This window comes from Thermobia domestica, chromosome 12 (genome assembly GCF_964235325.1).
Source record: "Thermobia domestica chromosome 12, izTheDome1.hap1.1, whole genome shotgun sequence".
NCBI lineage: Eukaryota > Metazoa > Arthropoda > Insecta > Zygentoma > Lepismatidae > Thermobia > Thermobia domestica.
The window spans coordinates 225999650-226135512 of NC_137465.1; the positions used below are offsets into that span (position 1 = coordinate 225999650).

Here is a 135863-nt window from a genome sequence, read left to right on the forward strand (position 1 = left end):
GTTGATCGATATAACTCGACAAGTTTCAAACCAAGATGCTCAGATCGCTACGGAGCACTTCGTATTCCGCCATCCTCCCCACTACTCTTCCATCCACTGGTCTGGCTTTGAAAGTTCCAGTGATACTAACTCAGCAAACTTATGTTACAACAAATAATACCTGCTAAAATGTTTAAAGTCCGAATCTTACCTTTTTTTAGTAGGTAAGCAACTTCATGGTAGAGGTCTGCACGAGCTCGGGCCCGGGCCGTAAATTTTAAAATAAACAATCATATTTCTCGGGACCTTTTCGGGCATAATACAACGATATTTTCTGGAGAACTTTTAACGCACACCTAAATTTGTAACTTAAGACGCCCGCACTTAAAATCACTGTGCAATTGAGAGAAAAGCCGTCTAATAGAGAAAAAAAAACTAAAAGTATCAGAAATAAATATGCTTAGCTTGTTTGAGTGAAAATACTGTTTCTTACACTGAATTAAAGGAACAAGAGCATTGGGAACAACGTGTCTTGGTTTTTTCTTCAAGACAATGTCAGTTTATATTATATGAGAATTTATATAATGACTTTTTTTTAAAGAGAATTCATAGTTAACTAAATGTAAAGGATAACCTTTATTTCCTTGTTGTCTCTGAATCATGAAAGCTTTTAAACTGCAAAATTAAACATCTAATTGTTGCAAATAAAAAATACAATTTTGCCTTAATTGTTAAGTTTTTGTAATTCGTGCTTATTTCGGGCTCATTTGATTATCACTTGGGGTCGGGCCTAAATGCTAAAATATATTTATAACTCGGGTCGAGCCTCATATTATTAATTCACGGGTCGGGCCCGTGCAGACAACCTCATGGATACACTGTAAGCAGTGACGCTTTCCGACGGGGCGATCCCTTCACACCTACTGAAAGGAAAATTTCTCTTTTTGTTATTATTTTTTCATTGGTGCGAACTGTACAGTCAATATACAGTATTTACACTCAAATGTCGTAGAAAATCCTCAGACCATTCCGCTCCCTGCAGATTGCAACACTGCAAAACATCATCGTCGTGGAGAAGGGAGAGGGGAAATGTACGAGTAGGTGCGCTACAGCTAGGCTGCAGCGTTCTGTTTACAAACTTTTTTAATTATAGTTATATAGTAACCTATGATTACCTGGAAAATAATAAACATAATGGGCCGTATGCAGAGTCTTTCTAACACGTGATTAGTGTCACACTAAAGAGTTCGACTAACATATCTTTCCTGCAGTAGTCAGGCCTTTAGAGTGAAGCTAATGATATTTCAAAACGACTCTGCATAAGGCGGAATATAATTAGCAGCCGTGATTATGTGAAAAGTAATAAATAATAAAAATAATTAAATGTATACCTACTTTTGCACCATTCTGTATTTTTAACATTGATTCGGAAGAAATATCTATCCAAAGATGAGACATTAAAAGTTCTACGTAATGGTATATTTCACTGAATTCAAGAAAATAATATGGGTAAGTGTAAGCCTAAAAAGTAGTACTATACGAAAACAGAGACATCTTACGTTTTAATTGATAATGAGTTAGGCCCTCATCAAGTAGCTGATTGTGTCACTCGCAAGATGGCAGTACGTAGAGCAGTGGCATATTTACGATTTTGTTTTGGGAGGGGCTTTGCTAACTTTCGGGGGCGGCTTTGCCTGAAAATGTGAAAATTCTGCAAGATATTTCATATACTTTACTATAATAAGTAAGATTTCGGGGGGGGCTTAAGCCCGGAAGCCCCCTCCCTAAATACGCCACTGACGTAGAGTATTGTTAATGAAATATAACCAAAATGATTATTAAATCTTAAACTTTGATTTTTACCAAGCTACGAGGGTCATCCAGAAAATAAAGATCGTTTAGTTATACAGTATGCGGCAAAATAAACAGTACTGAAATTCGTGTGCAAATGGCGCGCCGGCGCAATGTGGTATGAGCTGTGAGCGCCACATTGTATGCTTAGCTATGTGTGGACTAGCGGAGTATGCACTTAGAGCGAAGATAATGTTACTCACAAAAGAGGAAAAGGTGTTTATTTTAGAGCACTATTTCCGCTCATACGATGTGGGCCAGCATCTCACTGCAGGAGATGAGTGGAGATGCCTCCATGTGGGGTATACTAAAGGAAGCAATTTTTCGAATAGATAATACCCTACCACTGTACTGGAGTTAAGAGAGAACATTCGATCATTTGTTTTGTTTTGTTGTTCCAGCAATCCGTCTTCACTAACACGTCTTCACTAACACACGATCTATAGAACGGCTATGAAGAATGTTAGACGTAATGGTCAACATTTTGAACAAATGATGTAGAGGTTCGATTCCTCTTAAATTTACAATTTGTGTTTGAGTAACAATTAGTTGACATCCTTTTGACATTTCTTATGTTTCATTACGTTATACAAAAATAAATAAATAAATGTCAACGATATGATTTCAGTACTGTTTGTTTTGTCGCATACTGAATACAATTCTATTACATACTGAAGCTTTCCTTATTTCGGTACATAATTACCACCTTCATTTAAACATTTGTAATATCTCTTCACCAGCTTCAAAATTTCCATGTTATACTCTTCTATCCAAAGTTTATTAAGCCGGGTGATCACTGGAATCAAACAAAAGACCGCTCGCGCATTTCCGCCATGCAACTCATTCCTCTTTCTCTTTTCAGGGTCAACTTGCTTCTGTAACAGCTCTGCTCCTAACGCTTTGAGCGGAAGTTGCAAGAAGTCACCCTTGTGCAGTCGTGGTGCTCAAAATGAACTGTGTGATTGAAAATCCCGCCAACTTGAGGTAAGCTGTGCTGTAACCAAGAATTGCTGGATAAATTCGCGTGGCAAATTTTTTAATCATCAACCTTATAATCTGGACCTTGCACCTAGCGATTTCCATCTTTTCCGTAAGCTGAAAGAGATTCTAGGTCGTAAATGTTTTGGAAATGCTGAAGAGTTGGAGAATGCAGTGATCACCTTGGTTAATGGACTGGCAGCAGAAGAGTATAACAAGGAAATTCTGAAGCTTATACTAACATAAATTCATTCATAACCGCAAGTTTCGCGACTGTCTTTAACAGAGTTTATTAATTTTGTGATGTTTTGCATAAAAACGAATCTCATTAATTTACAATTGAGTTCGTATTTGAATATTGGATTTGTAGCTTTACATTGTTGAAATGTACGAGGCGTATCCGTAAAGTAAGTGCCGTTTTGGAAAAAAAATATAGTAAACATTTTTTTGAAAAAAATACTCACAATAAAGAGCATATCTTACACTACTTTTCCACATAGTTTCCACTGTTGTTGAGGCACTTGTCGTAGCGGTGGATCAACTTATCTAGTTCTAACTCATAGAACGATGCCGCCAGTGAGTTTGACACTATATGCCGCCAGTGATTAGAACAATTACTGCACAGCGAGTTTTACTTCGTCGGGAATTCGCCTGAAAGCGTTGTCATAGTGAAACGCCTATTCTCACGGCTTTTTTCATCGATTTTTCTCACCAAGTTATCGTTGACAACAGAAGACCGACCACTCTGGGGCTCATCGTGGACATTAGTTCGACACTCATTAAACATTCTCACCCACTTTCTCACCATTCCATCAGTCATTGCGTTTTCACCATAAACATCTTTAATTTGACGATGAATTTCTGCCGGTTTCACATTCTTTGCGTTTAAAAATTGAATTACCGAGCGAATCTCTCAGTCGGCAGGATCGTCAATTGTCTTCGACGTTTTAAACTTTTACTGTAAACAGACAAAACTACGCAGAGCAACCAAAATGGCGTCAGTTCAGAGCAGACGAACAAGGACTACTAGCGCGCATGCGCGGAACGCCGATCGCAGCGCAGCAGCGACGGGAATGCTAAACGATACTTTCTTTCCGGATACGCCTTGTATAAAAGAATTTGTGTGTGTAGTTCTTGTCGCGACTCGGAAGTCGGCCATAACTCGAGAGTAGGGCGACGTCAGGCACTAAAAAGCTTTTCCTGGTTGTTGGTTTTAAAAAAAAAGAAAAAAAAGCTAATTGATAAATGTGATAACATTGAATTCTTTTAATTCCTGTAAACTATGGTTTTTATTGCCATAATAATAAAATAATAACCATATTTTAAAGATTATGTCAATAACTTCTGTCATAAGAATTTGACATGTTACTAAGTAGGGAAAATTTAACACGAAAAGGGAAAAAATGAGTCAGTTGAGGGAAATGTTCTTAAGGAAACCTACGAATACTGTTCGGAAGTGAAGGACGGGCGATTTCGTAAACTGCTGTTTCGCTTCTTGTACAAGTCGCCTTACTATAACAAACATACTCAATCAAGTTCTATGTCAAACTTGGCAAGTCTGCAACGGAAACTTTTCCAGTGGTTCAACAGGCCTTCGAGAGTTCGTTGATGAGTGTTTATCGCAAAGGCAAATCTACAGATGGCACAATGCGTTTTTGGAAGGCTGTGAAGAGATCAACGAGAATCCACTGCTGGACGCCTGTCAACCTTCTCAAACTACAAAAATGTGACTCGTGTCAAGGAACTTTTCCAAACAGATTGTCGAAGCTTGTCGCAAGATTTTTTTAACGGGTGACCAAAAATCTCGCCGAGTGAAAATTTGTCAAGAAGTTTTGGAAATGTGTGAAAATGGTCCTCACCTTTAAACAATGTTATCACGAGTGATGAAACGTGAGTATTCAATTAGACCCCGAAACGAAGAGGCAAGTGTCAAGCGCAACACCTCGGCGTCCCCTCGCTCCAAAAAGGCTCGAATGAACAAATCAAAGAACAGGACCATGCTCATTGTGTTTTTCTGACAGGAGGATCGTCCACCGCGAATTTGTACATCCTGGGAGAAACAGTAACTAAATTTTACATAGAAGTCCTCAAGAGACTGAGATCAAAGATCTGGCGCGACAGATCAGACATCGGCAGCGATTGGAAACTTCATCATGACAACGCGCCATCCCACACTGCATTCGTCGTGACCAAGCTACCTGTCCAAGTCTAACGTAAAAACGCTGTCCCAGCTAACCTGCAGTCCCGACTTGGCTCCCGCAGACTTCGTTTTGTTTTCCCGTTTGAAATCTGCCCTGAAAGGACATCGTTACAGAACAACTGACGACATGAAATGGCTTTAAATGCCTTCCTGGACAGGCCTTCCAGATATATCGACACAGGACAATATTTTAAAGAATTTGAATGTACATGTATTATTATTATTATTGTTATTATTATGTAAACAAAAATTTTCTTCATACTTAGTAACATAACTTTCCGAACAGGCGTTGTACTTCTGTGTCTTGTTTAATTCTTTCTTGAACTTTTATCATACTCAACAGGGATATGGTCACAGAAATAACGAGGAAAAGTTTCGCCTCATTACAACCTGTCTTACTAAAAATAATACAAAATTTACCATTTTTCTTTTGCTTACTTATTTATAAGTGAAAGGAGATAATGAAATGCCACTTACCACAATCATAGATATTTTACAACAGAAAATTTGAGCCTGAAGAATTTTCAGTGTTGCCATCCGTAGAAATTACAATGTCACTAGAATAACAATGATTCCAAAATCTAAATTAAGGCAGCGACTAGAGGAACGAACTCAGCTGCATTTAATTACGTATCATGTTTTTTGGTATCCTGCGAACTACATTTTAAATAATATTATTTAGTTTTAATAACTGTATGTTAAAACTATTTTGTTTATTACAAACTAAATACAACTATTATTTAAAAAGTAGTTCACAGGATTCAAGACAATATGATACGTAATCAAACGCAGTTGAGTCGCTGCTTTAACTTAGATTTTGGGGGAATTGTTATTCTGGCAACACTGTAATTTGTATGGATGGCAACAATGTAATTTGTATGGATGGCAACACTGAAAGCTCTTCAGGTTCATATTTTCTGTTGTAGAATAACATTATCTATGATTGTGGTAAGTTTCCTTTCATTGTCTTCTTTCACTTATGAATAAACAAGCAAAAGAAAAATGGTAAATGTTGTATTGCTTTTAGTAAGGCAGGCTCTAGCGGGAATTACTGATTCGCCATGCCCCCTTTAAACGAAAGAAAATACTGCGCAAAACTGTTATTTCGAAGAAATATACACATAAACACTCATTTTCTCTTAGGCAGACGAGACTGAAATAAAATCAGAATTGTTTCAAATAAAACTAAATAAGACAGTGTGAGGCTTATTTTCATTAAGGATGAAAAGAAATATTCCAAGAAATGCTAAGATATATGAACTGATAAGAAGAATACAAGTTTAAATCTCATGGTAAGATTAAAAGACTCCATGCAAATAAAACATTTCAAATAAAGACATTTCTACCCAAGTTTGTCTCGCCACTTTGTGGTTAAAAAGAAGAGATGTTCTCGATTTCCTCTGGCACTAAGAATTATCATCTCCTCCATCTTATAAAAAGAATTGTTCCTCTCTTCTTATGAGTCTCCCTCCCTTCCTTACAACGTCATCTTATTCTCGTTAACTAGTTCTTTTCCGTCTGTAATCCAGCTGGGAGTTACGGTCCGTGGGCCGACGCATTATGCACGCCATCTAGCGGGTTCATTCTCGAGGAAAATTATGGTTGATGAGCCTTAAACAGAGACTTCAATGGATGGATCATACGCACTGTATTACCTTACTTTTTATTCACTAAGACATCTCTTTCTCACAAATTCTTGACTAAAGACCTTTTTTATATATAAAAGAAAAAAAGGAGGAAAAACATTTTGTGTTTACTGACTCAATGGCATAAATATACATTTTAAAATGTCGTCATTTTCTTAGTAGAGCGTTGTCCAAAGGAAGGAAGAAAAAATTGTAGTATCCAATACTTTAAAATGCACATTTTCTTTACCAGTGCCAAAGGCGAAAGTATAAAAGTCTATTTTTGACCCCACATTTTACCATATTTATGGTAATCCTATCTAGTAATTCAAATTACAATTTCTTTTATTTTCAACATACTATTATTTCTTGTTTAAAAGTTTATATTGCAAAAGTATTTTCTACCTAGCCTGCTTGTCCGTATGTGAGTGTGTCCGCGTCTGTTCGAGATACAAAAAATGTTAAGAACTACCTGATGGATCATCATAAATTTGGACCTGATGGTAGAATGTGAAGGCACAGACATAGAAGTTCGTTGATGAAGATACCATTTAAAGCAGAAGTAATAGAAATCAACCATTTTCAGTTTTAACATTGGTCACGATAAAGGAAAAACGGCAATAGAGAGAAATACAGGGTGTCCACGTGAAAAATCCCTTACAAATATTAATTGCATAAAAAGTATTAGTGCAAGCGAATAACGGTTTGTGGCATCTTGAAGAGCAACTTCAAGAGTTTTTTGTCTATATATACACACTTCTATACGAGCTCCGTTAGTAGCTCTTAGAATGTCCAGTCGATATAGATCTCCCGCCATGCGTTGTGTAGCATATCCGATGTGATCGAGTTGATGGTTTCTTCAATTTTTTGACGAAGAGCAGGAATATCACGTACAGGTGTGGCGTAGACTCTATCTTTGACATAGTCTCATAGGAGTTATGTAGGGAGATCGCAGTGGCCAAGGTGTAGGCCCCTCGCGTCCAATCCATCACTGTTGAAACGTTCGGTGTAAAGTCATATGAACATCTAAACACCAGTGCAGTGGGGCACCATTTATTGGACTATCACGTTTGGTTGCAAAGGGAGTAGCTGTGGAAAAGCAAAGTTTTCAAGCATGTCCAGATAAATGCGACCAGTTATTGTGTGCTCCGTGAAGAAAAATGGTCCGATAATTCTTTCGCGTCCCAAAGCACACCACACATTCACGCTATCTCTGACATATTCATTAATAATTATGGGGGTTCTGAACCTCAAATGCACACATTGTAACGATTCACCTTGCCTAATGTGGAAGGGTGCGTCATCACTGAAAATCACCCTCCGCAAGTAATCAGGATCATCCTCGATCCGTTCCAGAATCTCCATCGCAAACCTGGTTCGCTTTGGTAGGTCATCTGGCTGTAGAGCCTGAACGATTTGCACCTTATATCATGCATATATACGCAATCTTTTATAGAGCACCTTATGGACCGTTGAACGTGGGATGTTCAGCTCGCATGATGCTCTGTGAACTGAGTTTGTTGGGCTTCTAGTGAAGGCCTCCCTGACCTCATCCACAGTTTCCTCAGACGTTCGTGCTTTGCCTGAGTCAGGCTGTCGGTTCACACTCCCCATGGCTAAAAAAAAACTTTCAAACCATGTTTTAATGGTCTTGACGTCCGGTGGGTCCCGTTGGTACTTTCATCTGAAGTTCCTAAGCCAACCACACCACACACTGCGCTCTCTCTTGTGTTGTCATCTTTGTTCATGAACACCTGCAACAAATAACAAGAATTCATATAAACTTTGTTACTGAACACCTGCAACAAATAAAAACAATTAACAATCAACAACAAAAAACTTTTTGAGTTGTTCTTCAAGATACCGCAAACCGTTATTCTCTAGCACTAATAGTTCCCATGCAATTAATATTTGTAGTCATGGAGGTTTCATGTGGACACCTTTTAGTTTCTTGCAGTCGAAGAAGCGTCCAAATAATATATTTCGTCTTCATTCTTATCTCTTTACTAAAACCGGAAGTGATCGAAATCCACTACAACTTCCGGTTTCAACATTGATCAACATAGAGCAAAAACGATAAGTGCGAGAAGCTGCTATTTGGAATATATTAAGCATTATCAGAATAGGTATCACTTCCCTCTTAACCATAGATATATTCAAACCGGAAGTAGCAGAAACCAATCGCTTCCGGTTTTAACGGTTAACATAGAGTAAAAACGGTAATAGGAAACGAGAATCAATTTTTCTGTAATTGTAATTAAACGTCCCCAAAATATTCCACTAATACTCTACTCTCTCTCTGCAAAATCCGAAAGTAGAAGCACTCTAGTAGTGATATTAATTGAGGAAGATATTAATGCTATACAAACCAAACTTATTCTTGTGATGTACACGTGTCATTGCTTTTTGTTTTTATTTGTCTCCCATTGAGGCAAAAAGTAGAACAAGGTATTGTTGCATTACGAAAATTTCACTATAAAACTATATAATTAATGAAATAGCTTTTTCTTAGGGAATAAAGAGGAATTAATTTCTTCACTGTCTTTTTGCTTTCCCTCGAATAAAAACATTTTTCTTTTTTGCTTTTTCTGAAGGATTAAATGAATTGTTGACAGAACGTGTTTACTAAGAAATAATTCTTGTTCTGTAATCCTAGACGATTCTACCTTGGCTGCAATAACTGTTTTTACGGTCGTTGTTCCTGGAAAAGCTTGATCATTTACGCGTTTTTTTCTCTTTCAGGTGTAATAATAATTATTTGAGGAGATAATGCGAAATCCCTTGCAATTCATACTTACAGAAAATTGTCGTAATGAAACACTTAAGAAGTTTAGTTTCGAAATGAGTAATAAAATGCCTATAACATGCACTCTTTATCACCTTAACTAAAACCCGAAGAACGACATCGGAATGGTGGAAGTTGCTGTACACCATAATCATTGGTAGTTGTGTCAGTACTGTTGAGAATTTTAAAAAGGACACATTAAAGCTGTCTCCAACACCCGGAATTCGATGGGATTTCCCTATATAATAATATGGCATATTTCTTTCCAAAATATTATGAAAACTATTTATTTTATACATTTCAAAATTCGTCCAAATGTTTACTAGTATCAATATTGCATGTTCATTTTTACTTTTTCTTGCTAGGGTAAGATCGCAGGGCGCTAATTAAAAATTACCTCTGCCAGTATATTGGTTGGAACGATTCGATCTGTATGAAATACATAAGTAGGACGGGTGAAAGTAGGACACGCAGGGGTGCCCACAGAGGGGGGCTCATTGAAATATTTGGGGGGGTTAAAAATCTATATAAATATGTTTGAGGGGGTATAAAAATTAATCGAAAAAAAGATTTTTTCATGGAAGAACACCTACGGATAGACAATTGGGAGGGTGCGTCATGGACATAAGGGGGGGTGGGCACCACTGGACACGTGACTAGTTTATATTGTTTGAGTAGTGTCTAGTGCTATTAATGAAACTAAGAAGTACACATGTCAAATAAAAGCGAGGTTAGGAACGGCGAAAGAAGCATTTAAGAGGGAAAAAAGTATTATTTTGTGAGACCTTCAATAAAGACACCGGCCTATAGCCATTCCGATTTGTTCGAAAAGAAAGAAACAGAAATTAATACTGAATGGACTATAACCAATATCAAGGAACACCACAAAAGCGTTTATTTATTTATTATTTGGGCCACCGTGGCTCAGTGGTAGCCCTCCCAGCTGGTCTAACGGGCTGGCACGCCTTTGGTGTACTGGGTCTTTGGTTCGATTCCTGATGGGAGAACCTTTGTTAATTTAACTTTGGTTCGATTCCTGATGGGAGAACCTTTGTTAATTTAACTATGTTCGATGTTTCTGTGTTCGTGTCCCTGTCGTTCTAGGTGATTGGAAAAGCCAGTTAAACGAGTAAAGCACGTAAGGCAAATCAAGTATAACTAGATAAAGTAAGTTACTGAGGCACGTTCGGTGGTTCAGTTAACTTTTAAAAAAGTAGTAGAGCATTCACTTCTGGTGCGTGGGGTCCCTGATTCGATCCCAGCTCGCGCCACGTGAACTTTGTGGTGGACAAACACCATGTGCGTGGGTTTCCTCGGGGTTCTCCCGTTTCCTCCACTTTCTTCATTCCACAATTTGATTCATTTCTCATCATCATCGTCTCCTGTAGCCTACCCGGCATAAACGTCGGACGTATATCTCAAAGATTTCCTTTATTTTATTTATTATTTAAGTAGTCTGTGATAATGCTATAGCTTCTTTCCACCTTACATTCTCGACTGCTTAATTATTTTTAACATATGTATTTAACAAAATAACCAACTGAAAGTCTCACGTTGGGTGCGGGGAGGGGATGAAGCTGGCTATAGTGATTGCTAAGTCCTCCTAGCCACTCCTTAGCACCGTACAGCTACGGACCTGTTCCACATAGTGTTGACAATTTGGAGGAAAAGTCGCTAAATCTAGGGGATTGGGCTTGCAAGAGGAAAGACAACAATTGATTGATGATTTTAGAAAGACGATTTGATGACTTTTTTACGTCTAGCAACTTGTTCTTCTGTAATCAAGCACTTTTAGGTAGATGCAGTTTTGATATGTGTTTCTTTTCTCCTATTTGGTTTCTTTTAATCAGGGAAAGCGACGAGGAGTCGGACAAGTATACAAGTTGAATACACAGTAGATCAATTAAGGGAACGTGTTCAACGCCCAGTTGTGTCGGTGACTAATTTCGTTTATATGTTGTTATTAAGCAAACGTTTTGATGACACTTTAGCAGACGAAAAAGTTACCGGTCTTATAGTTTTCGCCTTACAGTGATATTTATTAGAACGGGTAAAGCCTATTTATCTCAGGTATACCCTCGGAAACTATGTGAACTATACTTCCGACCCACCCCCGCCGCCCTCTGACGGAGGAAATCCCCCCTTTGCTTACGGAAAAGACTTGAATGACCTCAGCTGTGTTGCCAATTTGTCATTCAATCATTTGGTCTTGAGTGAAGATTGTAGACTACTTAGAATGGCCAACAAGACAGAGCACAGCGAAATCCGTGAACTAATTAATTGTGGCAACGCTTCGGCATCCAACAATTGAAAGATCTCGGCCGCAGCGACTTGTTCCTCTTCTTTCGAGGGAGGTACAGAAAGCATTTTCGGCGATCCCAAGAGGTTCATCCAAAACATGGCTGACGTAGCATTTTTATTGACCACGTACCAATGACGTCACCTACTATAACTACTACTACTACTGCTTTTGCTATGGATCTGTATAGTACAAGGGCAAACTTATTTTAATGAAAGAAGTTTAATGGACATTTTAAAAAATAATCGTTAAATCACTTTCGATCTGTATAGCACAAACTTATTTTAATGAAAGAAGTTTAATGAAAATTTTAAAAAATAATCGTTAAATCACTTTCTGAATATTATTTTTAATATTATTTTAACAAAAGAAGTGTTATAAAAAAATTTAAAAATAATAAAAAAAGAACTTCTTAGGCAGGAGGCAGGGTTTAAGCCCACGCCAAAAACGATTTTCCTTATTAGCATGTTGCGCTAGCTCACTCGGCCACAAGCACCAACAACTCGTGATGTCGTATCTGTATCGGCCAATCAGATCAGAGAATATCTAAAGCTCTTGGGATCTGCGAAAATGCGTACAGGAATACACACACATCGATAGTAGCACTAGAAGGGGCACAGTTCAAATAGAAAGGCTCTAGGAGCGCAAACGTTTAAAAATGTTGGAGAATTACTTCCGGCTTTGGTAAAAATCGGAAAAAAAACTAAAGCAAATAGAAAGCAAAGGAACAAAGAGAAGCAAGTAATTTGCAATTTTGGAAATATACAATTCCAATGTTGAAAAACAAAGAAACCGCTGAATCTTCAGATTCCGATTCGATTGATGACAGATGAGAAAAGTATGTGTCAGTGAGAAAAAGCATATGTCATCAGGAGGAAAGCAAAAATCAGTATAAAATAGAAATCAGCATGTTTCAGACACTAGTGATACAGGTAAAATTGAATAGTTACACCAGCAAGTAATAATAATAATAATAATAATAATAATAATAATAATAATAATAACCGGGAAATAAGGCGTATGACAACAAAAAGCAAATAAACCAAAAGTTAGCATTTTAGAAACTTAAAAGACAATGTAAAGTATTATCATAACAACGATTATAATCAAAAGAGTAAAAAGACGTGATCAAGATTCTAGAATCTTTTATCACAAGAATTCAATTATCCAGAAATTGTAATTTTTGTCCTTAAACATCCTTCCTTCAAACTCAACAAGCGTCATACGTTCCAGTAAATCAGCCTCAACAATACCAAACCTTATCAATCTCAAGAAACGCCAACTTATCTGTGTTCTTTCTTTGCAGAGTCGTAACTTGTGGGGGGCAGGAGGGGCAACTGCTCCCCTCCAGGCAAGCTTCGCGCCGTTCGAGGGGGGCCCACTTTAAGACAAAATTTTCTTACTCCATATACGATACGAACATGAAATTATAAATGAAGTATCAAACACGTTCACTACATTACATAAACAAAACAGCACACAAAAGGTAAATAAAATAAAAATAAATCGTGAGCCCCATTTCAAAAAAATGTCTACTATTAGGGGTCCTAGAAATAATATTTCTTTGTATGGCTTTGAGATTTGTCAATATTGTCCCCTTAATTAATTTGTCATGTATGGAATGGGCCCAGGGGACAGGGGAGGCCCACAGGCTCCGAGGGGCCCACGAAGAGTAAGAAAAAGATGGAAAAGGAGCCTATTTTCGAATTTTGTGGCAGGGCCCAAATATTAATGCTTGCCCCTCCAGAAAAAAATCTAAGTTACGGCGCTGTTTCTATGGTCACTTTTTTTTATTATTCCGCAGGTAGTTGTTAGTTAAATATCATTTAAACATGTAAAATATAAGAATGTAGGGGATACGTTCGCAGATACCAAAAATATGCCCAAAAGAATGGTAATAGTAATACCCTCTATTATAATTAACTACGATTTTGTTCTAATGACAGTATTAATACAAAACAAATTAGCCAGCGCAATCTTGGATTGTGAGTCACAAAATCGATTGCTAGCCAAGATGGTTCCAAAAAAACTGCAAGAATTAACGTAGAAACAAAGATTAGAGGTATTACACATAATTCCCTAGTTATTAATAAACTAGCTTTAAGTGAAATTAGGGAAGGGCAAACCCGTTATTTTAGTAAAAAACAGAAACCGTTTCTACAAAAACCGATATCCGACATTTTGATTTTCTCCAAAACCCGGTTCGGTTTTTCACCGAAACCAGTTTGTTTTCTCCACAAATCGGTTCGGTTTTCCACCGACACAGGTTCGGTTTTCAAAAACCGAAAAACAACAAAAACTATTTCTGAGAAACGGAATCGGTTTCCGGAGAAAAACCAAACACTCTTCTGGTCAGAAATAGAAGGTTTTGAAAAAAAAAAAATATTCTGAATACCAACCGACAATAGAACATAGGATCAGAATATGGACTACTTGGATTACGGGAGCATGCCATTTGCAAAAATGATCAAATCCATAATTTAAAGTTTACTTGTGTTTTAAGTGACTTACTTACTACTCATACGTTCACAATATTTAGGGACTATCGATCTTTCTTTCTGATCGTACTTTCCTTCGATTTTCTTCCCTTCAACTGGCTTTCGTTCTTGTGCTAAGAAAATATAAAGAAGAAAAAAGTAGGCTAGGGAAGGGACAGTTCCCTTGAGAGCCAGTCTTCGCCACGAACATCTAAGTCGATTCTGTCCTCCCGATTCAATTTGTGGCTACAGCAGGCCGCTTTTTATCTTCTTCTTCTCATTCTTTCTAGAATTCTGTTGATATGTATATGTGTGTCAGTGAGTGAGAGAGAGAAAGAGGAAGATTTCGTTTTGATGTCAACCCGATATAACACTTCCCGATGGTGTCTTCCATACATTATTTATATACATAATTTCCCTTTTTTGTAGGTGAAGCGCAATACGTTATTGCATACCCGATCATCAATGTCCATTTTCTTTAAGGATACGTTTTATCTTTCTTTCTCTTTTTTCCTCTTTCTTTTTTCTTTAATGTCCGTCGCCGAACATATTACAAACCCTTCAGAATCGTTCAATTTGACAAAGCGCCTTTTTCAAACAAATATTACATGATTTTTCCTAGATCAGGGATGGGGAATCAGTGGTCTTCAGAGTCATAAAGTGCGGCCTTCCGAATCTCTTGTAAAGAATGCTACACTATATAAAGAATATAGAGTAGAAATAAGTAAATATACGAGGTGAGTAAAAAAAGTAAGTGAATGATAAATTTTCTTATATTCTTAAGAGTCTTCATTCCTGCGAAATTAAAATACCGCTAATTTTACAGTAATTATGTTATATCTTCAAATAGATAAAAGATAATGGAAATGTGGGACAAGAGCTTGCTAGACAATATTATTTTACATGGAAAACCGTTATCACGACTCACTTATCTGCTTTCGATTTCGAGCCATTTTGAAAATCGGCATTTATTTTCGCGTTTCTAAACAGCTGAAAGCGGAAAGGCGCTAGGTGACTTGTGATAACGGTACCTCACGCAAAATAATGTTGTCTAGGGCGCTCTTGTTCCATATTTCAATTATCTTTTATCTGTTTGAAGATATCACATAATTACTGTAAAATTAGCGGTACTTTAATTTCGCCGGGATGAAGACTCTTAATATGTTATACATTTTCAGATAAATTATTAATGTAACTATGGGGAGTACAGTGGTAGAGTATTTACCTCTGGTGCGTGGGTTCTCTGGTTCGATCCTCGCTCCAGTACATTTGTGGACAACATCGTGTCCCTGGGTTTTCTTGGCGTACTTCCGTTTACTCCCACATTATAATTCCACCGATTCTTCCATCATCATTCACTTACTTAAATCATCGTCTCCCTTAGCCCAAAAGGCAGAATCGTGGGACGTTAAACTGAAGTCCATTTAATTAATGTAACCATGTAACGAATCACTGTAATACATCTGAAAGTCACACCTATTTCACATTATCATTGCGGCCTTCTTGAAAAAAAAAATGAAATCTTTAACATCCGACGATCGAACTAGGGATCCCACACCACCACTGAGCCAACGTGCCCCGGGCCATATTGGGGATTGGGCAAAGTCAATGTGGTCTTTAAAACAAAATAGGCTCCTCGCCCTGAACTACATAAAGCGCACGCGCGTTTAGCGTGGCAAGACTGGGTTCAATTCCCGGCGGGAGCTAATGTGGTTCGGATTCCATGTTAATCACTAGATCCTGTCTCATATAGCCTCGCTGCTGAAAGGGACGTTAAACTCAAACTCAACTCAACTCAATTAATGTCCATTTAAATTAAACTATTTTATTAATTTTTGTCGGTTCAGATTCTATTCTATGTAAATTTTTAAAAATGCTCCGGGCCTTATTACGTACCAGTTTTCGAAGATCCCAACGCAAGAAATACCAAAAGCGTTTATAAGTGCGTTGATCATCGCAAACTAAATAGCAAATTTGCTTTGAGTTGATGTGAGCTGGTACCTAAGTCCATTCCACCGTAATCATTTAATGATAATTTCTGAATAAGGAATACTTAATGAATGAGTCAGCTAATTTTGTCACTTGCAGTGACTGGAAAAGTGCAAGATTCCGAACAATGGCGTACACAGAATTTCATTAAGAGAGGTTTAAGCACTCAATCTCTTTCTTTCAGGACAAGTGTGATTTTTGTATATCTTCCCGTTTGCGTACGCCACTCACTCCGAAAGTTCTACAGGGTGAGGCAGAAATAACTTGATTTTGGAAGGTGCATACCTTCGGTCGGGGAGCGGCGTGTCGTCAAATAGCGATCTACGTACCTCTTTCAGTGTACACCATGGCGTGATTTGAACCATTGTGACTTTGTTAAAAATATTTTAGAAAAAGTGGCGGGTCACCCGTAGAAACAACGTTCATTCCACATAATGGAGATCACCACTTGAGTGATATTTTGGTTAAAACATGTTGATTTAAAACTGCATTTTATGTACTTTCCAGAAATAATAATAAAATTCAGAATCTTTTGTTTTGAATTTATTAACTTCTCAAATAGGAGAGTTCTTTCTGCCGATTTTTGGTTTCAGTGTGGCTGGTAGGTTAAGGCTTCTTTCACATTATCCGGCGTTTTGCCGTGGATGAAAAATATCCGAGCAGGGTTGCTGTGCAACTGAAGAAATAAAATCTTGCGACTCTTGTCGTATTGTGGTGGTTGCAATTGACAGATGCAAGAAGTGTCTTCTACTCGCCTTGCTAAGATAGACAGAAAAAAAGTCAGAAACACATATGGGTCTTTTTTTTCTTTTTTAAGAGAGAGAGAGAAGTGGTATCTTGAAGGAGATTTTTCTATACTGTTTCTACAATTGATAGACTTGAGCAAAATAGCGGTCAGGTTCTGGATATTTAAAATACGATCCCGGTATTCACCTGTTGTGACTGGGAAAACCAGGATAAAAGTCCTTTCAAGATAGTCGATGGTTGAGATCTACCCCAGAATCCAGTGGCAGACCTAGAAGGTAAAAACTGGGAGGCTGCCAGACCCCAGACTATGAGAAGTATATCATGAGTTTACTATAAAGTTTCAAAAATATATATAATAGATTAAATTATTTTCGCCACCCTGAAAACTGGTGGGGCCTAGGCCCCCCGGTCCAGAGCTACATCCGTCACTGCCAGAATCCCAAGTCAACACAACCACTGAGCCCAAGGCTAATCTGTAGGCATTATTATTATTATTATTATTATTATTATTATTATTATTATTATTATTATTATTATTATTATTATTATTATTATATTTCGGGTTTATTCTTTTATCTTAAGCGTTCCGACTATTGCCTAAAGTCTCTTTAAGACACTGCTCTAGTCCCTGTATTTAAAGGACTATTCAAGAAATTACAACCATAGAAGTGTTAAAGATAATTATAAAATATATAAGGTACGGTATATTTATCAAATATCACATCATGAATTCTCTCTTGCTTTGCCAAAGTACATAAAGGTATTATTACTAAATATATAATATTGCTGAAATATTTGATAGTGTATATTTCAATTTTGGGGTACCACAAATTTATAGAATTACAAGCTCATTTGTCCAGTGCTACCCGGACATTTATTTCTCCCAACCTTCTATTACATAGAAAAAAATAATTTATATTGATTTGGACTCCTTAATCAACGACTTATGGATTCGACACTTCGGTAGTATCGGTCGTTTTTGATTATTTTCACATGTCATCTTTTCCCATATATTGTATGTAACAAGTTTGGTTAAAATTACTCCAGGTGTACTGGGCTAGAACATAACCACATACACAAACACACTCCACACACATATATATACTGTATATACGTAAAACACACGTATCTATATTATCGCAGCCACTCTCTACTCTTTCCTGGCAACACTTGCTTCCTCATCCAACACCCATCCGGTAGTTTGCCGCGTATATGTGAAGAGCTTCATTGCTTGTAATGTCCCGCTTGGTTATACACGGCAATTTGCCGCGCCGGATTCTAGCAGGAAGATCCGGCTGTTTTTGCTCGCCGGATAAATGTCCGCTGACCGCCGCGCATATGTGAAGAGCTTCATTGCTGGCAATGTCTTTCTACCTTGTCCGGCAATTCGCCCAAAACGAATCCGGCAAATCGCCGGATAATGTGAAAGGGCGGTAAGAAGGCATAGGCCTATGCTAGTACAGTGGTTCTCAACCTCTTTTGTCTGGTGACACATTTACTGAACGCCCATGAGACTGCGACACACTTACTTGATATCTTATTAATAATAACGAATTACAGTAGTGCAACACTATAAATTTTTATGAAGTATTACCTGACCAGCGAACGAGTGCGGGCGGCCGATTTTGGAACTAAAATACAAGCAGCAGTGTTTCTAACCGGATTACTTGTAATCAATACATCACAGTTCTTTTTGTTCTGTTTATAATAAACCACTCCATGCATATGCTCAAGTCACGGGCAGATCCAAGGGGCGGGGCGATCGGGGAGATTGCCCCCCAGAATAGGGTGCTTTTTATTTTAAAATAAAACCTAAGATTTTTCACCTTTGTATTATAAATGTAAAATAAAACCTAAAATAAGTAGGCCTTACTTTTTTTGTTGTTGTTTTACGTTGCAGAAATCAAATAAAGCAATAAATTGCAAGAAATTACTTACATTGGCGTCCTTGCTTTAAAAAAATGTCCACCTTCGAAATTGCAGGTGGTCATTTCCGTTCTAGAAATTGCAGACAATGGCTACTTCTCCTTTTCTAAAGTTGTTTTACTTTTTTTTCTTTGCAATACAGTCTTACCTTGATTTGACTTCGAACGACCGCCCCCCAAACATTCAGCCTGGATCCGCCCCTGGCTAAAGTTAAGACAAACAGTTTCAAAAGTTATTTGCAGAACATCTTAAGCAACAAGCAAATAAACAACTACAACAAAAATACAGCCTCCATATTAACTTGCGAACTAGAGAGCAGCGTTTTACAGACTGCTCCTGTTTTATAATGACATCGAATAAAACGTAATTTTTATATTCTGCTTATATTCTTATATTCTTACAATCTTACAATCTGCTTAATACACGGTAGAAGCTCACTGAATTGTCAATTGTGCTATGTTGTTCTTAAATTGGTAATTTCCATTCATATATCACTATTCGCAATGCATCTGCATTATTGCAGGAATGGTTCACTACAACCACATAACTTACGGCGTTCTTTATTAAGCGGAAAGAGATTAGGCTATGCATAATATCCAAACTGCAACTTTTAAAAACCGTTGGATACACTGTAAAGTGAAACTCTCCACTCCCCTGTCCCACCGCGCTTGCCAAGAAACTGATGTAAACACAACGGGTCTAGGTCAAAACCCCCACACTCAAGAAATGTCAAAACACCCACACAAACGGTCATAACCCCCACACAAATGGACAAATCTCCCAAACGCACGAACGGTCAAAACCCCCACAGCCAAAACCCCCACACTCAAGAAATGTCAAAACGCCCACACAATCGGTCATAATCCCCACATAAATGGACAAAACTCCCACAAAATCGGACAAATCCCCCACACTCTGAAATGATCGTCATTTCACGTCTTTGTTGCGGCTCTTTATGACGCCCAAGAAGAATAGTTGCAACATCAGTTTAAGTGGAATAAAAAATGTTATTAAAAAGTACAAGGGCAATACATGAGTATGGGGTTTTGTCAATTTATGTGGCAGTTGTGACTATTTCTGCATGTGGGAGTTTTGTCCATTTGTGTGGGGGTTTTGTCCGTTTATGTGGGGATTGTGACCGTTGCTATGTGTGGCTGTTTTGTCCATTTATGTGGGAGTTATGACCGTTGGAGGTTATGACCGACTACCAGTGTGGGGGTTTTGGCTATGGGGGTTTGACCGATCGTGCGTTTGGGAGATTTGTCAATTTGTGTGGGGGTTATGACCGTTTGTGTGGGCGTTTTGACATTTCTTGAGTGTGGGGGTTTTGACCGGTTCCCAACACAACAGCAGCGCCATCATCCCAAAACCGCACTGCTATCCTGGTCAGGTAATAGTGACTCTATTTATTACTAAGCATTGTTGCTGTCGCTGGAGGCGCTGACTGGTACAGTCTATCTCAAAACTGACTTTAACTAGTCAATGTGTACTGATTTTTAGATTTTAAAATCCTGCGACACACCTTATGGGACTGCGTGACATACCTGTTGAGAACCACTGTGCTAGTATAGAATTCATATTTATTTTCATAAAATAGGTCTCCTTACCCTTTGCCTGTGCATTCTTAGTTTCTTCTTTCGGAAATTTACAATAACAGTACAACTGTTTATTCCACTGTAATACTGTATACATAGATCAACATGAAACTTAGCCACTTAAGTTGCATATGCAGCCAATTTATTTGGAACCTAACGGTAACAAATCAAGCATCAAACTTACTCCATCCATTACGGTTAAATGAGAGCTTAAAATGCAATATACTGTAACTTGGATTATCGTTTGATTGTCTTTTAAGTTGGGAATAATAATAATAATACACGGTCTGAAGCGACGAGAGCATTGCTAGTATGTAAATGTCATGGCCCAACTACGTACAATATGCACCAAATGCCTTGTTCATCATAAAGCACGATAACTCAAAAAGTTATTTCTAAGGAAAATTCGTACATCACTTGAACAGAATACTTTTGTTCACGTACAACTGAACCATGCGATGTTCAGTTTTGTTGTATGATATGATTTTAGACTATTGGATGTGTATTAAAAATTTTTAGTATACAATTGTAAAAATAACTTAAGAGATGCTTTCTGGAAAACAGGCAATTTTCATTTTCCAGGAAGCAAAGACTACAAAGGATATTGAAGGTCAGAAACAAAAATAAATTCAAGAGAAAATACAACAGGTGAAAGGACAAACAAGATATATATTTAAAGGGTAGCAAGATAAACAAGGGAGGAAGAACGGATTGAGGCTCGTTCACATTGGTATTGTTTCTCAGAAGGACTCATATAGTCATAGTCATATCACTATTCTACAACGATGATGAAAAAGGTTGTTTTACCTTCTCAATTTATTCCGTAAGTTAAAACCTTTGTTATAGAAAAGGAAACAATTAGACGAGGAGTTCATATGCGAGGAGGTCTCCCTCCGTGCAGGTCATTTATCCATAATCAATATGTCAATGTTTACTAGTATTTTTTATATATTTGTATACAGTAAAAAGAAAAGATGCATCTAACTTTTTTTTTTCTTTTATTACTACCGAAAGATACAAGCTATTTCAAGTCAATGACAGTTATCCTTCTTCACTACTTTAATTATCTTGGTGTTAATTTATGTTTTTAAAATTGACAAAACATAACATACACTCTAAAAGTTACGAAACAGTTGTACAAGTGTGGTTTCCATTCGTGTACTGATGGCATAGTTGTTTTCGTTTCAGGTAAATGGCGACATCACACCACAAGTGGTTTCCTATGCTGCAACTTACGAAGAATGGATACAATGGACAAATACAACACAAATTTCGTCCTCGATTCAACAAATGTTGGTATGCCGTCTCGTCGTACGCACATTTAGAAGTAGTGTTACAAATTGAAGATGTTTTTATATACAAAGGAAAAAGCATTGGACGTTCATTGTCTCAAGCGTATCCAAGATGCGCTTGAACAGAGCCCTAGAAAAACAAAGAAAAAGCATAGACTTACGTAATTAAAAAAAAAAAAGTAACGTGTTCTTCGATACCACATAAATTTATGTTACTGCACTTTTGCACTCTGGCAACCATCCAGGAAAGTTCGAACTTTAAATTTAGGAATGTTGGAGTACTTTTTTATTATTTATTTAACCAACGGGTCATGATGGTCTCAGCCAAGTGCATGGAACTATCCGTTTTGGAAAACAGTACCAGGAATTTTATTGCTGAATATGCTCTAAAACTATTTCGACTGACGAGTTTTATGCAAGGTAGTGCCCCGCCTCACTTTCATGTTGAGATCGAAATATCTCTACGCCATCTTTCCTGGACGTTGGATTGAAAGATTTTTTTTATCGTCTGTAGCATCTTCAGTTGTAACACTTTACTGTTTGCAATTTTTATCTGTGAAGGTATTTACGAAGCATTTGTCGCTTACTACTCTTAAAAACTGAAACATCGAATCCTTGAAATTGATAGGAGAATAATCAGCGAGCAGTCAGAGTAGCTTAGGGCAAGAAATTACCGTTTTGATGTTTCTCGAGTAACACAAGGAATTCGATGTTGAATACAGGACCTCTTAAGGACTGAACTTTTCTGTGTTCAGTGATGTGTGGATTGTTTCTCCCATGTATTGAAATATCTTTTGACTAATCCGGTGTTAGTTTAAACCTATCTTCTTAGATCTATGAAGTTTATTTCCAGACCTGAAATTATGTTATGTATACTATGCAGTTCAATGAGAGATAGGAATGACTCCCGCTAGAAATCAAACTAGCGTCTCTGAAGCTAAAGCATTATCTAATTACGCACGTGAAAGCTTATGTATCTAAGATAAATATCATCTCATCACTTTCTCAGTTATTGACGAATACATGTCTGCCACAATGTTGTACCAACAGCTGCTACGTCCTACTCTTATTAGTCTTTGTCGTTCTGACCGAAAGTGCGCATTTAACTTACACCATTTTATAACTTTCTTGTTCACTCACAAACTTACTTTCGCAAGTCACGCATTAGCTTAATAAACTAAACAAACAAACAAACAAACAAAAAACGATGGATTTTAATAGATTATTGCCACTTAAACTTTGTTAGGAATCTTTGTTACACACTGCAAGCAGGGCTGCTTGACATCTCTCATCATTGTTAGATTGCCGTGATGACACACTGCTTCTCATTGCCACTTGTGAGACATTTCGAAAATGTCAAGTGGCACTTTCGCCAACTTACGGAAAAACAAGCGCTTTTACAGATTTCATTTGACTGTATCTATTGGGTTGGTGCGATTCAAATGTCCCTCTTATATCTGGTGGGAAACCATCTTCTGTAACGCAACCAATGTATAAACCTAAATCACGCATACGATTTCAGAAACTCCAACATGTTCAGAAAAAAGGCGCTGCAGTGCCCATGCTGTCAACCAATCACAAAGCAGCGTGTTATTGAACATATAGTGTGAAAGTGCACAACGGGGAACACATAATACCAATTGGCTTTCCTTTACGAGTACAAAATGGGACATTGTGCACATTTACCTGCGAAAAACATCAACAGTGCATATGAACCAGAAGTGGTGAATAAACGCACCATACGCCGTTGATTCGTGCCAGCGACGAGTTCACTGTTGATTCGTGCGAAAAATTAGCACCCCACTACAAGTGTGGGGGCAGAATTGGAAAAGTGTTCGTACACTTTCATACACAATACTACTACTGTGTGGCAGCTCTGCGCAACCAGTAAGGGGGAAAAGTGACTCAATGGTGCCAAATCAGAGCTCCTACTGATCTGGAGAAATCTATTTCCCTGAACTTTGGCAGGAAATTCCCTGACTTTCATGACAGGTGTCGGATGACGCTGACTTATAAATAATGAATAAATAACGGTGAATATTTATATATGAGAACATTTATTCTAGAGACAAATAATAATCAATTGCTCATACATACATTCAACTTATCACCCATAAAGATCTGAGCAATTCCATACTGTGATCATTAATGGTTGGCTAAACTGAAATTGGTATACAATTAATGCTAGGAAAATATATTTTATAAAGTTTCCCTGACTTTCCCTGATTTCCAGTCTTTTCCCCCTGACTTCCCTGACCAATAGGAACCCTGCAAATAAACTAATGCCGGTCAACAAACTGAAATGACATTTCTCTTTTAACGGCCCACGTTTGCAATGGTGCAACGGAAGACTGTGAGGAGGATAATTGAAATGGTGGAATGAAGAGTGGGAGAAAACGAGAAAACCCTAGTACATAGTGTTTGTCCACCACCAAATTACCTTGACATGAGCTGGAATCGAATCTCAAGACTCCACGCAAGGAGAGCGATCTACCACTGAGCCACAGCGTCCTCCGGCCGGTCATGGATCACCGTCTGAAAATGCCTAATTCTCTGAATGTGCAAAATAACAGGGAAGGTTTCCTACACCGGATTGTTATTTCTGATTAAAAATTGATTTAGTACGAATTGTAAATGGTCAGGATAGTGCTTGGATCGTAAACAATGTATATGACTATGAGAAATAGCAAAAAGGCTACTACTCACCGCTTTTTTGTTTTTTCTCATTGAATACAATCACTACCGCTCGCAATATTGTGATAACGTCTATGACTGTTTCCAAATCCACTCCTCCACCCACAGGTGGCGGTGGTAGTGATCCATCATATATAAGATGAAACCCAACCTACCCATGTGCGATCGTTACGGTGCTGAACACTTAAAAATGCACTGCAAACTTGTTCCTAAATATCCAGCAAAAGTGAAGACATGGTCTCGTAGGACAATGCAAGCACAAATATCGTTCAAAGAACTGTGCTGACTCCATTGCTGTATAAAACTCTTTCTTACGCATTATTCTCGACATCTCTCCAGCCGACTACCACCTCGCCCACGACCTCGATCACTTTTTGGCAGGGAAGAACTCTGTAATGTTCGGGCGCTGCAAGTGGTTGAGGACTTCCTCGGATCGCAGACTCCAGCCAAAGAATACTTTGACATCTGTATTGTAGTTTTCATTCACTCTGGTCTTTCCAACCCAATATAACAAATCGTACTAACCAATATAACATTCTATATTAGTAACATGTTGAAATGTAGGTATGAAAAGAAAACACAAATACAGTACAAATGAAGCTATATTGTACGAATAAAAATATTCATATAAAAACTAGATTTTACATGGATTGTACGACTATATATAAAAATATATACACAATTAATAAACATTTTTTAAAGAAAATATTCTCAAATAAGTAGTTTCGCTTTCGAAGATATACTATCTCTGCCTCTTCATATATTTCACTGTATTTCACTATCTATATTAATGTTATTGTACACTACATACAGCTCTCGAAATACAGAAATGAATACTATAAAGGCACTAACATTTGGAATAAATCAAAACTTTAAGGTTGCACAGGAATGATCCCACAATACGTAGGATGTCTCGGCGCTGCAAAAGAGATGTTCAACCTTGGCGCTGAAAAACATGTTCAACTCCAATCAGCCAATGTCAAAGCAAACGTGAAAATTATATATAGACCACACAAAAACTCTCTTGAAATGATCTCTATTTACACTTGTAGATAAGTATTTGTACTTGTATTTTGATACGGATGTATGAGATCTGAGCACGAGAGTGAATATACGCCCTTGGGTGTCCCAGGAGGAAGGGGCAATATTTTGGGAAATGGTAGTATCGATGGTTCTAAGCAAAATGGTTCATATGAACATTGGTCCTAATCTCAACGGTTTGAGAGCTACAGGTTGTGAACCATTTTTGACTATGCTGCGTATTGCTCACACTGTAGTTATTCTAAAAAGCTGAAATATAGTGGATTTGAAAGACAATAAAACTGCCTTTCCAACGGTATGCAACATGTGGCTTTGGTGTCATTGAGAGAAAGTTAAGATTATGTAAAGGAATTGGATGGCAACACTGATTCCCAAATTTCCCTCAATAACTTCTCTTCCAAAGACTACACTGTAACATGCTGCATACAAATGGAAAGAAAATTCCATCACCTTTCAATTTCAAATCCGCTGTGTCTCACTTCTGTAGAATAAATATAGGGTGAGCAATAAGCAACATGAAGTCAAAAATGGTTTACAACCTGTAGCTCTCAAACCGTTGAGATTAGGACCCGTGTTCATATGAACATTTTTGCTTAGAATGACCCATAATACCATTTTCCGAAGTATTACCCCTTCCTCCTGGAACACCCTAATACTACAGTTACAGGCAAGAGTACTGAGCTTTATAAAGAAAAGTGTACGTTTACTAAGTGTCAATAATACTTTAACAGCATTAACAAAGAAAGAATAGTTTTAACACTGGGTACAAATGTTTCATTAATAACAATAAAACTAATAATGACATACATCGGACACTCAAATATTTCACGTATCTGTAAAATGATTATTTCATTAATTTATCAACTGAGTATTTTACTTTTTACTCAAATTCTGAAAGAAATTTGATTAAACAACGGTTCGAATTTATTAAAAGGATTTCCACCATTTGAAAGAAAGAAGAAAAAAAACAATACGTAATAACAGACCAATTACGTCATCTGATACGACATAAAATGTAATAATTGTAAATGTGAAAAAAAATACGAGTATTGTTGCTGAGATATTTGCTTAGACCTTGGAAAATATTTTCTTCACCAAACATTAGCACCAAGTGTCAGTGCATACACTCGAGTTGGCAAGAAGTCAAAGACGAAGGAAAACCAGGCATCAATGACCCTTACGCACGAACAAAGAGCTGTTTCGGTAGAAGAGTATTTTGTAACAAAATCGTATAAATGCTGCTCAATATTTTTAAGCAGCAATTCCCAATTCCCTGGGATGTCTATACTACGGAAAACAACATTATATGATCTAGTAAGAAATAAAAAGTTCTCGCAACACAATGATTGCCGCCTGCAAATTGTGGTGCTATTTTTTTGTTTGTGTCTAAGCTCGTAAAGGACGAACCCTTTTGCATACACCTTGATACATACACCAAAAATGAGCATAATGATGATTCGCAAATCCTTCCACGGCAGATGGATATCTGAAGATTTGTCGTCTCTTTCCTCATCTCGAGTTAACTCCGCCTGATTTTAATTTATTTATTAAGCTCTGTAAAGAACATGGACACAACAACCCCAGGACGCTCAAGGATTTGCGGTACGACGTAATCAGAGCTGTCAGATACACCTCAGTTAATACATTGAAAACATGTGTCGCCAGTCAATTTGTGTCTTGAAGTTCATGGAGGCCATTTTTAATTGAAATTATTTTAATATAAAATGTAAGTATTTACTGTATGTAATGTATGTTGTGTATTACTACATTCTTTGAAATTTGAATTTCATTTCAAAGTTTGGGAACTTTTAAATCACACTGTATATCAGTTTTAGATTTTTTTTTTTTTTTATCTTAAAAAGTAGTTTGACTCCAAGCTGCAAATGCGCCTTTTTGTGTTGCTGGGCTTCATCGAATAAATACAACGCAGATGGACAGTAAACGAAATGACATCCAGACTATCTTATTTGCTTAACCGTTCAGCAATTCGTTGTCTTCTCATTTTCTCCATCTCTAAAGTACGACTCCACATCTCCCTCGTCAGTACTTGGTGACCGTAACTCAACGATAACAACCTACAACAAAGAACAAACAAATTAAACTTCAGAGTAAGTATTGTTTGAATTCAAAATTACACCTCAGCTAAAATTTTATTATATGTACTTAGTACAAATAAAGCACAGTAACCAACCTGTTTCATGAACCATTTCTATTCAAGATTTTCACAAGATTGTATCATGTGAGAACAGTATTGAACTAATAGCGCGTGTACGAATTATCGGAGCGAACCTCCTCTTTACTCAACTTAGGCATTCCGTTTTCCCGATACTCCTCCGAGATCCTGAACCGTTCTCAACCAAATTTTACATGGTGATTTGAGAGTGTGCGCGCTGAATATCGTAGAGAGCCGCATGTCCCGATCGGACATACTATCAAGGAATAATCATCGAAAAACGGGGTACCCATAGACTCAACATTGGAAAAGCATTTGGCGCGTGAATTCTCATTGTAAACAATGAAAAATAGAATTTCCAGCATTAGAAATAGGGTGAAGACCTTTTCATTTCGTTCTACGAAACAATTTTTCACAATCATTATGCGTTTTGCTGATATGCCAAATTCAAATATTTACACGTCATGTTCCTTCACAAGAACAACTGATGCACTAAAAAACTCTATGAATAAAGATGGAACGCTTCGCTCCAAATTTGCAATTATTGCATACCTAGTTATTCATATACAGGGTCTCAAAAGTCCGGGGCTATACGGTAACTATGTTCTGAATAAAGATATGAAAAAATGGAAAGAGAGGTGAGATATTGGAAATATGGGTTTTTAAATCTAAAATGGTGAAATTTTTCCAATCACATCATCCGGTTGAGCTTTATATTGGCAAGGTGTCCTATGTTAAATGTAAAAGCAACGTTGTTGCCAGTTCATCGGGTCGTTTTCTTTTTAGTTTAACGTCCCACGTAATGCGCTGAGGTCAAGGGCGATTGTGATTATGAGTTGGATGATAATAAAAGAATGATAAAAAATAGAAGAAAACTGGAGAACCTTGAGAAAACCCATACAAAATATTTCCCCAAAACAAAGTTCACTTGGCGCGAGTGTGTCATCATACCAACAATACAGCATTGTTGGGAAACTAATTCGAAGTGTAGTTTTCCTCATACAACAATGTCCAGGGCACGTTCCCTATGCCATTCTTGTGTACTTTTACGTTCGGTTCGAACAGTTTGCTGATCTAGAAATGTTGTTTTATCATTTAATGTGGGGTGCCTTAGCAGTGTGGAGACCGAGCGGTTGGTGCGAATGGAAAAGTTACACCATTTTTGACTGAAAACCACCTACTCCTATTCTAGCTCTCATTTGGAGCTAGAAATGAAGTAGAGACTGGTTATTGAAAATCTGTTTATTCATTTTAAAAAGCCGCAATTAAATTTCGAAAAGGGGATGACTAAGTGACGAATGGGAGGTGGTAATTACAAAATTTGCACAGCATTGGCATATCACTAAAAATAATAACATGAGCTGGCAACCTTCCAACAAGGAATAAGGCGCACTCTGCTATATGCACGCCATCTTCATCCGTTAATCGCTGACGTACTTGACAACGTGTTTCCGTACAATACAACTCTTCCCTTGGTAAGTTAGTTCCATTTTTATTCCTTGATGTTTTTGTTCTTTCTCGTCCTGTTTTTAACCTCCGTAATCAAGGCTTCAGGGGAGAGTCGAAAACTTGGAAGCTTAAAGGAAATTCAGGATTACAGAAATCTATAAGTAGAATGATATTCCCAACAATTTTCCTTTTTTTCTTTTTTTTCTTTCTTTTTCGGTATCCTTACTAATAATGGAGTTGGTCTATGGTCCCCAACCAGACCATTGACACACCCTGCATTAAGAAACACCTGTTAATTATTCGAAAAACGGTAGTACAAATTACGAACAGAATTTGAACAATTTTGTTTCAAAACTATTTCGCTAGAAAAGAAACGAAAAGAAAATATATGTTCAGCTTCTTTTCACTAACAGAAAACCTTATTTAAAATCAGTCCACTTCCAACAATTTATTTAAACAGGAAAAAAGTACTTGTGAACATGACTATACAATTATGCTTTCTCCCTTTTCGATCAACAGACGGGCTCAGTCAATCGTAACTATTGGCTAGTAGAATGAGATTAGGATTAGGAATTAGATTTCTGGGCTTTCGACATTTATGGCCATGTTAGCTCGTTATGTATAAGGGATTACGTTTCTTGGAGATCATGGTAGCCGGGGAACTGGGAAGAAAGAAAGGAATGAGGGAACGAAGCGCCCTAGGACCATTATGTGAGGTACCATCCCGGCATTTGCCTGATGTGAATGAGGAAAACCAACCAAATCTCTCAGAATGGCTAGCCTCAAAAAGCTTTTACATGTTCGACCAAGTGTCCCCCACCTGAGACCACTCTCGCCTTTGGCAATCACGCTACGTCCAGTACGATGAATGATAGGCAAAGCCCATCCTGTGCTTTACATTTTTATTACGAATGAATTATGGGTTAAATTTGCGGTGTGTCTTTTGTGAACATTCATTGGTACCACTTCGTTTAAATTTGGGCCGCTAGATTGCATGAGAACATTGTTTTCGTCAAAGGGAAGCTTACGTGTCGAAAACGGCTATAAGTTTACGCCATTAAGGACGGACTTTACACAGTAAAAAATGAGGTGGTGAGACAACACAAAATTACTACCACTTTAGCGTGTTTCTTGGATGTTACTTCAACACCAAGCACATCGCCTTCCGAGTATATCAGAAATTCCTTGTTACTAGCTGAGAGAATTTCCATTAGTTTTTATTGTTTGGTATAAGAAAGCTTTGCGAGTAACGAATAAGATTCTTTGTTTTCTGTAATCGGTCACAATAATATTGTTGTAAATCTGTGAACCGTCTGACAACAGTTGCATGAGTATAGTTCTGCCATCTCCTATTCTTACGTGCTAAGACAGGAATAACAGATAAGGAAAACAGATGGTAGCACTGCTATCCATGTAACTGTTATCAGACAATTCACAGGTTTACAACAATATTATTGTGACCTAGTGGAAAAAAAAATGTTATTCGTTACTTGGCATAAATGCCAAATATATTGCGCAAAGCTTTGCTTACACCAAACAGCAAAAACTTATGCAAATTTTCTCAGCTAATAACGAGCAGTTTCTGATATGCTCGAAAGGCGATGTGGTTGGTGTTGAACTAACATCCAAGTAACAAGTTAAAGTGGTAGTCATTTTGACTTGTTTCAACATCTCATTTTTTGCTGTGTAGCAATTTAGAAAATGGTCATATTTTGGAACTTATTCACGAGGATTCCGGTTCTGATTTTCAAATTATTGACAATTTTGATTCTGGAAAGAAGGCACAAGACGTACCAGGTTATGTTCTGTTTGATTCTTTTATTATGTACTTGTCAAAATAAAAAAGTACTGCGAATTCGCGAAAATTATAAATACGTAATATTTTTAGTTGCATCAAAAAGCATGTATGAAAATATTACGTCTCTTCTTGGAAACTAAGAATTATATAAATAAAGAGTATTTCCTCACAATAACAAGTTCGCTTGTACACAGGATTAGTTATTTTTTGTTCTTAGGCTGCCTTCACAACACATGCTGGTAATACCAGTAAAATAATTGTTCAGTTGAATTTATACAAGTAAACTTTCTTCTTTTTGTTTCTATGTACAATTATTGAGTTTTCTAATGAACTTTATTATATATGTATATTCAGTTTTTAAAATATTCTGCAGCAATTATTTCTGTATTACTTATTGTCAATATGTGAACAATTAGTTCTAATGCAATTTTGTAATTCTTTTCTTTCCATAACTCACTCACTCTATGGCCTACGGAGCCCGCAGGTTCAATGCCGCGTTCACAGCTCACCATTGACTTTTATCCTTAGTCAACTGACAACTGAATCCAGTTTCTACTTTGTAATCCTATTTCTACGAGATTTATCTTATTATTGTCCTCCTACCTATGCCTAGGTCCACCTAATGGACATTTTTCGATTCGATTTTCAGTTAAAACTTTGAAAGTGTTCGTACTTTCTTCCATTCTCGCTACATAAAATGCCCATCTAAGCCTCCTAGATTTGATGACCCTAACAATGTTTGGCAAACGGTATAAATTATGCAGTTGTTCTTTATGAAATTTCCGCCATTCCCGTTCCTCTTGAGGGGTCCAAATATGCGTCTCAGGTTTTTATTCTTTTTTATTCTCAAGTACTTTCAGCCTGCGTTCTTCCCTCAGAGAAAACGACCATGTTTTGCAACCATACCTAAGTACATCACAACAGACATAATTACCGCTTTATATATTTTAAGCTTCAAATTCCTCGACAGAATTCACGACAACAACAGATTATGAACTGATAATAACACGAATTCCTGCTTTCAGTCGACATTTAATTCCTTCGTGGACATGATTTTGGTCTGTTAATATTGATGCTAGGTAGATATTTTATTGTTTCGCTCTTATACAGAATACCATGTTGGTGAGAAAAATCAGTTGTTTCCTCTATTTCACATACAACATTTTGGAAAACGTTATTTTCAGTTAAGACACACAAATTTCTTATTGTTGCATGTCACAGTAGTATCTACCTCCCTCAAGTAATTTATCTACATTGTTCAAATGTTTTGTATTTTAATTCCTTTGAAAAACAATGAAAAATGATGCCAATTTTACCACAAAATATGTTTAGTAGTTGTAGTCAAGTAGCAAAATCTTATAGTTAAGTAATGTGCATAACTACACTTCATATATGAGCATGTAGTAATTACCAGAGTAATAAAATGAGTGAAAAGAAAAGAAGAAAAAAGTTATCTATGAAACACGTCCTTGTATTTTCACTTATGAGGTACTAGAAATATGTGTACGTTGTTCTTTGAATTGACTATGATTCTTATAATTCGTTCGCTATGTTTGTATAAGTGAATAATAAGAACTTACCTTGCTAAAACTAGTAACGAGTGAAGATATTCTCCATCTACGTTTTTGCTATCATTTTTCCTCATTTCTACGAAGTCCTGTTGGATAACCTGTAAACATTAATAAGAATCTGTCACTTTCAAGTTATAACAACAGCCCTTTTTTCACTAAAATAATAATAATAATTTTAAATAACACAAAATATGAATATGTTGTAGTTAAATTCAATTCTAACGACAATACAGGGGGCGCGGTGGCTCAGTGGTAGAGCGTTCACCTCCGGTGCTTGGGGTCCCTGGTTCGATCCCAGCTCGCGCCGTGTGGATTTTGTGGTGGACAAACACCGTGTTCGTGGGTTTTCTCGGGGTTCTCCCGTTTCCTCCCACTTTCTTCCTTCCACCATTTCACTCATCTTTCATCATCACCGTCTCCTTTAGCCTAACCGGCATAACCTTGGGACGAAAAACTTAAAGATTTCATTTCATTTCATTTCTAACGACAATACACTTGTCTTACATTTTATTTATTTATAACTAGCATCAATTACCCCTTCGCTGGGTTAAATTAAGAAAAAATAGTAATTTGTTCCATTAGTCGGTAACTTTTTACTATTATTAAAACGCTCTTTGATATCGGTCATTTTCGATCATTTTTATATATCCCCTCCCCTCCTCATGTTGCGGGGCAGGCATCGTAAGTGCCATTGTTCATCTCAGTGATCCCGATAACTATGAATTCGACACTGATATTGGTCATTTCGATAATTTTTATATTTCTTCCCCTCCTCCTCCCCAAGTTGGAGGGCTGTATTTGAATTTAAAGGGCATCAGAAGTGTCAATGTTCATCTCGGTGACTCCACAAATATGGATTCAGCACTAATATCGGTGATTTTCGATCATTTTTAAATCTCTCTTCCTCCCCCTCCCCCAAGTTGCGGGGTTGAATTTGAATTTAAACGGGATAGAAAGTATCACTGTTCATCTAAGCGTTCCAGAAAACTATAAATTCGGCACTGACAGTGGCCATTTTCAATCATTTTTATATATATCTCTTTCTCCCCCTCCGCCAAGTGGCGGGGCTAATTTTGGATTTAAACCGGATCGGAAATGTCACTGTTCATCTGAATGATCCCGAAAACTATGGATTAGACACTAACACTGATCATTTTCGATCATTATTATATATAGCTCCCCCTCCTCCGTGTTGCGACACACGGCATCAGAATTGTCCCTGTTAATCTCAACTACTCCTAAAACTATGGATTCGACACTAATATTATTCATTTTCGATCATTTTTAAATGTTTATTCCCCTCCCCTACGTTGTACCCTCCCCGTCCACAACTTTTAGGGCTGAACTTGGATTAAAACAGCATCGGGAGTGTCACTATTTCTCTCATCGACTCCGAAAACTATGGATTCAACACTAATATCGGCCATTTTTTATCATTTTTAAATTTCTCTCCCCTTCCCCTTCCCCTACGTTGCATCGTCAAAGTGAATAGCCTAAAGTAATCCCTGCCCCTAAACTCATGTATGTTGAAAATTTGATCGAGATTGGTTGGGTGGTTCAAAAGTTATTAGGTTTTATTAGTTTTATGTATACGTCCCCCTCCCCTCCCATAGGATTTACCTTTAAAGTGAAATTACAAAAGTGTTTCCAGATCCGAACCTCATGTATCTTGAAACTTGGATTGAGATCGATCGAATAGTTCAAGAGTTATTAAGTTACAAAAATAGGCACTTTCAGTCTCATATAAATTGATTTTTATATATCTCCCCCTCCTTCTCCTCCTCTACGTTGCTCCGTCAAATTTAAATCATAAAAACGATCCCAGGCCTGAATCTCATCTATGCTGAAAAATTTGATCAAGATCGGTCGAGTGGTTCAGGAGTTATTAAGTTTTATTTATTTTTATACCCCCTCTCCCTCCCCCAACCTCTTAAGTTCTATCATCAAAGTGAATAGCCTAAAACCAGCCCAGCTTCGAACCTCATCCATGTTACAAATTTGATCAAGATCAGTCGGGCGTTTCAGGAGTCACAAACATAGTGATTTTCAATTTTATATATATAGATTAATTAATAATAACCCGAACAATAAGCTAAATGAAATATGAAAGTAGAAAAGTAACCAGCTGAATAAACTGCAACAGTAAAGAGCTGAATTTTCATAAGAAGTTCAACTAACCTGCACTGATACGCTAGAATACTTTTTCTCGTTTTCAAAATGTTAAATTAGAGGCATCCACATTCAACATATTTACCGCGTTTAACATATAACATTATCTACTTAAGCACCTTATTTTCTATAATTGGAAAACATCTCTTGGAAAACACAATTTCCACAATTTGAAGAAACAATAAGCATCAATAAATTAGTGCAGTGAAACTTCCCTTAACGGACACTTCCATAATATACAGATACTTTTTTGTCCCAGCACAAATATATGTATTATAGGACAGATCCCTCTCTTTTACGGACACTCAGATATGAACACGAAGTCTTCTTTCCCCCCTAACATTTTAGTAACCTCTTCACAACAGGCTTCCAGTGAATATGTATTTAGCACGAAAATACTATCTTCGAACTGTAATACAACATAGTAGACAGAAAACCTCTACAAAACCTTCTTGTCAAAGGCAATGATATGTTGGACATTACAGAGAACTGTTGCAAACTGAACTTGAATTTCTTCTTTATCTCTGTACACAATAAATTGTTTTCTGGTGAAGATTCTAGAAAACCTCCAACAAGTAAAATTAATCATGGATAGCTAATAGTATGGACAAGAATTTTGTGCGGAACTTCTGAGGAGGGAATTTCAACACCCTGGCGGATGAAAAGTAGCACAAAGTAGTACTACATAAATACTGGGGATGCACATTGAGGACGGTAAGAATTTAGCCCCCAAGTGTGAATTTCGTAGCTCGGGAATGGGGGAATTCTCCGGGCCACCCCTGAAATTACTACTGCTTTAGACTTTGAAGTTTTATTCTGCAAAATTTCAAGCTTCTAATCACCGTTAGTATATTCATCGGTGAAAGAAAACCTTTCGTGACACTGACCTTAAATGACGGATTTCACCATAGAGGTTCCTAATCAAGATTTTTTTTACATGTGAAAAAGATGTCGATATTCATTATCAGTTGAAAGATGTTTGTTGGGATACTGCTCTTGCTAACTATACTGTGCGGAAGTAGGTGCTGGAATTTAGTGGTGCGGGGAGTCTACTGAAAATATGCCAAGAGCCAAAAATCCAAGAATTTTGATAGAACTCGTGAAATTGACAAAATCGGTTCACGTTAGGTTCGACACATGGAGAGAAGATGGTCTCCCAGAAAAGAACGCGACTTTTTACACGATATCATCGAAGTGATCTCTCATCCATTCTGCTCGCAAGAACAATTTCTAGTGATCTTTATATGTTCTCAGAACTGAAGAATTCAGTGCGAGGTGGAAGTTCCCTCAGAAGTGACATTGTTCAGTGCCTAAAACATACTCGATATAAAGATTTCTCAAACCCACTTGATAGTGAGATGCCATGATACCAATAGTGTGTAGAATGGGATAAATGGCATTGTATTGAAAATGTGTAACTTGGAAACTGAAAACTGTGCGAGTTATAGAAAAACGGCATGCACTTTTCGTATGCACCTCGTAGTTCGTTTCTGAAAGTTTCAGTGCTGAGGAAGACAATAACTCTTTGCTGAAACAATCACGATTGGAACTCTTTTTCTGGTAACTGCCAATATCTGTTGCATACCGTGAACGCATTGATGTCTCTTATTAAAGAGATATGATCTTACTTGCATATTAGGATTAAAACAATTATAATTACTGCAAGACGCTAATTAATAAGGAAAGTGGATGGATCATCACATGCATTCATTAGCATACAAAGTTGTTTATTGTTCGTGAATACTTTTCTATTGTTGCACGCAATCAATTTACTATTTAAGCTCACAAACCACTATTCTTTCTACCTCTCTCTCTTTGAATATGCAACTATACTTTTTTTTTTTTCTTTTTTAATGCAACATGAATGTTAAACCCATTAAATAAAATGTACTCATGTCAACGTCTGCATTTTCTGTTTTCTTTAACTTTTCCTTCATTTAAACACTATGCAAATTATTCTTCATTTTCATACCTCATAACTTACCTCTTGCAAGTCTTCGGGTAAATTGTATTCTGCAAGCTTCATCACAGTTAAATAAATCCGAATTCTGTTCAACATTGAATCCGTTAAGAAAAATTTGACGGCTTGATAAATTTCATTTATGCTACCCAAGCTAGTCGGCTCTGGACGCAGTGGAATCTGTACATCACACTGTAAAATGAAATATAAAATTACAAGTTTTTTATACTAAACTTATGTAGTTTCTAATTTCATGTTTCCTATAAAAGGACAACCAAAACTGAGTGTAAATAACCGACGTTGGGCTCGTTAATATACATCTAGAAGTGACTCATTTCAGCGCTAGAAATGCTGAGAAACAGTGTTCGGAAATCTTTCGAGCTGTTAAAACAGGATTTAACCTTTTTAGCCCCACAGAAGTTTTATGGAAATTAAGTTTCACTGTAGCAGGAATAAAAGTTGTTCATACTTTTATCTGAAGCAATTGTTCTTTCACATGATGTAACTTACATATTTCTCCATGTAAAGTAATTTCTTTCCCCTTCAGGGATACATAAATTATCTTTAAAATATCCTACGGTTAATATAACATATTCACTTCATTCTACCCTTTATCAAGAGAAAAAAAATACTTCAACTACACTAGACAATGCAATAATAGACAAAGTCAGCATGTTAGTCAATGTGATTAGTCTTGTGATATATATAAAAAAAGCTTCATCCTTTATTATGTGTTTCACTTACAATATCCGTATCTCATCACAACCTTCTGACAATGCTCCTCTACTAATCAACTACCAATATAAGATGATTTTCTACTAATCTTGTGTTTGACCTCGGAAGTACATAATGTAAAACATTGTAAACATACAAATTACAGTGTTGTCAAAACCGAATATTTGAGGAATATTTTTCGAATCACAAATTCAAATACTGCCTGCTTTGTCTAAGTATTCGGAGAAAGGCATAATTCTGGACTATTTACATAAAAAATTAGTATTTAGGTGGGATCACGAAGCCAGTAGAACAAGAATAAGGTGGCCAAATTCTTTCTTTGTGGTTCTAAGCTGGAAACTGAAGAGCTGAAGTGATGGGATAGCTTGAGAATTAACAGTAGCGATAATACCACATATATGAAGTCCGTAAATAAAGTAATGACATATTTTCGAAATTCACCTTTATTTATAACCCTTTCCGCACGGGAACTTTTTAACATTTTTATAAATCCCCATCAAACTTCAACCACAAACAAAAGAAATACGCACTCTCTATAGGATTGACGCATCTCTACGACTCACATAACTCGCAAAATTGTAGCGAGCCATGCCCGGCCGAAGAAATAAAATGCAATACAAAAATATATAATTATTAGTGATTGTAGTTGGTCGCGAAAGGGATAATATATCTACACTTGCATTCTGTTGCCATCAAAATAGCTACCTAGGGAAGCCACAAAGCATAGGATATTTTGTTTCCATTTTGTACAATAATCCTGGCACTGAGAAAGCGAATGGCTTTCAACTAGTTGGTTACAGCCGCTTTGATGTTTCTTATCATCCATCAGTGGTTCTTTCGAGGTGCTTTTACAACTGGAGAAAGAAAGATGTCACAGGCACTCAAGTCAAGCGAATACGGAAGCTGAGAAATGACAGGGATGTTTCTCGTGACAAAAACATACCCGAAAGCGTTGTGTGAGCATCGTCGTGATGCAGAATCCAGATCTTTGAGGCGTTCCACCACACGCGAGCAACCCATTTTAGCAGCTGTTCAAGAACTTTACTGTAAAAATGTATGTTGATACTTTGTCTTGAGGCATGAATTCTTTATGCACAATGTCTCTGCTGCCCTCCCCCCCCCCAAAAAAAAAGTTCATTCGTGCTTTTTCGACAATGGTGAGGTGGGAGTGTGCAACTGCACTTTGTCGTTTGGTTTTGGGATCGTACGTAAAGATCAAAGCCTCGTTACCTGCGATGAGATTCTTCAATCTGGATCAATTTCACAGGGTTCCTACTGATCTGGACAAATCTATTTTCCTGACTTCTCCCTGACCTTCCCTGACATTTGGCAGGAAATTCCCTGACTTTCAAGACAGGTGTCGGATGACGTTGATATATAAATAAGGAATAAATAACGGTGAATATTTATATATGAAAACATTTGTTCTACAGACACAAATAGTAATCAATTGCTCATACATACACTCCACTTACCTCCCATAAAAATCTGAGCAGCGTCTGATACTGTGCCATTTATAGTTGGCTAAGCTGAAATTGGTGTACAATTAATGTTAGGAAAAATATATTTTATAAAATTTCCCTGATTTCCAGTCTTTTTCCTTGAGTTTCCCCGACCCGCACCATTTTCCCTGACTTCTCTGATCAGTACAAACTCTGTTTTAATCCGTGACGGCACATGTCTTTCCTGTTGACGAGCAAGATTTTTCGTTACCAGTTTCCCACAAAGTTTTCTCATCCTCAGTCCATTCATAAAAATCTGATGGACGATCGTGTTGTTCAAATTCAGTTCACCTTCTACTACTTTAAAACTTAACAGACGGTCAGTTTGCACGATATCTCAAATATGTTCCACACTTGCTTTATTTCTGGACGTTGCCACTTCCTAACCGAAGCTCATCTTCTACCGATTCCCAGGCTTCACAAAATACCCTGGACAGTCTCAGGCAAATTTTTCTTTTAGGCAATTCATTCATTTTCGATTCGATCAATGAATTCAATTCCGTTTCCAAAAGAACCGTTACTCGGAACAATTCCTTTAATGTTCCGAGGAACCAGTTCCTCCGAAACAGAATTGGATTAGGAATTATGGTCGTTCCTGCTGTACATCCTTCACTAATTATTTTAAACATAGTCTTATGAAGTAACGAAAAATGTATTACTATCCTAATTTCCACTCTTAGAATAATCCTAAATTAATCAATATTTCAAATATTCAATGTTTAAAATAAAAAAATGAAAATATTAAACCAGCAACCATCACACACCCCAACTCCAGCATTCAAAAAAAAAAAAAAAAAATCATAAAAACCTAAAACTAAGCATTATATCGAAATTCTTATAGCGAGAGGAAGTGAAATACATGCACTTTTATTCACTTGAGGGGGGTAGTCCCCCCTAACCCCCCAAATACAAACTACTACTCTATGTAAAAATTAAAAATATATTAAACAAAAAATAATAACATACCTAAAAAATTATACAGATAAATATAATTCAGTTGCAGCCTCAAAAATGTTAAATACTTCTACGACCAAAGAGGATTTCATTAAGTTCAACAGTTAACCCTGATCCCGCAATGAGAACTATTTAATATCTTATAACAGCTTCCAAACTTACTTCCCTGAGGTAGGTCAGCCAATCACAAACAGATTTTGAACTTAACTTCGTCGTAAAGGAGCACTCACTAATAATGTTCTCGTATTTCGTAATACCACTAACAAACATATAACAAATCAAATGTATTTATCGTACTTCCAGCTTTGAATTACTCCAAAAAGAGTGCCACTCCTCACAGAAACTTGCTTTAAATACAATGAACATCTTTTAGAATATACGGTACTTTCAGTTTTTCTCCGCGAAAAGTGGAAAATAACTTATACTCTTTCTCATACGAAATAGAAGTCTTTACTTAATTTCACTATTCCGACACAAAACAAAATTTGAAACAATTTTCTGCTGTGTTGCGAACTTCACTTGACAGTTTAAATAACTTTAAATTAGAGTAATTCCTCAGAAAATAATTCATCGAATAAAGCCAATTAAAATATTCATATCTGAAACACAGCATTCGACTGCGAAACTCCTATATTTCACTTCCGTCATACACCGCCCGACCAACGATTACTGCAAGGTACACTCATGTCCAAAATGATTGCCTCATATCTATAACAGTCTTGTTGTGCGAATATAATTGTATAATTATATCGAAGCGTACTTTTAATACTGTTACCATGTGTATAATCGAGAAATGTATATTTGTGGTAAATTTCATAGAAAAAAATTATAAATACGAAAATTAGAATGACAGGGTGTCTACTGGAATACCAGAAAGTAAATTCATGACTTTTTCATGACTTTTCATGACCTTTTTGTTCAAATTTTCATGACCATGGCGATAAAAATTTACCATTAGTAATAATAAACCCCTACCATCAGTGGTGGATCGGTTAAGATGAAGATCACATTATGTTCTAATTTGTCTAATGTACATAATGTCGATTAGCTGACAACTAATTTTAAAATGCAAGAGCAATTTAAAAGGCAGTAAACAAATTTTTAATTGCGGTTCAAGTATGGGTTTAAGGCTTATCAGGTTCTATAGATTTAAAAAAATCTTATGAACAGTCCGTTACATTCAGCTAGGTTTTATATCTGCATTTTATGTACTCTGAATTCTACATTTATAATTTTCGTTTACAAGAAAAGACTGATTACGTAAATATACAATTCTTTTCCATCGTGTCATATTTGAAATCAGCGTACATAAACATACTGATAAGACCTACTGAATTTGTTCATAATGGAACCTTCATCCTGGATGGGGTCTGACGCCTTCTTTCTTCTCTTTTTTCAAGGGTACTTTTACAAATATTTTTTTCTCGCAGTCTGCATACTAGTATCACAATAAAAATTTAAAAAAAAAAAGTGAACACAAAAATAGACATCTTGATTGAATATCACAAGTTCAACTTCTTTTTCAATGAGTTAATTTGAACATCAATTCCATCAAGTTCTGAAGTTACTGAGTCACTGAGAGCTTTACGTTTCAGTTCCAAACATTTTAAGTCTTTCAACATGGTGCGTTTTGCTTTCTCTTGTTCTTCGTAGGTGTCTTTTTGCCTTTTGAGGACTTCTCGCCTTCGTGACGATGCATTTCGCACAGATAGTATCAAAGGCTTTGTGACTGCAACGGCCTAGATCAGAAAGTTGGACAGTAAAAAGTTGTTACAGAGACTAGAAGATGAAATGGGGAGCAGCTAGGAAGACAGTGAAGTACCAGTTAGCCAGCACTAACTGGTGGGGGAAATTCTCACGATTACTGACCTGATACAACTATTTCAGTACATGCAGTATGAGGTATAAAAGTATGAAATATAAAAATATACTCTGAGATTTCAGATTTTCATGACCAGTTGGGTAAATAAAGGACTTTTTCATGGCTTTCATGACCACTAAGCAAAATATATGACTTTTTCATGACTTTCATGACCAGTAGACACCCTGAATGAGTATAGCAAAATGTTGCTAAATGGACAAGAAAAGTGTTTTTCGATATATTGTTCTTATTTACAGCTCTTTTGACATAAAACTTATCACATATATATCTCTGCCGATTATACACATAGTAGCTGTGTTAAAAGTACAATGCGATATCATTATCCAATTATACTCACACAACAAAATTGTTATAGATATGCGACAATCATTTTGAACATGGGTGTACAAGCTGACAGAAAAGTCACGTGACCTCCCTATTCCTTGCTATGCACATCAACCTGACGCAGCCACTGGAACTAATTCGTTCAAAAACCCGGAACAAATTGAACAAATCACTGAACAGAAAGAATCGAAATAATGAATGAATTGCCTAAGGGAAAAACTTGCCCAGTCTCGGTCACGTTATACCCAAGTCTGAAGCAGAACTTGATGGCACACGTTGTCCACGACTCTGTTCGTTCATTCTCGTGAGGTGACGCGGCACAACTCATTCCACAACATGGGTTTTCCCACTTCACCTGTTAAAACGACGAACTCATCACTCACACTGAGGCTACATGAGATCTTGACGCATGCGCGTTGTGGATGCGGAAAGGAGATTTGCAGTGTTGCCACAGTTCTTGAGCTCTGACTCCAGACTCATTACTTTACTTACAGACTTCGTATATGAACTGAATAATTACGCCTTCCATCACAAATATATTCACTTAGATATGTTGCTCAATATTTCGCCGATAATAACCTCAAATGACAAGAAACCAGATCCCTGACACAAGTAAACACTCGAATAATAGAGGTAGAAAATTTGAATGATTTTAAGGGGGAAGACTACTAAATATTGTTCAAAAGTTAAAAATTTTTCTTTCGCTCGGTTTTCGTAAGTGGAAAGAGATAATGTAATGTAACTTACCACAATAATAGTTAATGTTATTCTACGCCCGAAAATATGAATCGGAAGGATAATCAGTGTTGCCATCCATATAAATTACAGTGTGGCCAAAATATGAATTACCCAAAAATCTAAATTAAGACAGCGACTAGAAAAATGAACTCAACGGTAATTGATGACCTATCACGTTGTCTTGGTTCTTTGTAGACTATTTTTTTTAAATAATATTTGCATTTATCTTGTAATAACTTATTTGTCATTACAAAATAAATACAAATATTATTTAAAAAGTAATTAACAAGAAAAACAAAAACATAAGTCATCAATTACCGTTGAGTTCATTTTTCTAGTCGCTGTCTTAACCTAGATTTTTGGGTAATTCATATTTTGGCCACACTGTAATTTCTATAAATGGCAACACTTATTATTCTTCCGATTCGTATTTTCGGGTGTAGAATAACATTAACTATTATTGTGGTAAGTTACATTTCAATATCTCTTTCCACTTACGAAAAATAGGCAAAAGAAAATTTTTTAGCTTTTGAAAAATATTTAGTAGTCTACCCCCTTAAGTATTCAATGTATGAGAAGCTTGTTTCCGGAATCTACTAAACGATATTTTTTTCAAATATGAGTTAAGCACACCATTTTGTTTTTTACTGGATCTAGATTTAATTTGTTTTTAAAACACATTTTTACTCATTAAAATAGCATTTAAAATCAGAGTTTACTTCCAAAAACCTCTATTTCCATTTGTGTTTAAAAGGAATAGCATTTTACTTATGTTGGTAATAGGAAATATTTTCATTAATATAACTCATACTGAAAATATTTTTGTTTTTAGATTGGTAACACTGAGCCTGACAACAACTTCCCCACAATTATTCATTATGCGTTAATTTGTTTTTGTTGTTGACATTGTGAAACCCGCCAAAGACCGAGATCACTTCGTTTGTAGGTGTGTTGTCATATATACGTACGTATGTAGCTTTTCAAGCTATGTAATATATTTATTCAACTTGTAAAGAGCTCATGAACTGCCAGAATATCAAATAACAAGTGATTTTGAAGCTACTGAGTAATGTATGGAAGTTGAAGATAAACCAAGGAAACGCAAACGATGTCCAGACAATGGAAAGAAAACTCAAGATAAGGTAAGAAAGCACAACTCTAAAGATAATCCCATTATTTGCACCCACAGGAGTGAAGATACCTTTTGTAAGATATGTATGATATCAGAATATGATATACAAGCATTCCATGACAAATTTTGGAGTCTTGGTAGTGCAGTTAAATAAAGACAGGATGTTCTTGCAAAGAAACATTAAAGTGCAATCAGTATTTCTAAGAAACAGACCTGGAGTAATGAATGCCAATGTCAGAAAACCAGAGTACTCTACAAACTATACCATTTCAACTAGTAATGGTAGAGTAAACATATATAAAGAATCATTCATGAGTATTCTCAGTGTGGGTAGAGCAAAAGTTGAAAAGGTTGTTAGAGACATAATGCAATCTGATGATACTGTAAAAAAGAGAGAAGAGGTGGGGCTAGATATAGTGTAATGAAGAGATCGTAATACACGTTAAATAAATTCTTCATATATAGAGAAAAGCACTATGGTAGAAATAACACCCCTGGTTGATGTTATCTTTCAAATCTTTATGATACGTACGTACTTTTATAAATGGTGCCGTTACTGGGAGGTTCTTTTTCATTCTTCATACTCATATATTGAATTGGTGTTCGAACATGGGAAGAACTCAGTCAGCCGTTTCAATATTATACAAGGTCTGTATGATAAGTAATGAGACTCGCCGCGCCGCGGCGCGCGTGTCGCTGGAGCGGGTTTGTCGGTGATGGAGGATGTAGGGGGGGGTCCGAGCAAAGCAACGCACCGCGCGTCAGTTGGCTCCGAGCCTTAGTGGAGCGCGGACAAGCCTTGGACAAAGCCCTTGTGAACATTCTTGTCACGGCGGAAAATCAACAAACATGGAGGGTTCCATCGAACAGCGTTATGCGATCAAATTTTGCGTTCGCCTGGGGAAAACGGCTACTCAGACGCTTTCTCTCATCACGGAGGCCTACAAAGAGGAAGCCCTATCCAAAGCCCAGGTGTTTCGTTGGCACAGTGCGTTCCGGAACGGCCGGGAAAGCGTTGAGGATCTGGAGAGGGCTGGACGCCCGACAACAGTGACTACGGACGAAACTGTGGCAAAAGTGAGGGATCTCCTGAACTCAGACCGTCGATTATCGTTGAGATTGATTGCTGATGAACTCGATATGAACCACACAACAGTGCACAAGATTGTGACGGAACAATTGGGAATGAGAAAAATCTGTGCGAAACTGGTGCCGCGAGTGTTGACTGACGAACAAAAGCAACGACGTGTTGATTGTTGTCAGGAACTGTTGAACCTCATGAACAGTGACCCTAACTTTGAAGATGACGTCATAACAGGTGACGAGTCGTGGGTGTTCCAGTACGACCCTGAAACGAAACGTCAAAGCGCGGAGTGGCACACTCCTGCGTCCCCGCGCCCCAAGAAGGCCAGAATGTCGAAGTCAAAGGTGAAAACAATGTTGATTGTTTTTTTTGACAATGTGGGGGTGGTCCACAAGGAGTTTGTACCCCAAGGACAAGCCGTCAACGCCGCCTTCTACAAACAAGTCCTTGAGAGACTGCACAGGAGCGTCAAGCGGAAAAGACCGGCGATCGCTAGCCGGTGGAAGTTGCATCACGACAATGCCCCTGCCCACACCGCCTTCTTAGTGACCTCCTTTTTGACCCGGATTGGGGTGGAAGTCCTTCCACAACCACCCTACAGCCCAGATGTGAGCCCGGCCGACTTCTTCCTCTTCCCGAAGCTGAAGCCACGCTTGAAAGGAACCCGTTTTGCAGACGTCACAGCCATCCAAGCAGCCGTGACCACATTTCTAAAGGACATGCCGGCTGCTGACTTCCAGGGGGCGTTTGCAGCGTGGAAACATCGATTGCAGAAGTGCATCGACGCAAGAGGAGAGTACTTCGAAAGCTTTTAAGTCCCTGTACAGATCAGATCAATAAAACAATGTTTCCAGACCTGGTCTCATTACTTATCATACAAACCCTGTATATTTGATGTTTGCCATCAGCATGTTTAAAAAAGAACAATAATGAAACTTCAAGAGTCCGTGCCTTCAGAAAAGCGCAGCGGAATTTATGGTCTCATGTAAAACTTCAATGAATGGAAATTAGGGATGTGCCCATATATCGGTATCAGTAATATTGACCACCGGCATTTAACAATACATTTTCCGAACAATTTTCAACTTGTTTAGTATTAACAGAGACACTTATATTTCATACATTTCTTTTAGACTTAAAGTTGTTCTAAATTATTATCAATTGTACAATCGATTTTTTTATGCATGTGTACGCCCTCGATTTGCCCTACTCGTACTCAACTGATATTTTTAGACCCTCGATGCCAAAATAGTGGTGAGAAAAAGCTAAAGGTCCTCAGTCAGGATCATGGGCGCCCGAAGAAAATTTTCTAAGGAGGGAACATTCCATGGTTAATATATTACGCTTGGTATTTAATATACGTGGTTTGCTATATTATGTATACATTTTCGTGAGCCAGGGGAGAGAGTTCCACCCTGCCCTTAACTTCAGGCGCCCATGATCAGAATAGCAGACCCGTAATTTGAATCCCAAACGAGACAGAGGTTTCGATTTAGAAGAATATGCTATGGACAAAACCCACAAGATGCTTACTTTGTTATTATTTTCTCCTACTTACTGGTTAAAAACTATTAGTTCTTAAGTTAATAAATAGTTTTATCGTTTTCGACTTCGCTTAAATAACCTTATTCTTTTATGGTATACAAAGCAACACGTGGTTCAGCATGCATAATTTTCTAAATAAAAATTTGTAACGGTAGTATCCGTTTGCATTATATATATGTAATAGATACTAGTAAATACAATGTAACTATCAAAATACATTATCACTCTAAACATCAATCACTAACCCTTAGAATTAAGTTTACACTATGTAAGTACTTGCTGCTTTTTAGTTCATTTTATATCAGTTGGATTAAATTTAGAGGAAATATATTATTTGTGTGGAATCTAACATGAAATTCTGCATTTTGTCTTTGTATGTCAAAGTTTGGCCTTATGTCTAATATACCCTATTACAATGTTGATAATTTCATTATTCTGAAAATTCCTGATAATATATACGAAATGTGTTCAAAGGTATCGGTATCGGCGCTACTCGAATCTTCAGTATCAGTATCGGGTTGTAATAATTATTTATGCATTATTTCTGGTGTGCCCAGGTTGGACAATTTAATCATTTTATTTTGAAGGCTGCTACTTATCCACGCATAGTGTAACTAATCGTTGTATGTTCTCACAACGGATATATCAGCAGCGAAGCAGACGATAGCAGTCGACGGCCTTGGCCATCGCCAGCAGCCAATCACAGTCCTACCTGTATTTACGTCACTCTGGTGGGTGGGACTCACGTGAGCAGCAGGAAAAGGAAGTTGCATGAAGTAACGGCATTGGGCGCCGAGACTCCGATTCGAGACAAGCACTTTACATTCGCTGCTCAAAACAATTCATAGAAAAGTTAGCAAATATGTGGATCCAGCGTATATTTAATTTATCTTGTGCATCTATTGTAAAGTTATGTAAGTATAATAGTATTCGAAATAGAGCATTTATTCTACTCGCAATCTGAGTGTCAGATTGATCGGGTATTGCTACCTCGTGTTATTTCATAGTTTGCGTATGGTGCAGAATATATTAATACAAACGAATAATTGTTTTATGTTCTCTTTCAGTTCAAATGATGCTGAAGTTTTATTCTGTTCATAAGTTTAAGGTTGTTGTTTGAATATTTGCCTACGTGTGGTTAGCAGTGAAAGAAGCTATTACTCTAGTGATAACTTGTTTCGTCGTTAATGCTTGGGCGAAATATTCGATCAATGGTTACCTAATGTAACTAACTAACTAACTCTATGGCCTATGAAACCCAGAGGTTCAATGCCGCGTTCACAAAAGCTCTCCACTGACTTCTATCCTTAGCTAACTGCATCCAGTTTCTACTTTGTATTCCTATCTCTGCGAGATCCATCTTAATATTATCCTCCCATCTGCGCCTAGGTCTTCCTAATGGTCGCTTTCCGATTGGTCTTCCAGTCAAGACTTTGAAAGCGTTTCTACTTTCTTCCATTCTAGCTACATGACCCGCCCACCTAAGCCTCCTAGACTTGATGACCCTAGCAATGTTGGGTAAACCATATAAATTATGTAGTTCCTCGTTATGAAGTTTCCGCCATTCCCCATTCCCGTTTCTCTTGGGTCTGAATATTCGTCTCAGGATCTTGCTCTCAAATACTTTCAGTCTATGTTCTTCCCTCAGAGTAAGTGACCCTGTTTCGCAGCCATAAAAAACAACAGGCATGATTATAGTTTTGTATATTTTAAGCTTCATATTCCTCGACAGAATTCGCGACGACAAGAGATCTATTTGGATATCCGTCCTATAGGTACCTATAACATCACAAGGTATGGGTGAAAAAGTGATATCGGTACATCTCTAATGGAAATAGTAGGTTTCGGAAACAACTTTCTCGACCATATGATAACTAATTACTGCATTAATGGAATTGGTAAATTCACACTCTTTCTCTCTCTTAATAATAATAATAATACCCAACTTACTGGAAGAAGAGATTTTCCTTCTGAGAAAACTAGAACAGGTACATTTGAAGCATATTCCATGCGATAATATTTGAAGTCATAATCAACTTTCTGTTGTTGGATAAGAGTCTTCAAAGCTGCAATGTTATGAACACCTGAAATAAAAGGAAACTACTAAATTATTAATTTCTACACTGCTAAACAAAAATATTCGTAGAGTCATTATTTTAAAATCTATTACACTCATTAACCGATGTAAGAAAATCTATTACACTCATCAATCTGATTATACAATAATCAAAAAGTCAGCACAATCAAATTTTCAATACACACCTTGTATTTGTTTATAATTTACACTTGGGGCCGCAATGGCTCAGCAGGGAGTGCTCACCTCTGGTGTGAAAGATACCTGGTTTAACCCAATTCGCACCAAATGTATTGTGTGGTGGACAAACACAATGTACTTTGGTCTTCTCGGGATTCTCTTGTTCCTCCCACTTTCTTCATTCCATCTTTTCGTTCATTATTGCCTCTTTCAACCTCGAAGCATAATCGTCGAACGTTTAAAAAACATACACTATATCACACTTTAAAACCTAAGAATCATTCATTTACCAACTTTTGAACCTTTATGTAGGCTAGAGAACGCATGGATTGAACATGTTGTATTAGATACGGACTTTCGTGATTAGCTGCTAACACGTTGTATCAGATACGGACTTTCATGATTAGCTGCTCTAACAGTCGAAACACAACCCTTACTATTGATTTTAAGCACGTGAAACGTGGGTTATTTGAATACACTTTATACGTTTTAAAATTATAAGAAGAAAGATCCTGTGACAGGGGATCACAGATCAACAGAAATTATTCTACACAGAAGAAATCGGACAGCAAACATTGACCAATCGTGCAGTTGCTCCGTTCTGTAGTTTTATGAATACATTCATAAGATAGCGCAATCTGACAAGGTTTTCCATGACTTTCTCAAAACAATTTCTCAACATACAAAGAGCTACGAAACGTAAATTCCTTAAGGTCACAAATATATTTTTTCACGATTATAATACTTTCTCCTCTCCTATCATTGCTCGAAAGTCAAAAAGGAAATAAGAGTCCATCACCTACACTATACATTTATTGCCCTACAATGTGAACATACATATTATACTGTGCCATGTCGTTTTAATCTATATAAGGATGTATAAGGATGTTTTTGTACATACATGTGTGTGAAGCAAAAGTGAACTGAAATGAAATCTTTTAAGTTTTACCTCCCACGGTTATGTCGGCTAGGATAAAAGAGATGGTGATGATGATAAGTGAATGAATGGTAGTGTACAAAGTGGGAGGAGACGGGAGAACCCGAGAAAAGAAATGAATACGGTGTTTGTCCACCACAAAGCTCACTTGACGCAAGCTGGGATCGAACCAAGAACCCCATGCACCAGTGGTAAACGCTCTACCACTGAGCCACCGCGGCCCCTGAAGCAAACATGAATGCAAATTTAATGCTTTATGTAACATTAAAGCAACTTTCAATTATTTCGTATTAGCTGAACGCCCATTCTTCATAGAGGGAAATAGGTTCCTGGGGAGTATTTGGAAGGTGTATAAGAACTTATTTCTGCTCCACCTTAGAATGTGTATTTCAATCGAAATGAAATCGTGAAAACCAAACTTGACGAAGTGCTTATAAATTCATTTTAAACGGCGCAGCCGTTGTTCTTTGCAATAATTTTAAACCCTCTTCTCTCTGAATATGCATTTCAATCAAGGTGTGACTGTGAAATTTTATTAGTGCTGTCATTCCTCCTTTGTAGTTTCTTTTCGCTAGATTGCTGTCACTATTTCTCTCGTTGTCTAACCTCTTCCCGTGTTTATCAATGTTTAAAGTCAACCTAGCATGTTTGGTTTTCCTTCTTAAGTTTGCTCGTTGACACTGTTTGGTTCATGTTGAAGGTCTACGTTAGAAGCAATAAAAATTTTCTATCACGTATAACTGAAAAACGGATAATATTTAAATATAATGATTGATGAGTCCTTATTACGGCCTGAAATGTTGTTTTCGGCATAAATTCTGAGTCCCCCGTTACCTTCTTATCACAGTGAAATAATAAAAACCCAGTTCGAGGTAGGTACTACGTTCAAAAAAATCATGTCAATCACATCAGTCATTTCACCGTGATGCGGTTACAAACAAGGCTAAAATGAGAAATTTAGTAAAATAAAAATGTTACCGTACCATTGGAATCTAGTTGTCCAGCTGTAAGAGCAGTTTCATCTAGAACAAGATGTGTATGCTCTGATAGTTGTAAAACGCCACTCTGAAGTCGGTTTTTATCGTAGTCTTTCCTGAAATATTAAATAGAACAATTATCAAGCATTAAGTTACTTCAATTTGTTTTAAAGCATACATTTACCTCAATCCGAGAATGTAAATACCCAAAACTGATTCATACAGCTTCTACGTTACTTTATGGTTAAAGGCAGACTGATTGCTAGATTCAATAGTTTGAAGAGAGCTGTTAATATAAATTTGTTTTAGAATTTCGTTGTTCAAAACATTCATCTAGATTATTTTTAACCACAATTTACAACGATCACGTGTATTTACTCCGTGTGTAACCGTTTATTCTTTTTAGTATTCAGGGCAAAAGAGCTATGTTAACAAGTACCAGATACATATTAAAAGAAAAAGAGAAAATATTATAATTAATGTTGATTTGTGAATATTTATTTTTCCATCGCTAGGTAGAAAATGTTTGTTTACTCACTGTTATAACAGTGATCCGGTTACTTAAGTAACAATTTCGTTACCATGTAATTGTTTATATATAATTATCAAAATGTAACTCAACAAGACGTCCTATATAGAGCTCCTTCGTGGCTAAGCGGTTAGCGTACGCGTCTTTGGCGTGGGAGACTCGGGTTCGATTCTCGGCGAGAGCTCATGTGGTTCCGATTCCACGTTAATCAGTAGGTCCACGTCTCATATAGCCTCGCTGCTAAACTCAACATCAACTCAACTCAAGACGTCGTATTATATAGACGTGTATCGCATTGCTGTAAAGCCATTGAGAATTATTGCAAAATAGAGTGTGTTTATGTGATTGAAACTAGTGTGTAATCCTTAAGGCTGTTGCTACCTCTTCGCTGAGTCGAGTTTTCTCCTATCTAATAACATTGGAACTTTTTTCGTGTTTTTCTCAGCAAGCAATGAACAAATCCTTATAAAAATTTGCATAGAGTCAGGTCGATAATAAAGGATTTGTTATATGAGCTTATAATTTTACTAAAAGCCTCCAATTAAGTTATTCATTCCCCCCTTTTTTTTCATGTGAAGATTTGCAACAGTGCGATCTCTCCTTCTCCCTGTTTGTATTAGCAGCGTGAGGGAAATTCGGGCTAGCCATTTAAAACAGGTTTTTAAACTCTGTCCATATCACATCTGTGGAATGAAATTTTCTAGCCCTCTCGTCCTTTTCGAGGACAGATTTATGGCACTGAGAAGGAGGGGGCGCTCTTTATTTTCTTTGCTAAACCTATTGCTTTTAGTATATTCGTCTAGTCTCATTCGGAGTTCTTGTGGTTACTTTCAAACATAGCAAGATGCCTCTTGCGTCTCATGTATTTCAGTCTTATACCTGGTGATTGGTTATACAAATATAAATTAGCAGACGATTGTGATAGCAGATAAATTTCCTGTGTGGGGGCCGCGGTGGCTCAGTGGTAGAGCGTTCATCTCAGTTACATGGGGTCCTTGGTTTGATCCCAGGTCGCGCTAAGTGAACTTTGTGGTGGACAAACATCGTGTGCATGGGTTTTCTCGGGGTTCTCCAGTTTTCTCCCACTTTCTTCATTCCACCATTTCATTCATTACTTATCATTACTGTCTCCTTTAGCCTAACCGGCATAACTGTGGGACGTAAAACTTACAGATTTCATTTTATTTTCAAATTTCCTGTGTGAAATAATAATAATAATAATAATAATAATAATAATAATAATAATAATAATAATAATAATAATAATAATAATAATAATAATAATAATTATTATTATTATTATTATTATTATTATTATTATTATTATTATTATTATTATTATTATTATTATTATTATTATTATTATTATTATTATTATTATTATAGGAAATTCTTGGCACAAGAGATTGTAACGAGCAAGGAATATCAGTGCGACTTGGCACTAGTAATTTAGTTAAAATTTGTGGTCACCACATCGGTTCCTCCTTGCCGGTGTTTCCTTGACCAGAGACTGGCCGCGCTGCCGACACCAGTGGGGTTTTCACATTGAAAACACCAGCGCTCTTTGACTTTTGTAACCTCACGGAAACAGGTAAACCAGTGGAGATAGCATTTTGGAGTAATTATATATATGTATATGCAGACCCGTATTCAGGAGGATCTAAAGGTTTGCCCCTCTAAATTTTCGCTGGCCTCCCTAAATTTTTCACGGTAGGCTTGCAAATGAAATATAATATGGTGATAAACTATGATATGATTGGATCGGGCTCCCCTAACTTCAGCCGCCCCCCTACATTTTTGGGCTGGCTACCGGCCTCTGTATATGTATTTGAAACTGTGAATAGTAGTATAGAATGTTTATGCTAAATAATAATAATTTCATTTTTACCACATACGAAGGAAATTTAGAAATAAACTTTTTTGTTACACAAATGTGTTCTTAGCGTAAATGCTGTCGAATTCTATTCCTAATGATGACAGATTTTTCGATGTTGTTTCAGTATCGTGAGGCAACTGGGAAACTGAAGAACTGACCACACATTACCCTTCTAACAGAGCACATTTGTAGGAAAAGTGAAGTGTAATATCAGGGATTCTTTTACTAAACAGAAAAACATCTATACATAATGAAATATGTAGTGTTAATGTAGATACAAACGTCATTTTCTTGGTAACGTCTTTTCTTGGTTATTACTTTACGAAATATGAATAGGGACTTATTTCTTGGTAACAGGGAATAGGGACTTATTAGTGTTACCTGCTAATAATAACCTTGTAACTTACGCATTCTAAATAAGAAATATTTATTTTCCAGATGGTGAACGCGAAATTTCATCTATAGCTACAACATATATATATATATATATATATATATATATATATATAGTACAACACATATTAACAGAATAATTTTAATTTTATGCATTATGCTTCATTTTAAAATATAGGGCTTTTTTTGTTGAGGTACACCAATTTGTCATTGTCATACATATTAAACTAAAGCATTACCGTATGAGTATAAAAAAATATGTGATGGAATACTTCGTTACATCAAGCCACAACATTATGTAAATGAAGTTATTAAAAAATAATAAACAAGCAGTATAATCAAAATGCTAAATATCACCGAAGCACTATTCACAATTTAAATATCTATGAGCATACTCCAAAATCCCTGGTAAGTTTCTATATTGAAAAAAAAAAAAGTAAACAAAATTCACAAGGCCACGCTAAACATAAATACAGGAAAAGTTAAATAAAAAAAAATGTTATCAGTAAAATTTCTACTCTTCCCCTCCAAAATTATGTCTCAAATCAAGTAAGTAACTTGCTTAAATTATACTGGTCTACGACTTTTTAATTTTGTTGATAAGTGGTCAAAGTTACACTCGAAGTATTGACTTCAATCAATACAAATAAATCAAACAAACACTAATATTTCACATTTATTTATACAATGAGTATGTCATAGTTTTTTTAAAAAACAATTTTCATTTCATGTATAAATTTTAAAGAAATAATTCGGTTTCAAATGTTACTTTCACGCAAAAAAAAAAAAAAAAAAAAAAAAAGAAAGAAAGAAAGAAAGAAAATATACTATGGTAAATTAAAGTGAGATTACAGTGTTACGTTAGTTCAAATAAGATGTTAACGAAATTTTGCGGACAACTCTCGAAACTTATCTGAGAAGCAACTTTAAAAATTGACAAAAGTTATAGATATACTTCATGAGTGAGTGTAGATTAAAAAGAGATCTTTTTAAAAAATCTGCAGTTAACAGGAATATAGTTAACAAATCTAAAAGATTCTATAAAATAGATTTAAACAAATCTTCAATCAGATCAATTGATTCCCTAAATTTTCTTTGTATCACCTTATATATAAATATAAAAAATATATAAAAACAAGAATTTTAGGAATAATCCAAAAAATGGATCAATGATCCAAAAAGTGCATAAAAAGATTGCGATCTTGCCAAATAATTAGTTTTTGGATCAGGGGCCACAAAAGTTAGCAACGGTTCCTAAATCGAGTTTTCGTATTTTCTACGGAATTAGCACATCATACTGAGTAAATTGTTAGTTTGGGTTTGGCTACACTACCTGTAGTTCTCCAGATATAAGGCTACAAGAAAATGTTTGATTGTATGAAATATATTGGATTTTTTGGATCAGGGTTCATAAAATTTTTGAATGGGCCCTAAATCGAGTTTTCGTATTTTTTACGGAATAAGCACATCATGCGGGCTAAATTGTTACTTTTTGGTTTGGCTATACTATATGTAGTTCTCAAAATATGGGACGTACAAGAAAATGTTTGAATGGGTGAAATATATATTGATCTTTTTGGATCAGGGCCCACAAATTTTTTGAATGGCAGCTGAATCTTTTTATTATTATTATTATTATTATTATTATTATTATTATTATACGGAATAAGCACATCATGATGAGTAAATTGTTAGTTTTGGTTTGGCCACACACTTTGTAATTGTCAAAAAATGGGGCGTACAAGAAAATTTTTGATTCAATGTAATATATTGAATTTTGTGGATCAGGGCCCACAAAATTTTTGAACGGTCCTTAAATCGAGTTTTTGTATTTTTTTACGCAATAAGCACATCATACTAAGTTAACCCTGGAATACACAGGGGGATGCTGGAGCACCCCAGACGTTATACTCACCGCGACTGTGGCTCTGTTGAGCACAGAAAGGAAGTCTGCATTTCGTGAAGTAAGGTGTAGCTGTGTCTGTTCAAAGATACATACAAACTCCTATTGTGTATTCTTGTAACTGATAAAGTAAAATAAACATATTTAAGTTCGTGTATTTTAATTTTAGTAGCGTTTAATTATATGGGGTGCGCTGGCACCCCACCTGTGTATTCACGTAAGCTTTTTTTGTCTGTGTATTCCAGGGTTAAGTCATAGTTTGGGTACGCTATATGTAGTTCTCGAGATATAAGGCCTACAAGAAAATTTTTGTCTGAAATAGATTGCATCTTTTGATCCAATAGAGTCTAAATGTATACAATATATATTGGTGTTGTTGTCCATTATTATGTTTGATCTAAATCTATAGTTGACTGGTAATAGGTGTTGTTTTGAGCACTATTCGTTGTTACAAACCATACACTTTATTTTAAATTGAAATATAATAAATAAAATACAAATAATACGTCACTATAAAAGTAGCTTTTCTTTTAGCAGTATAGAAGTTTATTATAAATACCTCATATATAGATAAAATGGGCACTGGAGTCAAGAAAGGTATGTCTCTTCATGTTTTGAAAAATATAATAATAATAATAATAATAATAATAATAATAATAATAATAATAATAATAATAATAATAATAATAATAATAATAATAGTGATAAAGTGACATTCGCTTTCGTATACATTAAAAGTATCTTTATTCAATAGAGACAGTTCGCTTCTAATTACTTATAACTGTCTATACTTGACGAGGGGAAAAGCTAACGTAAAGAAGAATGGATCTGTTCTCGCTGTGTTTATTTTTTTTCTGCTTTCAGCAAAGAAAACGTACTCCAACGCCTCCTCACTGAAATGCCATAAATATGTCATTGTTGAAAAGGGTCCCCTCACAGCTGTGGACAATGTTGAAACTTCAAAGTAACCCTCAGTTACTCGCCGCAACCTGCTAGAAGAGAGAACGCAGTGTCGTCAATGCGTTGTTGCAAATCTTCACATGAAAAAAAGGGGGGAATGAATAACTTAATTGGAGGCTTTTAGTAAAATTATAAGCTCATATAACGAATTCTTTATTATCGACCTGACTCCATGCAAATTTTTGTAAGGATTTGTTCATTGTTTGCTGAGAAAAACACGAAAAAAGTTCCAATGTTATTAGATAGGGGAAAACTCGACTCAGCGAAGAGGTAGCAACAGCCTTAAATAATCTTCGTAGTAAGTAGTAAATAATTTTAGATGGAATATACTACGAGATTTTAATCATTCGAATTGCAGGTTAACGTTATAAACTCTCTCTCTCTCTCTCTCTCTCGCCTTCTTCCCTGTCATGAATATCAACTACAGAACATACATACGCAAACCTGTGATCGTACTGCTATTACACACTAAGACTAATGTTGTATTCTAAGGTCTTTCTTTCATCCGATCTAGTTTTCCTACTTTTTAACATTAGTTTTGTTAAGGACCAGATTGGAAAAGAACTGCATAAATGTGATACTAGGCCAATACTTTACTACGAGTTATGTACAATGTACAGGTTTCAGAATTACGCAGAGGGAAGTACTAGTTACTGTACTCAGGATGTCTACTAAAATCCCAAAGAGAAATTTCGTGACTATTTCGTGGCCTTTTCTTTACCAAATCATAAAATTTTCAAGAGCGAATTTTCATCCATGCGATAGAAACGTACTTTGCTTGTGATTTGGTAGCGTCTAAAGCTGATCATAGACATTTTTGGTGGTGAACTTTGACGTTTTATAGAACAAAATTTTCCAATCTGTACTTACATTTGAACAGTTAAGAAAAAATCGTGACTCAAAAGCTAAATTTCGTGACTTTCGTGACCGATAGACACCCTGCTACTATACTATCCTAAAAATAATATTTTACCCACTTAAGTTTTAAGACATTCACCAACTTTCTTAGTAACTTGCACTACTCTAGGTATACACCTATCACTTACTAATTTCTGAAATTTTCAACTTAGTTTCTTCATACAATAAGGCAACATCATTATTTAAATGGATGCAAAATTTTTAAGTTCTATTGTGATCATTTAAAAGCAGTCTTTCTCGAACTTACATCACGTGAAGACCAATTTTATTAGTCACATTGTTCTACGGATCACTCTCCTTTCGTCCCGTTCGAAACAAAATTAGTTTATTTATTTATTTTTGTTCTTTACCAGACACAATCACACCAGTATACTTATATTTTTAACATAGTATAAATTAAAATTCGCCTATAATGGTCTTTCACTGCATGTTTTTAAAATATATTTCAATTACTCTACTAGTCAATTTTCGTCATGGCATAAGGCTTAAATTATTCTGCTATGAAGATCTTCACATAGTTGCTGCAACTAACAGTGAAGGAAAAAAAAAAAAAAAAAAACCGAAGAGTCCTCATATGCGGTATCCACAACCAGTAGTTATTTATCTTCTAGTTGAGAGATCTTAACTTATTAATATATGAATACATTAAATCTCTTTTCCTTGCCATCTTTTTGTACTACGTTTCGTTACTGCATAAATGAACTAAATTACATAACTAGAAAATAAATAATGGCTATCGATACTTCATATAAGGACATTATATATATTAGGGATGGGCAAACCCGTTTTTTATAAACACCGGAAACCGGTTTCTAGAAAAAACCGAAAACCGACATTTCGGTTTTCTCCACAACCGGTTCGGTTTTTCACCGCAACCGGTTTCGGTTTTCTTCAAAAACCGATTCGTTTTTTACCAAAACTGATTTCGGTCAAAACTTTTGGAAAACACATTAAACTATTTCTGTGGAAACGGAATCGGTTTCCGGAGAACAAGGAAATATTATTCTGGTCAGAAAAAGAATCAATTTTGAAAAAAAAAAAAAACGGAACCGGTTTTGAAGAAAACCGAAACTGGATTTAATGAAAATCGAACCGGTTTCGGTTTTTCCACCGGTTTTTGTGCCCACCATTAATTATATATATATATATATATATATATATATATATATATTACAACGTGCCAATATTAATCTTAACAACTATGTGAAAATCTGCACACGAAAATAATTTAAGCGTTCTGATCTGAAGAAAACTGACCACTAGAGCAACTGAAATGTTAAAAAAAATAAATAAAAATAATAATAAAAAAAAAAAAAAAAAACAGTGAGAACATTATACGTGTCATTATACGAGAAACATTCCGAAAGTAAGCTTCGTAATTTGTTTTGAACGAGAAGATGGTACACCAGGAGAAACAAACAATCGCCATAAGAAACCACACACATTGCTGGTTCAATAAAGGAAGAAGCGTCAGCAGAGGTGGAATGACACGTGCACACAGCACCGAAGAAGAAAGAGAGAAGCAACAGACCCATGCCCGAGTACAAATCCCAATGAAAGACACACGTGTGCTGACAACGTGGTCGTTAGTGAAAGTGCATGCCGTTATCCGGTATGAATGGGCACGTAAGACCAGTGTGTCCGTCATCCATGAACGCCTATAGACTGTGCATGTTCAGTGAAGAAAGAGTGTGGAGGACGGTCGAAGTGATGGGCCTGAGCACATCCACGAACGAGAACAATATTACTAGAATACAGGACATGCTATTAGCGGACAAGTATATAACGGTGTCAGACGTAGCGTTCACATGGCGTATTGGTCGTGTTCTCAGGCCCATCACATGCTCCATGATGTGTTGTGTTACCGAAAAGTCTCTGCAAGATGGGTGCCGAGAAACCTGACCCCAGATCACAAGAGTGCAAGAAAGGAAATAAGCCTCGATCACTTGATGCGGTACGCACAAAAGGGAAATGAATTCATGTTTAGAATCATTACAGGCGATAAGATATGGGTGTACCACTTTACCCCACACACAAAGGCCGCCTCAATGACATGGAAGCATCCCAGTTCACTAGTGAGGAAAAAATTCGAAATGTCACCCTCCGCAGGGAAGATTATGGGCACAGTGTTCTTGGACGGGAAAGGTGTGATTTTCCTTAATTTCCTCAATGAAGGGATCATCAATACAGCACGCTACTGTGACACTCTCATTAAATTCATTCGCCATTCGACAAGAGACTAGGGCTCTTGAGTGAAGGTGGTGTGCTCCTCGACAACAACGCAAAACCACACGCAGCAAGGCACACACAAGATCAGATTGCTTACTTTGGTTGGGAGAGACTGGATCACCCTGTCTACATCCCCGATGTTGCCTCATCGAACTTCCACTTGTTCCCTGAATTGAAAGCCGCATACCCGGGATGTCACTTCCAAAACAATGCTGAGGTAGACCAGATTGTGTGACAATTCCTTATAGTGCAGAGCACCGAGTTTTACCAGAGTGGTTTCTTCCAACTGATTGTACGCTACGACAAATATCTCAATGTCGATGGCGACTATGTCGAAAAATAGTAAAAGTTGTATAGTTCATGATGCCATGGTATATGTGTGTTTGCCAATAAAGTTTCCGTGTGAAAAAAATAACGAAAACATACTTTCGGAACGTCCCTCGTATTATTATTATAACAAATGTGTTCCATCGGCTCAATAAGTAATTATTAATCAAAATTATTTTATATTGGTCTTAACAAAAGAAAATACATATTAGTTTATCAATAAAAAAGAAGACTATTACGAATATCCTATAATAATATATCTATATTTAACTATTAGAATTTGTATAATAGACATCTATCTAAAATTCTCAACTATACAGTGATACACAATTTTACTTTTCTGTCTTTTCCGGACTAATGTTCAGTCTAGAAGGGCTACAAGAGCAGACATCAAAGACCACAGCTTGAGAAACGCTTTTTTTTTTTTTTTTTTTTTTTTTTTTTTTTTCATAAATTCAAGAACTGATAGAACAGATTTATACTGTAACAATTTCAAATAACCTCAGCGGAAGTATAACGGCAACCAATTGAGGAAATAATAATAAACCCTCTTACAATTACCTTGGAATAAAGGATAATTTATTCATATTGTCTAGTGTCATAGGTAAGTAATAGCTCTTCGGCAGTAAGGACTGAAGAATATCATACACTTTCTTTGAAAATTCACTTTGCAGAGGGATGTTACATAAGTTCGACGAGAATTTGCCAAGGGCAAGCAAATCTTTTCTCAGGTACCTGAAAACGTATAGAAAAATGCATCACTTTAATACTAAACATACATAACGTTCATATATATAGTATCAGTATCAGTTGTGTTAATGTATGCATTTCAATACATGCTCAGCCGATTCTCTGCGCTGAACACACCTTAGAACTGCATTCTTTACTATTGGCCCAAGACACTGCAATCACCAATGAACAACGCTGCCACAGAAGGCAACCTGTTCTCCTGGGAAACGGGCCTAACACAAACAGCACCAACTTTTTCTATACATAAATATACCGGGTTCGAGTCCCGGTCTAACCATTCACACTTTCAATCCTTGTGTGTTATTGAATTCACACCTATTGAGGATCTGGTGAGTAAAAAAATCAGTTGTTCCCTCCTTTCATTAATATATATATATATAATTACAACCGCCAAACGGTGTGCTCAATATACGGACACTGGATTGTCCATGTACAGCACCTAGGCTGTATTACAGTCAACGATAAAAATTCTTTCCGTTTGACGAAATTAGTCTCGTAAATAACTTCAGAATGGAAGGACAATTTGAGTACAGTTTTCAGTAAATTAAAAAGAATGTAATTTTCTGTACGTTCCACTCAGGGGCGGATCTAGGACCGACCTTGGGGGGCGGGGGGGCGATGGGTTATCATATTGTTACTTAGAGCTACTTTTAAGAGCTTCAAACTCTGGGATGGGTTATATATATATATATATATATATATATATATATATATATATATATATATATATATATATATATATATATAAAATAAGAAAGTTTCCTCTTCTGGGGGGGTAGTGCAATCGCCTCGATCGCTCCCCCATGGATCCGCCCCTGATTCCACCCTTGAAACTCGGTGAACCACCGTAATTTCCAAACTAAATTTTACCAAACGGAAATAACTTTTGTCGCTGAATGTACAGCGGGGGACACTTCTAAATGGTACACCTTAGCCGTAAATCTCCATATGGCTGTACCATTTAGAAGTGCCCCCCATTGTACAAGCTATGTGGTCTGAGTGGCGAGCACCGACTTTGGGAGTAATAAATTGTATGGCTGTTTTGGGAAACGGACTTTGTAGCACTTTTCACTCTGTGTTACTGAATTTGCACCTATAGAGGATCTGACAAGTAAAAAAATTCGGTTGTTCTTTCTTTCATTAATATATCGTTCCATTTAAGTTTAAGAAATAACACTTCATACGAAAGAAAAAGGAATAAAAACGAAACAAAAAACGAAACACAAATGAATATTTTCAAATTAAGGCGTAAATAATGTAAAATGAAACATAGGATAATTATCGCGTTTATCACACATTAACGTAATGAGAATGCAGAAATTCAATCCAATAATGCAAGTAAAGTTTTAAAAAGCCGAAAGTAAGGCGAACAGTTCAGGAAACCCATGCGGGGTTTGTTTATCCAAAATTCTTAATGATCGAGGGCTGAACTGGATAGCGGAGTGTGAAATATTAACCTCGCGCACTCTGTACTTTTGCAATATTACTTAATACCTACGTATTCCCTTTCTTATTCTTATTCAGATTTGCACAAGTTCTGTAAAAATTACGTCAGAGAATGACTGTATTATCACGTTCAAAAATACTCCAACTCTTACTTAACGTTTGGTAATCATAAACCATTACATACTATTATGAAGACAAAGAATACTTAATAATATTGCTTGCTATTTACCAAGAACATTTTGTTATTTTGTGTCTCGGAGATAATTTGGCTGATTTAGAGTTTAACATCGCTTATCAGTACCAATAACACACGACGTGGAACCCTTCCCGCTGCTGTAGAGTTAGCGCCTATTTAGTACATAGTCCCGAGCTCGATTCCTGGTGGAATAGCCTTGGAAAACCTGAAAGCAGTACAGTGGTTCGGAATCCATTTTAAAATGTAGGTCCACATCTCATATAGGATCGATGCTGAAAGATGCGTTAGAGGGTTGAGTTAGGATTTGGGGTTTAACGTCCCATTCAGCAGCGAGGCTATCTGAGACTTAGACTTACAGCTTAACGTGAAATCTGGCCTAAATAATATCCTACCAGGAATCGAAACCGTGACCCTCAAAACACAAGTGAGAAAGTTCCCTAATTCCCCATAAAGCTCTCCGATATTAAAGTAAATCCCTGTACTATTAAAGAACAGTGTATAGACAGTGATTTCAATGGAGCGCCCTCATGGTTATATCGTTGGCGTACTCGTCTTCAACGGAAGATACGGGTTCGTCTCCCGACGGAAACTCGTGTGGTTCGAAACCCACGTTAAGCTGTAGGTTCAAGTTTCATACAGCATCGCTGCTGACATGGACACTACACTTTAATGCAATCAACCAAAGATAACTGCAATGTTTTTGTACTACAGGGTGGCCCAAAAGTAGGTATACAGTCCCGTACTGATCAACTCATTGTTTTTAGATCATTTCTTATTGCTATCCGTCAGGTAGACTTAGTTTCTCTATTACTTGTTCTTAATATCTTTTTACTTATATCTTAAGCTCGAGAAGCAAATAAACCTACTAGCTAGAATGTTATACTTGATCAATGCAGGGGTGTATACCTACTTTTGGACCACCCTTTACCATCTCTTATTAAACAGTATGAAAGGGATTCAAAAGTTGCATGTAACTTTCCATTATGTAATTATATTTTAGTGAAAAGTAATATTGTACGAATTTGTATTATTCATAACAAGTAGTTTTGTATATTAATTATAGATATAATGCACCACAACATTTACATTACGCAGAAACCCTATGTTTTACAAAAAATAAATAAATAAATAAATAAATAAAAAATACATAGTTATTTAACATATTTCAAATATCCTATAAAAACTGTACTTCATAAGTTGTTGAATAACTCAAGGCTGATACTTACACATTGGATATTAAATGACAAATTACGTAGTCAGCAGCTAACTCGTCTCCCAGTAGCAACTGAGTTAAAACCATGTGTAAATCTCGTCGAACTGCAGCCGCCTCCTTTAAAGTCTCATCCATCACTAAAATACACAAAAGACAACCAAGTTAAAATATGCAACAATAAAAATGAAACCGTATCTTCATCGACCTTCTCAAATGACATACAATATACTACATAATTTATATGGTTTACCCATATATATATATATATATATATATATATATATATATATATATATATATATATAAATGAATGTAATAGTTTTGTTCGCTAACTCCTCCTATACTGTTGAACTACTTTGAAAATTTTTGGTACACCCATGTCCAAAATTGTTGTCGCATGTCTATAAATATGTTGTTGTAGGAATATAATTTGATAACGAATTCGTCCGGTATTTCTTATAATGTTAGTATGTGTATAATCGGCAAAGACATGTATGTGGAAAATTTCATGTCAAAAGAGCAGTAAATAAGAACAATAAAACGAAAATAAAACTTTCTTGTCCATTTAACAACATTTTGTTTTACTTATTCTAATTTTCGTATTTGTAATTCTTTTCCTATGAAATTTACCACAAATATACATTTCCCGATTATACACATAGTATCAGTATTAGAAGTACCCTGCGAAACCATTATTTTCTTACACGAAGACAGTTATAGATATGCAACAATCATTTTGAACGTGAGTGTACATAAGTGGACCTTGACCTAACTTAGGCATTTCGGCACAAGGGAAAGACGTAAGAATAATCGAAAACGACTGATACTCGTGTCCAACCATAGTTTTCAAGGTCCTTGAGATTAATAATGATACTTCTAATGCCGTTTAAGTTAAAATTCATTCCCTATCGGCATGGGCTTAAGGGGTTAACGTGTAATAATACTCGAAAACTACAGATATTAGTGTTCAATCCATAATTTTCGAGATTGTTGAGATAAACAGTGACATTCCCAATGCAGTCTCGGGGGTCTATGACCGGCAGGACCTCATGTGGTTCGGATCCCGAGTTAAACTGCAGGTCCATGTCCAGGGTGTCTACCAAAATTCCAAAATGAAATTTCGTGACTTTTTCTTTACCAAACCTTAAAATTTCGAAACATTCTCAAAAGCGAATTTGGGTAAGAATTAGGCCGAATTTTTATGCATGCGTTAGAAGAGTGCTTTGCTTGCGATTTGGTAGCGTCTAAAACCCACCATAGATATTTTTGGTGCTGAATTTTGACGTTTTATAGAATAAAATTTTCCAGTCTGTACTTATATTTATACAGATAAAAAAAAAAAAATCGTGACCCAAAAGCTTAATTTCTTGACTTTCACGACCGTTTTCTGATTTCGTGACCGACAGACACCCTGATGTCTCATTTAACCTCACAACTGAAAGTGACGCTAACTCAAATTAAATGAAATCAAAAAACGAGGGTTGCTGAGGTAAGAAGTGACACTCCCAATGCCGTCCAAATTCATCTCCCATCAGCATATAGGTGACGTGTAAAATACTTGAAAACGATGATCGAAATTAAGAGTTCAATCCATAACTCTCGGGATTGCTGAGATGAACAGCAAGCCTCCCAATGCCGTTTAAAGTTCAAATTCATCTCCCATCGGCATGGGGAGTGGTGATAAAAGGTTGACATGTAAAATAATCGGAAACTACCGATTTTAGTGTTCAATTCATAGTTTTGGGGGTCGATGAGATGAACAGTGACACCCCCGATGCCAAGTTTAGTCAAAATTTGTCCTTCATGTATATCCAAAGGGTCGAAGGAGTGGTTCAAATACTTTATATAAGCCTATTCCCTCAGAGCAAAAAACGGGAATTCCAGCCAGTAAGTCTATATGTAAATATGTCTACTATCATCATATTGCACTTGACTTGGTTTGATGAGTTATAGAGAATTTGAAAATTTCGCGTATCGTTTTTCATATTTCGCATTTTGTCGCAGTTTCCAAAAAAGTTTCACCTTTTGCAGCTCTTATGGACAAGATATTTCCTCACATTTTTAAAATTGTTCCTTTTATTCATAGATCACTACAGAAATAAACCATTAATTACCTAAAAACAAAATACACTGAATATTTCACTTGACACTGTAAGTTTCACTTATAAAAGATTATATTTTTAAATCATACTGAAAGTAAATCAGTTAACTAAACTTACTACGAGTAGGAAAGTTTTGCTATCTTCTGAAAACACGTAGGAACAAGTTAATTTAAGCATTAAACATAATCATGTTACATGTTTCCACATTTTCCTCCTTCATTGTTCTACGTTTGTCACTTATAATCAGTACATGCCACTGGATAGCTACTTAAAACGGCTCCTCCCCATCCAGCTGCGATGATGATAGCTAACGCGCAACATGTTCTCTATAGTCGTGTCCGAATTACCCAAAATGCACTGCTCATGCCACATTCTGCCGTTCTGTCAGCGGGAAACTGGCGTTTTTACATTGATGAAAGCTTATTTTTAAAATTTCGCATATTTTAAACTGTCAATTTCGCGATTTATTGCGCAACGGAAACCAATGAAAATACACATAAAATATTATAAAAGTCAAGAAACTGAAAATTACTTAATTCTGATGTTATTGCGAAAAACTCGTGCCTCTCGTGATAGATATTGGCTATCTATCAAATCAGTCGTTCTCAGAACGCTCAGTATAGAAAAGAAGTACATACACAGTAAATTTCCATAAGGTTCGTTTGTTTAACAAATTAAAAAATAAAAAAAAATGAGAACTTTATAGCAATATTTAGGTGTGTTCCTTTCATTTGGATCTCATAAGGAATAATTATAATATTATTTCAGATTCTGGTTTTCGTATTGCTAATAACATACCAGGATTCCACTATATCCAACCATTTTTGTAGTAGTAACAAATGTTGACAAGCAACGTCTCATAAACGACAGCCACTGCTATTTTTTCAAGGATAAGAGATGGCGCTGTAAACACTAAGTATTGGGGAGTTTTGCTCTCAGTTTTTATTCTATTTTTACTATTTACATTTCAATATTTTTGACAATTTTGTTATTTGTTACAATTTTAATATACAGTGCTTCAATTTCAATATGTTCATGCGCCGCTTATCCTTCCTTATTACATTAACAGTGTGAAGAACAATTATAATTAAACAGGCTAATTCGGCCATTTTGGCACGAGCCATCTTACTACATAATCTTATTTCAAACAATTTTAATTTAAAACAAAATTAGTGCAACAGTCCAAAAGGGCTCTAAGGCCCGTAAAGGAAGTAACTGGGACTGCTATTTTTTCATAAAGTTTCAGGAATAGCTCGCGTGCTTTATCGCAACCACATATAAAAGTCTAGTGATACTACAATTTCTTCCACAGGTCATAAGACTAGTGATCTGAAGCCTGAATCGGACGACTACTGACATAGGTTTACAGTAAGTACTATTTATAATGACTAATTTTTAATTCCATAAAGACTATATGAGAAAATACGAAATTAATTTAAAACTTATATAATAAACTAAAAGGATAAGTCTAATCTTGCTTGATTTGATGCGATTTTTCAGTTTAGCGTCCCTTTCAGCAGCGAGGCTAAGTGAGACGTTGACCTACAGCTTAATGTAAGACCCAAGCCATATGAGCTCCAGGAAACCGTACCACTCTCGCAGGTGTGTACGCTAGTTGTTTAGCTACAGGGAAGCTCCATAAGTCTTGCAATACTTCCACACCCAAACAGCAGCCGCGTGTATACGTTGTGATTGATCGTAGGTACAAGGTCAAACTGCCCCAAGAGGTAGTATGATACGTGAAGCATTTAATACGGAGTTCACCACTCCGTCAGTATCTTCACTCAGTTTTCAGCGGCAGAGATGATGAGCGCTTAACAGCGTCTGATACGTGAACTGTTACAGCATGAATTCAAACTCGGACATAACGCTGCACCGGTAATTCAAAACGTTTGCAATGCGAAAGAGGAAGGTGGAGTGAACCACAGCACAGCAACTTATTGGTTCCCGAAATTTCATGCAAGTTGTAAAAAATGTCAGTCAGCCGTCGTGTAACAGATTCTGCGGTTATAGGACACGTCATTAAGGAAAATCCTTCCACCAGCGCACGACGATTATCAAACCAATCTTATATGTTCCAGTCCACTGTAGTGAGTCATCTTCACGAAATCAGGAAAACCAACAGGAGCTAACGCACGGTATCACATGAATTCATCCAGCTCAGGACCAGATGAAAGTAGATGTATCACAATAACTGCTGCTGCAAAATCCATGTAATGTGTTTTCTGAAACGGACTGTAATATATGAAGAAAGTGGGTGTTTTTCCGATATGCGAATGTGCAAAAGCAGTGGTTGAGCAAGGGCCAACTTCCAGAACCAGCCATGAAACAAATCGTTTCGAGCATAAAGTGCTACTCTGTATGAGGTGGAATTAAAAGGGTAACTCACTTCGAGTTTATTCCTAACAGTCGTACCATAAATGCCGATATTTTTATTTCGAACAGTTGGAATGGGCGCATACTGCATTACGCCAAAAATATCCAGTGTTGTGAATCGAAAGCGCGTTCTGCTGCAACAGGATAACACAAAACCATACTTGACTCGAAAAGTGGAAAAAAAATATGTACCAACTGATATCACACCCGGAATGTAGTCCTGACCTTAAGCCTTCGGATTACTAAGTGTTTCGATTCATGGCACACTTTATAAAATCACGATGCTTCATCAACCAAGAGGTGGAATTAGCAGCAACTGATTTCTTTGCCTCTACAAATAAGACGTGGTATCGAGGAATTGACAGGAAGGTGGCTGCAGATGGTCGAAGACGAGGTGCTATATAAAGAGGCCTCATCCCGGCGAAATTAAAATACCGCTAATTTTACAGTAATTATGTGACATCTTTAAATAGATAAAAGATAAATTGAAACAAGAGCGCCCTAGACAATATTATTTTGCGTGAAGTACCGTTATCACAAGTCACCTAATGGCTTTCCGTTTTCAGCCGTTTACAAACGCGAAAATAAATGCCGATTTTCAAAATGGCTCGAAATCGAAAGCAGATAAATGAGTCGTGATAACGGTATCTCATGTAAAATGATATTGTCTAGAGCGCTCTTGTTTCACATTTCAATTATCTTTTATCTATTTGAAGGTATCACATAAATACTGTAAAATTAGCGATATTTTAATTTCGCCCGGATGAGGCCTCTTAACCTACTTTCATTGTAATGTGACAAATACAGGTATGTTGTATACCAGAATATTGCAACACTTATGACTCATCATTGTAGCTGAAATCCCCGTTTTACACACGGGATTAACAGGTTTATAAAAAACATTTGAAAAATATATTTGAATTCGTCCCTCTTTATATTACTACCAATTTGAATCAGAGAAAAATTAAAGGCTCAGCTTGACTCAATGCCAAACATCTTTGAAAATGTATTTCAGATGGTGCAGTTGTCATTTTTTCCCGAAAAACTGAAATGCCCTCCTTAGGGTACGCATATCATTTAAACTGAAATGATAAAAACTCAGATCAACCAAAATGCCAAACTGTGAATTTTTTTTTTAAACGGTTCAAGTGTTTTCTAGCTTTGGGCATTTCATGATTACAAAATGGGAAATTAAGCATTTTAGTAATTGTCCCCTTTAGAAGTAGAATTTTCGAAAATGCTGGCGCACGTATCAACTTATTTTTATTAAGAAATTTATATACTGAGCAGATGTGGCTGAGGGAAGTCACAGCGGTAAAAATTAACATTAATGATCATACTACAATACAAGCTAAGAGAAGGAACTTAGAGAGTATGTACTAATTGTTGTATACAGCTTGTTATGGTAACATTTGTACTAGCTTACTAGCTTGTAATGATAAGGATAGTAACATTTTGTAATTACCCTTAACCTGTGGCGATAAAATATTAATTTTTACTAATATGACAACCTTCAAGACCTGCTTCACCTACCGAATCCCATCTCAATAACTTAAGGGTTCCTAAAATACTCTTACCTTTGGTATAAATTTTAACCATCCTCTTTACCCGAGATACGCATTTTAATGGAAGTAGAATATATAGATAACTCATTTTGTATCACACCAATTTATGTGTGAATCCAATTTTATACAAATCCTAACCACCGCCTTCAGAAGCGATAGAATGTATGGTTGTTTGGGAAACGGATTGGGTAGTGAAGCACAGTGGTTAATTCACCTGCACGGTAACCCGGAAACCTGAGTTCGATTCACAGCGAAGTCGCACATTTTCACTTTTCGTGAATATAACAGAATTTTCTTGCATATTCGAGTATTCGAAACCCATGACAATATTGAAGGAATGGGTGATTCCTTTCCTCAAATCCAGAGTTATACACAAGCTCACATTATCTAGTTTTTCTTACACTTTGAAGCAATTAGTAGAGAAAGATTTGAAAAATGCTTAAAAATGTTTACTCAAAAAGCAAGTGCTAACACAATTTGTAATTTTTGTGTTATCTTAGTATATAATTATGTACACAGTTCATATAACGCAACGGTCAGCTCAGTTCAAAATGTTAACAAGTACAGCAGAACACTGATTATAAGTAAAGAACCAGAAAACAAATATACTAGAAATAATTACTCACATAATTATACGTTAGGTGAAAGCAACTAATGAAATGACTTCCTGGAGCATTGTTGCCATCTTCCTATGGAATAAATTGTATTTTACAATATTGTGAAATACTTTATGTACATATTGAAAGTTAATTGAGTGAATATTGAACCCAAAATGACACTACCAACTGGTATTTTTGTTAATATACTTGTTCAGTTCTGATTTTTTTTTTCTCTAACATAGAATGCCTCAAATACACTCATTTAATATCTGAGGATGACCTGTGGCAGAGAGAATTACACGTCCTAACTTTTGAAGGATTGTCCAAACACTGTACGTAAAATCAATATAAGAATGAATACGTCAGTCTTACTTAGATTTCTCTCAATGTGTTTGGACAACCCTGTGGAGAAGTGGCTGACCTTTCTTGATATAAATCGTTAACTTCACTTACGTGTTACTAAATACGGAAGTTAGCTTCACGCGTTAGTCAAGCTCTTAATACAACGGTTAAGATGACTCTGCATAAGGCCCAGAGTGTTTTATCAATTAACGGTTAAAAGAGTAAAAGGACAAAAGAGACGCATTTTCAAAAATCTCCAACAGGAATTCATACTCCTTCATAGGAACCAGGAAAAACTTCATAGGGTGCGAATGAGACCCTAATGTAAGTAAAATCATTAGCAAAATTCCTGAGTGTGATATGAACTTTTCTGGATTTTTAGACCGTATTTGATGTCTCTTAATTCAAGTACCTTCGCTACTGCCTCACGATGTTGACTCAACATCAAAAATCATGCGTTCCTACCAGAAATCGAATCCAGGATTTCCAGTAGAACAAATACACGTTCGTTCTAACGGCTACCTTATAAAATCCATACCTTTCTTTAAGTCTTCGTCCGATTCCTTTGGCAACAGTGGATTGGAATGGGCTACCTTCTTAGCTGCTACGACATGAATCCTTGGAACGAGCGACGGAGGAGGATTATGTGCAACATCTTCTGCGTCCATCTCCTCATCCGCTTGTTCTTGATCCGAACTCCCTAACGTCAACCTCGCCATATGCGGATGAACCGAAAGGAAACCGACCACTTCTATTATATCGTTCAGTAAAAATTTATCTTCCATATTATATATCTGCAACAAGAAAAGAAGACTCGACTAAATTCGTGTCCAATAGGTTACATAAATAAAAGTTTTAAAACTTCTGAACCAGAATCCTTAGGTTTATCATATTATGAACAAAGCAACGAAATAATAACCTGTGAATGTACAATGTTAGAAAAATTACTAACCCTACCAATAGAAAGTAATACTTAAATAATACAGTTATAACTCCTCTAGAGGGAGATCGCTACTCTTTTGCATTCTGAAGTATCGTCAGGTTTTCATTATTATTACCTTTCTCCAAATACTATTTTATTCCTGAGATTGGTGCAGTGATACTTTAGCGAGAAGTCTCAGTATTCTCTGGGCAGTGCGAATGAAGCTCTAACGTAATACTACAGACTGTGGAAACTAAAAATTGATGTCTTTCTACATATTCATGACTGATAATTACGGCAGCCAATTAGTAATGACAAAAGCATTAACTTGTGTGTATGTGTGCTGAACCCATTATTGCTTTACCACCTGTCTTCGCAGTTATTAATATCAATATAAGGAGAGGAAAGGTCTGCTAGATAGTTCTTATTTACAACGGAAAGGGCAAGAGCTAAAGGAACGACAATTCTTCAGTTCGGAAAAAAAAAAAAGACAGTGTTGACGAAACTCATCAGAAGTGAGAAGAAAATGGACACGTAAGCTAAGTTTCACCGTAACTGCAATATGCTAAATCTAACTTATCGTACTTGAAACAACTTCATTTTCCTTTGCTCTCGCTGGTTTTCAGGTTATCAATGTCGTGTATTTTAGGTATTTAACCGACGATCATCTCGCTGGTCCTATCGCCAGCCTCCTCAGAGTCAGTATGTGTCATTGGTACTGGTCTGATTTTCAAAGAAAAATCGCCCGGTTAAGTGCTGTGAGCGTGACGAAAGTACTATATGTGTTGGGTGTAATGCTAGGGACAGCATCCAAGGTAATAATAACTAGAAAACTCACGACAGGACCAATCGGCGAAGATGAACAGTGGTCGGAAGAAAGCAGTCAGTCACAGGTTTCGTGAAGCTGATTGTCACTCAGAACGTCTCGTGACTGTGATGCAGGTGACGGAGGAATTCGACAATCATATTCCGCCACAGTTTACATGACATGGACATACAGGATCGGGCTGTACGGGCGAAACCGCTGGTAAGCGACCATAACGCTTTAGCACGATGCCAATGGTGCCACGAACATGCAACACGGATAGGTGAATGGAAACGCGTAATATACTCGGCATGGGCCAAGTTCATGAGTGTGGACGCCCAAACAAACGTATAAACCGTAGTATCTCCACCCAACCATGAAACATGGCGGCAGTTCTGTGACGCCGTGGACCGCTACATCATGGTTTTCAGTGGGTCCTGTGCTGACGCTTACCAGTCGCGTCACTGCCCGTGATTATGTCGCCGCGTTACGGGACAATGTGCATCCTATAGCCCAGATGTTTCAGAGCAATGATGTCTTATTCCAGAATGATAATGCGCTCGTTCACTCAGCTGGAGCTGGAGCTGGAGCTGTTGTGGTTTGAGGAATATCGGGTTGAAACTGAACACCTCTCCAGGCTTCTTCAATCCCCGGACCTGAACACAATTGAACATCTGTGGTCCGTTTTGAAGACACGAATCCGGCGCAATTTTCTGTCTGCATCCCCTCTCACGGAACTAAATGATGGACTGCACTCGTATTATATTACACTTGCTACCATTCACGACCTCTATTAGTGTTTTCTATGTAACATCAGAACTGTTTAGACAGCGACAGGTGGTCCAACGCCATAATAATCTGGTTAAGTTGCATTTTTCTTAGATGTTTACATTAAATTACTAAGTATCTGTATATATATATATATATATATATATATATATATATATATGGATATACTAGGGCTGTCCAGAAAGTAAAGAACGATTACCCATCGCGTGCGGCGCTGACCCCCCACCACTCCGATCTCGTGCGCAGCAGTGAATTCCTTCCTTCACCTCAGTGTGAGCAGAATCTCCATACTATGCGGTCACCCTACTTCTTTTTGCAGTGATTCAAAATGATGGTGCCAATGAAAAATCCCGTCAAATGAGCAGTACGGAATGTCATTCGTTTTCTGAACGCGCAAAAAGTAAAGCCTTCTGAAATTTTAGGCAAATAAAGCGTGTTTATACTGATAGTGCAATGAACAAGTCATCAGTAAGGAAATGGTGCATATGTTTAATCAACGAAGCATCAGCATGAACGATGAAGATCTGAGTGGGAGGCCATCATATAAGTCGAAGGAAGAAAAAAAAAATCAGGAAAACCGACGTTTCACTTTGAGCCGGAATTTTTGAGCGGAAAACAGTTCGCAAATGATGAGGAACTTAAACAAGCAGTGGCAACCTGGCTCAAATCTTTGGCAGCAGGTAAGTATAACATCGGCACTGAAGAACGGTCCCCTTCCATCATAACAAGTGTCTTGACAACTATAGCGATTACATAAAAAACTAGACTGAGGTCCTCTGGCCTTGTAAATAAAGTTTTGTGGTGATATCTTTTGTTTTTATTATTTAACGATGCCAACACGTTCCTTACTTTCTGGACGACCCTTTCACTGAAAAGTCATTAAGACAACACAGCAATTTAAACTCTCTTGAATCTCTTTTCCTAGTCTTTCCTTTTCTTGCTTTCTAAAAGGATGGCGATCGAAAAGCTTAACAAGTTATCCAGTTCATAAGTGTAATCACTAAAATATACAGTATATGCAATTTATATTTAAAAAAAAATACATATTGTATGTGACGTACCGACTTCCATCATTACAATTACAAAGAAACGTGAAAAGATATAAAATATGTGAATACTGTAAAGCGAGAGAGAAAAATAATAGTAACTCATAATGAATAGGCGGTTATGCTATGTATTTCTATGATTTAACATAGAACGGAATGTACGCGAGAGGTATTGTAGTCACAGCAATAACCAACCTTTTCTTAGAAATCTACACATTGATAATTCTTACACTAATATTCATGAATATTCTATTTATGGTGAAATGAAACCTGATAGCTGAACTTTCTTTGTCTTTCTGCGATGAGCTTTTGTAAATAAAAAATTTTCTGCAGGAATTCTGCAGAAGAAACACTTGTCATTGTTAAAAATATGCTTTACACGACGTAAAAAACAGTTTAAACTATATTTATGCGAGTTGTCTGTACATTTAAAACATCTACACATAGCAGGCATGCTTTTACACTTTTCTGTTGGCTATATATACTTTCCTCGGATAATTTGTCTGCACATGCGCGGCCAATTTTCTGCGATCCCATTGCAGATCGCGGCATGTTCTGCTATGGGGAAATGAAAGAACATAGTTTTTGAAGAATGATTTTAATGCGTCTAACTTTATGTTTACTCGTGTCTGTTGGAACTCCCAAGTACCAAATCATGACCAGTCATTGACAAATATGAAACGAATACGTATCTTAGACTTATGATGTAAAATATAGGTATGTGGAAAATACAAGTCCAGTAAAATAAAAAAAAGTTCTGTGTTTCTCTAATGATGACATCGACTCCACAGTTTGATACAGAGTCCCCCTACTTGTTGTTTCAGCGTCACAACTACTCCCAACTATCGAAAACCCATTCGTTTTGTTTTCCATCTAGTGCTGAGGTCATGCACTTACTGTACTCGCGGTGAAAAAGTAATTACCTATACCTACAAATATACTTCTGATCATATATGTCAATGCATGAACTTTCACAATGACCTGTGTAAGGTAGATGACTTCAGTACTTGGAAACAAATTCAAAGACAGAATTACGTAACAGTTTTATAAAGATAAAGAATTTATAGCTTAATCACAATTTAGTTTTGAAAAATCCAAAATTTCCTTTCACTGTTATCTGTTAAGTTATATGAAGAGTAATGAACTAAAAATATAAACACGGATAAAAGTTTAATTGTTGAACAGAGTCCGTGACAAGTGATTACAGGGTGTCTACTGGAATACCAGAAAGTAAATTCATGACTTTTTCATGACCTTTTTGTTCAAATTTTCATGATCATGGCGGTAAAAATTTACCATTAGTAATAATAAACCCCTACCATCAGTGGTGCATCGGAACTATGCCGGTTGCTAGTCTTAAATATCACTTATTGTGAATCTTAAAGAAAGAATCTAAAATTCTGCCGCCTTGTGCTCGAGCACAGAATAGCACTTACCTAAATACGGGCCTGCTCTTACCAGTGAATCAACTGTATTTGAAGTTTTAATTCTGAGTATAATTATCCATCTAGCAGAAATTTGTCTGAAATTAAGCACTCAGAGAACTGCCCAAAGACAAAACAAGTTATAAAAGAAATTAGTTTTAAAAAAATAAATCATCAAATTTAAAATCTGCAAACTCAAACGAATAATATTATTTGCATAAGTCTAAAGGCCCAAAAATACACAATTTACATTTCTTAGAAGTAAAGAAATAGCAGATCAGAAAGTTGGACAGTAAAAAGTTGTTACTATATTACAGAGACTAGAAGATGAAATGGGGAGCAGCTAGGAAGACAGTAAAGTACCAGTTAGCCAGCACTAACTGGTGGGGGAAATTCTCACAATTACTGACCTGATACAACTATTTCAGTACATGCAGTATGAAGTATAAAAGTATGAAGTATAAAAATATACTCCGAGATTTCAGACCAGTTGGGTAAATAAAGGACTTTTTCATGGCTTTCATGACCACTAAGCAAAATATATGACTTTTTCATGACTTTCATGACCAGTAGACACCCTGGATTAGCAAATGGACATGTCAATGATAAAACACTGTACACACTTTTTTTTATATTGGAGCATCATAGTTCGAGAATGTTTACATGTCGTACTAAAGGAATACCAAGAATAACATTTTCAAAATCTAGGTATAAAACAGAAAGGTACTCATAACCACCTACCTTCAGTAAACAAGCTTTTCCTTCCATTTCGGGCAGCGGAAAATTTAAAGTTACTCTAATGTCATCGCTAGCATTCTGACGACTAGAACCCGTTGCACATGACACGGAACCGGTATTGTGTTGTTGACCCTGAGTTTCACAATGCTTCTTAGGTGGAGATGTACTGGAACTTGCTAATTCCTGCGCAGTCTTATCTGAATCCACCTCCATTTCTTCATCGCAAACAGTTCGCTTCAAAGACTGATTTCCACATGACTTAGAGATATCTTTTGCATTCGATTGTTTGGACTATGGAAAATGAGTTAAGGAATAAATCATCATCAATTTACAAAGTGTGTCACAATATTGAATACTTATCAGTTGTATAAGGCCAATGATTAGTAATAAGTAGGATAAGGAACAAAAAATATTGCACAGCTAAAGTATAGCGCGAAGAAAATATACCGTACAAAAGACAAACAGCGTACAGTTTCGGATGCAAGAGAACTCATTTGCTTTAACTTAATTTCATTTTTAGTTTAACGTACCTTTCAGCAGCGAGTATATATGAGATATGGATCTACAGCTTACCGTGATCCCAATATGAACTCCCGTCGGGAATCGAACCTGGGTCTCCCGCCAAAGGAGAAGTCACTTACAACCAACATCTGAAATCAAGGAACCATCAGCTGGCACGGTAAGACCAACGAATAATGCTACAGCTTAACTACTGCATTTACGTCCCTCGTAGGGATAGGAGCCGCATCTTTATTTACATAAAACAATTTCTTAGTCTACGCTGCCTGCAAAGTTTTGAAATCTTTAAGTTTTACGTCCCACGGTTATGCCGGTTAGGCTAAAGGAGACGGTGATGATGAGAGATGAGTGAAATGGTGGAATGAAGAAAGTGGGAGGAAACGGGAGAACCCCGAGAAAACCCACGAGCACGGTGTTTGTCCACCACAAAGTTCACTTGGCGGGGGCTGGGATCGAACCCGGGACCCCAAGCACCAGAGGTGAACGCTCTACCACTGATGCCTGCAAAGTTTTCTCGGTATACAAAGATGTAATTTTAAACTTGTTCAGTTTGTAAGAAACAAAGAAAAGTCCGAAAAAAATTAAAGAAGTAAGAGATTTGAAAGCTATTAACAGTCTTCTTATACTTCCCCTGTAGTTTTATGCCAAACGGTGCACACGGTCAAGGGCTCAAACTTTATTGAGAGCATAAGGACACACCCGATACACGGCTGAGTAATGGTTCAGACTCCATTTTACTCAACAAGCCTCATCCTTTCTAATACAGTAATTTGAACAAAAATATTGTTAGGTGCTAACAATAAAGTCATGTGAATTCGTTAATGGCATTACGGACTGTAAATTATTCATGCGTGATAAGCAATGTTCAACAGAGAGTTTTCTCACACGCATCAAGTATTTGGGCATCAGGTCAGGAACATTATATTGGGGAAGAAAAGCCTATAAGTGATTCAAAATATAAGGAATCCTAATTGACAAAGACGACTATCTAGCTCAAATCATATTAAAAACGAATACAAAGAAATGGCTGAGAAATATCAGTGTTTGACTATTGCGTACACCTGAAAGAGATGTATTGCGTACCATCTGCGAACCTTCCTTGAAATAACCTTTGGATAATACGGGTTGATTATAAATAATTAATTGGGTTCGAAAGGGCTTTATTTAAAAAAAAATGCGTATTATATACAATAACGAATGATACATGAAAATATACAGAAACTGTAAAAGTTTCATAGATACTGTTACAAATGTTCGATGTGGTCTCCATTCGTCACATGCCACACATTAATGCAGTAGTCTAGTTCGCCTCACACGCGCTCTAACATATCCCTACTAAAGGCCGTAAATGCAGCTGTAATGCGACCCAAAAATGTTGGTACTGGAGGTCCAAACACTGTATTGGTCCTGGAGGTATTATTCACATGCCTTCAAAGGAAAAAAAAAAAAAAAAAAAAAAACACAAACTGTGACAGCATATTGAGTTCTGTGGGCTACGTATGAAACTGACTTTAACCCGCTCTATTGTTTCATCAGATACACTTGGACGCCACGTGCTTTCACTTTACACAGGCAGTCAGTAATTCACACGCAAAAGCACTGTAACCGAGTGACTCGGTTCGATCCTCAGCTCAGTTGTAAATGAAATGAAATGAAATCTTTGAGTTTTACGTCCCACATTTATGCCGGCTAGGCTAAAGGAGACGGTGATGATGAGAAGTTAATGAAATGGTGGAATGAAGAAAGTGGAAGGAAACAGGAGAACCCCAAGAAAACCCACGAGCACGGTGTTTGTCCACCACAAAGTCCACACGGCGCGAGCTCTGATCGAACCAGGGACCCCAAGCACCAAAGGTGAACGCTTTACCACTGAGCCACCGCGCCTCCCTCAGCTCAGTTGTATCCATTCTCTTTTACAATTTCAACGTAATCCCATCTACAGTAAAAACTAAACTTCAGATGGAGGTTATAGGATAAGAATACGAGGAAACCTTGTTTACGACGATATATATACGCAACCGTTCATTATTCTGATGTTTTCATGACATTTCTAAATATCCAGAAAGTTCCATGTGACAAGTGATTCACCATTCATATACAGGGTGATTCGGGAGGAATGTCGATAATTTGTGAGGATATTCCACACGTGAAAATAAACCGAAAAAGTCTTATGAACATGTATCCGATTTTTGATCGTTACGGAGCTGGAGCAGGTTGAAGACTCCACACACCCATGAATGATTATGAAGACAAGTGTGAATATTACTTACCGCAATGCTGTGTAGGCGCTGTAGTGAACAGAATAATGGTGGGACACATGGCTGATTCATCCTACAAGAGATGTTCGAAAAGTCCTCCATCCATCTCAATACATTGTCATCGCGTCGGAGGGTGTGTTGTGTTTCACATCGAACATCATCTCAGCGAGGTTTAATGCGGCCAACAGCGTCGGTGATGCGAGCGACAAGTTCTTCATGTGTATTCACCTTCGTAGCGTACACATCCCCATTAATCAGCCCCATAAACAGAAGTCTAATAGGATTAGGTCTGGTGATCTGGAAGGCCAGTTATGGGTCCACCACAGCCAATCCACCGTTGAGGAAATGTGTTATTCAGATACTGGAATACTTGTTTGGCACAGTGAATCGGTGGAACACTCAAGCACGACACGCACACGGCCTCACGACTGCTCACTGATCAAACCCACGATTGCACACTGGGTTGTCTTGCAGCTGTTGCCCCGGTACGACGTAACAGTGCTGCCATCTGTTGGAAAACTCGAACCCTCTTGTAAGTAGATCAGTCATCTGTCTCACCATTATTCTGTCCACCACAGTACATACACAGAATTTTGGTAATATCCACATCTGTCTTCACAATCATTCATGAATGTGTGTAGTCTTTAACCCGCTACAGTTCCGTAACGATCGAAAATTGGACACACGTTTATAGGACCTTTTCGGTTTTTCACATGTAGAATCACCTCACACATTATGACATTCCTCCTGAATCACCTTGTATATAGTATATAATTAGTAAGTTGTGACTGAAGTTTATACTCGGTATGTCAAATACAGAAGTACAACATACAGAAGACTCTCACTTACAAGTGTGGGGAAAATGTACAATGTTTATTTGTGGAAAGGTTTAGCATGTTAATAAAAATGTAATTAACAGCAACTTTTTTACACTGAAACAATAAGTTTACGTATAAGAAAAAATCTTGCACGTTAATTCCTTACTGTAATCGTAAGTTTATATACACAGACTTGTTACTATTGTGAAGTACAAAGATAAAAGATGAATTCACAATTCCTTCCCTTTACCAACGTGGCTGGCAATCTTATTGAAAGACAAGACTAACCTTAACTTGCAAAATGTTGGTTAAAGTTGCGGTAGTTTCTCAGTTTTTCATCACTATATTGGTTTCGCAACTGTGCTTAGTGGTATTGGTTTTAATCGTGTGGTGATTTTGTTAGATAACTTGGTACGTTACGTGCGTTAAAATATGGGACGAAGTAGAAGTTAATTCCATTCATACGTAATTATCACGAGCTTACTAATAATAGTTTGTGCAATGTAAAACAAAGGCAAAGAAAACAATGGAAAAATAAACATTATACTCTTTGAACTGGTTTTAGAAAAAAAAAAAACGGCTCCACTTAAAATCTGTGTTATCTCCTAAATTCCAGAAAATTATAGTCAAAATAAACCAGTGGCCACTTCATCATGTTTTATTTTACCTAGACGTTAATATGGTATTAAAAAGGATACTGATGAAACCCATGAGTTCTCCGCAGGTACTGATATGCAATAGTAAGTCTGTCTCTCACAATTTTTATTCCGAGGGGAATCAAATATCACCTTCTCATCTTTCTGAAAAAAAAAAAAAAAAAAAAAAAAAAAGTTAAAGAATGCATTTCAAAGTATATGTTCTACCAAAAATCAAAATCTGTTATCTGTGTGGTACGTCGTGATACATAAAATACTACCTTATATTCAGTGCACCAATGCATAGTGTTCTATAGTTAACTCATTTCAGAAGAAGCGGACAGGCTTACAAATCTATATACTTTTGATTAAGTGCTGAGAATTATATTTTCTCGCATAAGAAAAACAAAAATACAGCAACGTTTCAAACATCATTACAAACCCCACGGGTAACATATCTTAATTTTTAACAAAAACCTTAATTCCAACTGATTCTTCCTAAATCTAGATTAAAAGAAACAATGTCATACACAACAAATAATTAGTGACATATTTACACATGATTATCTGAATACTCTCAATAGAAAATAAAATTTCTAACGCAATACGAAAAACGACTTATCTTGGCTGTCCCTCAATCCACTCTTAGACTGTTGAAAACACTAAGGCTTGCTATACGCTATAGGAGAGATCCTAGGAAATCTCTCACGATTTGTCCTAGAGTCAAAATCTCAATGTGTATGACATCAGATTGCATGTCATTTCCTGTGTTCTGAATGATCCTATGAGATTTCTTTTGTTCAGAGCACGCTCTATTTCGAAAAGAAAATTCGTAAGATTTCGATTTAAGCGACATCAGGCGAGAGACAGTGGAAACAGACAACTGATGCGGTATGTTTTGCTAATTTATCTTCTGATCGTACAGGTTTACTTTTGGTACACCACTCGAAATAATTGTTGAAAAATTACAATTTGTCACACATTTCCTTATTATTTTCTAAATGACTCGCGCTGAGCGCCATGAAAATATCACACATAGCATAGATAAAATTCAAAGGGACCATCACAATCATTGAAAAACTACAATTCTTTTACGATTTACCTATAAATACTGCGTCCGGATGTACAGTATAAAAAGTATAGTGCAAAAACCACAAACCAACCTGTGCTAGGTGGCCACTGAAAAAGCACGAATGCTATCTAACTGTGTCAGTGCATGGCGAAGTGAGAGGATGCGTCCTAAGCAAGCAGGCTCGTCAGTGAAGGTAGTGAAAACGAGTGGGTTTTGGCAATGATACGAGTTTGAATAGCACTTGTCATGGTTTCGTGCTAGTACCGCTTCACTTGTAAACACAAATTACAACTTCTGTAAACTGTGCAGGAATACGCCGGTTGTGGAAAATGGTATCACCGGTCATGTTTTATATGCACTCACTTGGTTAAATGTTTCGCAGAAAGGGTCTAGGAGAACGTAAAAAATACAAAATTTACAGGAGAAATGGAAGATGCCAAGTACTTAGACCTAACACAAGGTAACCAGATCTAACCTACTGAAATTAAACTAACCTAATATTAATAGAAAACAAAGCGCAATTCTATCAATAAAAAAAAAAAAAAAATGCTGGACCCCTATACTAATATAACCTTACCTAACCTAACCGTAACTAACCTAAACTAAAAAACAGAACAGAAACTACTGAAATTGTAAATTTAGGGGGAAAATAGCTGCACCCCTTCTGCTAAACATTGTCCCTCGTTTATTTTAACCGTGGTAAAACACTTATAATGATTTTTACACTACTAAACCTACACTTGTAAACATAAAACATAGGTGTATTACTTTGTATTCAATTGCTTGCAGAAATGTGTTCTTCATATATATGTTTTTTCATGCAAAGTACTGAATTTTACTTATAAATCTTCTAAAATGTGCGTCAAAAGTACACCAGCACCCTTCTGATTTTTATACTTTTTTTCAGAGGTATCCAATTTAACAATATAGCGCCTGGTACTAATATTAGTAGGATGTGCAGTGTAGTTAGCATAGAAATTGATCAATTTTGTACTTTTATTAAATAGAACTATTTCGTAATGTTGAAAAACGTCATTCGGTCAGACAGGAAAACTCCTCATGTGTATGGCACAAAACGGTAAGATTTCCAGAAGATATGGCATAACATTTTTCCAGAGATAAATCCTAAGATATTTCCTAGGGTTTATCTAGTAGTGTATTGCGGACATAACTTCGATGGCCAATTACGCACTCTGCAAACTTCTTGAATTTGAAGATTTAGGTGGTTAAACATTTATTTTGTCTATGTGTACTTTGTAAGATTTGGTCTAAAAGAATTTTTGAAGTACTGCAAATAATCTTCTCAAAATTTCCACTTCAAAAATTGGATTTGGCAACATTAATCCCACTCTGTTGAATTATCAGTTAAATATTACTTCGAAACTTCACACCTGATACCACCAAAAAGTATAGGACTTTAGCTTGTTAGAAGAAATTCACACACAACCAAAGTAAATGTTCAACCACCTAAGTCCTAAAATTCACAAAGTTTGTGGGATGCTAAGTCTGTTAGGAAAATTAGTTTTATAACAACTAAAAAGTAACTTGAAGGACAACCACATTAGACAAATAAATTACGGGCATGTTGTGGCATTGCACATAAATATTAATTTTTCACCCCCCCCCCAAAAAAAAAAAACAGTACATTGACTAAATACAGGGAAGATTATTAAGGGTAATCAAAAACCGAAATTAAATCTGAACATTTTTCCTTTAAAAGAAAGAAACTACAATAACAGATGTATGAGCAAGAATCCAGTGATGCAGCAATAAAAAATATGCTGAAGACGTTCCCAGAAAGGAAAGAAATATTCTATTGAAGTAACGAACACGGAGGCACATGGTAAGTCACCTTTCTTATGGATATGTGCGCTATAGCTTCTATAAGTAGATATTCTGTCGCAATACTTACTTCAAAAACTATTACATCTTTATATTTCCCAGATCTCATGGAATTTTCACCAGTAACAATATTCTTTACTTCGTAAGTTTCATAAAAATATTCTGGGTCATACATATCCTGAATCATACCTCGGAATCGTATCAATTGCTCCCCTTTGAATTCATGAAGCGGAGCATCGTTGAGCAAAGGGATCTGAAAGTAAATGAAAAATCAAACTCCTTTAATATATATATGTATAAAAAATATGCTTGTATCCTATAAACAACAGTGACTTACAAGTTGATTTTAAACGAATTTATACAGCTTAAGTACTTGTAATATTCTTACTGTAGCGAACTTTTCAATATATTTAATCAGATTAAGTAACGCGGACTGTCAGATGGTATATCTAAAATTACATTCAACCTCCAAGAATTGCGTCGAAAATTTTGGTATTTCATCAAGAATGGATTTTAGTATAAAAGCACACAAGTACCCATTTGCTCAAAAGCGAAAGAGAATGAATTTTGAATATTTCCAAATCTTCAAAATGTCGTAAAACTTAGCATTTCATCACAACATACAAATCAGGATATATTTATGACACACCAAAGACATTTTTGAACTTTTTTTTTTTTAATTATTACACATTAAAACCACTGACAATTATTAAGATTCTACTAATCCTATTACTTATGTGGTCTGGGAATCCTATAACTAATTTTCTGGTATAATTTCGGCACCCAATTCTGCTGCTATCGAGAGTGCTGCCAAAGAGTGTAGTACGCTTCATTCTGACTGCCTAAATTTTACCAGAAAAATAACCATTAAATTAGAAATTAAATTAAATGAAATCTTTAGTTTTAGGTCCTACGATTATGTCGGGTAGGCTAATGGAGACGGCGATAATGAGAAATGAGTGAAATGGTGGAATGAAGAAAGTGGGAGGAAACGGGAGAATCTTGAGAAAACTCAGAGCACGGTGCTTGTCCACCAAAAAATCCACACGGCGCGAGCCGGGATCGAACCAGGGACCCTAAGCACCGGAGAGCTCTACCACTGAGCCACTGCGCCCCCAACCATCAAATTAAATTCCCCAAATACAAGAATAAGGCTAATGATGTGCCAGACAATAACCCTAATCTTAAGAAAAATGTGCCGACTTTATCTATATTAAAGCACTGATCACTATCTTAGCCAGTGGCTCCCAACCTTCTTTTGGCCGAAAACCGATTTCAGTGAACGCCCACGGTATTGCCACACACTTGATTTTGATTAATAATGATGATGATATCAGTAATAGTAATAACATGTATCTAATTCTATATATCAATTATCCAGTATACACAGACTGCTGTCTATATGCAAGCGGTGCATTCTTCCTAAATACAAGCAGCATATCGAGTAACGTCAGAAACAAACGAAGATAAGAGCCCACCTATTTATACCGGAAGTCCGATTTGATATATAAATATATTAACTCATAACTGAAATTCATGTAAAATCTGCACTTGTGTTCGTCAACACATGAGCTTACGATGGCTGAGAGGCCAACACGCAAATCATTTGAAGATAACAGTCCGTTCCTCTGTTCTGATTTCACTATTTTCATTGTATTCTTAAGAAAATAAATAAAATAATAAAATAAAATAAATTAACGATTCACGAAAGTACAACGTTGAAAACTGCAGCAAAACTTTTATGGCTCTCTTTGCGATTGTGAGATATTGATAACATGCATAAATCCAAAAGGGTTGTGCTGGAGTGCCTAGAAATTTTGTCTTTATGGTAGAACTGCATGATAAAATTTGACAAAACATTTTTCCATTGACGGGCTAATGGAAGTTGTATATTAACTTCACCACAAGCACTAGATTTCATCAGTTACTAATAAAAGAAAGAAAGAAAAAACACGAAGTTATCCATATACGATGTCTAATGCTTGCTTTTAGATCACAAACCGATTGCAATCGTCTAACCTTTCTTCTTCCTGACTCAGTCTCGAACGAGTTATATCACGATGAAGCTTGCAGTCACCGAAGCAACAATCCAACTTGAAACTCGTAGTTTCCAAACTGCGGCGCACGAGCCCGATTCAAACAATCTAATTTCTATTCTTCCTGCTCTTTTTATAATAAATACTACTTCTCGCTTTACTGCAAAGAGATATTCTGAATGACATAAAATGCATTTCTAAATTTTAAAAATTTGCGACACACCGGTTTGGAACCATTTATCTTAACTACTAACTACACAGATTACAAAAGAGCAATCAAAATTTATTTTGCTAAACACTTCTAAGCTAAAACTGAAAGGAAATGTTCCAGCCAGTGTTTCACAGTAGAGTGCTCATCTTTGGAAAGTAGAAACTGCGCGCTGCAATCCAGATTGTGCCATGTGACTGTGAGATAACATTCTACGTTATATGGAAAAGAAATTTCAGTTTAATGCGCTAGGATTATTTCTTTTAGATTGATCGATGCTAATGACAAATGGAAGTGAATGATTGGTGAATTAATTTTGTGTGTTCTCACCGGGAATCGAACACAGGATGTATATTATTTGGATATTGATAAAATATTGAGATATCGGATATCAAAGTATCGTACACCAAGTTTTAGAATATAACAGTATTCATTTCTCAGGAAGTATTTTTATTTTCTCGAATGTTATCATTTCACTAATTTATCTGCACTTATTTATACTTTTGATCGCTTCCATTAACTTGCCACACGATTGCTGTTTTCTATCCTTATGCAAGACCGAATAAAACTTATCATTTGATTATTCGCATTAAAGATTAATGTTATAACAATAAGGATTATTAGATCAACAATAAGTATTTTCCACTAACTTGTAAGACGAATAGCACAGTTTAAACTGATTACACAAATAAACCACGAAAGGAAAATACTATCATAAAATCAGCTCCAGTACCTTTGACCATATAATTTTATTCTGCAGTTGTTCCATGCATTTATGTTCATTCTCTGCCCAATAGGACGGGGTCCACTGTAATTCTGAATCTGAAAAATACATAATCTGGATTAATACTTGGAATAATCTGAGTAATATTACAACATATCTTGGAATAACCAAAATTAAAACCACAGCATGCATTAACTTAGCGAACAAAGATAAAAAAAAAAGTATTGTTCTTTTTATATTTAAACTTCAGTACTATTTTCACTTTTAAAAAGTTTATTTATTTGCATTTTCCTTCAAAACGCAGGGCATGTGAACCTTTATTATACATTCAAACGATTTTGAAAGCAGTTCCAAGATGCAATATATAAATAAGTTCATTAGGTATTCCCTTTTTTCTTTTGTATCCTGTTACAGATTAGAAAAATTATTAAACGTCAAATTTTCGTCATATTAACTGTCAGTGTTGGCATACCAATAAAAAGGGGTTTGGAGGGGAATACAATGGATGGGAATTTATGGTATAGATGGTAACTTGTTTACACTGACATAACGACACTAGTAAATACCATTTCTTAAGGCTTCCAGTGCAGGTTTTCACAGTATAATAAGCAAACGTCCTCGTGCTTGTGTGGTTGATAACCACAATCAAATTCTTCATGAGGTACTTCCAACTTTTGTCTTCCGTCTGAATTTAATTTCGAATGAAGAAACTTTTATGCCTTTCTAATTTTTTTTTATCACTTCACTTTATCAATATGGTGTTTTGCTACCTTTTAGGTGTTTCGGGTGTCTTGGTGTTAAGCCGCTGCATTCTGGGCAAAAATTTGGTAATTTTAGAGTTCAACTTGGTTATTGCAAATTGAAGAATATTTATGAAAGTAAACTGTAGTTGCGCTGCACTTCTCCATAACGTAGTAAAGTTATAGTTGATTCGTACAAGACGATTACAAACGTAAATTACTAGTGTCGTAGAAGTAGCATCACTATAAACGATGTAAGAGTATACATCCTTTTGTTTGTTACAGAAAATATGTTGGTCTCAGCAGTGACTTTAACACACGGTAGGACATTTAAAGTAAGATAAGTATCTGTTAGTTTAGCACAAGATAGGACATACAGAAGTAGAGGCCATTCTGGATGGGTCAGGCATGACGTATTTCCGCCAGTATATCGGCATCATTTGTTTACGGTGGGTTCCAAAGACTGAATTTATATACGAAACTTAGAATGGTTGTTTAGCATTGACTTATAAAATAAAGCGAAGCCCACACCACACTTCGCTTATCTAGTAGACAAATTGTTTGGAACAGATAGCGTGATTTTTGGAACGTTGCACTTAAGTCTGAGAGCGGAAAAAATGGAATTACATTCATTTGTTTACGTTGTTCCAGTTCAATGTGATATTTCCGTGATATTTTGCGTATTCAGATCACTTGTAATCAGAATAACGAATCGGAACGTTAAAGCGAAGTTAACTGCGCTATTTTTATTGAGATTTTTTCAATAATTATTAATTTGGTGCTGGTCCTGATTTCTGGAGACTACCACATCAAGGTAATTTCCAAAGTTAAAAGTCAAAAACCTTACCGTAGCATTTCACTTCGGTGAACTATTCTGTGCGCATCTTTCACAGATACTTTCCGTCGTATCTTGAATTGCCTCTGGTGCCGCAGTAGCTCAGTGGTACAGTGCTCACTTATGGCGTCTCTGGGTTTGATCCCAGCTCTCAGTAAGTGAAATTTATGGCAAACAAGCACCATGTGTGGATTTCCTCGGGGTTCTCTCGTTTTCTCCCACTTCCTTCATTATTTCCCAGCTTAACATCACCGTCTTCCTTAACCTCGGAACATAATCGGGTAGACAGGGTGCCTACTAAAATTCCAAAATGAAATTTCGTGACCTTTTCCTTACAGAACCATAAAATTTCCTAACATTCTCACGGGCAAATTTGAGTGCGAATAAAGTCGAATTTCTATACACGCAATAGAAGCGTGCTTTGCTTGCGATTTGGTAACGTCTAAAGCCGACCATAGATATTTTTGGTGGTGAATTTTGGCGTTTTATAGAACAAAATTTTCCAGTTTGTACTAAAAGAAAAAAAATCGTGACCTAAAAGCCAAATTTCTTGACTTTTATGTCAGTTTTCTGATTTCCACAACTTTCGTGACCGACAGACACCCTGATAAAAAGAAAGAAAAAAAAAAAAAAAAAACAAGAAAATGCCCCACATCAACCCCCAAAAAATTGACAAATGTCTCATCCCCAAATCTTGACTCTAAGTTGTAAATTATGATAACATTCACATTAGCTGAATAGTCAACTTACGCTCCTATTGGTGACCCTACGCAGGCGAAGTACATTTACCGAGCTGTGCTAGGTGGTCGCTACAAGTTAGTATTGCTTGTAATCTACGTCTGGGAAAGGCGAAGTTGGAAGACCTGCGTCCGTAGGAAGCAAGCGCATTAGCAAAGAGGGATATATGTGCATAAATGAAGATTACTCTGTTTCGAATTCTGCTAATTCGATTGTTCTCATGGCTTAAAAGAAGAACCATTGTTGTATGCGTAAGAGTACAAGCTGCAGCGAGTTTTTTCTCTCTCCCCTCGCTATAAAGTTCGCTGTCAATCCCAACAATGTTGTCTGAAAAGCTTCAATGTACTGTTTTTCTTTATTTTCTAACCTTACTAAAGATGAACCAACTCAACTCTTACATAAGCTAATTGTGTATGCGTATCTTTTGTACCTTCGCATACGAATCTTTGCTTAAAACAACAGTACACATAATTAACGAACAGTACGCTATGTGCGCAAGCTCGAAATTTTAGTTGAGAGGTTTTTAACGATTTGGCGTCGCAGTCACCTCTAGTCACCTGCCCTAATCAATTCACTGCATGGAATTACGTAGAAATCGTAGAAAATTTCACGAAAAGAACACAGGAAACTTCAGTTTAACCACACTTTAAGCTTATAGTCGTTATTTTCTTGTCCAGTAATACTTCTGCACACTTACGGGAATGGTATAAATATAAACTCGAAGTGCAATAAACATTCTGGGTTCACTCGAGCAGACGGTTCTATCAAACTGAAAATTTATAGGTAAAATACGATGTGAAACATTTTTTGTGAAGGAACGAGGGTGTAAATATATGTAACTTCTGTAAGTATACAGCATATTAAAATGAATTTTGAGTGATAGTAAAAGTACTTTATGTGTAAATGCACTCTTCGTTATCCTCGTTTATGCGTATTCCCCCGTCGATGACGCGCCTACTCCCTATGGACGCACCCCTCGTTACCGCTCTGGCTCCCCTGCTGCGCTCCTGATCTGACTCGGTTAGGTAGCATTCGTGCTCTTTAGTGGCCACCTAGCACAAGTTGGTTCGTGTTTTATGAATTGTAGTTTCTATGTCGTACTTCCACACTGTATTTATACTGAACCCACCCGAAGTCAATGTGCAAAAAGGAATGAAGTTCCTCACTGAGAACATGTTTTGCTAATAGAAATACGAAGCTCTAACCTGACTTAGAATGTAATAACTGGTCAAAATTTGGTAGAACTGTCTGCTCAAGCAATGCCAACGTTTCTAACTTAATTCATTTAAAGCCCAAATGTACACCTGTACATGGAAAATGTACAGGTGCCAATTGAAGCAGCAATCAAAGTAGATTGAGTAGGCTATCTAGTGACAACAAGTTATGGTTTCTACGGAACGAATTGAATATTCGTCGACAATTCGTCAAAGATCACGATTATTGTTTTGTGAAGCCAGAATTTTACCACCCAGAATCTACTGGATCGTACCATGTGTCTTATTAACCTCTAAAACCACAAAATCGTGCAATTATTTCTTTAAATGCAATAATTTATAGGTGCTATCACAATTTATGCAAGTAAAGTCATACTAAATTTATGAAAGAAACATGAATTATGATACTGAAAGAGGAACATATAGGAAATCCGAACATATCTGGATCTTACGTGTAGCATACGTAAAACGCAAGAATATCTAATACAAAGTTCGCACTTGTGAGCACATAAGAACGTACTGTTAAACATGGAAGCGAGGCAATTTCTTCTTGTAGGCAATTCATTCATTTTCGATCCGTTCAATGATCCCAAATTATATTCCAAAAGAACAGACTACGCGGAACAGTTTCTTCAACGTTCCGAGGAATCAGTTCCTCCGAAACAAAGTTGAGTTAGGAATCATCGTCGTTCGTGCTACACATCCTTTACTAATTATTTCAAACACAGTGTTTTGAAGTAACGAAACATTTAATACAGTACGACTCTAATTTGCACTATTAGAATAGTCCTAAATTAATCAATATTTCAAATATTCAATGTTTAAAATAATAAAAGAAAATATTAAACCAGGAACCACCATAGTCCCCACACTCTAGCAAGTTACAGAACAAAATTCATAAAAATCCAAAACTAATCATTATGTCGGAATTCCTATACCGTAGCAAAAGTGAGTGAAATACATGCATTATTATTCATTAGAGGGGGTGAGGGCAAGCCTCCCCTAATACCAACTACTACTCTGAATAAAAATTTAAAAAATAACAACACACCTAGAAAAATATAATTCGGTAATAGTATACATGAGAACCTTCTGATCTGCGTTTCTTCTGTGTTTTATTAATACTTCTACATGAAATACCATAAATTTTCTACGTAGTGCAATTGTAAGAAGTATCAATATGCACAACACATGCGATATGCGTTAAATCCCCCCCCCCCCCACACACACACATAGTCATAGATAAAGTACAAGGGCACTACACATGCAGATATAAAGTGCAGGTACGTTCTTTTTTATTTTCGTATCAGTCGATAAGTAAATAAAAGTCACTTTGTTACCCCCTTTGCAAGTTCGTACATACTCAATGAATAATCCCTAAAAGTATGAGCATCCTGCTCCTTCGGGAACTGATGCAGCTTCATGTATACTATATCCTATAATTCAGTTGCAGCCTCAAAAATATTAAATACTTCTACGACCGAAGAAGACTTCATTAAGTTCAACAGTTAACCCTGATCCCGCAATGAGAACTATGGAATATCTTATAACAGCTTCCAAACATATTTCTCTGCAGTAGGTCAGCCAATTATAACCAGATATTGAACTTAATTTCGTCGTAAATGAGCACTCACTAATAATGTTCTAGTATTTCATAACACAACTTACAAACATATAACTAATCAAATGTATTTGTCGTACTTCCAGCCTTGTGTTGTTCAAAAAAGTGCCACTCCTCACAGAAACCAGCTTTAAATACGATGAAAATCTATTATATCAAATACATGATACTTTCATCTTTTCACCAAGAAAGTGGAAAGTAGTTTATACTCTTTCTCATACGAAATAACTTACAAGTCTTACTTAATTTCACTATTCCGACATCAAAACAAAATTTGGAACTTTTTTTTTTTTTTTCATGTTGCAAGAATCACTTGAAAATTTAAATAAATCTAAATAACAGAGAAATTTCTCAAAAATAAATAATTAAATAACGCCATTAAATATATTCGTACCTGAAACACAGCATTCACTCAGCGCCCGAGCAATGAATACTGTAAGGTACAAGCTGACAGAAAAGTCATATGGCCTCTCTTTTCACTGTTATACAAGTCTCTCTGACGTAGTAACTGGAACTGATTCGTTCAATAAATCGGAACAATTTGAATCAAATCACTGAATCGAATGAACCGAAATATCGGTAATGAATGAACTGTCTAAAGGAAAGACTTGCAGGAAGCGATAATACGCAGTGCTGTAAGCAGTGATCCTCAATGAGCAAAGTACGTACCTGAAAGGTACCCAAAAAGTGTTTGTCTCATACTATAGAGGTCTGCACGGGCTCGAATCTAAGCCCGACCCGATCCACGAGCCGGACTCGGGCCTACAAAGCATATCTCACTTCGGGCCCGGGCCGTAAAATTTTAAATATACAACCATATTTCTTAGGCCTAACTTTGTAAATATACTGTACAAATCTATTTATTGGACCATTCTTTCTGAAGAACATTTAAAGTACAACTGCAAAATCAGACCTCTTATTGCTGTATATAAAAATTAAATCTTGCGTTACTAAATTTCTGTAATTCGGGCTAATTTGATTATCAGATCAGCTCGGATCTAAATGCTAAAACACATTATTTCGGGCTCGGGCCTCACATTATGAACTCACGGGCCGGGCAAAAGAAAGTTCCGGCCGGTGCAGACCTCTAGATGTCTGAAGTAACGCACTGGGATGTTAAAGTGTGGCGGAACTGACTGATGTGATGTTTAAACATCAAAGCAAATTCGAACAATGATTTTAGTTACGTAACGTGGGAAAAGATAAAGTATCAGGATTTCAAGAAATCCCCAATCTTCATTCCCTCATATTCCTAGGTTTCAGAAAAAAAGAGCATAATTAAACTTATGGAACAGTGAATCACTCCAGCGTGATGTCTGTAATATGTGAGAATACGAGAACAAGCAACAATAATGCGAACTGAACCAGTTGATGGCTCGATATGGTACTGAGATAAAGTGAGATTCAAAATAGAAATAACGAAATTGATAATGAAAAGATGTATAAGAAAGGGTTACTGAAAATATCAGTGAAAAGTACGGTAGTTTTTCTCATATATAGTTTACGCGCATACCCACAATCCCTGACGCGCCTGCTCCCTAGGGACGCACTCCTTTGATAGCGCTCAGGCCCTCCGCCGTCCTCCTTTCCTGAGTCGGTTAGACAGCATTCGTTTCTCTCTCTCTCTCTCTTTCTCTTAGCGGAACTTACGACAGAAACGTTTGGTTCGTATTTCATATGAATCCCTCAAAGTTAATCTGCATCTTTACTGCAACTCATTCTTTTATGAAACACTAAGGCAGGCAGAGGCATTTCCTGCTAATAAGTTCATATTTCATGAATGTAAATATATGCCCCCACGAAATGGGAAGTTTTGTCTGCAAAATATCCTATAAACCTCTGATAATACACTTTATTCTTAGTTGTTTTCCAACGAAACATTACTATAACTTACCGGTACCGTTTATGTCCATCTTCTAGCTTAAGCTCTATTGAGATATTTATTAGTAAAAGTTGCAGCCCAGTAGCCAACTCGATTGTAACACTAATTTTGTTATAAAGTATGAAACTGTATTAAAAAATATTACAAATAAATATCCATTACATCAACTGCAGAAAAGAACTGCAACAAAACACTCCGCTCGTTAACTTCCGAAACACTTTGACGGGACCTTTCCAAATGCAAAAATTCTATTATTCAAGCAGTAAGTAATCCATCAAACTCAATTTATAATTAACGTCTAAACGTAAATAAACAGAATATCTTGTATTTAGTTTTCTTGAATTACTTATTTTCTTCTTTCACAAACCAAATACTTAGCACACAACAACACAAACCTCATGGCACAACCAGTGATGCCAATTCCTTCAGAGCCGTTTTCCCTCCATAAGCTTCAGAATTTCCCTTTTTCGGACAAAATTTCCCTTCATCCGAACCGTTCAAGTACTGTATTTAGTAAACGTATTTTTAATCGTTTTCGCTTCCACCCCCTCACCCCAATCTTATAACCACATACAAGCAGATACCTGACAGCCTTCCTTTGAGCTTACGCAGAATTTGAACTTGATTTGTTGTTTAGGTATCTAAGGCGTCGCGATAGAGGAGGGGAAAGGATATGGAAAGGTGTAGGTCAGGACCTATGTTAAAGGTGCAATCTCTGCATTTGCCTGGTGTGACTGAGGGAAAATCCTATAAATACCTCGGTCAGGACGGACAACCTAAATGAATCATAAAAAATATAAAATAAATATTATGTAAATTTAATTTTTATCCTAGATATCATGATATATTTTAATATTAATGTAACCTAAGGTACAAAGAAAATATTAAGTATATATTTGGTATGTACTTACTTAAGAACAACACTCCCATATTTACTGAAACGAATATGAACAGGTACAAAGAAAACTCTAGCTCCTACTGTCTTTAGCTGTACGCGAGGAATGTTCATAAGCACAATACAAATAAATCAAAGTTTAGAGATGCGGAATTCTTAAGAATTTATAATTCTGTGCGCACAGTCACCAGAAAATTTGTAAACTTACACAAACACACATACACTAATGATCCAGTATTTGCCCATATATACATATTTACATTGACGACACGCAGATTTTCTTCTCTTACATCGATTAATCCTCTTCACAATCAATTTTTTGGTTGGAAAAAACATCCATTCTTCTATGCTCTGCTGTAACTTTGAAAGAGGAACAATCAATACCATTAGCTTCGAAAGAAGAACGTACTACGGCTACTGCGTTCATGACTTCAGAACTTAGCTTGTTCCTTTTTTTACATTTCACGTCTGTTACAATGCTGAACACACGCTCAGCTTCCGCATTTGAGTGAGGCAATGTTAGTACTAATGATGCCAATTCTGCGAGGTTTGCAAATTGTAGATTGCCTTCAAAATTTTTGATTTGGGAAACATGAAATCACATTTCGTCTATTGGTTTATCCTTTAGAGCGCTCTTTTCTTCATCGTTTAATTCATGCCGGAGACGCCTCCATTCTGCAATCAAATCGTTGCCATCAAGGTATTCAGAAAAATGACTTCGAAGATGCCCGATATCTATTGGCTTGTTTTTTGAATCGAGAGCTACATCCGCGCTCAAAAATTCCATTTCATTAAACAGTGGCGAGTCAAGTGGAAGCCGTGCTTGTATCTCTCTTGCAGCCTCAATATAAAAATCAAGACAGCGAAGCCTAATAGCTTTCGCACCTTCTTCAGGTAATTCAAGCAAAAAATCTTCGCATTCTTGCCCAAGAAATACTTCATCTAACGGCAGAAGATTTCTTGGGTTTGAAACATTTATGTTATATTGGTGTACTAATTCAGCTTGCAAAAAATTTTGGCCTAGTGTTCGAAATAATTTCCTTGAGTTTTCTGCAAGAAATGGAATCAAAATCTTCCGAGATTGAAAAAGTGCATTAAAGGAGTTGAAAAAATTTAGAGCATATTTTAGAAAAAAAGAAGTATGCTTTCGTATAAAAATTGTTTAAAATAAATTCGGAACTCTTTAGTTTGTCCTCGAATACAGCTAGTTGGAAGTAATTTTGAAGCACTGACCAATTTTCCAGTAGCCTTACAACGCACTGATGCAGGGATAACCACCTGGTTCCGGACACTTTCAAAATACTTTTTATCTTAACATTCATGTGCTCCTGAAACTCGGCCAACACTGCGCACCGCTTCGAACTTCCAGATATATATGTGGAAATAGCGCGAAGCAATTCTTCCGAAGCTCGCGGTAAGTTTTCGCATGCCTTGCTAGCAACTAGCGCAGCAGAGTGAGAATGCACTTCATCATTATTAACTTCGGGCAGTCATTCTTTAACAATGAGGAAAACGAATTGTTGGTACCCACCATTACGTTTGCACCATCGCACGCCAAGCCGATAATGTTCTTTAGTGGGATGTCTTTCTCCCGCAAACATTCACAGAAAGCGGAATAAATGGCATTTGCTGAACAATCTTTAGCGTCCAACTTCACTAACTCCAGTAACTGGGTTTGAACCCGACCATTAAATGGTGAAACGTATTGGGCCATAACACACAACTTTTTCGGCACGAAATATCAGTACTTTCATCCACGAGAATAGAAAAGGGGACTTGCCTTAAGTTTTCAGCCATCCGTTCTGTTTCGGCCCGGGCCAACACATTTTTTACTATCGCAGTACATTTTGACCTCCTTAATTTAATGTTTTTCGCAATCTCGGAGTCATGAAATACATCCTTCAGAAGCGGCACAAGATGGTCAACCACCTGGAAGGCAACGTTGTGCTCAGCGAAGAATGCTGCAATTTTAATTTCCGCACTTTTCACGGCTTCAGATGTATCGTTTGACTTTGATGTTCGCACAAAATCTTTCAACGATTGCACGGAGCGCAAATTTTTCATATTAGATGCATGTTTTTGTCCCCGAGAATGTTTTTCAAGATCACTTTTCCCACAATTTAGCACAACATTGCAAGCAACACATCGGCACTTCAGATCAGAATCCCTCACTGGCTGCAGCCAATTTTGAAATTGCGGGTCTTGCATCCATTCAGGTCTAAATTTTTTAAACTGCTTACGAGGAATTTTCTCCTCCACGGAGAGTTCATTTCTTTTTGCCCGTTTTTTGACTGGAGTTCCTGGAGATTTACGCGCACGACTGCCGTCTTCCATTCTGTTACCACTTAACAGTGTGGTATGCTGGTGATATACCACTTCAGATTGTTTTAACAGTTGCAAGAAACGTAGGCCAGAGCTACGGACTAAACTGCAAACACACCAACACAACACGTCCCGAACACGAATCCAAACCAAACTGCCAGATCAATCAGTTGGAAAAGCAGGAGATTCGAAGATAAAAAAAAAAACAGAAGAAAGAAGTAGACACATATAGTGATGACGTTTGAATGTAAATCCGGGGGAAGGCAATAAAATTTGTCATTAGCAAGGGGGCAGTAGTCAAAACAAGCAGTCCAGAATTCATTTCCGTTGAGCAAATAAAAGGGAAAGTCCCGATTTATATTAATATTCTTTAATACACACGTATGTGAAGTAAAACGTAGTGAAAGAGCAAAGTGGAGTGAGAAAATGTCTTTTCATGCACGTAGCGATAACGTAGCTATATGGTACAGTCACACGTGATCGTGGTGTAAGACGATTCCTTGCTGACGATTGTGGAGAAATGATCTAAGCCAGTCTTCCAACCCAAGTCACAATCTAAACAACAAGTAACGAATGCAAAGCAAGATAACTTGTAAGAATTTATGTGAAAAATGTGCAACGGATTATGTTTGGAACAAATAGGATGTTGAATTTTTACTGAATTTTAATTAGATAAATTAGATACGTAAATACATTCAATCTATAAATGATTGAAGAGAGGTTCAAATTTCCCTGCAATATTGAGAAATTACAAGAAATTTCCCTTTTTCCCTTTTCTCCAAAATTTACTCAAAATTTCCCTGCGCCGAGGGAAATTTCCCTTCAATTGGCATCACTGGGCACAACATTGAGGAAGTTACCCAATAACAGATGCTATTAGTATTTCTTATCCAATAACACGCGTGTACGAAACCCGCGTTTTCTTTGACCAATCAAAATCATCGTTATTTATCGGTTTGACTAAAACTTACAAAATTATGTAAGGCCTTATGCAGAGTCCTTTTGACGTATGATTAGCGTCATACTAAAAGCGTGACTAGTGCAGGCACCCGTCAGAACGACTATGCAGAAGGCCTATAGCATTTTTTATAAATTCATCCTACTTCGCTTTTAGCAATTCAATTTAATATAAATTGTAATAATAATAATAATAATTATAATAATAATAATAATAATAATAATAATAATAATAATAATAATAATAATAATAATAATAATAATAATAATAAACATTCTTATTGCATAAGCAATTCAAACGCTACTTTCTAGTCTATCGCATCATTGTGAGAAAGTCATTACTCACAAACTATCTAATGTTAGAAAAGAGCGAATAGAAGGTTCGTTCAAGCTTAACCGGGATTTTCGTACGTAAATAATCGATGGATAGCCGGATCATGATGAAACTTGCAGGTAACGTAATGTATTCCTTCTCGAGTAACTGGCGCCCGGCATGATGTATTTGGCGCATGCGGAGCGGTTGCAGCGAACATGGCAGCAAGCAGTGTGGCTGTGGGTGTGGAGCAGCGGTATGTAATCAAATTTCTTGTGAAGGAGAAAGTTAAACCAGCTGAGATTTTCAGAAGATTGCAAGCACAGTATGGTGAACAAACGATGTCACGGACAATCGACATCGAATGGTGTGAACAGTTTCGTGAAGGACGGGAGCTAGTGACAAATGAAGTGCATGAACACATTCACCCGACTGCAGTCACACCAGTGAATATCGCATGTGTTGAGCAAATGATTCTTGAGAACCGGCGAGTAACAGTGTGGGATATTCCTGCCGAGGTGAATATCAGTGTGGGGAGTGTTGAGACAATCATTCACGATCACTAACGCTTCCGAAAAATCTGTGCAAGCTGGGTTCACCGCTAGCTGACATTTGATCAGAAGTGGACACGCATGACGGTCTGTGAACAACTTTTGAATCGGTTTCGAGCCGAAGGTGATGAATTGTTGCAATCAATCATCACGTGTGATGAAACATGGTTGCACAATTCAACCCCAGAGACCATAAGAAGCAGCATGGAGTGGCGCCGTAAAGGTTCCCCGCCGCCCAAGGAAAGCAAAACGTAGCTGTCCGCTGGAAAGATCATGGCAAGTGTCTTTTGGGACATAAAGGTTCTTATCCATGTGGATTTTCTGGACAAAGGGAGCACAATTAATGCCCAGTATTACTCCACATTGAGTGGTGCTGTACAAAAGTCCATTTGCAAGAAAAGACCTAGGATGTTGTCTGGAATGTCATTCTTCTCCATGACAATGCCCGCCTTCACACGGCAAATGTGACAACAACAAACCTAGCCGAAATGCGCTTCGAAAGTTCTGCCCCATCCCCCCTACAGACTAGATTTAGCCCCCAGTGATTATCATTTGTTTGCACTCCTTAAAGACCATCCGGGAGAGAAGAAATTAACCACAGATGAAGCACTGCAGAACGATGTCCTCTAGTGGTACAGCAACAACCAAGTTTTTCTACGCCAAAGGAATCAGGGAGCTGTCACAACGATGGCAACGGTGCCTCGACGCGCACAAGAATACTTTGAAAAGCTTACATAGTTTGGTACTTCTTGTGCTATCTGTTTCCTCTGACGAAATAAAAGTCCCGGTCAACCTTGAACGACCCTTGTAGAAAGAGATGCGAAACTACAAGATACCAATCCCAAAATACTCAGCCTTTATGCCGGAAGTGAGGAATTTCATTCCGTATTTGTGATTGGAAAATTTGCTGCTGCAATGCAAAAATGTGGGAGGTAACGGAAAAGATTGCAAGAAGTATTTTTTTACGTCCCACGGTTATGCCGGTTAGGCTAAAGGAGACGGTGATAATGAGTAATGAATGAAATGGTGGAATGAAGAAAGTGGGAGGAAACGGGAGAACCCCGAGAAAACCCACGCACACGGTGTGTATTTTTTTTAAATACACTTGTTGATTATCGAGAGGAAACCGCTACAGAATAAAGCCAGTAGTATTAATTTGTACAGGACCAAAATACATATCCAAATGATCCAAAATGCTTAGCAAACATATATAGGGGAAAATGCCAGTATTCATAAACTAACCAATAACGGTACATATAGCTATGAAAAACACATACAGAAGGGATTGAATGGTAACAAAATGTGCCGTGAAAACTGGCTAGATACATATCACTAAACATAATCGGGAATCTAGACTTCAGAGAAATAAAACTTTATATACAACAAGTACACACTATTATGAAATTAGGGGGCACAGTGGCTCAGTAGTAGAGCGTTCACCTCTGGTGCTTGGGGTCCCGGGTTCGATCCCAGCCCCCGCCAAGTGAACTTTGTGGTGGACAAACACCGTGCTCGTGGGTTTTTTCGGGGTACTCCCGTTTCCTCCCACTTTCTTCATTCCACCATTTCACTCATCTCTCATTATCGCCGTCTCCTTTAGCCTAACCGGCATAACCGTGGGACGTAAAACTTACAGATTTCATTTCATTTTACTATTATGAAATTTTATACTCAAAGATACAAAGTAAACATATATAACAAACAATATTGAAAGCTGAAAACACTAATATATTTGTGAATTATTAGAGATAATCGTACTTGCAGTAGTCATTAATATATTTCAACATCCGTTATACAATAAGTAGAAGCAAAAAAAAAGCCATATTTTAATTTAAACTTACTATTCAAACCATGTAAGCTCTCATCACGAATCGAACTCAGGGCCTTTAATCATGGAACAATGCGTTGTCGTATGTTTTAAGAGAATTTAAAGGAAACTTCTGAAGAATTCGCTGACTATTCTTGTTTGTGAGGAGAAAGCAAAAAGTACTTGTATTTTCTGTATGTCAGCAATCATGATGTCACATGTTTGCAAAGTTTGAATGAACTGATAGACAAGCAGTGTTTCTTCCATACCTGTTTTTTTGGGGGGGCACTGCCCCCCCCGGAGCTCTGAGAGTACCCTCCCCCAGTGGAGACCAAAAATAATACGTCTATAATATAATAATACATATAATGGTATAAGTAGTGCCCCCCCCCCCGGAATATTAAGTGTCTCCCTGGAACATTGTTTCTGAAATAAATACTGTACACAAGCACAGTCGCGAATACACACACTTTAACGCACGCGTGCACATAATAATTTGAAACTGCTTTCCTGCAATCCGCTGTGTAACACTGAAGATTTATCAATGTCAATTCATTTTGAAACTCTCATGGAGTGTTACACAAAGGAACAACGAAATTTTATTATTAAATTTCATTGCAAGAATGATGAATGTTATGCACACACTGTTAGAAAGTTTCTTGCAATCTTTGGACGTACAGGTTCACCCAGTGGCGGCGATTGGACGTTAAAAGTGGGGGGGCAAGGCATGATCTGAATATTTGTATATCAATCTTTGTTTATCTGGTTGTTTCTAACACTTTGTTTGACGAAAGGTTGCATAACTAATAGGATACTATCTTCTTCGGTTAAAATACCATATATCGTATTTCATATTTTATTAAATAAATTGACAAGAGTAACGGAAGTAGATACTAGCCGTTTGCACTCTTAAACAACGAAGGTGTAAGAAGAGATTTGATTCCTTATTCATGAACATCTTAAAATTCTGTCTGGAAATTGTGATATCAGATTATTTAATTAAAAAAAAAAATTACAAAACAAGTAAATAGAAAAGATAATATTAATTATAGTAATGAATAATGAGGCTTCTTTTGCAAAAGTTATGTTCAAACTGGAGATTAATGAACAACTTAATTTATAATTCCACACATGACATTAAATATATGTTATTACTCTTACAAGGTAAATTCGGGAAGTGTCCCCTCAAGATTCGTGTAAAATTGTTTCAAATAATTACAACGTTCTCCTCGCCACAATGTGTATTGTACTAATTTTAGCGGCCCATACTGGTAATTTGCGTATTTATGAGCCTTCATATATCCGGAATTCAATCATACACTAGTATAACGCTCGGACACAAAATTGCTTTTAGTTTCTGTAGATGTAACTGGACATGAATGTGGGCATATGCAAAACAAATTTGATCAAGTACTGCTTCTCTGACACATGTTACCAACCTGAGCTGCCATCTTGGATTCAATTTTCGGTTTTTCAAAAGGGAATAGGTGCAAGTGATAGATCAAATCCATGTACAATTTCTCGGAAAATCACTAATGTAGTGAGTTTTACCGTAGCTATTGCATGTTAAATGTCAGGCACTTCATGAATATTGAATCAAATAGAAAGTTGTGCAGGGCCCGCTGTGTATATGTAATGTTTTACGTGATTTATCGTTGACGAAATATTCTCTGAACGTACATAATACAAACACACAGACGTCAATACGAAAATGGTCTTTACCTAAATATGGTCGTATCTGAATTTACATGAAGCATTTTGACCGTTATACAATACTTCTTTGTTGTATTATATCATGAAAGTAATACAATTACTCGCAGAAATGTAATAAGATTATGACATCAATGTTGTAAGGAGTTTGTTTATATCTACAGTATTTTTTCCAGTTAGAAATTGTTTTGATTTGTCAACATCAAAAATATATGTGTAACTGATATTACTCTGCAATGTCTATTCGCGAAATGCCTGGAAGGATTTAACATGCAATACCTTGCAAACGGTACAAGCTACAGTAAAATCCTCTACATCAGTGAGTTTCCGAGAAAATTGTACATGAATTTGATGTATCACTTGCACCTATTCCCTTTTGAAAAACCGAAAGTTGAATCCAAGATGGCAGCTCGGGTTGGTAACACGTGTCAGAGAAGCAGTACTTGATCAAATTTGTTATGCACACGCCCACATTCATGTCCAGTTACATCTAAAAGCAATCTCATGTCTGAGCGTTATACTAGTACAGTATATGATTGAATTCTGGATATATGAAGGTACATAAATACCAGTATGGGCCGCTAAAATTTGTACAATACACATTGTGACGAGGAGAACTTTGCATTTGAATCAATTTTACAAATCCCGAGGGTACACTTCGCGAATGTACCTTGTTAGAAAATGAAAGACAGTAAATACTACAAGCATATGCTACGAAATTTAAAGAAATATGCAATTGCAATATTAATTGCTTTGAATTGCAATTAAAACGCAATTCCTCTAGCTTGCTTAGCTCCACGAGAAGACAACCAATATGTACTCACGCAACGGGAACTATTATATGGCACGATTTTTTTATGAACCAGTAATACATACAAAACATTACATTTTCAAATGAAGCTATATACATTAATGGGTTACTTCAAAAAAGTGGGGGGGGGCAACTGCCCCCCTTTGCCCCCCCTAATCGCCGCCCATGGGTTCACCCAACGAGCAACAATTCCAAGATTGATAAACAATTTGAGCACACAGGTTTGATAGCAGATACTAAATGACTTACTGTAATCATTTAGGGCTACATGCAGAGACGTTTGACGCTTGATTAGTGTCATACTAAAGAGTTCTACTAACATATGTTTCCTGCAGTAGTCATGCATTTAGTATGATGCTAATCATATGTCAAAACGACTCTGCATAAGGCGGTTAGTATCTGATACCACATACTAAATGATACACTGTTATTGCAAGTCCCAAAAACTATTGGATATTTTCTATCGTGAGAATTTCAAAATGTTTCCTACATGCATGCGTGTAGGGATGCCCACGAGTCGAAAAATGTCTCAAATCTCGACTCGAATTCGAGTCGAGACACACTTTGAAAAATTCGAGACGAGTCGAGACAAACGTATTTCTCAACTCGAATTTTCGAATCGAGACTGCTCGTAAAAGCCTCGACTTCACTCGAATGTCTCGAAAACCTTTCTATAATTTTTAATGTTATTTTGAAGAAAGTATTCACTCAGAAACAGCCTTGAAATCAATTGCATCATTTATGACTTTAGAAAGGTACAGAACGCATAAACTTAATAGATCGAAATCAAGATTTAATTTTCAGCTCAATTCAGTTAATTAAAACTAATAATTAATGTCGTGATATTTGATTGTATTTCAAATATATTATTATTATTATTATTATTATTATTATTATTATTATTATTATTATTATTATTATTATTATTATTATTATTATTATCTAATTTGTATAAAACTATTGCGATAAGTGAACTTCATAAATTCTCTGCATGAGCAATTGGAAGTCTATAGTAATTTAGCATAGTTATATGATAATTATTGTGTTTTCGTTCCCATGAACGCAATAGGGCTACATAACTTCTGGATTATTCGCTTCCCCAACTATTTTGAAGCTTTAATGTGTTGCAGCATATCACGAGTTAAGGATAATATATAATGAACTATTTATTGCACATCACATATTATGATACGAGACTATTTTACATAGAATATTACAACTGGGCCTTGGCGCAGTGGCAGAGCGTTGCACTGTCTGATGAATCCCGATACCTTCTTCATCATGACGATGGGAGGGTGCGAATCCGTCGTGATCTAAGGGAACATCTCCTTGACACCTGTACTGCGGAACGGAGACAAGATGTTGGCGACTTAATTATACTCTGGGGAACATTCACGTGAGCATCCATGTGTCAAGTGGAGCTCGAACAAGGCACCATGATGGCCGAGGCGCTTGCAAACTGCATGTCTAAATATAAACCTTCATGACGACCATGTTTCCCAACGGTAGTGGCATTTTTCGACAAGATAATGCTCCATGTCACAAGGCCAGGAGTGTAATGGAGTGGCTCGAGGAACACAGGGGCGAGTTCGAAGTGATGTGCTGGCCCCCCAGCTCGCCGGATCTGAACCCAATCAAACACATCTGGGATATGATTAAACGTGGGATATCAGAGAGCATCACCCCCTCCCCAGAATTTTCAGGAATTAGGTGACCTGTATGTGCAATGTGATGCCAACTCTCTCCAGAGACCTACCAAGAATCATTGCGTCCATGCTAAGACGCGTCGCGGTTGTTATCCGTGCCAAAGGTGGGCATACTGACAATTAGGTAGGTAGTCATAATGTTCTAGCTGATGTGTACGTATATTTTAACTTGTATATTTTGTCTCGACTCGAATTTCAAGACGTCTTGTCTCGAATTCGAGTCGAGTCGAGACAAGGACTGTCGAGTCGAGAGAGAAACATTTTCGAGTCGAGACAACATTTTCTCGAGACGAGTCGAGATAGGCTTAAATCTCAATTCGACTCGACTCGTACGCATCCCTACATGCGTGACAAATCTGCAAATAGATGCGTATATGATTCAGCTAAGGCAGGAACTTAAACCAAATTATCATTGTCAAAGGAGAAACTCGGTTCTGGGAATGCAACAGATGTATGAAGATTTTGAAAAAAAAAAAAGTAACGAAACCTATTTTTATCTGAACGATGTTATCAATGAGAACTCCGTCGTGGCTAAATGGTTCACATTGTACACGCCTTTGGCGTGGGAGACCCGGATTCCAGGCGGAAGTTCATGTGTTTCCGATCCCACTTTTAGCTGTAGGTCTATCTCATGTAGTCTCCCTGGTGAAAGGGGCTTTAAACCCGAAATCAAATCAAGTTCAAAATTCTCAGGAAACCAAAGTGAACACGATTACATCCACAGCGGAGTAGATTTTGGGTTCTTGGAGTGATAGAGCCCTACTTCTTTCAAAATGAGGATGGAAATAAAATTAAAGTTAATGGGGAAGGTACCACAACATGATTACCATTTTTTGTGGTCACATTTGTGAGGAATTTATATTGAACACTTGTGGATTCAACAAGATGACACTCCCTGCCACTCTTCCTATGACATCATTGCTTTGTTCACGAGAAATTCCCGGTTCTGGTACTCGCTCGCAAGGGTAATTAGAACTGACTCCTTTCTTTAGGGTTCCTGATATCACGGTTTTACGCAAAACATTGCAAGAACTTACAAGTTAGAGAGGAAACTGAACGTGTCAATAAATACCGTACCTCGATAGGCATATACGTGAAACGATGATCATAAATTTCATCGCGAGAGTGCGGTGTTTTACAGAACAAGTCATGGATGACATATGGCAAACATTATTCTTCCTTCTTAAAACAAAACATTTACCTGATGTATGCATGGCCGCAGCTAAGGGGGGGGGGGCGAGCGAGGCGGTTGCCCCGGTCGCTGATAGCAAGGGGACGCCGAACGAGCTAGAAGAAAGAAAAGGTGTCGGAAAAGAGTAAACAACGCGGCGTCCGTGAAAGAATTAGCGCCCTATTAAATCAATATTGTTGTCGGTTTGCAAGGAAATATAATTGATAAAAATTGTATTGCTCGCTGCGCTCGCAACTCAAAATTTTCAATAAGACGTACAATAAGTTTTTACTTATTGCTTAAAAAAGTTATTAATGATTTGTTAATGACGATGTGACATACAAGGTGTTGGGAAATGACTTACAGTGTACGCAGGACTGTTTTGAAAATCGGAAATGGTCAAAGTCTGAAATATGTGTTCAGCGTTGTGATGGTGATGAGCTTTCTTACTTAATCACGTTTTTCTACTCAATTGGATTAATCACGATGGTGAGAACGAATGTATAAAGATGAGAGAAGCGCACAGACACATGCAAGCTGCTGTTTGTGTGGAAGGGGAATAATAACATATTCGAAATCCTAGAGTATACTAGGGGCTCAGTGACGTATTTACGATTTTCTTTCGGGGGGGGGGCTTTGCTAACTTTCGGGGAGGGCTTTGCCTGAAAATGTGAAAATTCTGCAAGATATTTCATATACTTTACTATAGTAAGTAAGATTTCGGGGGGGGGGGGCTTAAGCCCGGAAGCCCCTCCCTAAATACGCCACTATAGGGGCTAAAAGGGTCTAAAAGGGTCAGAACTTAGCCCAACCATTTTCGCGTTTTTCAAAGGCTAATCACTACCAGTGATTTTTTTTTTATTGCATTGACATATGAAATGCTTCCAATTTAAAGGAATTTATTGGGATCATTTCACGATGAACTACTTGAATCGCCAGGATATGTTTTCTGTGCATACGTATCAGTTGTGCTCTGTTTTAACATAAACATTCTAAATTTTGGTTATATTTCACAAAATATTGTTTGCCGTAAAATAACTAACTCTATGGCGTATAGAACCTGGAGGTTGAACGCCGCGTTCATAAAATCTCTCCAGTGACTTGTGTCCTTACCCAACTGAATCCGGTTTCTACTTCGTAGTACGAACTCCATCTTAATATTGTCCTCTCATCTGCGTCTACGTCTTCCTAATGCACGTTTTCCGATTGGATTTTCAGTCAAAACTTTGAAAGCGCTCCTGCTTTCTTTCTCCTATCAAATTTACATCATCAGCATACGACATAACCTGTGAATAATATGCAATTCTAGGCGTCATCTTTGATTTTCCTTATAGCGTACTCCAGAATAAAGTTGAATAATAATGTCGACAACGCATCTTGTTTCAGCCCATTCTCGACGTGGAAGCTCGTGGACAAGAATTTTCCTACTCGGACTTTATTATGGGATTCGTTTAAACATATCTTAATTAATCTAAACTAGCTTTTTTCGGTATTCCAAATCTGCAAGAATGCTTTATAATATTTATCTCCTAACAGAATCGTAAGTCTTTCTAAAATCAATAAATAGTTGATGCACCGGGGTATTGTATTCCCACTTTTTTTCGAGTATTTGGCGAATGGTAAATATTTGGTCGATAGTTGATCGATTTCGTCTAAATTCGCACTGATAATCTCCAATAATTTATCTGCGTAGGGGTCAATCTTGCTAATAGAATATTTGAAATTATTTTATAGGATGTTGACAGAAGAGAAATGCCTCGATAATTATTACAGTCAGTTTTGTCGCCTTTCTTGTGAATTGGAACAATGATTGTTTCTTTCCACTCTTGTGGCAATTCTTCCTTGTTCCAGATAAGGAGAATGAGTTTGTGTATCTTATTCCACAATTTTCTCCTCTGGCTAAAATTAACTAAGTCGAAATTTCGTTTACACCCGTAGATTTGTGTTTCTTTAATTTTTTTAAATAGCAATTTCTACTTCTGTTCGGGAAATTTATGGTTCTACTATGCATTTCCTTTTTCCCAGGAACATTAGTTTTTGGCTGCGTGTCAGGCCCGTATCCAGGGGTCTAGGGGAGCCGCCCCCCCTAAATTTTCGCGTGCCCTCTCTAAAATTTTCACGGTAGGCTTGCAAATGAACTATAATATGGTGATTAACTATAATATAGTTAGATCGGCCCCCTAACTACGGCCGGCCTCTCCCCCCTACATTTTTGGGCTGCCTACCGGCCTGCTGCGTGTTAAGCAAATCTTCAAAGAAATCTTTCCATCTATTCAAGATGCGATCTGTATCAGTAAGAATTGTTCCGTCGTCTCTCTCTAATATATAAGCGCGTGGTTGATACCCTTTCTTAAATTCGTTGATGCCCTTCAACAAGTCTCGATATTTTTTCTTTTACTATTATCTTCAAGTTCATTAATTTAAGCTTTCAAAAATCGCGTTTCTCTCTTCTAAACATTTGGGAAGTTTCCCGTCTGATGTTAACGAAATTTAGTGTAGTTATATCGTTCGGATTTTGTAGCGAATGCAGTTTCGCCTATTTTCCCTTTTTCGTTAGTTTGGTGCATTACTGGTCGAACAATGATTTGTTCCTACGTATTTCCGCTTGCCCCAACTTTTCTTTTGCTGAAATTTTAATACTATCCCTAATTTGAACCCAAGTATCCTCAACATTAGTGCTCTCAAAACCTTCTAAAAACGAGAATTTACTACACTTCAATCTGATATTCCCCTCTCGCCGGATTCTCCTCTAATTTCTTTAAACTAAATCTCTCCGTTTTAAAATGTTGCTGTATCCTCTTTATTCAACGATAATCTCTATCTTATTATCGTTGTTACTGAGTAGTTATCAGTATCACAGTCGGGTTCTCTGAACGAGCGAACATCAATTATGCTAGACTGTGTTCTTCTATCTATTGAAACGTGATCAATTTGATTGTATGTTCTTCCATCTGGCGAGGTCCATGTGTATTTGTGAACGTCGCAATGTGGGAATTTTGTTCTTTTCGTGATAAAGTTTTAGAATGTTCCAAAGTTCACGAAACTAACCCCGTTGTCATTACTTCCTTATGCAGACTTTGTTTCCCTATAATCGGTTTGAAAATATTCTGTCGCCCTACCTTCGCATTGAAATCCTCTAATAGAATTTTCATATGCTATCGCTGGACTTGTTCGAATATCCGTGATACTTATTCTTAAAATGTGTCTTTTACATCGTCATCATTATCTTCTGATGGGCCATGTACATTTAAAATAATAGGCTAATATCATAGCACCTACCCTTAAAAGTAATAAAAGAAAGTCTATCATTAACAAATTCAACCCGTTTAATTGCTGGTATTAAACTAATCGAAATTAAAATGCTATTTGTGTGGTCACATACAGAATAAAATTACAAAAGTTTAAAATCATTAGTGGAAATTAATGCAGTCACCAATTTTGAATATTTTAAAAGCATATAGTTTCTAATATATTGAAATTTCATTTCTTATCAATTAGGGATGCGCACGAGACGAGTCGAGACAGCATTTTCCTGACAAAATTCGAGTCGAGACACAGCTCTTCCAATAGAGAAATATACATTTTTCGAGTCGAGACATCACTTTTACAGCATATTTTCTGAGACGAGACAGACACAAATCTTGTCTCGTGCGCATACCTATTATCGATAGTACGAAACGTTACAAATAGTTGTACTGTAGATTTCCATAATTGTTCTTCAAGTGGATTTCTGTACCACCAAAGGTAGTTTTCTTAAGTTTAACAAAAAGTCCAAAATACGCCTCTTGAAAACAGCTATTATTTGTAAAAGAATATATAATGATCGGTTTTGCTTGTTGCAATGGTCTGCCTAAGCAGGTTAATAAAAATTCAGTGTGGTATAACAATAGCTGTTACTTTTCTTATAAGTAGAAAAGAAAGGAAGGTAAAGCTTGGTGTGCTGAGTGTAGGGGGTCCCGGATTCTACTTCGCCCCGGGCGCCGAAATCTCTAGCTACGGCTCTGGATGTACGTGAAAACATTTTCCATTTTCAAACAAGAATTTTAGAAATGATCAAAAAACTGGATCAAAAGATTGTGATCTTGGCTAACAATTAGTTTATGGATTAAGGGACACAAAGTTTCTGAATGGTCCCTAAATCGAGTTTTCGTATTTTTTACGGAATAAGGACATCATTAAAGACACGCCGCCTTATGCAGAGTCGTTTTGACATATGATTAGTGTCATACTAAAGGCCTGACTACTGCAGGAAACATATGTTAGTCGAACTCTTTAGCATGTCACTAATCACATGTCAAAACAACTCTGCATAAGGCCCATGATGTTTAGGCAATAGAAACCTGGAAAATAGGCACTTAAAATTTTAAAAATTGGCAGTAAAATAGGCACTAAAATGTAATTCGAAATAATGAAGATAAATACTCAATACAATTAAAAAATAAATTCAAATCATAGATAATGTTCAAAGAATATAAAAACATAGCTGTTTGTTAATATCTTCTTTTATTGTATATATAAAAAACGAAGCTTGACATGTATTCCATGTATATTTGGTAAATGCATTCTATAGAGCACTTTATTACTACACATAACAGTCCAAATTTTATACACTTTATTAGTACATACAGCATTCCAAAGTTTTACAGCACTTTATCAGTACATACTGTATAGCAGTCCAAATTTTCACGGCTTCTTATCACTACAAACAGCACTTATGTTTCTTGGAAGAAGCAGAATCCTTTCTTGAAATACTAAATAATATATTTCCCCAATAAACTGTTATTTTGAAGAAAATGCATAAATTAGCAATATTGGGCACTAAAGCAATTATTGAGACAGGAAGGGGAAAAATAGGAAAAAATGGCTAAAATTGAAATTATAACTTCTCATATCAACTTTGAAACGTTATTTTTGTTCAAATCTTTAATATTAAAGAATAGGCATTTTGCCTAATATCCGGTCTCTAGACATCATACTGAGTTAAGTCATAGTTTGGGTTTGGCTACACTATATGTAGTTTTCCAAATACAAGGCGCGCAAGGAAATTTTTGATTGAAATATATTGGATTTTGGATCAGGGGCCACAAAATTTTTGAACGGCCCCTAAATCGAGTTTTCGTATTTTCTACGGAATAAGGATGTCATACTGAGTTAAGTGATAGCTCGGGTTTGGCTACACTATATGTAGTTCTCCAGATATAAAGCGTACAAGAACATTTTTGATTGAAATATATTGGATCCAAAAATAAAGTACCTTTGATGCATGTTAAATCATTCGTTCTTGCTGGGTCACCCTTGAGAAGTAGTTTCATTTGTGATTTTAAAACAAAAATAAATCAGGTATCTATGCTAATAAATTTCAACAATGAAGATTCACATATTGTTGTTCTTGTAACGATGGAGTCTCCAGTGGAAAAAAGGAAAAATTAATTAATAATTTTGGTTTTTAAATTGTGTAATGTGAATTTGCAGCCAAAAGTAAAAGTGTTAAACGACATTTCACTTCAATAATGTGGCCATCTTGTATCGAAATTATTTTTCAACTAGGCGCTGAACTTCTGATAGAACTTGGTAATTTATATATCTTATTATTATTTTCAAACTTTGCTTCTACTTGATGCTTGCTTTTCATATAGAGTATGTGTTCATTTAGGTTGCTATTTGATTATTGAGGACTGATTGCAAGGGAGTTCTAGATATTCTTATACCATGTTAACGTACTTGTGATTTGTATGGCGCCGTCCGTCTTACTTGCGTTATTACTGTTGTGGAATCTTCCAAAATTTACTTGTTTTTAGATGTTTGTGCTACTGTAGTTAGTTTGCAACACTTCATAACAAGTATAGTACGACATTGTAAATTTTCTTTTAATATATATGTCTGAAATATGTAATATATAAACCTGACGTCGTGGCATTTAAAGAAATGCAACTTCATGTTGGGTTGGCAATACTGCTCATCTCGTGGTATTACATAGTATGACAAACAATGCCCCTTTCTGATGTTTTCATGCTACGAAATTTCAGCATTTTGGCCTATCAAGATAAATGGTGCATCAAGTATATGCTGGTATTTTAAAGATAATAATAATAATAATAATAATAATAATAATAATAATAATAATAATAATAATAATAATAATAATAATAATAATAATAATAATAATAATCGACTCAGAAACTCTTCACGTTTACTTAAGAATGTTTCAAGTTTGTCTAAAGTTGTTCAATAGATCCTCCAATACTAGCACGCAAAGCAGTACTCAAATTCATTCCTGGAGGGCGCGGTGGCTCAGTGGTAGAGCGTTCACCTCCGATGCTTGGGGTCCCTGGTTCGATCCCAGCTCGCACCGTGTGAACTTTGTGGTGGACAAACTCCATGCTCGTGGGTTTTCTCGGGGATCTCCCGTTTCCTTCCACTTTCTTTATTCCACCATTTCACTCATCTCTCATCATCACCGTCTCATTTAGCCTAACCGGCATAACCGTGGGACGTAAAACTTAAAGATTTCATTTCATTTTCATATTTCAAATTCATTTTCAAACCTCGGGCAAACATGTCTATCGTCACAGACGCAACAGCAATATCTACCCGATTTTTCAGCTCTTTCAGATCTTTTGGTAATGCTGACCCATGAACGCGATTCTTGATGTACCCCCAAAGGTAAAAATCATAAGAAGACGTAGTCTCAGTGTTACCTATATCAAGCTCGCAAATCAAACTTGCATAGCATGACCACAACAGCACAACAATAAAATAAGCGAGGACATAGTTCAGTATGAACAACGTAAAAAAGAGTTATCTCAAAATTGCGGATAATTTTTGAATTACCCTCGAAATTACTTTAGTAACAAGTACTTATTTTTCCTTTTTAAAAATCTGTTTCATGTTAATAGTGTATTGATGATTCTTTTCAGGATCTTTTACACTGGACACAAAGAATATAATGATGTATATTCTGCCATTTGCTATAGTTATTATGACATCTTTAGTTCATTCTTATTATAAACAAGGCCCTAGATTAAATCTAGTAGGCAATTCTGATTTGGCTGCAGTGTCTAGATCACAGAAGAAGGAATGGCAACAATCGAATGACAATGTTCAGAGAGAAATGATCCACGTACTAAATGAACTTGTAAGAACGCGGTTTTATTTACAAAACACTTTGCAAGGAATTGATCAAACTAGAAAGAATTTTTTAAAGCCTTTAAATAATTGTGGAGACTCCGAGAATCAGGACAAAATTGTTCAGGATGAAAATTCAAATAATGTCCAAACGAAAGTTCAGCAACTAAATTTGATATTAGATAAGGCTAAATATCAACGAACAGTGGCCAATAATCAGCTGTTGGAATTGGAGAAACAATTAGAGAATATCAAAGAGTGGCATGAGCGAGTTAAGAGCATGAAAACCACTTTAGAGACAATATCGGCAGTAAAAGAACTGTTGAAGGGAAGAATTGAAACAGAGAAATGCATACAGCAGTCTCTAATTAACCAAAAGAAAGAACTACAAGAAGAGGTAAATATATTAAGGAAAGAGAAGGCAGAGGAGCATCAGAGAAGATTGCAGACACAAGCTTGGTTAAAACGAACTGCTGAGGAGTCATTGGAAATTTCGAGATGTCTTTATGAAGAACGTAAGAAAAGCTTAAGTATGCAAGGGAAAAACAAATTACTTCAAGAACATCTACAACAGCAAAAGAATGAAAATAAAGCTTTGAAGAAACAATTATTTGCCCTGTGTCAGAAGATGTCTGCGATTGGTGAGAGCGAAGGAAAGCTTTCAGATAGTGGAAACTCGACTTGTTCTTTAGGCTTCGAAATTAAATCAAGTACTGTAGATGCATATAGTGCACAAGTGTTCTCAAATGATAATATAGCCTCGGAATAATAGAATGTGAACAAGTATATTTATATATGTTTTTATATTTATATGTTTATATACGTTGTTCGTTTTTGTGTTTATGTATATATCGTTTGTTTTTATGATTTTGTTCTGTTGAATGTGGTTTTGTTGTTGCGTGAAACTGAACTGATTACACCTTAGATAAAAATTAAATTTTTACTCCTGTAATCAATACGAGAAAGAGAAAGTGACTACATTACAAACAGTTCAATAATTAAAACTAACTGGAATTAGGTTAATTATGCATTATAGCAACATATTTTGCTAACTTGTCTATCTGTAATTAATATATCTGATAAACATGTTTGAAAATTGAACAATTTATTAACTAAATTATATTTCATGTTATTTTGTATTTTAAGTTGTGTCCATTTTAGGTAAATTTCTTGCCTGTTTGTGAGCACACAGTCATTACAAGAATACTAGTCAGTATTTTCACTACAAGATCGAAAGCAATATTCATCTTCAACCTTATTTATATCTACTGATAGTTGTGAGGAGTACATGAGTAGAAGACAAGAAATCTCATTTCTTTTATACATTTGAGCGACATAGGAAAGAAGAAAGTGTAATAATCGTGCAAACTAATCGAATTCGAAATTTTAACGGATTTATTCTCTCCCCGTCCTCATACCGAAAAAAAAAAATAACTTGGAAATAACTTTTGGCGTAGCCAGGAGCGATGACCTGAATCAACTCCCTCTTAGTGCAGTGATATTAATGTTCTGCTTGTTATGATTTCGATGTTAAGATTTCTTATTTTTAGCTCCCGCTATAAGCATATGTGAACTTATGGTTTCACTCCAGAAGTACAGTAATTGTCAAAAGTCTAAGCACAATACTGAATTTTCGGAATTTTCCAAACAAAATACACAATAATCATACAAACTCCTGTTTGTTGGATTTGATTAAGACATGTATATACTGTCAGAAACTAGACAGGCTTCCGCAAAAACTAGAGGCTGAATTGTTAAATCACTCAGTTCATTTCATTGGTAATAAATCGCAATTTGACGCTTTAGAACCGCCCCTAACAGAAAACAGGAAAGAAAACACATTACGGTAGTCACGAAGCTCGCTACCAGATATGTTGTCACATCATTCACAAACACTATCATAGGTGACACAGTCGATTTTTTTTTTTTTTTTTGGAAGACATGGTGCGATTTGGCCCATTTTGTTATATTCAATTAGACCTGCATCCAATGCATAAACCAAAACGATTTCGAAGTTTATCAAAATCGATTATCTCCAATACAAATTTTGCGCACGTTACAATCACAGCGACATTAGGCTAATAGAAATCGTTAATAAAACTCTTCAGAACTCTATAAAATTCTCTATTTAAGAGGATCGAAGTGACGCATGTAATATTTGCAGCCAATACATTTATTCAAACAGGAACTACTTTCTTTCTAATGAATTGTTAAAAACCAACGATTCTGGTGGATTGCAAGTTAAATACAACGTCCCAACTAGAAAGGGAACTTCTAGTTTAATAAGGAACAAAGTGAAACAGAATCTGTTTCAAACATATGAACGCCAGAAACAATAATTTGATAAAAGACACACAGACCAACTTTGAACCTTCTCACAAAGTACTTATTTACTTCCCTTTTTGCAAGAAAGGATTAGTAGAAGATTGATCTAAAAGTTACTATGAAGCCGCAACTGCAATTACTATATTGAATCCGAACTTGTATAAAGTACAATTGACAGACTCCCTTAAGAATACAATCCAGGCAGGGGCGGATCCAGGACCGACTTCTGGGGGGGGGGGCAGTGGATTGTAATGCTGCTACTTAGAGCTATTTTTAAGAGCTCCAATCTCTGGGGTGGGTTTTATTTATACATAAAATAAAATAAAAGTTTCCTCTTCGGGGGTTTCGCCCTGATCGCCCCCTGGATCCGCCACTGTATCCAGTACATTACAGTCGACCGCCGGAAACCTTTGTGCAAAATGCAGGGGGTGGACAAAAAATCTAAAAACACTTCATACAGGACACGTAAGTTTGTCCCTCCACTGTACAACGCATGTTGCGGTTGCCGATCGTTTTTTGTTTTCAATGTGTCATGTGGACCTTCCTCTTCCGTCAGCAATAACCCGTTCACCTGTGAGCGTCAAGGTGTGAAAGTGGTGCGGTAAAATGGGCGACCTGACAGACTTCCAAAGAGGCATGATCGTTGGTGCCCGTCTGGTTGGAGCTTCAGTGGCAACAGTGGCGAACATTGTGGGGGTATCGAAAGGCATATCGGCGAGAGAGGACGAGCAGAGATATCATGGGAACAACAAAGAAACATATATAAGGATAAAATCGAAGAATTAAGAGAAAAGCAGAAGACCGACACAGACATAGTTATACATGAAATACAAACGCTAACCAAAAAGATTGAAGAAAGGCATGAAAGAACAGAAAAAACGGAAACCGATGACAAACAACAACTATGGACAGACGTAATTAAAAAAAGAAAACCTACTGAAAAAGAACTGAAGATACAGGAAATGCAAGCAAAAACAAAACCGGCATTGATAATAAAACCGAATCAAGGAGAGACATCAAAGCAAACAGCGGAAAGATTAACAGGGGCTATTGATCCACGAAAAGAGAAATTAAAGATAACTGGTTTAAGAACTACCAGATATATGGTAGTACTTGAAACCGCAACGAAAGAAGACATTAGGAAAATAATGGCTAAAGAAGAAATAAGGAAAAACTTCAAGTGCGAAGAAACTAAGAAGAAAACCCGCTGATGATCATATATGGGGTACCGTCTGAATTAAAGGATGAAGAACTACTCCAAGCTTTTATCGAACAGAATTTCGATGAAAACGAGATGGAAGAAGCCAAAAAGAGTAAAGCAAGGTTTCGAGCAGGAAAGAAACAAGAAAAACGATGCCACTTGGTGATAGAAGTTGAACCGAAGATAAGGAAACTGTTAGTGGAAAAAGAAAAAGTCTACATCGATTATGAGGCACATAGAATAAAAGATTTCCTGGTCGTTCCTAAATGTTTTATTTGCCAAGAATTCGGTCACGTTACGAAATATTGCGACAATAAGGAAAGAGTGAGATGCAAATATTGTGGCTCATTGCAACATAAAAGCGACGAATGTGAAGACAAAGGAAAAAAGATATGTATACCATATAAACTAAGACACAAAGTATGTCAAAATCCACAAACGGAAGAATGTGTCTCATACAAAGTAGTCAGAGAAAGGATAATTTCTAAAATAAACTATGGAGAGTAAAAAGAAAGAATTAGTAAATACAAAGAGAAAAAGCCCAAGTAAGAAACGTAGGAACAAACAAAGATTGGAAAATTTTCTAGAAAGAAAAAGACTACTTAAAGAAAAGAGAGATAAAGAAACACAAACATATGATACAAAAGAAAATGAAAAATCGAAAATAAAAACTGAAGAAAACGAAATGGGGAAGTTAACAAAAAACGATAAGGAAAAAGGAGAACTAGAAACACTTCTAGAAAATAGAAAAAAGAATAAGAAAAAAGAAATTTAACGAAGAGAATTATAAATGTATGCAACAGACTCCTAACATTAATGAATCATTTGTCCACGGTGAAGAAAAATATCTTTTCCCAATTGAAGAAGAACATATACAACAAATCCAAGATCCGGAAGTTTCAAGTACAGAAAATACTCCAGTAAAACCATCAAATGAAGAAATTTTAATAAATAATGTACAATTATACGAAAATATAAACCATATGTATAGGCTAGCAAAATTGGAAGAAAAACAAATTCTAATGTCTGCACTAAGACAGATAGTAAGAGATATTCATATAAATGGAAGAACTATAACATTTCCAACCTTGGAGGAAGCCGATAGAATTGAACTGCGAATTTATGATCTCCCAGCAAACGGATGGGAATTACTTGATCTAGTGGATGAGGTTTTTGAGAGACGAGGGATATACTGGACGCTAGAAAATGTTTACAAACAACTGGTGCGTGCGCATGGTAGAGTATACTTCGACCCAACGAAATCAGGAACGGATGCCTACATATATACGAGATATGGATAAAAATCAGAAGTATTTGAAAATTATGCAAAATAACGCACAAGGAAGTAAAATAGCCACAATGGAACTTAGAAGACTAATAGAAATCCAAAACATTGATATCGTAGCAATACAAGAACCATATTTACTAACAGAGAAATTAACAACCTTTCCAGCAAGCTCAAAAATAATCTACGGAGGACAGGAATCTAAAACAGCTATAGTTTTCATGAATAGAGAAATTGAAGTACTTAAACTAACACAAGATAGTAACAATTGGATAACAACAGCTGAAGTTAAGTGTGGAAACATGAAATTCTGGCTAATAAATGCGTATTTCCAATACAGCTTAGAAACACGTGACTTCATAGACAAAATTCAAGAGATAATATGGCAGAGGAATAATATGGAAATATTAATCCTTGCCGATACAAATGCAAAATCAATCTTATGGGGTGCCCCGGAAACAGATGATAGAGGAGAAATAGTTGAAGATTTTGTAATGCAAAACGGGCTTGTAATCTTAAACATAGGAAACAGACCAACTTTTGTAGGGAATAGAGGCAGCTCTCATATTGATGTGACATGCGGAACATTTGAAATAACAAGTAGGATTGAAAATTGGCAGATTGGAGATAAACTCACTCTCAGCGACCACGAAATAATACTATTTGATATGAAAATTGAGAAAAATGGAAAAGAACAAAAACAATTTAATATAGCTAAGACAAATTGGATTACTTTCAAGAACAAATTAAATCTACCCCAAATAAATGAAGATGAAAACTTGACCGAAATAATCAACAAAATTGAACAAGCAACAAAAAAAGCTTTAAAAGAGGCTACTCCGGAAAGTCAAGAAAGAAGAGTATATGAAGACTTTTGGACACCTAAACTACAAAGATTAAAAAGACTTGCAACGTCAGCCCGGAAAAGTTATCAAGCAACTTATAACCCAATACTAAAGGAAAGAAGATTAGAAAAATATAGAAACGCAAAGAATAAATATAAGGAAGCGATATTAGAGGCTAAGAAAAGAAGTTGGGATCGTTACCTCAAGAAAAATATTGAAATAGATCCATGGGGTGTTCCATACAAACTCATAACACAAAAAATAAACCCATTAGTATTAAATACAGTCAAGAAATTAGATGGATCATACACCTCAAACAGAGAAGAAACTAAAAGTTTTAGCGAACAAATTTTTTCCAGAGATGAAAACAATAACGACACAGAAAGAAACACAGTACTAAGAAACAAAATGGGTGAACAACATACAGGAACTGTACCAGAATCGGACAAAGTCACTAACGAAGAAATAGAAAAGATCTTTAGAAAACTTAAAAACAAGAAATCTCCGGGTATAGATGGCATCAAAAACGAAATATACAAGAAGACTAAAGATTTATGGGTCCCCTACCTAACGAAGTTTTTCAATTTACTAATAAAGAAACAAGAAATTCCAGAGCCGTGGAAAGCATCAAAATTAATTATTCTCTCAAAAGGACCAGAAAGGGATCCATCAGAAGTAAACTCATATAGACCTATATGCTTATTAAAAAATATATCAAAAATTTTTGAGAGAGTAATATTAAACAGAATTCAAAAATACAGAAACGTAACTGAAGACAAACTACAATTTGGATTCAGAGTAGGAAATCAACAGAAGACGCCATAAATACTCTTCTAGATGATATCAAAGAAAAGAAATATGTATTAGCGCTCTTCATTGACATCGAAGGAGCATTTGATAATTTATGGTTTCCATCCTTGATTGAAAATGTAAAACAACTGAAAATGCCAGCATACTTACTGAATTTGATAAGAAACTATCTAGAAAACAGAAAAATAATAATACCCAATGAAGAGGGCGACATAGTAATTAAAACAGAGAAAGGATGCCCGCAAGGATCAATATTAGGACCCCTACTATGGGACATAGAATTACAACCTTGCTTGGAAAAAATAAACAAAAAGCAAGAAGTCGATAAAATAGTGGCATTCGCCGATGACGTCGTAATAACAACATCAGGAAACAGCCGAAGGGAATTAGAAGAAAAAGTTAAAAAGATAACAGAAACACTTGAAGAATGGAGTATGGAGAGTAAATTAAGGATATCATCAAAGAAAACCAAATATCTAATTTTCGGCACAAAACTACAAAGAAATCCGACTATAAAATTAAATGGAGTAGGAGTAGAACGAGTGCAAACCATAAAATACCTTGGCATAATGCTAGACGATAGGCTAAAATTTGATGAACATTTGAAATATATAGTAAAAAGGGGAAACAGTGTAGCGAATAAATTGACCACTATTGCAAGAAACAGATACAGGCTACCATTAAAAATACTAAGACTATACCAAGAAATTATTTTGTCAGCTACCATGGCGTACGCATCCAGCGTTTGGATCGATAGACTATTAAGAAACAAGACCTACAGAAATCAAATCAATAGACCACAAAGAAACCTATTAATCAGAATGTCTTGAGCTTTTAACACTACTTCGCATAGCGCACTCTGTATAATCCTTGGTATCCAACCAATGAACTATGTGTTATTGCAAAGGGCAACTAATTACTGGTTAAGGAAAGAAGAGAAAAGGAAAATTAGAGAAATTTTTAACAGGGATCTAAAAGATGGGAAAGAAATTAACGACAACATAATACAACTATGGGATAAAGAATGAAAGGAATACACTGGAGCGCAACGATTACATAGAATTTTTCCTAGCATTGTCGATAGACTAAAAATAAACCACTTAAATCCAACATATGGATTGGTTCATTATCTATCAGGCCATGGACCATACGAACAACACCTCCACAGAATCAAGTTAAGACCCAGCCCAACGTGTGAATGCGAAGAAGAAGGAACTCCTGAGCACCATGTCATGTGGTGTCCATTATTAGAAGAAATTTTAGAACTAAGAACTCAAATAAGTGAAAAACCGCTGAAAGAAATAATAGAAGTAGAGGAAGACTGCAAAAAATTGGAAAATTTGACAAATGAATACTCCGAACTAAGAGGAAAAACTTACAGAAGAAGAATAGAAGGATGAGTACAAGTGGAAGAATGTGTGAAGAAGTCCTCGGACCGGAGAAAAGACTCCTGGAATCCAAGCACTGGATTACCGTGCTTTCGCCGAGGACCAGAATGCGTGCTGCACCTCCAGCCTCTCGGTTTGGAAAGGAACTCCTGTGCAAGAGTGAATGTTGCGTGAGTGCATGAGTAGAGGTAAAGCGAGGATAGTGTCTCAGAGATAAAACATAGAGCAACTCTCGCCAATAGGACGGCCCATCCCGGGCGTGCCGGCCAAAGGATAAAATGGACCAGGACCTGCACTAAGTGCTCTGAGTGGGCCCTGGACCTCAAGCCAGCACAAATGGGTGGAAACTGGCATTGATACGCAACTGAGAATACTAAAGCATCAAAGCAAAAGTAACAGGAAACGCTTATATAGAAGCATCAGAAAATTAAAAGTTTTGAAAATGTAAAAATTTAGATAAAAGTAAGTGTAGCGTGTGTGTTTCATAGTGTAAGTACTAGTTGGTGAAGATTAGTGATTTCATCAAAAGCAGTCAGTGTCAATATCTGTAGTGAGTGTAGTGTAGTGTTGATGCAGGATAGTGAAAAGAGGTAAAATATAAAGGTGAAAAGCCAGTGTAAATAGTGCAAATGTGAAATAGAACACACAGGAGAGAAATGCAGGCAGAAACCAGAGAAACCAAACATACAGAGTGAAAACCTGAAGAAAAGAAGAAAGATGACCAATAGGTAAACACGAAAACACAAAACATACGACATACAAAACAACACACACGTAACAAACTCAAACTCAATAAAACAAACAAAAAAAAAATCTCACAAGACTAGAAATGAGAGTAGAGTTAAGCAAATATTAAGTTTAGTTTTTTTGTTCGTTTTATCTTTATTTTTTGTCCAATCCCTTGTTTTGGTTTCACGTCCTTTTCCCCTTCCCTTTCCTTCTTCAAAATTATGAAATAAATAAACCCAAAAGAGAAATCATTCGCAATGATGATACTTCGCCGGTCTTGAATGCTCAAGGCACCGGCTGACAGTAACGCGGCTGAGCGAATGAAAAAAAAAAGTGTATCGAAAGGTATTGTGTCCAATGTCACGAGGGCATACACAATTCATGGGCAAACGACATCTGCAAAGCACAACAGTGGTCAAAAGAAATCCTGTCAGATAGGGACCGAAGGGCATTAAAATGGATTGTAGCAGATAAAAAGAAGACCACTGCAATGAAAATTACTTCTGAACTCATTTCCGGCCTATAAAACCCGGTTTCATTGAAAACAGTGCGACGGGAACTTCCTAAAATGAAAATTCATGGCAGGACCGCGATCGCCAAATCCCTGGTCACAGCAGTAAATGCGAAGAAGCGTATTCAGTGGTGCAAGGATCACAAGGCGTGGACTTATGAGCAGTGGAAACACGTAATGTGGTCCGATGAATCGACCTTCACCTCGTGTTTACGTATAGAGAACACCGTCGCAGGCCTATGATACAGACTGTCTGCTCCCAACTGTAAAGCATGGGGGTGGTTCTGTTACAGTATGGGCAGTGATATCGTGGTTTTCCGCAGGTCCCATCATAGCCCTGCATGGAATGATGAATGCTAAGGCGTGTGATGCCATTTTGGGGGACCAGGTTCTACCCATGGCCTAAATATTGTTCCCTAATGATGGCAGGGGTGCCCGCAAAGGGGGGCTATGACGCAAACTGCGTTATTGAAATATTTGGTGGGGGGTAAAAATCTATATAAATATGTTTGAGGAGGTGTAAAAACTAATCGTAGATTTTTTTCATGGAAGAACACCTACGGATAGACAATTGAGGGGGTGCGTCATGAACATAAGGGGGGTGGGTACCACTAGTGATGCTATCTACCAAGATGATTTGGCACCCTGACACGCTGCAAAAACGATGAAATCATGGTTTGAGGAGCATGACCAGGAGCTATCACAACTCCCCTGGGTCCCACAATCACCAGATCTGAAAATCATTGAGCCATTATGGTCTTAATTAGAAAGGAGTGTTCGGTCTCATTACCCTCCACCAGCATCCTTTAAGGAACTGGACCATGTTTTGGAGGAACAATGGTACAAAATTCCACAAACCACGATCCAGGAGCTGTATACGTCCATTCCACGTTGGATTCAAGCTGTTTTGGACGCAAAAGGAGGCCCCACTCCATACTAGGTATGATTTTCACACTTTTGCAAACATTTTAGATTTTTTTTGTCCAAACCCTGTACATGATCACAACAACAAAACAATAATATTGTTACGATACTCCACCTCATGTTACAATATGGAAGAGATAACGACAAGGAATGCGCTGTCTGCAAATACCAGGTCATTTTTAAGTAACACGTACCTTATAAACTTATGTGATAAACATATACTACAGGAATTACGCATGTAACCTACCTTTTAAAGTACGCTACCTACATTTTTTCTCAGTGCACATTAACACCTTTTTTGGTGTTAGTCCGACTCCAGTTCTGTGTTACTACGACACCTATTTCGGTGTTCAAATAACTCCGTGAGTGGTGTTGATGGAACCATTTTTCTGTGTTGGAAAAGCTTGTGGTGTGTATGCTTACGATTACCGAAGATTCTACTTTTAAAATAAGAATAATAAACTACACTTCGTTTAGAAAATCTTCATAAACGTTTTTGTCGTCCTCCCCAACACTTACTGTGAAGTATTTCTTCATGGTTCGAAATTCAACCTTCACCATCAACCTGTTCAAGAATGATAGGAAACTCTTACCTATATCCTTATTGTACCGTACATTTGCCTCTTAATCGTGTTTCTACTGGTTTTCCGCCATATTTGAAACATAGTTCCCGGTGTTGACTGGTGAGCTCTAGTGCAGTGTAGAAGTGACATAGTAATACGGTTTTGTTTCTCGCTGTTGACATATTTCTTCAGAAACATTATGTGAAACAATCGAGAACAAATCGCGTGGTTTGCACGTTCAACTTTCGTGAATACCTGAATTTGTTTAAGTACCGGTATTTCTTTCTACTGTGTTTGACTGTAGCTTCAGTACATAAGCCTTTATAATTAGAAACCCAGCATATTTGGTAATCACACAGAAAACAACACCAAAGATTCTACAGTTGTTAAATTAATCTTGCAGGCCGTTAATTGTTGCAAGCTGTGTGTCATTTCAACTACCGGTTCCGGCATTTGACACACACCTCCAAATGGAGAGTGAGTTATTCTAATTACCTGTTTGTATTATATTTTAACAGAATTGTGTTAACGCATAGGCATGTCGTTGAAATAACGCAACGATTTTTTACAGAGTTTGAACAGTACAGAGTTTTAGCTGTAAATTTCGCAAAATGTGTTGTGGCTAAACTTGATCAGTACCGATAAAAAGACCTAAATTAAACATTACTCTCTCTCTTCAGGAAAACGGTACATAAAACGTTTTTACTTATATTTATGACCCTGCGCATTAGAGACAGACTCGTTAAATCATATAATATTTCAGTACAAACTTTAGTCCAACTTCAGACATACTGGGCCTTATGCAGAGTCGTTTTGTATCGTGATTATATAACAAACCGATTTTACGGTCGTAAAAGAAATGAATACATATCAGGCAAATCCTGGCTGAGATGAGCCAATTATAGCAATACGTTTTCAGGGTATTGAAAAAAAAATTCAAGGTTATATTAGATTTAATTTTTAGGTTGCATTAGCTTTAGCAAAAGAAAAGAGCAACACAACGATAAAGCTATTATTTATCATCAGAAGTTTCCAGATTCTTGTTTTGTGGCCAACCAAGAATAAGAGTCAACATTGTTCAGCTTAATGAGTACTTTTAAGAAGAAGAAAAAAAAACTTCATAAATTCTAATTGTATAAATTATATTTGAAATTACAGAGCTAAAATTTTTTTTATGACTATTTATTCGTGCCAATTTATTAACAATTTACATCATAACAGATTGAAAGAGAAAAAAAAATTAAAAACATTTGCCTCCATTGTGGTATCTCTAAGATACTTTATCAACATTTTATGAAATGATATTGTTATATTGTTCTAACATATCTAGTCTCCAACATGATTCTCAAACATATCTCATTAATACATATAAAACTCATTATCAATCAAAGAATTGGCGATCCATCCCCTCTACTTATGTAGTTACAGAAGATTCTTTTACTTGGGCGTTCATTGCTTGTAATGTCCCTGTCATTCATCAAACAATATGCAAGTTATGCAGACATAGGCAGTATCATCGCTACTACAATTCCATTTTTCAATTAAATAAAAAAAAAATACGAGTAGCATCATGTATTACTTTACGTTAGCCTATGCATCATTCGCATAATACATTTAATATGAAAGCACTACTAATAATGAAAGCGATATATTTACAAATGTCTAGCGAGAACGAAAAAAAAAAATCTACATATGCTCGACAGGGTCCAATTACTGAAACGCCTCTTTAAAGAATTATTATTATTTTTAACTTATTATCTCTGTTTACAACTAATTAAACTTATAGAGGGATGGATACGCTCTACTGGAGAATAGCAAGTTGAAAAACATTCCAACGTTATTGGTTTCCAACGAGGCAAATATCAATGTAGGCACGAACATTTAATTCTGCACTGTAATTATGGCACGTTCAAAGTAAATATCTACCTAACTGAAAATAAACAAACATAGCACGAAATAGTATTTTGTAAATAGTAATGTCGAATGTCGAACTCCGGAGGTATGTCCAGAGTAAGGTTCTCCCACATCGGCACAGATCTATTACTCGCACTCATCAAGATACGATATTAACATCGGAGGATATGTTATATTCAATTTTTCCTAACCTACAAAACTAAATATATGGTGCAACGAAATGAGATCATACATACGAAAGAAGATTTTAAACCACTAATGTATTAAAAGATACTATAAAAGGGCACACGACAAAAAAATAATAATAATAGACACGTTTGAAATGCAATTTTATCGACATTACACGTATTGAATATGCACATGACAAAATATGGCAAGCACGGATACAAAAATACATTACAAATTAATATCAAAGGGACACACGACAAAATATAGGAAAGCACGCTCAAATCACAATTGTTACCGGTTCTACACGTAAGAAATGGAAATTTTATCTAACCTACATGCATGTATTACAAATACGATTAAAAGACACTTTAATATATATATATCAGAGCACTCTCAAAGAAATTTCATCTTAATGTTTACGACTGACATACATCATGAAGCAATATTGAAGCGTATGAAATGAATTACGAAATACTTAAATTCTCAGACGCGGAATATTCGCATGTGCGTTCATGATAAAGATTTCCCAACAAAATAGCATATATCACATTGCAATATATAAAAGACACGTATTAAATTTGGAAAACACGGGTAAAAGAAAATCTAACCTCACCTACATAGATATTATGGATCACACATTTGCAAACTTAAATCTAACCTAACCTACAGCAAATATTTCACAAATAAGGCATCATCATGGGACATAATTCGATACATAATTCAGTAATGTATTTAACATAACCGATCTAATCTAAATATTCAAAATTTTCAAGGTACATTGCCATCGAAAGATACGTACAAAGTAAAATATTACCCTAACATTAACATACATATTTTTCAAATTTACGTAGAGGCACACATAAGATTTAATAATTCAATTACGTAGCATAAGTGGATAATGACGATTGACAAGTTCAGAGACGCGTAACGCCCTTTAATTTAGTTACACATCCTGATTCTTAAAGATGCCATTTGCTGAACTGCTATACTGTTTATAAGAAAAATAAGAAAAGATGTTACCATATTATCCGCAGGTTTCACAGAATAATAGTCCCCATATTGAGCTGGGCGATCAAACTTCGCAAAGTAGGTTTCAACTACTTTCTTATTTAAAATCGAGAAATGACTCCTTCGGTACACCGGCTACACACTCCACGAACGTAGAATATCTTTCCGGTCCGCCGCAGCAATCAGCTTCGATAAATTACATCTCCCATTCCATTACTGCATATGTCTAGTAATGGCGGAGATGACATTCGATGGCTTATGGCCGGAAAAGGTTTTCACTAAATTTTGACTTTTGTTAGACTCCTCCGTATCTATTTCTTCCAAATAACATCTTAGGTTAGTCTAAACCACGATTTTAAATAGGTTACAGGCCGAATTACACTTTTTAGTTATAGAATTTCAAAAGTTCTGAAGGAGCTAACAAGCCATCGTTTTTCCGCACTGAAATCTAATATTCCACTACGTCATCTTACACTCGTAGCCAGGCCTCTATAAACGCGGTTTCTACTATTATATCTTTGATTATAATTCGCATAATTTTACCATAAATACATATCAACACAAGAATATAACTGTAAAAATCATGAAATTTCTATATCTAATTTAATATCTAACTTACCGAAAACTCTATTCAATAATTAACTAATTAAAAGATTATCCTCTCCCGGTAATTATTTGGATATCGTCATAGTAACAGAGGATTTCTTTTTACCGCCGAGCCGCCATCTTTGACACTGTTAGTTCCACGTATAGCGATTCGAACGCCCTCTTGCGGCAATAACCGAAGAAATCGCCATGTCAGCAGTAATATAGTGTGACAAGTGAACATCGAGCTAGTTCACAAACGAATGAAATCTAATAATAAACTATATTGAAATATTCGGTAAGTTTTAGTTGTATCTAGTCTTACTTATATTAATTGTTCTAAGATACTGTATAAACTGTAAAGAAGCAGTCACCGGTAAGAGTTAGATTTAGAAGATCTCCGAATGTGTTTATATGCGTATATCATATCAAAATTGAGTGCGTGTATTCTTTTGGTGCCATTCCTTGTACTAACAATACAAAACAAATCAACATTAAATTAGTGTAGACTTACACGTAACGAAAATGAAAACAAATTAACATTAAATTAGTGTAGACTTACACGTAAAGAAAACTGGGCACAGTAATATTATGCGGGAACCAACTTCGACTTCAACCGGTACACATAACAATACGGATCCAATGTAAACAAACCGGTACTTGGTTTGTTACATTTTTTCCCGGCGGCTTAGAAAAAAAATTTTTTTTTTAACTACTTAGAACATTAACAATTTTTTTTATTTATTTATATATTTTTTTTTATGACTGTTTAAAGTCTTTTAATAATTCTTCTCTCTTTTCCGGAGAGCAATTGAACAATTTTACATTCGATAAATTTTGAGTCGGCACTTCTCTCTCCTCCAAATCTTTTAAAGAAACGGAATTGTGATGCACTCGAGTCACAACAAAAGGCCCCGTGAATACAGGCATGTACTTGTGTGTGACCTTCTTAAATGCATCCGATTGAAAATGGGTTTTAACAAAGGTAGAAACAATTCTTTTCCAGTATTCAGACAATCTTATCAGTTTTGGTAGTTTTTTAAAGGTAAGTGATACAGAAACCTTGAATAGACGTCAACAATTGAAAGGATATAGTATAATCCATAGCTATATTGCAATTTTCCCACGAGATCTATGCATAATTTGATATGTGGCTTATCTGCCTCAATATGTAGATCCTCACGAGCAATAATTCTATTGGAGAACTTCGTTCGGGCACACAATTCACAATTATTGATGAACTTTTGGAACGTACGTTTTTGTCCTTTCCAGAAAAACAATTCTTGAACTAATTTCAAACATTTACTAACACCAAAATGTCCCGTTTCATGGACCTTCCTAATCGTTCTCTCAATCAATAACTCTGGGATTACTAGCAGCCAACGCTTCGTTTTTGAATTTTGAATATAAACCAAATTGTTCACTAGGCGAATTCGAGAATCGGTACTGTCTGACATTTTCGCCTTTAATTCGTTACAGTACCTATCACCCTCTTGCATTTGCATTAACTCATCTACAGTGAACCACGTACTCTCATCATAACAAACAAAATTAACAAAATTAACAGAATTAACATGGTATTCTTCAGGTTCGGCAGGGAGTTCCGGAGTATTGCGACTCAATATGTCGGCTATTTTATTGTCCACCCCTTTTATGTGCTCGAACCGAAGATCGAACCTCTGTAACTTCAACAAAATTTTTGTGGTTCGGGGATCTAGGTTCTGTAACGTAAAAGCGTATGTCACTGCGCTGTTGTCACAATGAACCGTGACTTTTCTACCTAAAATGTAATACGAGAAATGCTCGCACAGAAACAATACTGCCAGCAACTCCAATTGAAAAATCGAATAGGAAACCTCATATAACTTTAATTTTCTACTCGCATAGCCGATAACGAGAGGTTCTCCAGTATCATCATACTGAGCCAGATAGCCAGCCAAATTCTCTAGTGACGCATCTGAAAATAAGTGAAAGGGTTGATCGAAATTGGGTTGACTGAGCGCTGGAGGCTCACTCAACAACTCTCTCAATTGTTGGAATCTATTCAGTAATTCCTCAGTTAGACAATATTTCTTGTCTTTCTTCAACAAATCGAAAAATGGCGCTGTTAAGGCCGCAAACTGAGGAATAAAAATTCCTTCGTCAAGAAAGAATTCCTAAAAGGACCGAAGTTTATTCTTGGTTTTCGGTATCGGAAAGTACTTTATCGCTTCGTTGTGTTTGGGATTCGGCTTCAATTCCTTCCCATTCACAATGTGTCCCAAAAATAAAATTTCAGACTTGACGAAATGACATTTCTTGAAATTTAGCGCAAAATTTCCAAAAGTTAGAATTTCAAAGAGTTGTTCTAAATGAATGAAATGCTCATCGAAAGTAGAACTAAAGCACATCAAATTATAAAGAGAAGTGAACCTATCAATAATTCAGCCTTCATTCCTAACTATAAATACTGGTATACTAGAGGAAGGCTATCATTTTCCCGAAACCGCATTTCAAATGTACACTTACTCAGCACAGGTCGATCTTAACCAAACGAAAAGAATTTTCGAAAAGGTTTGCCAAATATTATAATTTAGAAAGTTCAGCTCGACTCCTGTGTTCAGGATTCATTTTACTTATATTTCGATTCGCTGTACTTCCTTCTTCTTCCTTGAGAATAAAATACGATAATAAATTTTAAGGAAGACAGTACAACTCACTTCATCTCGAAACGAATTCATTTACTTTCAAAATATTGTTTTGAGGAGAGAAGTTCCAATTGAGCAAACATCACTTCCTTTTTATGACAACTGCTCAATCTGTTTTCACGAATTAAGACCGAAATGGCTAACAAAATGGGAAAACTTTATTGTTATTGTTATCAATCAATTCTGCTGCAACAAAAGAATGCGGTGATACAACGAAGTGGTACGTTTGAAGAAGACAGAGGAATGATCATTGAACCCGAATGGAATTAACTAGCAGGTAGGTTTATACTGTTAAACTATACATTCCGGTACCGCATACTATACTGGTACGTAAACAACTTCTGAATATTCTGAATTAGTCCTAACATTCCCTTTTTCACCAGAAATTATTCCGCGGGTTTAGCCAAACCGGAAGATTCATTTATTTATTTTCTTTAAGCTGAAATTATTATGCCCACTGATCGAAAGAACATGACTCAACTTGCCACTCCTTTACAAAATTTCAGTTCTTAATTAAATAAGTTCACTAAAAGAGAAATTTACAAATCAAGATTCTAAATCCCCATTTTGTTAATGCATGTCTATTTATAATATTTTACCTCCTACGTTATTTATAAAACATCATAAACATAACTTGAACTAATAAAATCACAACGAAAGAAGAAGAAAACAAAATTCAGGGTTACAATTTCAATCGTAGGAGGAGCTAATACAGGCGGTGAGACTTTTGCCTGTCCTATCCTATGGAGTGCTTCTAGCCACTTCAAACAATATTTTCCAATTAGCTTATGTCTCCGCCCCTGGCTAGAGCAATTTCCTACTAACCACATAAACATTTTAGATCTATTTTTGAAATCATTAACATCCATAATCAGTATCGGGTTAGATTTCCCTATCTCTTTTCGCCCTTGCCGAAACTTACTTATTCTTTTGTCATCACTTGGAAATAAGACAACGTCACCACATATATAAAGATCTATAGTCTTCGTTCGACTACCATTCGCTACCCTGTCATGTGGATTCTTTTTATAATCTGCATACATCCAAGAGCTATGCTTTACATTATCATGCATTATCTGGGGTTCACATAACAAATATTTATTGACACATATACTATATCTACTACTAAACACTAAATCTAAACCTACATCTACATCTACTTCATCATTAGAACAATCATCAGTCTCATCATTTAAATTATCATTACTAATATTTGAATGAGACCTAAGTTCAGGCGCTCCTAACGCAGCCGTATCATTTTGCACATTATTATCTATCTTATCTAAGACATCACAAAAATTATTATTTGCTAATTGTAAATCTGTGCCCTCAACATTATCAGTTTCACATAACCCCACAGCTCTGATTTCTAGTTTGTGATTAGCGATTATAGTTTCAACTTCTTTTCCAGAAGTCAATGTTGATGACGTTATAGATGACCCTTTAGATGCTACATTATTTTCCAGTTCTTGTTTAACAGTGGATAAATCCGACTGTACACTGGAGAGAGACTCTTTAATTGTAACAATGTCTACCTTTAATTCATTCTTATTAGCATCCATTTTACCGTTCATGACAGACATTTCTGTTCGCAAGTCTGTAATGATATCAATCAATGTTTTAAGCAATGGTTCCCCACCAATTTCAATTTCAGGGTTCTCAACGGGTTGCTCAATTTCTGCATCTAACACACTATCCAGTTTGCAATCAAAACAAACCCATTTATTATCCGTGGTGCGTAAAATGTCCTGTTCTTCCTCAGGAATATTGAGGCACCGGATATGGAACCATAGGTTACAAGTTTCACAGCATATGGATACACTGTCACTGTACTTGTTTTCACAACATTTAAAATGTTTGGTGGAACCATCTACACTAAGACTTTCTTCACTCATTTTTGCATTAATTGGGTCACGCGTCTAACAACTTGTCATCGTCATATCCACTCATTACTTTATCCACTCATTACTTTACATGCTTATCTCAGTTTGGCACACAAAACAATAATTATAAAATATATTAAGACATACGCAAATTATCAACTTAACAAATATCCTAAAGCTGAGGTCGCCAATTATAACAAACCGTGTTTCCAGGAATAAGAACATCTCGGAAATAAATCAAAGATCCTGGCTGGGTCGCCAATTATAACAAACCGATTTTACGGTCGTAAAAGAAATGAATACATATCAGGCAAATCCTGGCTGAGATGAGCCAATTATAACAATACGTTTTCAGGGTATTGAAAAAAAATTCAAGGTTATATTAGATTTAATTTTTAGGTTACATTAGCTTTAGCAAAAGAAAAGAGCAACACAACGATAAAGCTATTATTTATCATCAGAAGTTTCCAGATCCTTGTTTTGTGGCCAACCAAGAATAAGAGTCAACATTGTTCAGCTTAATGAGTACTTTTAAGAAGAAGAAAAAAAACTTCATAAATTCTAATTGTATAAATTATATTTGAAATTACAGAGCTAAAATTTTTTATGACTATTTATTCGTGCCAATTTATTAACAATTTACATCATAACAGATTGAAAGAGAAAAAAAAATTAAAAACATTTGCCTCCATTGTGGTATCTCTAAGATACTTTATCAACATTTTATGAAATGATATTGTTATATTGTTCTAACATATCTAGTCTCCAACATGATTCTCAAACATATCTCATTAATACATATAAAACTCATTATCAATCAAAGAATTGGCGATCCATCCCCTCTACTTATGTAGTTACAGAAGATTCTTTTACTTGGGCGTTCATTGCTTGTAATGTCCCTGTCATTCATCAAACAATATGCAAGTTATGCAGACATAGGCAGTATCATCGCTACTACAATTCCATTTTTCAATTAAATAAAAAAAAAATACGAGTAGCATCATGTATTACTTTACGTTAGCCTATGCATCATTCGCATAATACATTTAATATGAAAGCACTACTAATAATGAAAGCGATATATTTACAAATGTCTAGCGAGAACGAAAAAAAAAATCTACATATGCTCGACAGGGTCCAATTACTGAAACGCCTCTTTAAAGAATTATTATTATTTTTAACTTATTATCTCTGTTTACAACTAATTAAACTTATAGAGGGATGGATACGCTCTACTGGAGAATAGCAAGTTGAAAAACATTCCAACGTTATTGGTTTCCAACGAGGCAAATATCAATGTAGGCACGAACATTTAATTCTGCACTGTAATTATGGCACGTTCAAAGTAAATATCTACCTAACTGAAAATAAACAAACATAGCACGAAATAGTATTTTGTAAATAGTAATGTCGAATGTCGAACTCCGGAGGTATGTCCAGAGTAAGGTTCTCCCACATCGGCACAGATCTATTACTCGCACTCATCAAGATACGATATTAACATCGGAGGATATGTTATATTCAATTTTTCCTAACCTACAAAACTAAATATATGGTGCAACGAAATGAGATCATACATACGAAAGAAGATTTTAAACCACTAATGTATTAAAAGATACTATAAAAGGGCACACGACAAAAAAATAATAATAATAGACACGTTTGAAATGCAATTTTATCGACATTACACGTATTGAATATGCACATGACAAAATATGGCAAGCACGGATACAAAAATACATTACAAATTAATATCAAAGGGACACACGACAAAATATAGGAAAGCACGCTCAAATCACAATTGTTACCGGTTCTACACGTAAGAAATGGAAATTTTATCTAACCTACATGCATGTATTACAAATACGATTAAAAGACACTTTAATATATATATATCAGAGCACTCTCAAAGAAATTTCATCTTAATGTTTACGACTGACATACATCATGAAGCAATATTGAAGCGTATGAAATGAATTACGAAATACTTAAATTCTCAGACGCGGAATATTCGCATGTGCGTTCATGATAAAGATTTCCCAACAAAATAGCATATATCACATTGCAATATATAAAAGACACGTATTAAATTTGGAAAACACGGGTAAAAGAAAATCTAACCTCACCTACATAGATATTATGGATCACACATTTGCAAACTTAAATCTAACCTAACCTACAGCAAATATTTCACAAATAAGGCATCATCATGGGACATAATTCGATACATAATTCAGTAATGTATTTAACATAACCGATCTAATCTAAATATTCAAAATTTTCAAGGTACATTGCCATCGAAAGATACGTACAAAGTAAAATATTACCCTAACATCAACATACATATTTTTCAAATTTACGTAGAGGCACACATAAGATTTAATAATTCAATTACGTAGCATAAGTGGATAATGACGATTGACAAGTTCAGAGACGCGTAACGCCCTTTAATTTAGTTACACATCCTGATTCTTAAAGATGCCATTTGCTGAACTGCTATACTGTTTATAAGAAAAATAAGAAAAGATGTTACCATATTATCCGCAGGTTTCACAGAATAATAGTCCCCATATTGAGCTGGGCGATCAAACTTCGCAAAGTAGGTTTCAACTACTTTCTTATTTAAAATCGAGAAATGACTCCTTCGGTACACCGGCTACACACTCCACGAACGTAGAATATCTTTCCGGTCCGCCGCAGCAATCAGCTTCGATAAATTACATCTCCCATTCCATTACTGCATATGTCTAGTAATGGCGGAGATGACATTCGATGGCTTATGGCCGGAAAAGGTTTTCACTAAATTTTGACTTTTGTTAGACTCCTCCGTATCTATTTCTTCCAAATAACATCTTAGGTTAGTCTAAACCATGATTTTAAATAGGTTACAGGCCGAATTACACTTTTTAGTTATAGAATTTCAAAAGTTCTGAAGGAGCTAACAAGCCATCGTTTTTCCGCACTGAAATCTAATATTCCACTACGTCATCTTACACTCGTAGCCAGGCCTCTATAAACGCGGTTTCTACTATTATATCTTTGATTATAATTCGCATAATTTTACCATAAATACATATCAACACAAGAATCTAACTGTAAAAATCATGAAATTTCTATATCTAATTTAATATCTAACTTACCGAAAACTCTATTCAATAATTAACTAATTAAAAGATTATCCTCTCCCGGTAATTATTTGGATATCGTCATAGTAACAGAGGATTTCTTTTTACCGCCGAGCCGCCATCTTTGACACTGTTAGTTCCACGTATAGCGATTCGAACGCCCTCTTGCGGCAATAACCGAAGAAATCGCCATGTCAGCAGTAATATAGTGTGACAAGTGAACATCGAGCTAGTTCACAAACGAATGAAATCTAATAATAAACTATATTGAAATATTCGGTAAGTTTTAGTTGTATCTAGTCTTACTTATATTAATTGTTCTAAGATACTGTATAAACTGTAAAGAAGCAGTCACCGGTAAGAGTTAGATTTAGAAGATCTCCGAATGTGTTTATATGCGTATATCATATCAAAATTGAGTGCGTGTATTCTTTTGGTGCCATTCCTTGTACTAACAATACAAAACAAATCAACATTAAATTAGTGTAGACTTACACGTAACGAAAATGAAAACAAATTAACATTAAATTAGTGTAGACTTACACGTAAAGAAAACTGGGCACAGTAATATTATGCGGGAACCAACTTCGACTTCAACCGGTACACATAACAATACGGATCCAATGTAAACAAACCGGTACTTGGTTTGTTACAATTACTGTCATACTAAACAGTTTAACTAACATATATTTCCTGCAGTAGCCTGGCCTTTAGTGTGACGCTAATCATACGTTAAAACTACTCTGCATAAGGCCTACTATGTTAAAATTACTGTAGCTTCTTTTCTCCTACGGCAATCGAAATGGGGCATGGACAATAGCCCCCTCTAAATTTCCAAATCATGGACGAAAACCTAACAAAAGGTTTTTCGACTAGGACAAAAAGAGAAAGGAAGAAGAGCCCACCCTATATAAGCAAACAGAGTAACTATTAAAACCACACAGAAAACTGAATAATTTTCCAAAAGTTAATTTTAATTGCGTGGGTGTGTTAATTTTCTCATTATGGTGTTGTTTAATTTCAATTATAAGGTATATTTGTTCATTTCTTTCAAAAGTGAATATTTTTAACAGGTAACTTTTAATTTGCATTTTCTTTCTACATATCTTATATTAAAGGAAAAATCGGAAGTTAAAGGAAATATAATTGGTGTGGAGCATGAACGGATATATCATTTGATTTTTAAGTTTCTGTTCGTGTTTCGTTCTTCCACGGATGCAGAAAATATTCTATTGTATTTTTTCTAATCTTTCAGAGTTTCATTCCAGTTTCAATGTTCTTGTTTACGGTTT

At 36.3% G+C, this 135863-nt stretch overlaps 2 protein-coding genes across 3 annotated transcripts; one reads left to right on the plus strand and one right to left on the minus strand.

Moving 5' to 3' along the window:
• Positions 1 to 25023: 25023 nt before the first annotated feature.
• Positions 25024 to 93669, minus strand: LOC145667066 (mini-chromosome maintenance complex-binding protein). 2 transcript variants are annotated; one of them, XM_081734763.1, is made up of 13 exons: positions 93265 to 93669; positions 86232 to 86320; positions 83325 to 83507; positions 80404 to 80505; positions 76114 to 76401; positions 70925 to 71180; positions 63416 to 63539; positions 60359 to 60532; positions 50669 to 50778; positions 48445 to 48578; positions 36623 to 36790; positions 32479 to 32567; positions 25024 to 27553 (listed from the first exon to the last, which is right to left on the minus strand). In XM_081734763.1, the coding sequence occupies exons 1-13, from the start codon at positions 93281 to 93283 to the stop codon at positions 27442 to 27444; spliced, it is 1848 nt and encodes a 615-aa protein (XP_081590889.1). In that variant the 5' UTR covers positions 93284 to 93669; the 3' UTR covers positions 25024 to 27441. The 2 variants fall into 2 exon arrangements, with proteins under 2 accessions (XP_081590889.1, XP_081590890.1); XM_081734764.1 differs by lacking the exon at positions 93265 to 93669 and adding an exon at positions 91765 to 91842.
• Positions 93670 to 110742: 17073 nt separating this feature from the next.
• On the plus strand, positions 110743 to 113703 carry LOC145667067 (uncharacterized). Its single transcript, XM_081734766.1, has 2 exons — positions 110743 to 111066; positions 112413 to 113703. Exons 1-2 carry the CDS (start codon positions 111006 to 111008, stop codon positions 113387 to 113389), a joined length of 1038 nt encoding a protein of 345 aa, XP_081590892.1. The 5' UTR covers positions 110743 to 111005; the 3' UTR covers positions 113390 to 113703.
• Positions 113704 to 135863: the final 22160 nt, after the last annotated feature.

Excerpts from the sequence above, each read along its gene's own strand:
- LOC145667066 (XM_081734763.1), bottom strand. Across the intron at positions 36,791-48,444 it reads AAGGAAAATCTCTTCTTCCA|TGTGATGTACAGATTCCACT; the intron begins GTAAGTTGGGTA and ends TTCATTTTACAG. Across the intron at positions 32,568-36,622 it reads TACCCGAAGACTTGCAAGAG|GTTATCCAACAGGACTTCGT; the intron begins GTAAGTTATGAG and ends TAATGTTTACAG.
- LOC145667067 (XM_081734766.1), top strand. The coding sequence starts at position 111,006 with ATGTGGCCATCTTGTATCGAAATTATTTTTCAACTAGGCGCTGAACTT. Across the intron at positions 111,067-112,412 it reads TGAACTTCTGATAGAACTTG|GATCTTTTACACTGGACACA; the intron begins GTAATTTATATA and ends GATTCTTTTCAG.